Genomic DNA, 144,179 nt, shown 5'->3' on the forward strand with positions numbered 1-144,179 from the left:
TAGATCACTACGACTCTATAAACCCCAAAGTTAGGGTAACCACAGATCTTACTGTCCAATCTGAGCCACTCTAGAGCCAAAGGTCTATTGCTGTTGTAATTACAGTGAGATAACAGGCATAAGACAGAACTGTCTTGGGAAAACTGGGATATAGTCCCCTAATCCTGTAAGATATGAGGCAAATATTGCTATTATAACACAATAACAATGATGATGATGACAGCAACCAGTGCTTACAGAGCACTGACATGTGCCAGCCTAAGTGCTTGACATGTTATTACTTTATCATTCCCAGAACCATTCCATGAGATAGATGCTATTATCCTCATTTTACTGTTATGGAGAAGGAGTATAGAGGTTAATATTTGAAACATTAAAAAAAAAACATTCATTTCACAAATATTATATAAACAATTTGAAATACAGAACTTTAAAAACTGTTTCCCTGGAAAAATAGTTTCATCTTTTCAGCAAGATTCTTAAGAAGACAATCCATAATCATTTCATCAACTACTTTTTCACTTGACAAGCAGATGTGAGGTTAATAGTGTATTATGGTCACTGCATATTTGAAATAACAATAGTATACTCCTGAGGGTAAGGATGGGGGAGACTGAGAACCATGAAATAATTATATTGGCATAGTTACTCAGGTGCTGCTATTTTTATTGTACCAACTAAGCAAAAAAACCTCTTTGGGAATGTATTCCATACTAACTTTCTCTATTTTATTTATTAGTCCTGCTTCACAGTTTCCAATCATCATTTCTGTTATGGATTGAATTGTGTGTACCCAAATTCCTATGCTGCAGTTCTAATCTCCAGTATCTGAGAACGTAACCTTATTTGGAAATAGGGTTGTTGAAGATACAATTAGTTAAAATGAGGTCATTAGGGTGGGTCCTCGTCCAATATGACTGGTGTCCTTATAAAAAGGGAAAATAGGACACAGAGAAAGACACACAATGAGGGAAAGTGACATGAAGTGACACAGAGAGAAGACAGCCATCTACAAGCCAAGGAGAGAGAACTTCCCTCACAACGCTCAGAAGGAACCAACCCCCTCCACCAAAAAAACTACTAGAACTAATAAATAAATTCACTAAAGTTGCAGGATACAAGATTAATATCAGAAATCTGTTGTTTTTCTATACACTAACAATGAACTATCACGAAGAGAATTCAAGAAAACAATTCCATTTACAACTGCATCAAAAAGAATAAGATACCTGGAAATAAACTTAACCAAGGAGATGAAAGACCTATACTCTGAAAACTGTAAGACAATGATGAAGGAAATTGAAAATAATACAATTAAATGAAAAGAAATTCCATGTTCATGGATTGGAAAAATTAATATTGTTAAAATGTCCATACTACCCAAGGCAATCTACCAGTTCAGTGCAATACCTATCAAAATACCCATGATATTTTTTTACAGAACTAGAACAAATAATCTGAAAATTTATATGGAACCACAAAAGATCCCCAATAGCCAAAGCAACCTTGAGGGAAAGGAACAAAGCTGCAGGAATCATGCTCACTGATTTTAGACTATACTACAAAGCTACAGTAATCAAAACAGTATGGCACTGGCATAAAAACAGATACATAGATCAATGAACAGGATAGAAAGCCCAGAAATAAACACACACACCTATGGTCAATTACTCTGTGACAAAGGAGGCAAGAATACACAATGGAGAAAAGACAGTCTCTTCCAGAAGTGGTGCTGGGAAAACTGGACAGCTACATGTAAAAGAAGGAAACTAGAACATTTTCTCACACCATATACAAAACTAAACTAAAAATGGATTAGAGACCTAAATATAAGACCAGAAACCATTAAATTCCTAAACATAGGCAGAACACTCTTTGACACAAATTGTAGCAGTATTTTGTTGGATCTATCACCTAAGGCAAAGGAAACAAAAATAAAAATAAACAAATGGGACCTAATTAAACTTAAAAGCTTTTGCACAGCAAAGAAAACCACTGACAAAACAAAAAGACATCCTACTAAATGGGAGAAACACTTGCAAACAGTAAGAAGAATAAGGAGTTAATATCCAAAATATATAAATAGTTCATACAACTCGATATCAAAAAGACAAACAATCTGATTAAAAAATAGGCAGAAAACCTGAATAGGCACTTTTCCAAAGACATACGAATGGCCAAAAGTACGCATGAAAAAATGGTCATCACCAATCATCAGAAATGCAAATCACAACCAGAACATCTCTTCACACCTGTCAGAACGGCTATCATTGAAAAGTCTACAAATTAATGTTGGGCAGGATGTGGAGAAGAGGGAACCCTCTTGCACTGTTGGTGGGAGTGTAAATTGATGCAGCTACTATGGAGAACAGTATGGAGGCTCCTCCTCAAAAAACTAAAAATAGAATTACCATATGATCCAGCAATTCCACTCCTGGGTATACAGCCAGAAAAAATGAAAACACTAATTTGAAAAGATAAATGTATCCCAATGTTCACAGTAGCACTATTACAATAGCCAAGAAATGGAAGCAACCCAAGTGCCCATCAACAGATGATTGGATTAAGATGTGATATACATACATATATATATATATAGCATCTATATAACACACACACACACACACATATATAATGGAATACTGCTCATCCATAAAAAAGAGTGAAATTCTGCCATTTGCAGCAAAGTGGATGGACCTAGAGAATATTATGCTTGGTGAGGTAAGTCAGAGGAAGACAAACACTGTATGATATCACTTATATGTGGAATCAAAAAATAATACAAATGAATGTATATGCAAAACAAAAACAGACTCACAAATATAGAAAGCAAACTTGTAGTTACCAGTGGAGAGAGGGACAACGGGAAGATAGGGGTATGGGATTGAGAGGTACCAACTACTATGTACAAAATAAGCTACGAGTATATATTGCACAGCACAGGGAAATATAGCCATTATTTTATAACAACTTTAAATGGAGTATAATCTATAAAAATATGAATCACTATGTTGTACACCTGAAACTAATATTGTAAATCAACTGACTACACTTCAATTAAAAAAAAAAAAGGAACCAACCCTACCATCACCTTGATCTCAGATCTTCAGCCTCCAGAACTGTGAGACAGTAAATTTTTTTTTTTTTTTTTTTTTGCGGTATGCGGGCCTCTCACTGTTGTGGCCTCTCCCGTTGCGGAGCACAGGCTCCAGACGTGCAGGCTCAGCGGCGATGGCTCACGGGCCCAGCCACTCCACAGCATGCGGCATCTTCCCGGACCGGGGTACGAACCCGTCTCCCCTGCATCGGCAGGTGGACTCTCAACCACTGAGCCACCAAAGAAGCCCTGAATTTGTTTTTTAAACCACCCAATTTGTGGTACTTTGTTATGGTAGCCCTAGCAAACTAATACAATTATACACAGAATTAATTATAAATGACTAGTCTCTTCAGGAGACTAATCATTTTAAAAGACTTGAAAACAACTGACATTATGTCATTTTTTAAAAATTAAAATCTTCCAAGATATGGTGTTTTATCTATCAAAGCAGGTCTCCCTAAAAATTCTGAAATATTACTATATACAAATTAGGCAATGATATCTAAGCATGTAAGTTTTTTGGCCTCACTAAAGGTGTACTCAAATATTTCTGAAAGTTTGTGAGGTCCAAGAAAAAACATTCTACCTACTAGTGACTTAGCATGGACACCAGTCGTCTACACAGGGTTTCCTAAACAATTCAGAGGTTCCCAAGTTTAGATGATTATTGAAATAACCTGGGAGAGAAACACTGATCTTACCCCAAACCTACTCAGAATCTCTGAGGAGGATTTTAGAAGCTTATTTCTCCAATGCTTCTCCACTTCTCTAGGTTTGCATAATAATTAGGTTTGTTTCTGTGTTGGGTCCTATTGAGTCAGGTCACCCAGTCTTTATTTGTGCAAGTTAACTTTTTAAGCCCTGTGCAGAATTTTCCCTTAACACCCATACACACTCACCCTTTTTCTCTTGATACTGCCTTCTTGGAAGAAAGCAGGCCCGTTGTCTTGCAGAACACATGACACACACTTGATAAATGCACACTTGCTCCTGATGCCCATAACGTCCCTTCTAAAAATTCATTCAGCATTTACTGAGCAATATGCAAGTCAGAGTTAGGAACTGGGGATAAAGGTGAATGAACCAGCTTCAAACTCATCAAGGAGGTCAATTAAGAATGTTAAACAATTAGAATGCAAAACGTTTTTGTGCCATAAAGACCCATACAATGTAGAGGGCCCAAATGCACCCCTAATTTAACTTGAGTGAGGGGCGGGGGTGAGAATAGGAAAAATGATTCCAAGGAGACAGAGTTTGGACTGACACCTGCAGGGCACTGGTCAGGTAAACAAGGATGGGTTCCTCTCTGGCTGAGGAAATTGCATGTTCACAAAGGTATGAGACCACAGCCCCTTAGCTATGGAGTATGGCTATCACAAAGGTGCACCTAGAGGTGTGTAAAAAATAAACCACAGGGCTTCCCTGGTGGCGCAGTGGTTGGGAGTCTGCCTGCCGATGCAGGGGACGTGGGTTCGCGCCCCGGTCCGGGAGGATCCCACATGCCGCGGAGAGGCTGGGCCCGTGAGCCATGGCCGCTGGGCCTGCGCGTCCGGAGCCTGTGCTCCACAACGGGAGAGGCCACAACAGTGAGAGGCCCGCGTACCGCAAAAAAAAAAAATAAAATAAAAAAATAAACCACAGAGAAATAGAATGGTCATCAGAGACCTTCTGTGTCAGGTTAAGATGATCTGGTTTTTAATATGATCAGATTTACATTTTAAAACAACTAATCCACTGGGACTGTGGACAATGAATGACTTGGGGAAAGACAAGATCACGACTGCTTCTAGCACTTTGTTGAGGGCTGACATCAGGTTTTTCCCTCTGTAATTTCCTGTATCTCCTCCCACCTCTCTCATTCTCCATTAGAGTTAGAATTTCCTAGCTCAGCAGTGAAACGAGAAGCATACTGATCAAGCCCTTGATTAACTAGACTGAAATTTATTTCTCAGTTCTTCATTAACTTCAGAAATTCTTTTTCTGCAGTTACCTTAGGACAATTTTTTCTCCTATAAACAGTTATAAAATTTAGAAACATCATTTAAGTAACAAAACAACAAATCCCACTTGATTTATACTGCAGAAATATCAGCAAGAAATATTGAGCTGAATTCCTAGCACTGGCTTCCTGATCTTTTCAGCTGCCTTTACTGCATTTAGAAACTACATTTGTTTATGACATAGACTTAAAACCATTTTTTAATCAATATTTAACAACAGATTGTTTTATATTCAATTTTGACTCAATTTCAACAGTTTTGTCATTTGGTACTTAATTAACCAGAAATATGATCTGGCCTTTAGAACTTCATGATTAAAATATGATCTAAATTAAAGGCATTAAATTATACTTAGTAGTTTGTTAGCATATTTTATTGTAATCTTGATTCTTTGAAAATCTGTGTACCACTATCAGCATCCCAGCAAACAGGGACAAATGCAAAGAATTTTCATTATATCAATTCTGTTTAAAATCCTCCAACATCCCCTGTGATGTAGGTATTTTTATCCCCATTTCAAGCACCAGGAAACCGAAGCTAAGTAAAGTATCTAGTTTTAAGTGGTATTCAGATATGTCTGACTCCAAAGCCTATGCTCTTCTTTTAACCTCCGAGTAGAAAACTTCACATTAGTATAAACCACTGGTTCTCAACTAGGGGCAGTTTTGCCCCCCACCCCAGTGGCTATTTGGCAACACTGGAGACATTTTTGGTTGTCACATCTGGAGGAAGGAGGGCAAGAACTACTGGCACCTAGTAGGTAAAGGCCAGCGATGCTACTAAACATCCTGCAATGCACAGGATGTCTCCCACAACCAAGAATCATCCATCCCAAAATGTTAAAAGTGCCAAGGTTGAGAAACTGTAGTGTAAACAAAATATTTCTCAAAATACCTTCTTACAAAAGCACTGCTAACCCCATCCTGTTTTTTTTTCTGAAATCAACACTTAGAGTCAATGAAAATAGCTTTAAAGTATAACTAGATGTGTGTATTTCATACATATAAGTACGCACATTTTTAATTCATCTGAAAAACTCTTGAATTTACGCTGTAAATTGTGACACGATAACTTTGGAGGTTTCAACCCCAGATACATTATGTTATTTACTGTCATATAGATGCACAGGACTGGAGAAATTTCTATAAATATGTTTGATATGTTTTCATTGATGTCATTGTTCTGATCTTTACTTTGTTTAATAAAAGATGCAAAGGAGAGGGGAGAAGGAAACCCTGGCTCAGAAAAGCAGGGAGGAAGAGTATAATGAAGCTTATGAAGCCACACCATGAGGCAGAAAACTACTTTCTTGATTTTATTTTTTTTAAAGGTACACAAGGTCACAAAACCAGAGCAAGTTTTTGGCTTTTTTTAAAACCAAATTTTGTTCTTACAAATGTCAAAATCTGCACCATTGGATATTTAAGCCAGAAACTTGAAATACAAAAAATCATTTTTGAAACTGACACTATCAATTCTCTACTTGCATATATGAAGTGTCAAAATATTACTTCTCAGTAGTATAAGTGTATTTGTCACAGAAATCCACAGTTAGGGATGAAAATCAGTGAATTGTGGTTCTCTTAACACTTGTGTCATTAAGTTAGTAGAAAACAGAGTTCTTTGGAGCTTTTAGTGTTCAGTGCCAAAACCAAATCCAACCGATATTCACACCACACTCTGAAATTACAAAACAGGGTATTTTATAAAACTGGATTTTAATGAACAGTGAGAAGCCAGATGTAGCCAATATTCGCTGGTGTTACCATCCATAAGATAAACAGAACCACAATTCATCAGTTTATTTATTATTCTTTCCTGCTTCTATTAGGTAGAATTTGTGCTCAGTTATAGACCATTTTAGTGTCAAATGAGTAAAAAAAATCTAACTACAGAACACGTTGCCTGTATTGCAAGAATATCCAAAGGCATTTGAAATATGAAAACTTGCCCAGAACATTTATACTACTAAACACAGGAATATTATAAAGATATATATACATATATATAATATATAATGTCACAAGCCACTAAAAAGTTAAAAGTATGCCAACATTTTCTACAAACTACTCCTTACATGACACATCAAAGCAGTAACCACAAAAAAATAAGGACTTTTTCTGTTCACACTGGAATAAGGCATCTGAAAGCCCTAAACACTGTGGAGATGGAACAAGATTAGAAAAAAAAACTTTAAACGTTCATATAACTTCAGATTTACATGCTGCACGCACACAGAAAGACAGAGAATAGTTAAGAAGCCAAACATTACAGAATTTGACATCCAACTTCATGCAGTGAGTTCTTTTCATATTTAATCAAAATGTTTATTTGCCCCTTCACTTGCTCCAAATTTCCAGAACTCAATCCTAAAAATTATCTTTTCAATAAAAACCAGGTATTAATTCATACCAATAATCTAATTGTGTTTCTTGAATTAACCTCCCCCTAAGACACAGTCTGTGTTTCCATTGTAACAACTTCCCGGCAGATAGCCCAAATTTAAAAAAGTAATTTGGCCCGTTTATCAATAAGGTTTTTGTTTTTGGCCTTCTAACAGGGAAATATTAGTAAGGTTGCCATAAGAAAAAGAAACCTGTAATCTACATATGCAAAGCACAGAATTACGTCCTCTATGATATTTCTTTTGAAGTTATCCTGCATAACTCAGAAAGATGGTGTCAAGTCTCTTAGGTATAAAGTAGAATGGAAGAGTTTTGCTTTGAAGGTTCAGTGCCGTCCTTGACTGATGTTTGGCTACTAGTGGAAATGCTTGAATAACGATTTTTTGTTGACTTGCTTGATGATTACCAATAGTAATTCTAGAACAAATACTTGATCTCTAGTTCACCAGAAACTACCACTGAGAATTATTTAGGAAGTTATCAGTGCTATTTGACTTTTGGATTCACTGAAATTTACAATGAGTAGCTGGAGACATAAGCCTAAAACTGAGTTCTGTCCTCTAAACTCAACCACATCCAGTAGGTCTCTTCAGGTCACAACAGTAGTTTTTTTTCCAAGCTTGTTTCTCAGGCTGTAGCTGGTAATGACCCTGACCTGGAAGGAAGCATTTCTGGAAGAGATTCCGATTTACTTATAACCAAATCCTAGACTAACTATGAAGTCTAAGGAAAGGAAAGCCTTACATATGTCCACCTTTTGTAGTAATTTCTACTTAGATTGATAGCATAATTTTCATTATATGAAAACTGGGACTAGAAAGGACCAAAATTTTTATTAGTAATGTCTGTGCTCTGCTGTTTATTTTTATAATATCATAAATTTTATTCATATGAAACAGACCAGAGGCCTGGTATTCAAAAACAGTTATTATAAAATCAGAAACACAGTCAAAAGAGTGTAGGGGATGTCGAAATTTTAAAAACTTTATGAGTCACACAATCAGTTAACTTGCATCCAGAAAGATCAGAAAAGAGGCAAGACTGAAAGTATGAGGATAGAAAGGTATCACAGTGATGCATTTTTAGGAACAGTACCTTCACCTCTAAGCACCTTTCAGGCGATAGCTAGCTCATAGGCACCAGAAATTCATAATAAAAACTAAATTACCCAAAAGGCACAGATGAAAACGTTAACACAAGAGTAAAAGCAATATTATGTAATGTTAAAAACCTATTTTTAAAATGCTTCCAAATATGTAAAACTATACACGAATCCATTACACATTCAGCTTCAATTTACCATTAAAAAGTGTATACAATACTCTGCCTAAGAATAAATTCATGCCAACATTAATTTATAATGTAGCATTTACCACCACAGCACCCAAAGAGATGAAAAGAAACCAACTCCCTACTAAAATCTAGGGAAAAGGTATCAGAGCTAGTGAAATAAGTTACTGCAGACCGTATTACTATAAAGAAACTGCTGGCTCATTCTACTCAATCCACACTCCCTCACAATCTTAAGGAAAGTACAATAAATTCACTTTCATCTACTAAAACAGTACTTAACACATTTGGCAGGTAGGAGTATTCCTTTTATTCCTTTTCATTTCTCTCTTCTTTTTTTTTTCTTTTTTTTTAAGATTAAGTCACTTCCACAAAACTAAGACAAACTTTTCAAAGCTCAGCTTGATTTTCTGCAACTACACAAGACATGCTGGCCATACAACAGCAACTGTACATCCTCCCAAGTCTGAAACAGAATTGATAGAGGACACTTACTAGTTTAAAGTGTATTCTAAGTCTATGAAGAAAGTATCCTCCAGGAACTGCATTCAAGAGGGTAATTTAAGATTACATTTCTAGAACATATAATGTACAACACCATCACAAAAACAAAACACTGAACCAGGAAAAAAAAATTAAAATTTAGAACCAATAATTACGGAATTACAATCTGTAATTGTCAAATAATAAATGAGTTATAATTTTTTCTTTTTAGAAAAATATCACCTAAAGTTGAGGACGAGCATTTACTTGGGAATTGCAAAATACTACACTTCCTTGATAGCAGGTCACTGTTCTGAAGACCACCACAGGCCTCAGGGCATTGGAACATTAATCAACAAAATTCATCCTCACAACTGCACCACTAGTGTCATCGCTATATGTAGCTGACAGCAAATTTTCTAAATGAATCAGATAAATGCTCCTTTATTTTAGCATACAAAAGAGCTTACTACGTCCCTGCTGCCCACAGCAATCTAGCAATTAAATACTTAAGTCATTTCATATACAAGGTTTATGAATTACTCAGAACTAGTGACTTCTAGTAGTGTTTTCTAGTTATTAGAGACTCGTCAAACACATTTAGACTTTTCAAAGAAGCAAAAACAAAAACAAACATAAATCTACGTGAGTATTTTTGCCATGAATCTTTCTTTACCAATTTTGGCAGGGGGTGGGGGTCATAAATTAATTGAAAAAAGCAATATAAAAATAACAGAAATTATAAAGTACCACTTTCAGATGATTCAAGTATCAACTTGGTATGCATGTAAGTTCACCAATTTATTTCTTCACCTATGATTTCATATTCAAAGTGCCACAGCTGACTTAAGTATTGATAGTCAGAAACCTATAAAGTCAAGCTCTTAAAGGAAATATTATTTAGATGGTGAATTTGTCCTTAGAACTTTAATGCCTTTACTATTTCAATATAACCAAACAAAACTTTTTGAAGTATTATTCTTACAGTTTTTGGTTAACTTTATATATATATATATATATTTTTTTTTTTGAGGCTGGTAGCAAAAATTAAAACAGGTGTTCACATCTCAAGAGGAGAGCACAGATGAAGGGTACAGAGGCTCTATACTATGGACCCGTCCTTGCTCTGTGCTGGAATCATCACGGGCACCGCTCCCATCCTACTGAGATTAGGGGCAGCTACCTTAGCAGTTGGGAGCGTCGCACTCTGAGGATCGCGCTCGAAGTCTTCGCTTGGCACTTGGTTATACTGAGTCTTGGAATACCCTTCCATGTTGGAAGGGGACATGGATCCCAGGGATGAATGATTGCTGCCGAGGTAGCTTCTGGCAGTGGACGTACGGCTCTTTGGAGGAGGCACGTCTTCCCTAGAAATAAAGATCCCAATACACGTTCAAAGAACAAATTTCTAAAAACCTACAATATGTAAGCTATGAATCATGGGTAGGGAAGAGCCTCTATTTAAGCATTAAGTACATAAAATCGTGTGTGACACACAAAAAACGAGCACAATAAGGCATAATGTCATAACTGTGTATCTGTGCCAAATTTGTCATTTACAGTTTCTATCTTCACAGTGAAATGTGTTTTTTACAAAAATGTGCTATTCTATAATGCTGTCTTGCAAAGAACAAACTTCAAATATTTTCATGTTCTAGTATCACTGATCAAGATAACCTGGTTACAGTCATGTAACACTCTATAATCAGTAAAGCCCTAACACCTGCAGATATTTCTACCAAAAAAAGAACAAGACAAAATATCCTTTTTATTATGAAAGTTACTCATCTAAGACTTTAGCTGAAAACTTAGCAGACTGAAGTTTGCAAAAACTGAGAATTAGGCATAAGAATTTTCACACTAAGCACTGACACAGAATATATATCTGAGTTACTTCTGTGCATTTAAAAAATAAAAGTGCCCAGACCCACCAAATGTCAATTTTCTGGGTGTTACTTTGGTCAGATGTTATTTTTACAAGTTCTATAATCCAATGTGTACTTCTAGTTAAGATCTACTGGTTTAGAATATTTAAGAAATAAAAGAAAATCACATTACCCATAGTTCTATTAACTACCTATGTCACTTGATACAATCAGATCTTTAAAAAAAAAAACCCCAGGGCTTCCCTGGTGGCGCAGTGGTTGAGAGTCCGCCTGCCGATGCAGGGAACGTGGGTTCGTGCCCCGGTCCGGGAAGATCCCACATGCCGCGGAGCGGCTGGGCCCGTGAGCCATGGCCGCTGAGCCTGCGCGTCCGGAGCCTGTGCTCCGCAACGGGAGAGGCCGCAACGGTGAGAGGCCCGCGTACCGCAAAGAAAAAAAAAAAGAAAATGGAGATGTTAAGGTTTGATTTCTCTATACAGCTAATCTACAGAGCATGGGATTGTTATTTATTTATTTTTTTTTTTTTGCAGTACGCGGGCCTCTCACCGTTGCGGCCTCTCCCGTTGCGGAGCACAGGCTCCGGACGCGCAGGCTCAGCGGCCATGGCTCACGGGCCCAGCCGCTCCGCGGCATGTGGGATCTTCCCGGACCGGGGCACGAACCCACGTTCCCTGCATCGGCAGGCGGACTCTCAACCACTGCGCCACCAGGGAAGCCCAACAGCTCCATTTTTTGAAAACTTTATGCCTGTACTTTTTTTCCTTTCACATCTTTATTGGAGTATAATTGTTTTACAACGTTATGTTAGTTTCTGCTGTACAACAAAGGGAATCAGCTATATGTATACATATATCCCCATATCCTCTTCCTCTTGAGCCTCCCTCCCACTCTCCCTGTCCCACCCGTCTAGGTGGTCACAAAGCTTTCAGCTGATCTCCCTGTGCCATGCAGCTGTTTCCTACTAGCTATCTTGTATTTGGTAGTGTATATATGCCCATGCTACTCTCTCACTTCCTCTCAGCTTACCCTTCCCCCTCCGTGTCCTCAAGTCCATTCTCTACATCTGCGTCTTTATTCCTGTCCTGCCCCTAGGTTCATCAGAACCTTTTGTTGTTGTTGTTCCACATATATGTGTTAGCATACAGTATTTGTTTTTCTCTTTCTGACTTACTTCACTCTGTATGACAGACTCTAGGTCCATCCACCTCACTACAAATAACTCAATTTCGTTTCTTTTTATGGCTGAGTAATATTCCGTTGTATACATGTGCCACATCTTCTTTATCCATCCATCTGTTGATGGACACTTAGGTTGCTTCCATGTCCTGGCTATTGTAAAGAGAGCTGCAATTAATATTTTGGTACATGACTCCTTTTGAATTATGGTTTTCTCAGGGTATATCCCCAGTAGTGGGATTGCTGGGTCATATGGTAGTTCTATTTTTAGTTTTTTAAGGACCCTCCATACTGTTCTCCATAGTGGCTATATCAATTTACATTCCCACCAGCAGTGCAAGAGGGTTCCCTTTTCTCCACACCCTCTCCAGCATTTATTGTTTATAGGTTTTTTTTGATGATGGCCATTCTGACCAGTGTGAGGTGATACCTCATTGTGGTTTTGATTTGCATTTCTCTAATGATTTGTGATGTTGAGCATCTTTTCATGTGTTTCTTGGCCATCTGTATGTCTTTGGAGAAATGTCTATTTAGGTCTTCCGCCTATTTCTGGATTGGGCTGTTTGTTTTTTTGATATTGAGCTGCATGAGCTGTTTGTATATTTTGGAGATTAATCTTTTGTTAGTTGCTTCATTTGCAAATATTTTCTACCATACTGAGGGTTGTCTTTTCATCTTGTTTATGGTTTCCTTTGCTGTTTCATGCCTGTACTTTATTGGGAGAAGGTAGACAGTCTTGAGAAAAGCATTTTGCAATGGTTCTTAATGTAGAGCCCAAAACGGGGAGGAGGGCACAGTGTAGGTTGGTTGGCTCCACACACTTGAAATAAGTAAAAGCTTTCAAATATGTTGAGGGGAAGAGCTATAGCTTTCATCCAATTCTCATAGGGGCAAATGCTTCAGATGGTTAAGAGAATTAATGCTTTAGTGACATAATAGAGTATACATCAGTCAACTCCTGTGTCACTTAATTACCTGATATCATGATGAACTTCCTTTTCGTATTTTTCTTCTCTGCGCTTTTTATGACAGCAAAAGATGATAAGACCAATGAGGACTAGTGCAAGCAAAGTTCCTATAACAGCTCCTGCAATTGTCCCAGCTCTATTTGAAGCTAGAATAAAATGTTAATAAGAAAATAATTAATATTAAAAAAAGCAAAACAAACAAACAAAGAAACTTCCATCTAGTCATTTTGAAGGTAAGGATACACAATGACATTGATTTCATCGCATATACTAACGTTAAGAGACAAATTAGTTAGCTTTTTTTCTGGTCTAGGGGAAAATCCACTAAAAGAACTTTCTTCTGAACTGTGTAAGCTATTTCAAGGATAAAAGAATGAAACCACTCTAGAGGATTTTAATATTCACAGCTATCTTGGTTGGCATATAAGAATGTTCTAAAAAGCTTGTCGTCACTGACATTGGCTAAATATGGTACAAGAGTCAATTTGACAACTCTTGCCTCTTTAATGTCACTACAATAATAAAGAAGGTTTTATTAATAAAATGGAGTACTTTTTTTCTTTCCATGACTTAGAAAAGCTAGCAACCAAGCCACAGGGTGCTTTGCTCAAAGTTAGCATCCCCTTGCCCTTAATACCCACACTCACTGATGGAACCAAAGGAGGCTGTATAAAGATAACACTATCAGAGCAGAAAGAAGATAACTTACGAGGAACAACATCCAGGCGTAGCAGGCATTGATCAGAGCCCACTCTGTTTTTGACTGTACAACTGTATGTCCCAGAGTATTCGGTAGTGGCATTTTTTACAGATATAACAGGTGAAGTCATTTCTATGAGAAGAAAGGGGGTAAGGGAGCAAAACCCATTCTTATAGTAACATATTGCTGAGTTTTCAGTAAAAGCAAACTCTACTTGGTTGACAATCCAGGTAAAAGTGAGACAAACTGAAGCTACATACAGAACAAACTTGGCAAGACACGTGCATGTCTCCGGGATGCAAACGACTGTGCCTCTAGTTCATTTATGTCAAAGCCAAGGTAATCATGACCCCTTCAGCCAGGCACAGAGAGTCTCTGCTGAAGCAGAGCCACGTTGACTATAAAAAACATTCTGTGCCACAAAGGCTCTTAGGTGCAGCAGTAAGATTTACAAAATGTATGTCATCCCCCCAGACAGAAGAAACATGAAAGAAAGTGAGAGGGGGTCGTATTGTTCAGCCTCTTAGTTTGAAAAACAGAGGTGGAGAGAGATCCTGCTTAAAAGCGGGGTGGGGTGGGAGGGAGGAGGGTGGAGCATGGTAACCAGTTGGAATAACAGGTTAATTATAACATACAGATGAATAATCAGATTTAACCAATTTGAATCTTGTTGGTTAGTCACAGCTGTTGTTTTGTTGTTTTAACAGACATGATGGTTAAATAACCATATCTTCAACATGAACCCAGGCAAAACACTCAAGATCCAACTCTTGCTGTAACTTAACCACTAATTTATGATAATGAACAGTTTCCATCAATATTACCATCAATTAAAAAATATACAACAGGGGCTTCCCTGGTGGCGCAGTGGTTGAGAGTCCGCCTGCCGATGCAGGGGACACGGGTTCGTGCCCCGGTCCGGGAAGATCCCACATGCCGCGGAGCGGCTGGGCCCGTGAGCCATGGCCGCTGAGCCTGCGCGTCCGGAGCCTGTGCTCCGCAACGGGAGAGGCCACAACAGTGAGAGGCCCGCCTACCGCAAAACAAAACAAAACAAAAAATATACAACAAAGAAACCAATTATAATATCCTAAATGGTGATCATTATAAAAATATCTCTTCACTTATACTACATGACACCAAGTTGTCATTATAAAACACTGACTAATTCCCACAGAATCCTGATTGCTCTGTCTAGAAAAGGGAAGGTATCTGGGGATTAAAAAATATACACTTACATGCACAAACCCTGCTAGACTTAAGTCTAAATCAATGGCACACGATTCAAAGTGCATAATCAGCAGTACCTGGTAACCATGAGGTTGGCAGTTTCTGTGAGTTGGACAATTTTTGCCATTCATATCGTAATGGGAGTGAACCTTCTTTCGGTTCACATTTTAGTTTAAAGTCACTTCCAATTTCTTCTGATCCATCAATGTAACATCTTGTACCTGAAGGCTTAACTGAGAAAAGAAAATAAGTTATAACTTTATACAAGAGAACGGAATGTGTGTTTCTAATGATTACTTAAACACACAGCATGTCACACAACCACTAACTCAATAGCAGGGGGTCCTGGGTTCAGAGTGGACAAGACTGAAAGACTACAATAGGTTGCCAATGCCAGTTTACTCAGCTTGATCCAGCACAAAACAGGCAAGAATGAGCTCAGGCAAGCAGCCACTGCACAAGGCCAGGCAGCATCTCAGGTGCGGCTCTGCGCCCCTCCATCCCATGGGGCACATGTGAAAAAAGCAAGGATGATGCGGGCTGGGCTACTTCAGACCCAAGGAAGCTTCTTCCCCCCACCCCCAATTCCCAACCTATTCTTCTACTTGGAGCGTGACGTGTAGCCCTCTGGGAGTATGTGCATTGTCACAACCCTCTCTGTGTGCTGTTAACCCAACAATCAGGGGGTTGACGATAAATTATGCTGATAGGAGGGACAATTCACTTAGTACAGGAAGGACCAATTATTTTCCACATTTACAGCGATCCAAAACCACCCAGAGAGCAGTGTTATAAAAAGGCAGATCTGAGGTTATATTCCAGGTCTAACTCCATTATGTGAAACCCACCTGAACACTAGGTTAACACCCTGGCAGTTCAGACTCTCTTGCTGAACTGCATTAAGGCATAATACACATACAATAAAATGAACACATTTTAATCATGCGAGCTGATCACTTTCAACACTAAGCACCACTCCAATCCTCTCCCAAGCAATTTCCCTCAAGGTGACTGCAGTTGATCTCACTGCACAAACGGGTCCCAGACAGCCGCTGATCAGATTTCTATTGCTATAGATTAGTTCTGCTGCTTCGTGAGTCCTATAAATGGAAAAATACAGTATGCGCTTTTGCTTCTTTTATTCATCGTAAGGCTTTTTTATGACTGATCCAATTGATCTATGTTGTTGTATATATATATATATATATATATATATATATATATATATATATATATATCAGTGGTCTGTTCTTTCTTACTACCGAGTTGTATCCCATTGCTTGTTCATTCAGGTATTGATGCACACTGTTTCCTGTCTTGGGGCTACTGTTAAAGCCTAATTAGCTAAACTGGCCAGGAGCAGGTGTGAAGTCTGTGGAAATCAGACTGACTGGCGAGGAGGTGCTATGAGGAGCTGGGACAAGGGAGAGAGGGATTCTGAAGGTTCTGAGAAGAGTCTTCTAGAGGCAGAGATCAGTTCTGAATCTGATGCCATTTCTGAGGCAGGATTAGGAGAAGCAGGGATTAAACTGGAGACGAGGGTCATTTAGCAACCTGAGTACCCCCAGTAAAGGATGAGTAGCGCAAAGCGGGTCTGGGGGCAGCAATGAGGAGACAGCAGTAGGCTATAGTTTCCCAGCATCCCACGACCTTGGAGAGCAACATTCCCCATAAACCCTGTACCTGGCTCTATTTGCATCTCTCTTCCCAACCTGATAAATGGCAGGACTGCTTTTCTTCTGTTTTTCTGATTTTCATTCTTTCAAGTCCTGAGTGGGCTTTTATTCTTTCACTACTAAGAATAAATGTGAATGGGTTTTACAGTTTGGCACTACGTGAACAGTTTGAACAACACTGCTTGTAAATAGTGGTATATGTTTTCCTTTTTCATAGCAGGTAAGTAAATGTTTATCTCTATAAGAAAGTGTCAAACTGTTTTCCAAATCTGGCTGACACGGTCTGTCATACGCAGTGGGGCATCTTTACCTAAGGTTGTCAATCATGATCTCACTTCACACGTTTCCTGGTAATTCTTAAATTTAATTGGATTTCTCCCCTTTGTTACTACTTATACTTTTTAGTAAGGATCAACAGATGCATTTAACTGCGTTGTTGACTTTCCTAAGCAAATCTCTTTCTTTTGCAGACTGATCAGTTGCCCTGGACATTACACCAACTGGACTTTTGAATCAGTTTTGCGCATTACCTCATCCTCTGAGTCTTCAACAAAATGAGCCTTGTTCTCCATTTCTTCAACCTACCAATAAATCCTTTATTACACAAACTAGCAGTAGGTGAGATACTGAAGCAATGCTTTGGACATCAAACTTCTATTGGTAATACAGCGTTCTAACCCTAACCCTTCTTCTTTTCTACTGAAAAATGTCCCCTCCCCAGACATATCCAATAACAGGCAGTTGTTTAAAGTGGCTGCTCAGGAAATCACGTCCCACTGAGTTTGAGATTTCAACACACTCTATGCACAGCAGAACGAGATTTTTACCAGCACTGGTTCTGAGCGGTGCTTAGGGCCGGCTGCCTGCTTTCCACTGGGTGGAGAAAGTGCAAGTCTTTTACATGCCAGCCCCAGCATTACAAAGCCAGGAAGACAAACTGCTAATCCACGGCACTTAGCTGAATTGAAAGAAAGATGAAACCACAAAAGGAACAAAAATAAAGTCTCACCCACTAAGGTTTCTTTGGTCTGGGGCTCCAGGATATCTAGCTATTGTCCTCAGAACATGTGCCACCATGATCATTAGCAGAGCTAATAAAAAGTCATTCTCAGTTAAGGGTACATGGCCGTCAACTCGTATTCGGTCAGTGTCCCACCGATTTAGCAATGCTGTGCTCCATCTATGTATTGTATCATCATCCCTCCATGCTAGTGGCTCACTGCCTCAGTCTATAGGAAACACTCTAAATCTCTATTTGGGACAGAATATGCTTTGATCATCATGTCATCCATATAGGAATATTTTTGCTTAGTTCAAAATACCTTGACTCCTGGCAAAATCCGTGCATAGATGGTAAAAATCAATGGTCAAAAGTTTGAGGAGAAACAAGATATTTGCATAGTCTCAAAGTGGTTCCCCCACTGGGATTTTTTTTTTTTTAAAAAACATCTTTACTGGAGTATAATTGCTTTACAATGTTGTGTTAGTTTCTGTGGTAGAACAAAGTGAATCAGCTATATGTATACATATATCCCATATCTCTTCCCTCTTGCGTCTCCCTCCCACCCTCCCTATCTCACCGCTCTAGGTGGTCACAAAGCACCGAGCTGATCTCCCTGTGCTATGTAGCTGCTTCCCACTAGCTATCTATTTTACATTCGGTAGTGTATATATGTCCATGTTACTCTCTCACTTCGTCCCAGCTCACCCTTCCCCCTCCCCGTGTCCTCAAGTCCATTCTCTATGCGTCTTTATTCCTGTCCTATCCCTAGGTTCATCAGAACCATTTCTCTTTTTTTTTAGATTCCATATATATGTGTTAGCATACGGTATGTTTTTCTCTTTCTGAGTTACTTCACTCTGTATGACAGTCCCTAGGTCCATCCACCTCATACAAATAACTCAATTTCGTTTCTTTTTATGGCCAAGTAATATTCCACTGTATATATGTGCCACATTTTCTTTATCCATTCATCTGTTGATGGACACTTAGGTTGCTTCCATGTCCTGGCTATTGTAAATAGTGCTGCAATGAACCCTGTGGTACATGACTCTTTTTGAATTATGGTTTTCTCAGGGTATATATATGCCCAGTAGTGGGATTGCTGGGTCGTATGGTGGTTCTATTTTTAGTTTTCTAAGGAACCTCCATACTGTTCTCCATAGTGGTTGTATCAATTTACATTCCCACCAACATGCGATTATTTTTTAATCCCAGAGGGAAAAGTAATTTTTTTTTAAAGTAGTAATTTTATAGCAGAGAAACCTATCAGATAAAACTGAAACCAAGTGATCATGGTTAACAATAGACAGGACATCATGTGCCCCCTGACATTAACTGGAGACTACAGATGTCAATGCAGCAGGGATCTTAGATTTGACCCCAGCACAAAAACGCATTAACAGGAAGCTGTGGAATTCAAATTAGGCCTGTAGTTTAGTTAATATTATTGTCCCAACATTAATCTCTTGCTTTTGGTAGTTGTACTATGCTTTTATAAAATGTTAACATTAGGAAAAATTAGGTTATGGGTATACTCTCAGGAACTTTCTGGTATTTTTGCAACTTTTCTATAAAACTAAAATTATTTCAGAATAAAAAGTTGAAAAAAAAATCCCAGTGTTGATTGAGTCCCCACACATGCTGTTGCCACGTGTTCTTGTGATGTGGGTGCAGTCTGAGCGCACCACATACACACACGAAGGAAAGTTAACCTGTGCGTGCTCTCCTCTGCAAAACAACCCAGTCTATTTATACCGAAAGGTCTCAATAATAGGCTTTTTCAGAGTTCTCAGGGAAGGTGCTGGTAATGTGTGGTCACCATATTAACCCTCTGTCAATTCCCTTTGTTATCATCACCCCGTCCAGTTTCTTTCCTGAGTTGCATCCACATATACGTCTGGTGTATCTGAAAGAGCAGGGTGGGCCTCAGCAATGGAGCGAGGGATAGCAACATACCACCCCTCACACCGAGGCAGCTAACGGTCCACACAGCACCCACGGCTCACCGAACGAGCTTTCATTACTCCGTGAACACCATGGTGGCATCTTCAGGTTTCCCACAAACGAATCAAAGTATCAGGCAGAGCCTCTGACAGTGAACCAAGCAAGAGCTCCACTGGACTGCCATTCAGTCTGGTCCCTAGAGGGGACTTTATTTAATCTTTCCTCCAGATTGTCTAAGCAGAATTTTCAGAAAAAAGTGAGCAAATTAGGCTTCTGTCCAGCTCTCACTTTCAAGAGAAACTTCTAATGTTTTCTGTCACAGTGGTCATGACTCACCTGGAAACATGGAAGAGATAAAGAAATTCTCCTCTGGCTCTGAGACAGCCTCGCCAGGTCAGAGGATTAGTCATCCCCACTTCCCTTCAGCAACCACCGCCCCCATTCTCCCCTACCCCACATTTTAATCCCTCTCTCCCTCCCTGATTTGACTTCAGGGTTTGCTTGGCCACGGTGATGCCCCACGGAGCTAACAAAAGGAGTTACTGTCTCAATGCTTCCCACAGATCTAGGCTGAGGAATAAGATGTGAGGGGGGGCTTCCCTGGTGGCACAGTGGTTGAGAGTCCGCCTGCCGATGCAGGGGACGCGGGTTCGTGCCCGGGTCCGGGAGGATCCCACGTGCCGCGGAGCGGCTGGGCCCGTGAGCCATGGCCGCTGAGCCTGCGCGTCCGGAGCCTGTGCTCCGCAACGGGAGAGGCCACAACAGTGAGAGGCCCGCGTACCGCAAAAAAAAAAAAAAAAAAAAAAGATGTGAGGGGTGTGAGGTTTAATGTAAAAGGCCATCCCTCCTGCCCAACAGCCATGGCTGCTGCCTCAGCGTGCCCGGCCAGAGCCTGTTCCTAAGGGATCTCTCTCTTTCCCTCTCACACACACACACTCACACACACAGTGCCCGTCCACACCTCTTCCGGGAACATGTGCCAATCGCATTCCTCCCAGTGTACCTGTCCCCCTCAGACAGGGATTTCACAATAAATAATTCTGATAAATATGTATAGTCTGCTTGGTACAGCATGAACTAGTTAAATTTTCATATATATCCTAACTCAATGCTTCCTGGAGAGCAGTGCTTAAAGAAGATATACTCAGGGTTATAATTCCAGGTATGCCTGGGCTAAGAGTTCAGACAAATTATTAAACTTTACCTGCTTTCATATTTATAAAAAAGAAAGGCAACTCCATGTTCGCTGAATGTAGACACAAAAGGCTAGAATTTCCAATGTTACCATATTCCTTTTTCTGGTTCCTTGTTCAGGTTCACTTGCTTTCATATCACAGACATATTCTGAATGAGCTCCATTTAGCATGGAGTGCCCTTTACCAGGACCCCCTTGTGTGCCCCCTTCAGTGATGTCGCCAGAAGACTGCCTTACCAACCAAGACAACCCCTGGAGTTGCCATTGGGGTGCAAAGAAATCCGCATTCTTATTCCTAATCTCTACCTGCTCTGATATTCATTCTTTAGAAAAGTATGCTACTCAGGATGAGTCTGGAACCCAACAGACTTAAGCTCTCTGCTCAGTTTCTAAAACAAAAGGAACGAAAGGTAGAAGTTGAGGTGGGGGCGGGGGGCCGGCGGGGGAATTGTCCAGATTAGTTATTTCCAGGAGTATGGCAGGTGATTCCAGCAACCAGCATTTCCTACATAAAGTGGGTGCCCAAGTGTCCCCCAAACCTGGCACCTTAGGTCGCAGGGGAATTTACTGTCACTGAATAGTGATAGACAGTTGAGATTTTCTACATGGCAGCCATTGTACTTTTGGGTAAAGCCTACCACGATAAGATTTTAGAAGTATATTTATGAATGGTACCTTTCAGAGTTTCTCAGTTTGCAGCGGTAAAGAGTGCTTCTGCATGACCACAGAATCTAGAGGAGGATAACAAACTCTGTGGCCCTTGACTGTTTATAAAGCAGTTTATACATATCTCCTTCTAAACTATCCTGGAGAGCTGCATCTTAGTGGCCACCTGTCTAATCTCCTCACTTTAAGGATGAAAAACAGTGATGCTCATGGAGGTTAAAGGACTATCTAAGGTCTAAAGGCCTTACACCAATTCAATATTCCAGCTACCATGTTCCATCTCCTCTGTTCTAAATACTCCAATTATTCATCATAGAAACCTCATTTATTCTTTGGGAAATGCAGTTCGAAAAAGCTTAAGGCACACGTCACAATTGTGAGCTGAATAAGACTGCAAAGAGATTTAATGATAATTATTTTTATGTTTCGAAAATATAGGCTGAGGCCCAGGAAATGAAGAGGTTCTATTTAATTCTCAGGGCAAACCTGAGAACAATGGGAAAAGCCTGGATCCCCTAACTCCTGCTTTAGGGTTCTTCTCCCATATCACAGAACTCCTTCGTTTACTTTCAAATGCTTTCATGAACTTCACAAAGAAGTTGGTCGCTTATTTTTCCTACCCAAAGGAAAAACAAAAAGGTAGCTTTATGTTTTATGCTATTAGAGGACATTAGAATTATGTCAAGTATTTAAAATTATTGCTCTAAAAACCTAAGCTTTGTCTCACATAAATGCTGCTACTATAGTACTGTGACCACTCACCCTGTTACTAAGTAACATTATTACAAATAACTTACCAAGAACTGTCAGCTGAATCTTCTTATTTCCAACACCGGGAGCTTTTTTCACTTTGCACTGGTATGTGCCAATATCTGACAACTGTAAATTTGTTACATTTATTGACGCATCACCAGATTTGAGATCAGTACTTGTAAAATGTACTCGTCCCTTGAGATCTTGATAGTAGTCGTCATAAATTTTGTCTCCAGAATATAAAATAATCTAAAAGAAAGCCAAGATAAGACAAGGAAAAAACAAACAAGCAAGCAAACTCTCTGTCTCATTAAAGGAGCTCTGGATACACCATGGTACTGTAGGATCCAAAAAAAGAATAAGAACACGGTATCATGAGGAATCTACAAGTATTCAAATCACAGGTTAAGAAAACAGAAAGAAACCACAATACGATCCCTAAGTATGGTCACACACTGTCATTGTAAATGGGGAAACCAAGCCCACCACATGATTAAGTAATGTAGCCCTCTATCAGAGCCATTCGGTGAGACTCCACGAGAGCATGGATTTGTGAATTCTGATACACTCTATTTTCAGCTGCCTCAGAGGATGCAGTATGCCAATCAACTGTATAAAATCAGGTACAAACCACCACTACTGCCCAAAAGGGGCTTATGATAATTTACCCGTGGAACTTAAAAACAAAAAAAGACATTTTTTGTCTTAATATACTAAGTTGGAGGCACTCGAAGGTTCCAGACTCTAATAGATAAAATAATAAAATAAACCTGTTAAGATGTGTGTGCCCAGCCAGGTTAACAGGACCTTCCAATTAATCTGTGACTAAGAGCAAAGACCTTTCCTAATTCCACTAAGTTTTCTGAACCACTGTTATAGGCTTTGATGGAAATAACTAAAGGCTAGATTTAGAGGGAAAATAAGTTCTGCTAAACTTGACTTGGAAGATAACTGATAATAGTCATCTCTAACTATCACTAAAATTAATGGAACACACTTTATAATTTTTCATTCGCTAATAAAATCCTTCATTCTGGCCATCTGAGACCCAAGAGCCAAAGAGCAGTGGTACCAAAGTCAAATAATAATCAGAAAAGACAACTACAGTCTACATCCTGCAAATAATTTTTTATCTGAGATGTTTATTATGAACAATAAGATCAGAATCAGTGCCATCTGTAGGAATTTCTCCAGGACACAGACTTGGGTTCTTCTATTATCACCTCCCCTACCATGATGACCCCACCCCCAATTCACTATAGATCTTTTGCTTGTATAAAGTGTCTGCACTGCAGACACACTCAATACCGGTTTGCTAAGCAGTCTAAGGGTCCACAGCTGACTTACTCTGTAAAACAAGCCATCACTTTGTTTGTTCCATCTTCTCCCCACACCCAATTGAGAACAGCAACACTGAGAACTCCTCGAATGAGACAGTGTCTCTTCCTCTATATTAAACTGTGGACTCTCCTGAGCCACAAAGTTCAGTCCCTCATTTTGCTACACACACGCGTCAGTAGTCTTTCAAGGAGGGCCTGACAAATAAAATGTGTCTCCAACTGTCAGTCATTTTTGTAAACTAACTCAATGTTTTCCCATGAAAACAGTCTTATAAACAGTAGTTAAGAAACCGGGAAGTAACCTTTACCAGGCAATTTTGATTCCTCTTTACAACCCAGCAGCGATGGAGACACTATCCACATTTAACCTTTAACCTGAGGAAAGCAGGGGCAGTCACAGACCTTCTCTCCCAAAGTCACACAGCTGAGATGCAAACCAGATCCATTTGGCCTGCCACTGTATACTGACTGACTTTATAAACATTTCTTTATGACTTACAGGCTTACGAAATGCTAATGCATATTGTATTTCAGAGAATTCTTACCACAACCCCGAGGCAGGTGTACTTGGTCCTATTTTACACATGAGGAAACAGAGGAGGCAGTACACGTTAGTGCAGAGGATAATCAAATGCGGGCTGGGGGGTGGCGGGCAGGGCAGGGCAGGGTCAGAGAGACTGGGGTTCAGACCCCCAGCTGTGTCTGTTGCCAGCGCCGTGACCCTGGGCATGTTCCTTCAAATCCCTGGGCCTCACTTCCCTCCTCCTCACAGGAAATGATCCTCATTCCGGGATGCTGTTTTAAGGCTTAAAAATAAGTATATATAATTAAAGTATATAAAACGCTGCCCAGCACACAGTAAGTACACAGTACATGGTAACTGTTTGCTGACTAAAGAGATCACACAGGGAATGATGGAAATTCCTCCAGCCCAGTCCCCCACCGCACTGCCTGCTAGCTTAAAAATATTAAAATAAGGATTTGGCGAGCATTATAATGTAGCTGAAATTCTATGTAAGCATCCTCTTCTGCATCAATCTCTCCCTAGGCCCTTCTTTCTTTTGGTCTTCCTTTACTGTGTTTTAGGTTAGAGGCTAGGCTTTGCCAAATTTGCCAGAATTGCCCAGAAATGGACACTTCAACCCAGTTCCTAGTTTCACACGTGTCTCACAAGTCCTGCAGGCAGCAAGGTTGGGCCTCCCACTCAGCACAGAAGTCCTTGTCTCCTTACATGAATAGAAATGCAAGGCTATAGGGCACGCTGGACTTCTTGGTCTCGAGACGTACCTGGTCACAGGGCTTCACCCGTGAGTCTTAAGCCAGAAGCATTTATGACCTGTGCTCTTCATTCATGCATCTTAACCATGGAACCAGAGTCCTGGACTCTAAAGGGGGATGGGCACTGCACTGGCGAGGGAGTCTGGGGTGTGTAGGACCTCAGGTAGAAGCTTGCACTCAGGGTGCTGGCACTGCCATGGAAAGCGGAGAGGGGATGGGGCTCCCCTGGTGGCGCAGTGGTTGAGAGTCTGCCTGCCAATGCAGGGGACACAGGTTTGTGCCCAGGTCCGGGAAGATCCCACATGCCGCGGAGCGGCTGGGCCCGTGAGCCACGGCCGCTGAGCCTGCGCGTCCGGAGCCTGTGCTCCGCAATGGGAGAGGCCACAACAGTGAGAGGCCCGCGTACCGCAAAAAAAAAAAAAAAAATGAGAGAGAGGGGATGAAGAGCAAGATGAAAGGGGACAGGGTATCTGGGCTGAGTATACAGGATGAGTCAGGCTCAACTTATTTTGCTTAGGGGAAGAGAAGGAAGTTCTAGTACCAGAATCAGGGCAGAGATATATCCTTGGAGGGGGTGGCCCTAGACATTTACAACTTGGGAAAGCACCTTAATTTTTTTCTTCACAAATACATCATGGACAGACTGCTTGTATTTGCCAAAAATAGTTAATTACCTAACTGCACTGATTCAGCCAGCCATTAAACGGCTGGATAACCCCTTCTTTAATATGGACCATAAGTAAAAATTTCCCTTCCAAATATATTATATATAATATTCCTCCAAATACTCGAACTTCTTTTTCTCTCCCTGGTTTAATATAATTTATTAACACTGATTTTTTTTAAATTAAACATATCAGGCAAAGCTAATATGAGGCACTCTAAATTAGTGGAATATTCTGGTACCATTAAAAGGCAAAGCGTGGGCTTCCCTGGTGGCGCAGTGGTTGAGAGTCCGCCTGCCAATGCAGGGGACACTGGTTCGTGCCCCGGTCCGGGAGGATCCCACATGCCATGGAGCGGCTGGGCCCGTGAGCCACGGCCGCTGAGCCTGCGCGTCCGGAGCCTGTGCTCTGCAATGGGAAAGGCCACAAGAGTGAGAGGCCCACGTACCAAAAAAAAAAAAAAGGCAAAGCGTGATATGTGTATTTGGAGATGAGGTTGAAATCGTGCCCCAAAGGGTTAACAGAAACTGGTGACTAACAGGAATTCTTGAGCTTGTCTTAGAGAACAGCACATAAAAGCATGGCTTGTTCAAAACCCCTCCACTTGTACCCTACCTTCTCTGACCCAGCTCGCCTTAATTATTTTTTAACTCCTTAACCACCTTTATAGACAATGCTGATGTATGGGTCACACAGTGATGGGGGGGCTTAAGTTGTTTTCCAGGAACTGGGAGTTGGCTTCTGTCCAGTTCAAGCCGGCTAAGGTTGGTTGGGACCACCGACCCTAAAACTGAGTCTGGGCAGGTGTCCATTGAATGGCCTTTTGACGTCAGAGGGCTGAAAACTCCACCTTCAATCATGCTAAGTGTCCCCATTTCTGAACATGAATCTCAAGAAAAAGCATGTAACTAAGCTATATCTGCACAGAACACTGATGACCTCACCTTTTCCTAACTCCAAACACCTTTCCCCATGCCTAAGACCACCCTGCTTCTTTATCTCATAAATATGTCAAGCCCCTTGCCTTCAGGGAGGCAGATCTGAGATTTGTTCTGTCTCCTCACTTGGCTGCCTTGTGAGTAACTCTTTCTCAGCTGCAAACTTTGGCATCTCAGCTCTTGTCTTTCAGCATTTGTCTTGCTGCAAGTCAGGCAAAGGAAGCTGGTTTAATAACAAGGTTATTGGGCAATTTTTCTCCTTTGTGCTACTTTTGGCTTTTCAAGTTTTCTACATTAGACTCTTATTAATTTGTAATTAGAAAAAATTCTATAATAATACAGTCATCCCGGGGCTTCCCTGGTGGCACAGTGGTTAAGAATCCGCCTGCCAGTGCAGGGGACACGGGTTCGAGCCCTGGTCCGGGAAGATCCCACATGCCGCGGAGCAACTAAGCCCGCGCACCACAACTGCTAAGCCTGAGCTCTAGAGCCCGCGAACCACCACTACTGAAGCCCGCGTGCCTGGAACCCGTGCTCCACAACAAGAGAAGCCACCGCAATGAGAAGCCCGCACGCCACAACGAAGAGTAGCCCCCGCTCGCTGCAACTAGAGAAAGCCCGCGTGCAGCAACAAAGACCCAATGCAGCCAAAAATAAATTAAAATGAAGAAATTTAAAAAAAGAAACTAGATCTTAATTATAAAAAAATTTAAAATAAAAAAATAATAATACAGACATTCCTCTGTACCCCCGGTGGGGGTGGGGATGGGGGTGGTCCAGGACCTCCTTCCCCCTCCCCTCCTCACATGCCAAAATCCGCAGATAATCAGGCCCCTCATACAAGATCGCGTACTTACGAGATGATTTATAAAGTATATGCACCCTCCCATATACTTTAACTCATCTCTAGATTACCAACAATACCTAATACAATGTAAATGCTATGTAAATTGTTGCTGGCATGTGGGAAATTCAAGTTTTGCTTTCTGGAAGTTTCTGGATTTTTTTTTTTCCCGAATATTTTCAATCCATGAATGGTTGAATCCACAGATGGGGAACCCACAGATATGAAGGGCCAACTGCTGTTTTGATTTTTAAGGAATTCAATGTATAGGATATTTAACTTGCAAAAATATGGAAAGCAGACTGTAATAATACGTACGTTCATTACACTGTTAGACTTGACCCTTACACTGGTAATGGAATCCTTCTGTGAAATGTAAAAATTCAATTCTACCTAACCTTTCACAAAGCCTAGTTTACCAGGCATCTCCTAACACGTTATGCACATTCCTGCTGCACTGTCATACCCGCTCCATATACGCCTCCCCTGCTCCCTGGCTCACATATACTTCCAAGTCCAGATTTTCAGGACGTTCCCAAGTTCCTCTCCTTCCTTGCAGCCTTCTCTAAGAAGTCTGGTGACCTTTTCTTCCTCTTGAAATCGGAGGTCACTTATTATCCACTTCACTCCATTACATAAGTGTCCTCAATTTCCACAGCATGTGCCTTCCTCACCTACACCATAAGCTATGACTTTCTTCATAGCTCCCCAGGTCCCCCCACACGTTATCAGCACAGTGACAGACACCGAAGACCAGTTCCCCGGCATCTGCCGAGTAAGCAACACATACCACTTGATCCACCTTCTGATTATCAGCTGGTGATAGCAGCCACTCGATGTCCAGAGGTCCCTGGTCTTCTGGACTGAGGGTAAATTTGCATGGCAAATAGGCAGTTTCCCCTTTGGCCTTTTCAATCATCTGTTCAGGAGTAGTGATACTCAAACTTCTGGCGAAATCTAGAATATGAAACATGTATATCGACTGAGCATCTGCTCTCAGGCTGGCAGCACACTCAGCACACCTCAGTTCTTCAGAGGGAGCACAGGATGTGGGAGAAACAGGATTTTATTTGGGACCACAGTAATGAAATTCCAACTCAGCGGTCCCCAGTTTTTAAGTCTGTGCTTCTGTAGAAATAGAATGACAAATATTAATATCCATCTTATTCAATGCAATTTCCTTTCAGAACACTGGGAAGTTCCCAACATTATATGGAATACCAGCATTCTCATATGAATCATAAGAACCTAGTAAAGGATTTCTATTATCCAAGCAGATGTTTAAAACTGAACCTGGCTAGAGTCTCTGAAAGGGCAATTACGTCATACTAATTCAAGGCCATATTAATTCACGCTTCCACGGTGCCAGGGACACACTTGGAACTCCCATCACTGGGGCACATGCTGATGAATTTTGACACGTTTCCTGCCAAGGCTTCTGTAATTCCAAATTTTTATTAAATTTGATTCTGTAACTTTTATCGAATGCTTAAAAATATTTCTAAGTAATAAATTTTGATGACAATTCAAAAAGAGAAGAAAACTGTCAATTTATATACTTTTAAATGCACCAAATAATTGACCTCAATATTATCTTTAAGACATTTCTTACTGTTTGTCCCTTCTTATTTCCCTTCTGAAAAAGTCAGACATATTTATTATATCATTTTTTAAAAGACATCATAAAATTCCATAACCTATTCTCAAATTTGTATTCTATGAAACTTCCACTTAGATCACACTAATGCTGGATGGCAATATTTGAAAACTCTATAAAAGCAAAAATAGATGTCCTGAGCCCCAAACAAAAATTCCAACATAGTTTCTTCCAACTGAGTTTGTGAGAGATGGCTAAAACCCACTGTAACCCCGTAAGAATTGAAAAAAAAGTCTCCTCCTTGTGGCTAATGACTTACTGTAACAAAATCAGTATCTTTTACATGCACAATAGATGGAAATTAACTACGAGCAAAATGATGCTATTTCTTACCAATAAGGGAAAAAATACCAGGTTTAATTCACACATAGATCTGTTCACTACTTATGTCCTGCAATAAAGATTACAGTTTGAGCAACCAACAACTTAATATAAAATGCAAATTTAGTCTGTAAATGAACTATCACACAAAACTTTTTTTTTCTTTTTTTTTTTTACTATTTATACTATAAAAGTTTGAACCACACTAGTCTGTCACTGTATGTTTTTCTTGTGATAACCTAACATTTTCTTATAGGTAAAGTCAAATGTGTAACGTATGCAGATCTGAAGTTTCAAATGAATACACTGGTTTCCGTTCAGCAGCTCTACAACGTGGGCCTGACTTTCCGGGCTGGATGACGACCTGGAAGAGGCCCCAAGCACAAAGATTATGATACATGGGGCTTTCCTCTCTCCCCCACTTCCCATACCCCTGCTCACACCATAAAAATAAACACGGAGCAAAATTAAAAGTAAATCCAAGTCCTAATTCTCCATAATGATGATTTTGTTGCTGGTTTTCAAATGACGCATTCTAACAGAACAAACCAAAATGAAGAATTATATTATTATCCATCACATGAAGCTTTCCATTAGCTCGTAGAAGAGGCTTAATACACACGGACTATCAGTTGTAATGAAATGTTAGTAAGGTTGTAGCCAATAGATTGAGAAGGAAAGAAAAGTCAGGTTACATTCAAGACCATTTATATTCAGGCACCATCCTAGGCTTTTATCACATTTAAGTGCACTCATCAAACAGCAAATTAAATTTGGACACAGACTCTCTGCAGGCCCTCCCCTAAATCAGAGGTGGTCTTGTTTTGGCCAATAGAAAGTAGCCTGAGTACTGCTGAGCCAGTCCCAAGGCTAGGCTTCAAGAGGCGTTGCTGCTCCACATAGAGAGAACTGAGGTGTCAGACCAACAGCTGTAAGTACCCAACCTGCAGCCACCCTAAAACACCAGCCCAGTCCACACCAGCTGCCTGCAGCTCCAGGAGTGACCCTAGACAGGATCATGAACTAATACACGATTGTTCTTTTAAAGCCTCTAAAGTTTGGGTTGGTTTGTTAAACAGCAAAGATTGATATGCCATCCAAAACCACTGATTCAGCCCAAATGGACCACTTAGCATCCCCCCAGAAGTCCATACTACTCCATTCTCCATTTCATGTGCACATTTCTATTTTAGATGGTATGATTTGCTAGGTATCTGTATAATCGCAACTATTTCTCCTGATTAATATTCAATCCTCTGAATAAATACTTTCTATCATTTCTAATAAACTCAATTCCATTCCCACCTCATTCACTCAGGCACTCTGCTACCTCTCCAGCCTACAATGATTTTTCCTCTGGCTTCCTAGTAATGCTCACAGTACTTTACTTTCTGCTCTCCATTATCACCCATTTGGCACTCAGCGAATACTATCTTCTTTCTTTTTTTTTTTCCTTTTATAAACTCAGGCTCCATGGTTTTTGTCCCATCTTCTAGATATCAATGAGCTTATCTTCCCGTACTACCTTGTAATTTTAAGTGAATTTTTTAAATGCATGCCCTGATTCACCATTAGCTCCATCAGGGTCAGCAGAAATTGTGGATACCTTTATCCTCTGTTGCATTCCTTGCACATTAGTAGAAAATAACTGGTGACTGGATAAGTTTGTGAGTTTTAGAAATGCTGAAAAATAGCATTAATCTGCCAGAAGGTCCTGCTACTTGAAGATCTCCTGTCTATAGCTCCTACAATTGTCTGCATTTGTCTGGGTATGAATACCATATGTATGATGTAAGATAGGAACGATCTAAGTACAGTCCAGGATGAGAATTCCATTTCAAACAAATCAAGACACAGCCCAAACATACGGAGGCAAAAATATATAAGTAAGAATGAAAATTTGCTATAAAAAAAACAATTAAAACTTCCTGGTTACTCTGTGCTTCTAGAGCTTTTATTTTATAAAACATCAAATGAAAAGTTTAGAGGCATCAATTAGATATCTAAATGAGTAAAAGTTTAAATTCTCCTAATTCATGCTCTCAGTACTTATACTACAGTCATTAGAATGAAATGTAACTTCGTTTTCATGATAGTATCATCCATTCTTTCTTCTTTGATACATAAAAATTACTTTTCTTTTAAAGAGTATCTTAGAAAACAGTTACATGTGTATAAGAATGATCTGGATAGATATCAAACTGTTAGTTATTTTTCACAACTGAGATTTTAAGAAAGGTGAGCTTTATAATGAGATTTCCTTAATATGTATACTGCTAAAAGAAATTTTAAACAGACTCTTAAATGGCTTTCAGCATTTCTTTTTCCAAAAAAATGTTTAAAACATTCAACTGCTCTTCATTGTGTTGCACTAGAAATGAATTAAAATCTCAAGATGGTAGAAAACAGTTATTGGGTTTCCTAGCAACACTGAAGGGGCCTCTCTGCACGAGGGCATAGTTTTTCAAGCACTGACGTATGCATCAGTCACAAATTGTAGAAGACAAAAGGCAGACACTTGGTCTCAGGCAGTGTCTCTGGATATTCTTAACACCGCCCAATTCTATTTATGCAGCAAATTGAGTGATAATTTAACTTGCAAACTACTTGTAAGTTCAAACATGGTCTCAAAACTAAGTCAAATAACAAATCTTCTTATAATTTTATTCAAACATATTCAGAATGTGATGAAATACGCAGCACATGATCAACTAAAAGTACTTGGAGGGTCCTGTTAATAAGTGCTCAGCACTGGATTATGTAAATAAACAGACTGAATCATGTCCCTTTTTGGCAGTGACTGAAATAACATCTCCCAGTTTTCTGCTTGCTTTTTCTAATCTCCAAATTCCAAATCACTTGAGTCTGTGGAACCTCTCTTCTGCCCAGTCTGACTTCTATCTGAGCATCAAAATGACATGAATTCATCAGAGTATTTTTCATCTTTGATGTTGTCATCTTCTGCCAAGGCCTTCGATCTTGTTTCCACCATCAGAAAGGAGCAGAACTGGAGAGCATGGCAGGCAGTACTCCTCTAGAAGGCAGGCAACGTTTGCAACTGAAAACCTGCCTTATTTCTTTCATTTCTTTTCAAGTTTAAGGTACATGTTAACCTGGATGGTCTTCAGCTATCTTTTCCTTCTGTCAATCTTAAAATCATAGGAAGTTGGAACGTGCTCATGAAACTTTACAGTTGATTAAAAAAAAAATGAAGTAAATGTGTGAGAATTTTCGATAATGTTTTGACTGAGGAAAGTCTTAAAGAAAACTAGAGAACACAAAACAGAGAACACAAAAGCTATGAAGAAAAACACATAAATTTAACTATATTAAAAATCTTAGGTTAAAAGAAATCACCATTTAGCTTTCAACAAAACTTGCTGAACGAAGGAAGGTTTTCTGCTATTCTATCACTGAGGAAATGAGACAAAAGGAAGGATCTGAAACATGTTTTCCACATATTTATCTATACAAGTAAGACACTAAATGTGGAGTCTGACCAAAGATGGCATATGCACAGGAATCTTTCAAGCAGTGACGGGTGAGGTGTTTTCACCTGGGTGGAGACAGGGGCTCCTACATAAGCTGTCTAGAGATCTAAGCAATCAATGAAATGCTTCATTACAACAGAATCAAATGGCATTCAAGAAATTCTGGATGCCCAAGGTAAGCAGGTCACAATACACTGGGGACAGCACAGGAAAGCAAACTCACAGGCCCAAGTACCTTTGTATAAGACAATGGAAACAGAAAGAGCCAAGCTAGGTAAAAGTGTTGGAAATATTGCAGCACCCATGGAGGGCGAGTCCAACTTACTGGACCAACACTACAGGAGGCCTGTGAAATACAAACGCGCAAACCCACTTTGAGGAATTGAGGCTGAACTCACAAGACCTAATACGTGCAAGCATGTATCTGAAAACAACCCCAATGTCCAACGAAAGGCAGCGTCCGAAAACAACCTAGACGCCTAATAACAGGCTGCAGAATTAGGGTAAGAAATCCAAGCTCTCCTACCTGAGACAAAGAACTAGAGCAAACACACTAGGCCAGAACGAGCCCGCTCCAGCCAAAGGACCTGACTAAAATATGGCTTTCAGGTAGTAAAATCGAGTCCCACTTATATTAATGGAAGTTCGACTAAACACTGCCACCACCAGGTTTAATTCCATTTACCTGACAGCAAAGGTAGTTATCTAATCAAATTAGATCTTTCAAAAAGAATATAACCTTTAACATACACGTTTAATAATAAATATACAAGTATAATAATACTCTGGGGGGAGTGTGCTAGCGACTGAATCGTGTCCCGTCATAGTTCTTAGGGAAGCCTTAACGAATCCCCCATGTGACTGTGTTGGAGACAGGGCCTTTACGGAGGTGATTATGTTACATTCGGTCGAAGGGCAGAGCCCTAATTCGATAAGAACTGGTACCTCCTTAACGTAACTTTGATGTTCTGATTTGTAATACATATATATTTGGTCTGTGTCCCAGTGCCTGGCACAGAGCTCCTAGGAGCGATCAAGGTGTCTTTTGTTATGATAACGGGACTTTTAGAGAATGCCTAAGGAACGTAAGGACGGGCTGGTTGCCAGGGGAGGTGAGCATGTGATGAGAGGATTAGAACTACCAGTCCCACCCCCAACCCTGGGAGGGGGAGGGGCTGGAGATTAAGTTCATTCACCAGAGCCAATGATTTGATCCATCATGCCTCTGTAATGAAGACTATAAAAACCCAAGAGGACAGTATTAGGATAAACTGGGTTGTTAAACACATGGAGGTGCTCAGAGAGCAGGGAAGCGCCAAGCCTCTCCCCATACCCTGCCCTAGGCATCTTCCATTTGGCTGTATATCCTTTTTATAATAAACTGATGATCTAGTAAGTAAAAATTTCTGTGAGTTCTGTGAGCCGCTCTAGTAAACTGAGCTAAGGAGAGGGTGGTGGGAACCCCAGATCTATAGCGGGCTGGTCAGAAGCATAGCTGACAACCTGAACGCGCAACTGGCGTCTGAGGTGTGTGTGCGCATGAGGGGGGGTGGCAAGCTCGCAGGACCGAGCCCTTATGAACCTGTGGGTCTGACGCTACCTCCGCGTGGATGATGTCAGAACACCCAGCTGGTGTCAAAGTATTCCTTGGTGGATGTGGGGGGACCCCCCCCACACAGACAGCAGAATTGGTGTCAAATTAAAATATCCCAAATGCAACCATTTTTCTCTATGTCCAGGCACTACCATCTCTCCCACAGGCGGGCCGCAGCACTGAGCACCCACACACTTTATAACACTGCCTTCCTTGCTCCAGCCCACCTTTTGGACTCACTTCTATTACTTTGGTCTCGGCTCAGGCACTTCCCCAGAAAGCATTCTTTCTTTGTGTCCAAATACGGACTGAATCCAATGGACTCCTCAGCCAGCTGATAAGGCCTCCATCACAAGTACTCACCCTGTTGTACTGAGGTTGCTTCTTCACTGTGTGTCCTTCCTACCCTATACCCTCAGTGAATATTTCGCATTTGATTTAGAAGCCAAATCTTCTTGATTATCATTGATTGCCTAGCAAAATTTCTGGTGCTCAGCTTAAAAATAAAAAAAAAAAAAAAGGAAAAGGAAAACTCACAGGCACAAGTAGTACCTTTGTGTAAGAGAAGGGAAACTGAGGGTCTACCAGAAATGAAAGATGTTTCATTTCAAAATAGTGGGGAAAAATTAACAAAATGTAATGTGGCTAAAAGTAGGTGAAAATATGTTAAGACTTTTCTCGATTAAAGATGGAACCACAACAATGAAAGTATCCTGGTCTGGAGCCAATCACAGAAGGAAAGCAAAGAAATCAGAGGAAGCACCAAGGGGAGAAAGATGAGTTAAGCGCACACTTGCGGAGCACCTGTGTTTGTGCACGTTTCCCTCGTCTGAAAGGCCCAGTTTCTCCCACTGAAAGCACCGGTAGCCATTCAAAGTACCTCTCACCTGTGACCTCCTCCGAAGTTTTCCCAGATCCACACAGGCAGTGTTAATTGCTTCCTAATCTCAATTACACAACCCGCACCTCTACTGAAGGTAGTTGTTTACATGTCCCTACCCTCAAGCACATACTTTCACTTGCTTAACAGGGGGCCAGGGTTTCATCTCTGGAGGGCATGTTCCAAGCCTTAATTCAACAAGACCCCAGACCTGCCTTGGACGAAACTGCTCAGTTCCAGTGGAGGGCGGGAGCTCAGAGCAGAGGGAAGGTGAAGGAGCTATTTGAAAGAGGAGTGGTGATGGGAGAGAGGACCATGAAACCTTTCGGGGAAAAGTATGGGAAGGAGAGCCACGGGAAGACTGCGCATCCAGGGGAGTAAAGGAAAGGAACAGTGAAGTCACTGGAGATACACGGAGCTCAGAGGGAGCTGAACAAGCCTGGTCGTATGCTAACAGGAGCAAAGACAGTTGCTTATTACTTTAATATTCACATTACAAGAAATGTTAGCAAATGTGGTAAGAAATTAATGTGTATGCAACTTTATGTTTAGTTATATATATATATTTTAAAGCAGCCTACCTGATCAGTCACTCATTTTTTAAAATATTTACCTATTTATTTATCTATTTATTTATTTATTTGGCTGCACCAGGTCTTAGTTGCAGCATGCAAACTCTTAGTTGCAGCACATGGGATCTAGTTCCCTGACCATGGATCCGAACCCAGGTCCCACGCATTGGGAGCGTGGAGTCTTAGCCACTGGACCACCAGGGAAGTCCCTAAGTATAGTTATATTAACATGAAAGAAATATGACATTAAGAAAAACTTTTATTCATGAATATTCTAAAATCACAACTAGGAATGAAGAAAAGTTGCTTGTCTATCTATCTCTAGAACAGCATGAAGCAAAATGAGAAAAATGTTACACAACAATGTGTGGTTTCTCAGAATATGTGGAGTTGGACTTCCCTGGTGGCGCAGTGGTTAAGAATCTGCCTGCCAATTCAGGGGACATGGGTTCGAACCCTGATCCGGGAAGATTCCACACGCCGCAGAGCAGCTAAGCCTGTGCACCACATCTACTGAGCCCACACACCGCAGCTACTGAAGCCCGCGTGTCTAGAGCCCGTGCTCCGCAACAAAGAAGCCACCGCATTGAGAAGCTCATGAACCGCAATGAAGAGTAATCCCAACACAGCCAAAAATTAAAAAAAAAAAAAAGAAAGAAAGAAAATCTGGAGTCATTCCAAAGATATTAACAAAAAAGAAAAACTAGGAATAAGAATAATTTAACTTCACATTCCAGAAGTCTTGCATATTTCTTTGGTTTCTTGAAAAGGGGTATGTTATGATGACCTTCATGTCAATTGTTACAAAGAACGTATTTGATATTGCCTTTTGTGAGAAATGTCAAAGTATGTCATAGAGGTTACTATTTTAAATAGAGAAGATGTTCAATTGTGCTGCTTAATTCAGAATACAGAATTCAGGAAACTTACATAAAAATACAGTAACATTCAGGGTTTCCCTGGTGGCGCAGTGGTTGAGGGTCCGCCTGCCAATGCTGGGGACACGGGTTCGTGCCCCGGTCTGGGGGGATCCCGCATGCCGCGGAGCGGCTGCGCCCGTGAGCCACGGCCGCTGAGCCTGCGTGTCCGGAGCCTGTGCTCCGCAGTGGGAGAGGCCGCAACAGTGAGAGGCCCGCGTACCGCAAAAAAAAAAAAAAAAAATACAGTAACATTCAATAATAATTCATGAGAACAATGTTAAAAAATAAACTGGGAAAATCAGGAAGTGGTATGTTTAAGGGATTGATCATGACAAGTATAATTTTGTTGTGTGTTTGATAACAAATACTACACATCAGATGTCTGGGTTAGCAAGTAAGTCACTGGGATACTTTAAACCCTGTTTTAAATGTTGCAAAAATGCAACTGCCAAGCTATTTAGGCCATTTCCTTGACCCTAAGGCCAATGTGCCAATTTCCTTCTCACCAGGGAGTTGTTTTGGGATTAGCAATGTTTAAAATTCACCTAAATAGGGCTTCCCTGGTGGCGCGGTGGTTGAGAGTCCGCCTGCCTATTCAGGGGACACGGGTTCGTGCCCCGGTCCGGGAAGATCCCACATGCCGCGGAGCGGCTGGGCCCGTGAGCCATGGCCGCTGAGCCTGCGCGTCCGGAGCCTGTGCTCCGCAGCGGGAGAGGCCGCAACAGTGAGAGGCCTGCGTACCGCAAAAAAAAAAAAAAAAAAAAATTCACCTAAATAGTGTTTCTTTCTAGAAAAGAAAAAGAAAAACACTTTAAGTATGTTAACACTAGTTAACTACCCCAACTGGCCTTTAAATATTGCTGGGGAAGAGAAGAAAACACCACAAGGTAGATAGAAATTACACTCTTTGCTGTCTAGGAGTTTTTGTTTAATTCCCATGTGTTACTCAATACAGGATGTTAATATGTACTTAGAGCTAAGAAAATAATACTTACAGTCAGATAATAACAATGAGAAATGACATTAATGAGAAATGACAATGAGTATGACATTAAGTATACTTACTTAATGCTGTTTTTTTCTATGCTGTTTTTTAAAATTCTCAGGTCCCCACCCGCAATGAGAAATCAAAAAGCAAGTGCCCAGGAAATAAACTGAGATGGAAATGAGGAAACCATCATCTTAACCATAAATAGTAACTAACAGTGACTGAGTACCTATTATGTGCCAGGCACGTTTCAAAATATTTTACACATATTAACTCTTTCAAGCCTCATAACGACTGAGAGAGGTACTAATATCATCCCGATTTTACAATGAAGAAACAGAGACAGTGAGAGGTATCTAAGCTACTATGGGAGCAAGATACAAATCTAGGCAGATTGGCTCCCAAGCCACACTCGTCCTGCAAGAAGTCCACCAGTCAACAACCCCAGACATAAGACATTTCCTTTTAAAAGTCACTACAAAGTAATACAGTGAGTAAGTTATTAGACCCCATTGCAATCACCTTGGTGGAAGGAGGGTTCAGGATTTACACTATTCCTCTCCTATACTAGATTTCCAAGAAGACAGCATTTTAGATAGCACAGGGTTCAGGAGTTTGGGTGGACCCTTTTTTTAAACAGAGAAATAAATACCAGACCAGGATCTGTTGTCAAGTTTGTCACAAAAAAGCTCTATCACTTTGGACATGTTGTTTCTCTAGGGCTCAAACATAAATAAACGGTGTTAGTAAATTATCTGTTTCAGATCTAAATATGTCCTACATATGACCATCAATCAAGCAACCAACAAGAAGCCTTCCCTCAACATCCATCCCCTCCCCTCCTTGCACAACTCAAAGGCAGTAGCGACAGTTCTCTGAGTTCACCTCACAGCAAGTGCAGACATTTCTGACATATGAGCAGACTGACCTATGCAAGCAGTTCTGCCCACAAATAGCATCGGCTCTGAAGTCGGATCTGCATTCAAATTCAAACTGAGCTTACCAAATGCTTAGCCAGGGCAAGTTTCTAGCCTTTTAAAGTATTAACGTTGGGGCTTCCCTGGTGACTCAGTGGCTGAGAATCCGCCTGCCAATGCGGGAGACACGGGTTTGAGCCCTGGTCTGGGAAGATCCCACATGCCACGGAGCAACTAAGCCCGTGTGCCACAACTACTGAGCCTGCGCTCTTAGAGCCTGCGACCCCCATGCTCCACAATGAGAAGCCACGGCAATGAGAAGCCCGCGCACTGCAAAGAAGGGTAGCCACTGCTCACCACAACTAGAGAAAGCCCACATGAAGCAACGAAGAGCCAATGCCGCCAAAAATAAATAATTAATTTTAAAAATAAAGTCTTAACTTTTTTTCTGTAAAATGGGAATTAGTAGTAACAATGCTTACTTCTTTATAGGGATTAAATAAAACAATGCATGTAAAGCTCTTAGAACAGTTCCAGCACAACTTGGTATCATCCTTTCAATAAGCAGTATCCAGGACCCTCTGGCCTTCTGAGATGGCCCACACTCTGTCTGTAGAGTGTGCTTCTCTCTAAATAAATCCACTTCTTACCTGTCACTTTGTCTCTCACTGAATTCTTTCTGCGATGAGACATCAAGAACCTGAGGTTCATTAAGTCCTGAGACCAGATACTGAAACCCCTACCAGGTAGAAGTTGTTAACTGTGTGCTGCATACAAGCAGACCAGTTGGAACCCGGTCGATGATGCTGACTCCCAATTACCTCACTACCAACCAATCAGAAGAATGTCCATGAGCTGACCATGCCCTCCTCTTTGAACCGTTACTATAAAGCTCCTCATTACCTCCTCCAGGTGGGGATACATAGTTTTGAGGGCATTAGTCCGCTGTGGTCCCCTTTGCCTGGCAAAGCAATAAAGCTATTCTTTTCTACTTCACCCCAAAATAAATAAATAAAATAGACAGTATCCAGTATGAAAACTGACTGTCATCTTCCAAGCCTGTCATTCCTACTAGGAAATAAATTCGTGTAGCGTTGGGAAGGTGTCGTTTAATCTTTTATCCCTCACACTAAGCAGAGCCTTTCATATAGGAAGAACTCAAAATCTGTTATATAAATAAAGGACACTGACATGTATCTACTAGGTTTGGCAATCAGAACCTCATTGGTGACCTAGGCCAAATCTGATTTATTGAAGGCTCGGGGTCAGGGGAGGGTGCAATGGGATATTTCTAACTACAGAGGTGGAAATATGTGAGCAGAGACAGGAAATGACTGCTCTTTTGAGGAACACGGCTCCCAAGAGTAGGAGATAGAAGTGTGCCGTGTGGTCAAGGAAAGGCTGTTTCGAAATGAGAAATGTAGAGCATGTTTATAACTCAAGAGGAAAGAGCAAATAGAATGGGAGGTTAAAATACATAGAACAGAACACTCAGAGAGTGAAAGGTCAAAATCCCAGGAGACAACAAGACCTAGAAAACAGGGGATAAGACAACTTTAAATAAGATTCGAGGGAAGGACATTTCCTCTGTAACAAAGGAGGCACAGAGTATTTACTAAGAATAAAAGAGGCAGAAAAAAATGTGGGTAGGGGGTTTTTGGAGACTGGTTCAAGTCTGAACGATGTGAAGAGGAAGGGGAGAAGAATCGAAGGACCACGAGTGGCACGACGAGTCCAACAGAGATGAGCTGATAGCTGATGAAGCTGAGCAAAGATATATGGTTTATCATCCCTTTTTTTTCTAGTTTTATATTTATTCGAAATTTTCCATAATAAAAATGTTTGAAAAAGAAAACTACAATGATGTGGCACTACACACCCACCAGAGCAGACAAAATGAGAAAAGGCTATGTTGAGCATGTGCAGCAACTCTCATCTCTATTGATGGGAGTGTCAACTGGTACAATTAACTCTCTCTCTGTGTGTGTGTTTATTTCCTTTTTGTTTGTTTTGGGTTTTTTTGTTTGTTTATTTTCTTTATTTTTTTGGCTGCGTTGGGTCGTCATTGCTGCGTCCAGGCTTTCTCTAGTTGTGGCAAGTGGGGGCTACTCTTCGTTGCGGCGTGCGGGCTTCTCGTTGCGGCGGCTTCTCTTATTGCAGAGGACGCACTCTAGGCGCGTGGGCGCAGTAGTCGCGGCGCACAGGCTTAGTTGCTCCGTGGCATGTGGGATCTTCCCAGACCAGGGCTCGAACCCGTGTCCCCTGCACTGGCAAGCATATTCTTAACCACTGCACCACCAGGGAAGTCCTACAATTAACTTTTGAAAATGTTTGGCAGCATCAACTAAAACTACACAGATGTATAATCTATAAGACCCCAGAAAGCCAGTCATAGTTAGAGAACTGTATGTACGTGTGCACTAAAACAAATGTCTGAGGATGTCACAGCCACATTTTTCACAACAGCAGAAAACTGGAGGGAAAAAATGTCATTCAACAGTAGAATGGGTAAATCAACTGTGGTACAGTCACACAATGCAATAACATATAGCAAAGCAAATGAATAAACTAGAGCTACACAATGGGAATAATTGTACAAGCATGATAGGAAGCTTAGGGAGAAAAACTTATACTGTATAACATTTATATAAAGTGCCAACAATAATCCATGCTGTGAGAAATCAGAAGACAGTGAAGGAAGTGACTGCAGGGGGCATGAGGGGACTTCTGAGTTGCAGGTTATGTAATATACCTTGATCTGAGTGATAACTGTATAGATGGGTCTGCTTTGTAATAATGTTCTAACCTGTGAACTGGTAAATAATGTTTTAAACTGAATGCTATTCTATGTATGAATGTCATACTTCAAATAGAAGGTCTATTTTATTTTATTATTTTTTTCTTCTGGCAGTACGCGGGCCTCTCACTGTTGTGGCCTCTCTCGCTGCGGAGCACAGGCTCCGGACGCGCAGGCTCAGCGGCCAAGGCTCACGGGCCCAGCTGCTCCGCGGCACGAGGGATCCTCCCGGACCAGGGCACGAACCCGCGTCCCCTGCATCGGCAGGTGGACTCTCAACCACTGCGCCACCAGGGAAGCCCAGAAGATCTATTTTTAAATGAATTTAAAAAGAACTGAAGGAGTTAAAGGCAGAAAAGTTATTTTTTTTGTTAAAAATATGATGTTCTGGGAATTCCCTGGTGGTCTAGTGGTTAGGACTCGGCACTCCCACTCCGGGATCTGGGTTCAATCCCTGGTCAGGGAACTAAGACCCTGGAAGCTGCGCTGTGCATCCATAAAGTAAATAAATAAATATATGTGTGTGTGTGTGTGTGTAATATATATATAACGTTCTGATGTTTTATAAATGTAATTGAAAAAAAAAGTCTAGCCAAAAAGTCTAGCCAACAGTCTCCCTAATGTATGCAGCTATGCATGTGCACTTTTTCTCCAGATGTGCACCCCAGTCCATGAGCAGAAGCAAAGAAACTGGCCTGTAGCATTGATCCACACCAGGAATGCGAGCTGAAATCTGACTATGGGATGCAGGATTAGTGAAGAAATTCTGGTTTTAAAGTAACTGGAAGACTAGAAGCAGGGTGGAAGTGGGTAAGGGCCTGGAGATCTCAATGACAGCAAGGTGTGAGGATAATTTGACAAAGCTGGGAAATAGTGACAATAGAGTTTAAGATTTCAAAGGAAGAACTAAGTGTAAGGAGAGGACTGACTGCCTAAGTGAAATGCACAGAAAATCACTGTGTTTGAGGGATCAAGGAACTGTGGTGTAGAGATGTTTGAAAAGCAAACCGTAGGACGAAAATCCTAAAATACCAAGATAATGCTATGATGGGGGGGGGTGAGTATGAGGCAGGGCATTTCATGGTCAGTGTGAGGAAGCAACCAGAAGTTTGGCATAAACAGTGGGCTGAAGGGTTGGTACACAAGGTGAAGGGGGGAAATGATCTGCAGAAGCCAGTGGGTCCCCAAGAGAATAATGAGAAAAACATATGGTTTTACATCACATAACACATCTGCTCAAATCAGTACCCTGCTCTGCCTTATTTATTTACTTATTTATTTGTTTCATTTTACTCGAGAATAAGTGTCAGTCTCCCTCCTCCAGATTGAAGTGTGTCAATAGTACTGGAATGGCATCTTCCTCATACCTCCTGAAGCACCTATTACAATGTCTCACCCACTTGTACGGATTATATATTTACCCCCCAAACTTCTTCCACAGGGATTGAGATTTTGTACGAGAAATTTAACATATAACTTAATCAGGACCAGGGAAAGTGTAAATTATAATGTAAAACCAAACGGGGGAGTTAAGAATGTGAGCGTACAGATAGATTTTCTGTAAGTATCTGTTGAATTGGATTGTGACCCACCCATTCCCCCCCGCCCCTCACAAACACACAGAAATACTCGGCGCAGGAAAGCATTCAGATTTCATTTCTGATTAAAATTAAGTCTCAACCACAGGGCAGACAGCAGAAGCAAAAAGAACTACAATCCTGCAGGCTGTGGAACGAAATCACAATCACAGAAAGATAGACAAGATGAAAAGGCAGAGGGCTATGTACCAAATGAAGGAACAAGATAAAACCCCAGAAAAACAACTAAAGGAAATGGAGATAGGCAACCTTCCAGAAAAAGACTTCAGAATAATGATAGTGAAGATGATCTAGGACCTCGGAAAAAGAATGGAGGCAAAGATCGAGAAGATGCAAGAAATGATTAACAAAGACCTAGAAGAATTAAAGAACAAACAAACAGAGATGAACAATACAATAACTGAAATGAAAAATACACTAGAAGGAATCAATAGCAGAATAACTGAGACAGAACAACGGATAAGAGACTTGGAAGACAGAACAGTGGAAATCACTGCCGTGGAACAGAATAAAGAAAAAAAGAATGAAATGAAGACAGCATAAGAGACCTCTGGGACAAAATTAAACGCAACAACATTTGCATTATAGGGGTCCCAGAAGGAGAAGAGAGAGAGAAAGGACCCGAGAAAATAGTTGAAGAGATTATAGTGGAAAACTTCCCTAACATGTGAAAGGAAATAGCCACCAAAGTCCAGGAAGCGCAGAGTCCCAGGCAGCATAAACACAAGGAGAAACACGCCAGGACACACAGTAATCAAACTGACAAAAATTATTGACAAAGAAAAATTATTAAAAGCAACAAGGGAAAAATGACAAATAACATAAAAGGGGACTCCCATAAGGTTAACAGCTGATTTCTCAGAAGAAACTCTACAGCAGAAGGGAGTGGCATGATATATTTAAAGTGATGAAAGGGAAGAACGTACAATCAAGGCTACTCTCCCGGGCAAGGATCTCATTCAGATTCAAGGAGAAAATCAAAAGCTTTACAGACAAGCAAAAACGAGAATTGAGGACCACAAAACCAGCTCTACAACAAATGCTAAAGGAATTTTTATAGGCGGGAAACACAAGAAGGAAAAGACCTACAATAACAAACCCAAAACAATTAAGAAAATGGTAATAGGAACATACATATCGATAATTACCTTAAATGTGAATAGATTAAATGCTCCAACCAAAAGACACAGGCTCGCTGAATGGATACAAAAACAAGACCCATATATATGCTGTCTACAAGAGACCCACTTCAGACCTAGGGACACATACAGACTGAAAGGGAGGGGATGGAAAAAGATATTCCATGCAAATGGAAATCAAAAGAAAGCTGGAGTAGCAATTCTCATATCAGACAATATAGACTTTAAAATAAAGACTATTACAAGAGACAAAGAAGGACACTAAATAATGATCAAGGGATCAATCCAAGAAGATATAACAATTATACATACATATGCACCCAGCATAGGAGGACCTCAATACATAAGGCAACTGCTAACAGCTATAAAAGAGGAAATTGACAGTAACACAGTAACAGTGGGGGACTTTAACACCTCACTTACACCAATGGACAGATCATCGACAGAAAATTAATAAGGAAACACATGCTTTAAATGACACAATAGACCAGCTAGATTTAATTGACATTTATAGGACATTCCATCCGAAAAGAGCAGACTACACTTTCTTCTGAAGTGCACACAGAACATTCTCGAGGATAGATCACATCTTGGGTCACAAATCAAGCCTTGGTAAATTTAAGAAAACAAATATCAAGCATCTTTTCCGACTACCACACTATGAGATTAAAAATCATTTACAGGGGGCTTCCCTGGTGGTGAAGTGGTTGGGAGTCCGCCTGCCAATGCAGGGGACACGGGTTCGTGCCCCGGTCCGGGAGGGTCGCATGCTGCAGAGCGGCTGGTCCCGTGAGCCATGGCCGCTGAGCCTGCACGTCCGGGGCCTGTGCTCCGCGACGGCAGAGGCCACGGCAGTGAGAGGCCCACGTTCCTCAAAAAAAAAAAAAAAAGGGGGGCTTCCCTGGTGGCGCAGTTGTTGAGAGTCCGCCTGCCGATGCATGGGACACGGGTTCCTGCCCGGGTCCGGGAAGATCCCACATGCTGTGGAGCGGCTGGGCCCGTAAGCCATGGCCGCTGAGCCTGCACTTCTGGAGCCTGTGCTCCGCAACGGGAGAGGTCACAACAGTGAGAGGCCCGCGTACCGCAAAAAAAAAAAAAAAAAATCATTTACCAGGAAAGAACCGTAAAAACCACAAACACATGAAGGCTAAACAATACATTACTAAATAACCAAGAGATCACTGAAGAAATCAAAGAGGAAATCAAAAAATACCTAGAAACAAATGACAATGAAAACAAGACGATCCAAAACCTACGGGATGCAGCAAAAGCAGTTCCAAGACGGAAGTTTATAGCAATACAATCCTACCTCCAGAAACAAGAAAACTCTCAAATAAATAATCTAACCTTACACCTAAAGCAGCTAGAGAAAGAACAAACAAAACCCAAAGTTAGTAGAAGGAAAGAAATCATAATGATCAGAGCAGAAATAAATCAAAGAGAAACAAAGAAAACAATAGCAAAGATCAATAAAACTAAAAGCTGGTTCTTTAAGAATATAAACAAAATTGATTAACCTTTAGCCAGACTGATCAAAAAAAGAGGGAAAGGACTCAAATCAATAAAATTAGAAATGAAAAAGGAGAAGTTACAATGGGCACTACAGAAATACAAAGCATCTTACTACTACAAGCATCTTACTACTACTACAAGCAACTCTATGCCAATAAAATGGACACCTGGAAGAAACAGACAGATTCTTAGAAAGGTATAACCTTCCAAGACTGAACCTGGAAGAAATAGAAAATATGAACAGACCAATCACAAGTAATGAAATTGAAACTGTGATTTAAAATCTTCCAACAAACAAAAGTCCAGGACCACATGGCTTCACAGGCAAATTCTAGCAAACATTTAGAGAGGAGCTAACACCCATCCTTCTCAAACTCTTCCAAAAATTGCAGAGGAAGGAACACTCCCGAACTCATTCTACGAGGCCACCATCACCCTGATACCAAAACCAGACAGAGATGCTACAAAAAAAGACACTTACAGACCAATATCACTGATGAATATAGATGCAAAAATCCTCAACAATATACTAGCAAACAGAATCCAACAGCACATTAAAAGGTTCATACACCATGATCAAGTGGGATTTATCCCAGGGATGCAAGGACTCTTCAAAATACACAAATCAATGTGATACACCATATTAACAAATTGAAGAAGAAAAACCATATGATATCTCAATAGATGCAGAAAAAGCTTCTGACAAAATTCAACACCCATTTATGATAAAAACTCTCCAGAAAGTGGGCATAGAAGGAACCTAATAAAGGCCATATATATGACAAACCCACAGCAAACATCATTCTCAATGGTGAAAAACTGAAAGCATTTCCTCTAACATTAGGAACAAGACAAGGATGTCCACTCTCACCACTATTAGTCAACATAGTTTTGGAAGTCCTAGCCATGGCAATCAGAGAAGAAAAAGAAATAAAAGGAATACAAATTGGAAAAGAAGAATTAAAACTGTCACTGTTTGCAGATGACATGATACTATATGTAGAGAATCCTAAAGATGCCACCAGAAAACTACTAGAGCTAATCAATGCATTTCATAAAGTTTCAGGATACAAAATTAATGCACAAAAATCTCTTGCATTCCTATACACTAACAATGAAAGATCAGAAAGAGAAATTAAGGAAACAATCCCATTCACCACTGCAACAAAAAGAATAAAATACCTAGGAATAGGGGCTTCCCTGGTGGCGCAGCAGTTGAGAGCCCGCCTGCCAATGCAGGGGACACGGGTTCGTGCCCCGGTCCGGGAAGATCCCACATGCCGCGGAGCGGCTGGGCCCGTGAGCCATGGCCGCTGAGCCTGCCCGTCCGGAGCCTGTGCTCCGCAACGAGAGAGGCCACAGCAGTGAGAGGCCCACGTACCACAAAAAAAAAAAAAAAAAAAAAAAAAAACCTAGGAATAAACCTACCTAAGGAGGTAAAAGACCTGGACTCAGAAAACTATAAGACACTGGTGAAAGAAATCAAAGATGACAGAAACAGATGGAGATATACCATGTTCTTGGATTGGAAGATGACTATACTACCCAAAGCAATCAACAGATTCAATGCAATCCCTATCAAATTTCCAATGGCAGTTTTTTACAGAACTAGAACAAAAAAAATCTTAAAATTTATATGGAGACACAAAAGACCCCAAATAGCCTAAGCAGTCTTGAGGGAAAAAAACGGAGCTGGAGGAATCAGACTCCCTGACTTCAGACTATACTACAAAGCTACAGTAATCGACAATATGGTACTGGCACATAAACAGAAACATAGATCAATGGAACAAGATAGAAAGCCCAGAGATAAACCCACGCACCTATGGTAAAGTAATCTATGACAAAGGAGGCAAGGATATACAGTGGAGTAAAGACAGTCTGTTCAAAAAGTGGTGCTGGGAAAACTGGACAGCTACATGTAAAAGAATGAAATTAGAACACTCCCCTAACACCACACACAAAAATAAACTCAAAATGGATTAAAGACCTAACTGTAAGGCCAGACACTATAAAACTCTTAGAGGAAAACATAGGAAGAACACTCTTTGACATAAATCACAGCAAGATCTTTTTTGACTCACCTCCTAGAGTAATGGAAATAAAAACAAACAAATTGGACCTTTGCACAGGGCTTCCCTGATGGTGCAGTGGTTAAGAATCCGCCTGCGAATGCAGGGGGCATGGGTTCGAGCCCTGGTCCGGGAAGATCCCACATGCCACGGAGCAACTAAGCCCGTGTGCCACAACTATTGAGCCTGTGCTCCTAGAGACCATGAGCCCCATCTACTGAGCCCGTGTGCCACAACTACTGAAGCCCATGCACTTAGAGCCCGTGCTCTGCAATGAGAAGCCACCACAATGAGAAGCCCATGCACCACAACTAAGAGTAGCCCCCACTCACCGCAACTAGAGAAAGCCTGCATGCAGAATGAAGACCCACCACAGCCAAAAATAAATAAATAAATTTATTTTTTAAAAAATATTAAAAAACAAACAACCCAGTCAAAAAATGGGCCAAAGAATACATACAGATGGCCAAGGGGCACATGAAAAGCTGTTCAACATCACTCATTATTAGAGAAATGCAAATCAAAACTACAATGAAGTAGCACCTCACACTGGTTAGAACGGCCACCATCAAAAAAATCTACAAACAACAAATGCTGGAGAGGGTGTGGCGAAAAGGGAACCCTCTCACACTGTAGGTGTGAATGTAAATTGATACAGCCACTATGGAGAAAGTATGGAGGTGCTTTAAAAAACTAAAAATAGAATTACCATATGACCCAGCAATCCCACTACTGGGCATATACCCAGAGAAAACCATAATTCAAAAAGACACATGCACCCCAACGTTCATTGCAGCACTATTTACAATAGCCAGGTCATGGAAGCAACCTAAATGCCCATCGACAGATGGAATGGATAAAGATGTGGTAAATATATACAATGGAATATTACTCAGCCATAAAAAGGAACGAAACTGGGTCATCTGTAGAGATGTGGATGGTCCTAGAGTCTGTCATACAGAGTGAAGTAAGTCAGAATGGAATTTCTATATTCCATTAACGTGGAATCTAGAAAAATGGTACAGATGAACCAATTTGCAAGGCAGAAATAGAGACATAGATGTAGAGAACACACGTATGGACACCAAGGGGGGAAAGCGGGGTGGGGGGTTGGGGGGGAATGAATTGGGAGGTAGGGATTGACATACATACACTAATATGTATAAAATAGATAACTAATTTAAAAAAATGAAAACCCTTCCATAAATAAATAAATAAAATTAATTCTCAGTGAATTGAGGGGAAAGGAGTAAGCCACATTTCTGTTCAACTCCAGTCTGAAGTTAAGAGGTCTAAAGAAAGAGCAAAGCACACATAATGGAATCCAACTCTTCGCGGGTATCAAAAATGGAATTTTCTTATACAACCTATCTGTTCAAATTAGCATGCAATCATTTCAGCCTTTCTAAATAAAAGTTTTTTTTAAACCTTAAAAAAAAATTAAGTCTCAGCCTGTTTTCAATCTATGTAGTGTATTATTTTCCCCATGTTCTCTAATACAGAGATGCTAATTTCAGAAGTCTCTGGCAAAACAAATGCAAATAGGGTATTTTGCATTATGGGTAAAGCAGATCCGTTGCCATAGTGAATATTTTCATCACCTTCGTAAAATAACATGTATTGCTTCATTTTAAGAAATCTGCCTTTGCCTCCTTGTTCAAAAACGACCTCAGGCTCTCTTTTCTTCCTTTAATTAACATGAAACAGGAAAAGTGAGTACCTGGCCAAAAAAGCAACAACAAAAAAAGCAAAGAAACTGAGGTGAAGTGTCTTATAAAGATGAGATCACAGGAAAAAAAAAGCAAAGAGACATAACAGCAAAACAAGCAAATGTTACCTACTTACGGAAAATACTGAAGTTAATAAAGAAAAGGTTAGTTACAATTTAAAAAAAACCCTGTTGTAAGCATGTCTAACTGTTGTAAGACTGCCTCAATCTTGGCATGACTTCCTTTCTAATATCCCAAAATAAATTCAAATTTCCTAGCAACCATCACCAGGGACCACTCTATACTTTCAATCTCTCCATAAATGAATTTATTCCCCCCATAGGCAAGCTAAAAATATTATTTTGTCCATATATTTGTTTTTTCTACCTTATACCTAAAATATAGATGCATATAACTACCAAAAAAGGACAGCTGATATAATTTTGTGTGCAACAAATGCTCTGATGTTTACAAGAAACTAAATAACAAGAGACATTATTTAACTTGCTGTCAACGGGAATACTGTGATACAAATAATTATTTTAGATAAAATCTCATGAGAGCAGTTCCAAAGACACTTTCCATTTGACAAAGCTCTTGTGATGGCACACCACACCCATGCTATTTTAGTTAGTGGAATGTTCTGAAACTAAATGTGGTGGAAGGTGACTGGGAACTAAAGCTCCAAGTTCTAGACCTGTGCTGACCAAAAGGGTATCTGCTAGCCACACACAGCTACTGAGCACGTGAAATGTGGCCAGTGCAAACTGAGATGTGCTGTAGGTAAAATACCAGATTTTGAAGGCTTAGTATAAAAAAAAAAAAATCTTACTGATGTTCAACTTGACTACATATGGAATTAATATTTTGTATATATTGGGTTAAATAAAATATATACAAATTGATTTCACCTTTTCCTTTTCACTTTTAAATGTGACTACCAGAACATTTTAAATGACATATGTTTCTACTAGGACAGCATTGTCTTGGACCAATGCCATAATTTATTGAACTTAAGGCCTTGGCTTTACAACTTGATTCCTTATTTAAAAAAAAAAAATGTGTCCTTCCTACCCATAGGCTGTCAGGAGAGTGGATTCAAATGAGATGCATGTGAAACTGTCTTTAAAAACACAGTAAGATCACTTTTCTAGCCCAGAGTTACCAGCTCATTCTAAAAGTATCAGATTTCACAGTCTACAACCAAGTAGGTTAAAGAGTCTTCTCAATTCTTACTGTAGAACTATCCAGGGCACAAAACACTTGAAGTTTCTGTCTGGTCCATTAAAGAAAACCCCCATGGGAATAGTCTGGTATTCAAGAGTTCAAAGCACTCTTCACTGGAGAATCTGAGAGACTGAGGAGGGTCAACTAGAGTCACTCTAACAATTCAACAAAGATGTGGCTCAACACGTTTGATTTCACCGTATCTGCATATTCCTTGAGATTCCTTGAGAGCGTTTTTATCTGTGCAGCCAAACCATACTTCCTTTGGAGAAACCTGTAAAACTCACACAGGGACTCCCCTGGTGGCGCAGTGGTTAAGAATCCACCTGCGAATGCAGGGGACATGGGTTCGAGCCCTGGTCTGGGAAGATCCCACATGCCTCGGAGCAACTAAGCCCGTGTGCCACAACTACTGAAGCCCGCGTGCCTAGAGCCCGTGCTCCGCAACAAGAGAAGCCACCGCAATGAGAAGCCTGCGCACCGCAACAAAGAGTAGCCCTGGTGGCGCAGTGCTTGAGAGTCCGCCTGCCGATGCAGGGGACACGGTTTCGTGCCCCGGTCCGGGAAGATCCCACATGCTGCGGAGCGGCTGCGCCCGTGAGCCATGACCGCTGAGCCTGCGCGTCCGGAGCCTGTGCTCCGCAACGGGAGAGGCCACAACAGTGAGAGGCCCACGTACCGCAAAAAAAAAAGAGTAACCCCGGCTCGCAGCAACTAGAGAAAGCCCGCGTGCAGCAACAAAGACCCAAGGCAGCCATAAATAAATAAATAAATAAATACTCACACAGAACACACAGTTACACGATAGGGAAGTGAAAAAGTAATCATGATTAGTTATGTTGCTTCTTCCAGAAATCTAAAGTTTCATTTCTTAGAAGTAAATGAAACAGCATTCCCATTCCAACCTGTAAAGTATCTTTGAAAGAATGAAAGTGATTTAATAGTCTGTAAAGAAATTTGCATTATCTCAGTATGTACAAACATTGGTTAATGTGACGATTAATCCTTTTCTCACCAACTATCAAAGGACAAACTGAACCCTGCCATTGATCTCACACCTACCCTAAAAATAGACTGTTACTATCTCCTTCCCTTATCCTACCTTCCCTTTGTCAACAGAGCAGGCAATAACCTTTTCTTCTACCAGCACCCTGCCAATTAAAATAAACCGTAAATACTGCTGAGTCAAGCTAAGGCCTTTAAGGCTTAAACTTTAATTGGCTAGCTCATTATTAGAAACCAGAAAGGGTGAGTCAATGAGGGGAGGGAAAGCCTACAGAAAAGACCAGTGGGAAAGCACAAAAGAGGTCAATGTTCCTTTAAGTCACCGTTTTGCCACTGAATACAGAAACATTTTCAACTTCCTTCCCATTTTCTTTTACCTGGAGACAGTAATGGATTCAACAAAGTGAACAAATTACAAAGAATATCAATAAATGAGCCCCAAGAGATCACCAAACCATAAACTACCAGCTTCCTGTACAGACCACTTCACTGTGCCAAGGTGAAGTTCTCCCATCCCCCTCACACTCCACCATTTGTAATTTCAGCCCCACTGAAGAAATTAAGTAGAAAATAAAGGAGCCAGGGCCATAAAAGGTTACTGCTCTTTACTTCCACTTAGCATCATATTCTTAATAGAAACCAACCTAATTCCAAAACCAATCTAACAATTATTCTAGAACATTAGGTTTGTTTTCTTTAAAAAATGCAAGGAAGGCACTTCCTTGATGATCCAGTGGCTAAGGCTCTGAGCTCCCAATGCAGCGGGCCTGGGTTCCATCCCTGGCCGGGGAACTAGATCCCGCATGTGCGCCGCAACTAAAGATCCCACGTGCCACAACTTAGACTGGCGCAGCTGAAATACATACATAAATAAAAATAAAAATGCTACGTAGATGACAGTAAGATAAAGCCATAAGCTCATTTCAGTTAGATAATTTTTAATTATTTTCCAGGTTACCTTAATAATTAATTGAATAATTTTAAAATTATTTTAACGTTCACATCCATTACTTGCTGCCCACCAAATGAAGCAAATCAAAAGCTCCCAGTCTCAATTCTTGCCTTTACTTAGTTACACCTGATAATGATTTGAGTACGATAGAGGAAAGGCAGAAACGAAGGGAGAGGGGAGAACAGGCTGCAAGCAGGGGATTAAAATGAGACTGGAGTGGTAACATAAATTCACTCCAATACTGAACGCATGGCAGGGCTGACACACACAGAGCTGGCCTGTGCAGGACACCGAGCCCAGCCCTGCTCACCTCTTCAATGATATACCTATTCTTAATCTTCAAATACTCTTTCCCTTCCAGGTCTTTTCTCAAGCCAACAAACAGAAATTCCTGCCTAGTACATCTTTCCCCATTTATTTCCTCACTCAATGAAAAACCAATTACGAAGCTACTTCAACCATCTTAAGAGAATGGTGGTATACACTGAGGTACGCTGTATCCCTCCAGGAGTGGCTGGAGGGATACAAGTGACTTAGAAACTGGGTGTAAGCTGGGGAGAGAATACGAAAAGTCAAGTAAGGTATGCAGATTTTTGCCTGGGCATTTTGGTGGCTGAAAATGCCATTTAATGCGAGAGAGAACAGTGGTTTGGAGACAGGTTCAACTGGTGGTACCTGTGCGAAGTCTAAGCAGAGCTGTCAAGTGAGTGGTTTGACATTATGGGCAAAGCTTTGGGAGAGTGAGACAGGAAACAGACTGGAGGCTGTAAGGACATAAATGGTAACTGAAGCCAGAAACTGACATTTAAGTAGAGGGAGGAAAGTGGGCCCACAAAGGAGAATGAGGAACAGCTCAAGGAGGAAAGAGATTAGTCAATAGAGCCATTCTCGCTAAGAGGTTTAAGAGGTTGAAGGTGTGACATGTCCACTGGATGCAGCCACAGCGGCCACTGCAGTTTCACAGGAGTAGAGTGGGGTGAAAATCAGATTGCAAAGGGTGGAAGAATTGATGGATATGAAGGAAAATAATGGAGTCAACAAATCCACTCCTTCAAGAAATCCGGTGGAGAAAAGGAGAGACAGGCAGTGCTGAAAGAGGGATATAAGGGTTGAAGCCATGTCCGGAGGGATATTTAAGTTTTTTTAAAGTTGATGGGATCCCTACATAAGAGATGGGATGAGACAGTGACATCCCCTGGGAAGCCAAAGGGTTCAGAGTCCCGGAATGAGTGTAAAGAGGAATACACTGTTTTAAAGAAGAATGATCATGTGAGCAAGGTTCTATGTCTGGGAGGTTGGGAAGTGAAGAGTTCTAGATGAACAATGAAGACCTACTGTATAGCACGGGGAACTGTATTCGGTACCTTGTAATAACCTATAATGTAAAAGAATCTGAGAAAGTGTGTGTGTGCGTATATATACACACACACACACACTGAATCACTTTGCTGTACACCTGAAACATTGTTAATCAACTAAACTTCAATAAACACACACACACACACACACAGAAGTTAGAGTTCTTATCTTCTGGCTTCTACCTTCTCCCATGGAGTCTGCTCCTGTCCCCTGGAATGAAGGCCATACGTGCAACATGCACTAAACCAGCTGCAAGTGCAAAGCAATCTCTTATTCTCTACTTACCTGACGCCCTCTCCTCAATCTCTTAAAATCTAGCTTTACTCTCAGTACAGGTACTGTCCTCCCTCTGGATTCGATCACTTCCAAAATGTTCTCAATAATCTCCTAATGTAAGACCCACTGGCCTCATTTCTTCGTCAGTTTCTGGGACACCCTCATCCTCTAGTTCCCCTGCACTCTCCATCACTCCTTACTGTCCCCGGTTCCTCACCTCCTGATTACTTATTAGATGTTGATGTTCCCCAGTATCACATTTCACCTTCTTTTCTAGTCCTACCTGCTTTTCCTGGTTAACCAGACACAGATGCCACCTATCAGCAGTGATGCTCAATTCTGTATCACCCATCTTTGCCTCTCTCCTGAGATCCAGTCCTTTGCTTAAGTCTTCCTACTGGGTATTTTTCACTTCCATTCCCCTCAAGCACCACAAATACAACTTGTCCAAAGCTCACTGTCATCTCCCTAAAACTTGCTTCTCCTTTCTTTACTCCCTATAGATTAGCGACATGATCATTCACTCAAGCCAGAAATCTTACTGGCTCCCTCCAACTTTTTCTTGCCACTCATTCAATCAACCAGATACCAGGTTCCTCTGCATCTCCCTCAGAACAATTTTCAGATGAAACAGGAAGCCCAGCACCACTCTGCTGTATTTCAACAGGGACTGCTTGTGTCCAGGTCATCCCAGATGGATTAATGCGTTAGATCTATTGGTCCTACCTGCCTCCAGAACTGCTGCAGAGTTCTACACAATTCAAGAGAATAAATCTCAGTGTATAACCTCACTTCTTTAACACCTCCACAAGCTTCTCAGTGCCAGTCTTGGGGGATTGTCTCCTAAGCTCTCGGCACAGTCTCTGGGTCTCTGTCCACTCAAAGTGTACTCAGCAGTGACATCATGTGGAACCTGTTAAAATGTAAACTCTCAAGCTCCACCCCACATGCCCTCATAATGACTCAGGTGCACATCAAAAAGAGAAGTGTTAGTTAGATGCCTTATACGCACTGAACCCAAGGCACATTATACCCTTTCAGATCTCCATCTGCTGGGAACGTTCCACCAAACCTTTTGCACCTTGCAAACGCCTGCACTATTGTAGGGGCATCTAGCACAGCCATAGTATACGGTAGGCCATAGATATTTGAACGACTGGATCGTTTAATCAGTTAATTAATGGTAAGTTCAGTTGAGGACCTACAGAGTCTGAGGTACTCAAGTGCATTCAGATGGGATGCTGAATGTTAGGCAGCTGGAAATAGTGGCCCAGAATTCAAAGGAGAGGTGAGTTGCCAACATTTTTGTCACTAGCAACAATTCTGAGTGTACAGTGATGGACAGATGAAGTCACCCAGGTTTAAGATGGAGACTGAGAAGAGGGCTATGGGTTAAATCATGGGGGAGGCTGGCATTTAAGGGACCTATTGAAGAAGGTAGTGAAGGGCAGGTTAATAGGTGTCAAGGAGCTCTAAAGAAATAAATGGATTTGGCACGTGGTTATTGATACCTTTGGCAACTGAAGCAGGTGAGTGAGACAGAATAATGAGGTCAGAGATAAAGCAGAGGCTTAACTTCTAACAATGGAATGAAGTAAGGCTAGTGGAATGATCACTAGTGGAGGACCATCTTTATTGGATGAGAAGGGAAAGAGATATAACTGATGAGAGCCATATCATATACATAGGCCTATTGGCAAAGAGGCTGAAAACGTTCAGCCGTGCAACATTTGCTGAACACTTGCTGTCTGCCAGGTGCCACAAGCTAACACCGGGACTGTAACAATGAACAGCAGCACAGGTAATGCCCCTGCCCTCTGACCTAGTGCAATGAGATATATTGGGTAATTTTATGGAAACCCCCACAACAGATAGGGTAATGAGCCAATGTTGGGTGGGTTGCCTTGGAAAAGGGCAACTTTTGCCCTGGTGGTGGTATAATGACAGGAATGTATTAAGAGAGAGGCATATGGAGGGGATAAAGTTCACATCTAATAATCTTCATTTTTTCAAGTAAAGGAAAAAACACCAGGTAAAGCAAAACAATAAACATTTCCCACTATATCAACTGATATAGTGGGATTCCCGTTCTTGACACAAGCAGCAACTGAAGCACAGAGAACAGGGTCCTGCTGCCACTGCATGGCTAACAAGTGGTTTGGAGACCAGAATCACTGGCCAGTACTTTGCTTTCACTCATATTGACACTGTGAAAAGCAGAGCAGCACCCCAAACTTTAACACTGTCATCCCTAGGTGACAATGATGCTGCTGGGTCATGGGCCATTTAAGCTTACAACACCAGTCTAAGCCCTGGATCCTTGTGCTCGCAGAGAGACTGAAAATATTCAACTAAGATCAAGAAATTAAAAGGCTAATAATAAAAGCCTTCAGTACTTGGCACAGGGTCAAACCAACAGCAGGTTCTTAATAAATGACAGTAACCAGTGATACAAATTTAAGATGTCGATTAGAGGTAATCAAAGAGGAAAGTGGCAGCATAGTGATAAGAGCAGGGATTCAGAAGGAAATTTGTGACCTTGGCGAGTAAAGTTATACAACCACTTCATGCCTCAGTTTCTCCACTTGTACAGTAGGGATCATTATAATACATATATATCCTCTAGGGCTGCAAGGTACATTAAATGAGTGTATGTAAAGCCCTTAGAACAGTGCCTGGCATTTAATAACTGAGTAATCAGGGACATCCCTGTTGGCGCAGTGGTTAAGAATCCGCCTGCCAATGCAGGGGACACAGGTTCGAGCCTTGGTCCAGGAAGATCCCATATGCCGTAGAGCAACTAAGCCCGTGCGCCACAACTACTGAGCCTGCACTCTAGGGCCCGTGTGCCACAACAACTGAGCCCGCGTGCCTAGAGCCCATGCCCCGCAACAAGAGAAGCCACCGCAACGAAGAGTAGCCCCTGCTCGCCACAACTAGAGAAAGCCCGCGCGCAGCAATGAGGACCCAACGCAGCCAAAAATAAATATATATATTTTAAAAAATAACTGCATAATCAAGGCTTTATTTTTACTTCTGCTACTGCTCTACCACTACTGACACTACTATTACTAGCGGTACGACTTGCTACTAGGTAGGCAATAAAAACGCATCAAAAAATGTTCCATCATCAACCAGAGTACAACACAAAACTCTACAACCCACATAGAGACAGCTCTAGAGGAAGATCTACTAATAGCACTGCAATTTCTTCCTCTAGAGACAGCTCTAGAGGAAGATCTACTAATAGCACTGCAATTTCTTCCTCTAGAGACAGCTCTAGAGGAAGATCTACTAATAGCACTGCAATTTCTTCCTCTAGAGACAGTTCTAGAGGAAGATCTACTAATAGCACTGCAATTTTTAATATGTAAGCCTCCACCTTGTTTTGCCAATTGTAGAATCCAATAATGTTACCACCCAAACTGAGTTCATGGCAATAAATTTCTAAGATGTCAAGAAGTATCTGAAGAAATACCCAAAGCCATACATCAATTACAGTTTTTGAGTTGTTTCCTAAGCTGGAAAATTGAAGTAAAATAGTTTAGTTGAAGCCAACAGTCCTTTAAAGAGATGTTCACTGTACCATAGTGTACAGTTTATGAGCAGAATGACTCTATATGTATCAAAATATCCTAGGATGAGATTGTGCCTACCAAAGTGAGGCATCCAGAAAAAAATGAAATCCAGACAATTATCCTGATATCCCTGGGGGTGGGGAGGAATCCTCTATATGGTTTATGTTCTTCCACTTCTCTGCTCTAGATATAGGCTAAAACATTTTTTTCCACAGAGATCACAATGTTCTCAACTTCTACTTCAATTTAGTCCTTGACCAAAACAAGGTGTAACGTTATCATGTAAAATGGTTACTGACTCTTAGCTTTTCTGGAAGCTTTACTTTGGAAATTTCAGCCATGTCTAAATGATATGTATTAAAAAGGTGGAGGTAATGCTATAGACTCATATCGAAGATTAGATTTGTTAACAGAATGTTGATCCCATGAGTAATGCTCACAGCTGGGGCATCCAACAATGGAATTAACATTTCAACAGGAAGCAGAGAGCCATCCCAACAGAAAGGGCCACTCGATCCAGCTCTAGGGCGCTTAAAAAAATTATCCTTCCGGAGGCTACACAAAGTGTGCCTCCTAGGGTCCCACCGATGGATTTTTTTGTTGTGGTGGTTGGTTTAATGAATCCTTTGGTTCTAAAATGCTTACTTTGACAAGACAATATCAGTTGGTTAAAGCACGGACATGGCAACAAATCAGTTTTTTAAAGATATCGAACGATTATGCCTTATATCCACGCAGTTTTAAATGCCCTTTTACCCCTCCCGAGAAAGGCGCAGTCGAACATGTATTACTTGGCGAATCCTTTCGAAATTCCCTGTACAAGTCATCATCAAAATGAATCAAAACATTATAAACTCAAAACCAAGGTTACTAATTTCTCCTTTGCACTTTGCCCCGCGACTGCAGAAATCAATACTGCATTTTTGCAGGAATCTACTTCTGATTTTCCACGGTCCACTTCGTCGAGTTACCGTCTAGTTAACAGCCCGTGCCTGGGCTCGCCTCTTCCATGAGACCAAGAATGCCCAGCCTACAGTTCGTTCAGCGCCTCTTTCCTAGAGGTAGGTTGGACGATCTGAGGCACTGAAAAGCTCAGTGTCCATTTAATCATGGCGTTTGTAATTCGGTCTCCTGGCTTGGACTGCTCGACACCTGAAAACTCGCCGCCCAAGGCTTTTGAAACCGGGTAACCCCGATGGAAACGACACCGCGGCTAACAAGGGAAAGGGCAAGAGCAAATAAAGCAAAGCCCGCACCCGCGGCAAAGAATAGTCTGGGAGAGACGCCAGGCGCAGCCGGCACGCCGCGCCCACCAACCCGCGCCCGGGGAGTCCTCTCCACCGCCGCCCCACATCCCGGGGCTCGGTCCCCCACTCCAACGCACCCCCGGTACCCCACGGCCCCGCAGGGCTCCCTTCCCAGCGGCCCCACCCACCTTCGGGGCTCGCGCGCCCGGTCCGGCGAAATCACCCCGGTGCAATTCCGCGCGCACCTCCACCACTGCCGCAGCGCCCCCAAATCGCGCCCGCCCCCTCCCCCAAGCCTCATTGTTCCCGGGCGGCCGCAGGCAGCGAGCGCCCCAGGGTTGGCCAGGCAATAAAGACCCGAGGGACCGATCTGTCCCCCACTCACCCGCGACTCCGCACAGGAGCACGAAGCGCAGCAGAAGCGCCATGGTGGCGGCCCAGTTGTGGGCGACGACTGCAGGTAGGCGGCTCTTACCCGGGGTCTCAGTCACCCGGCTCCCCGCGCGTTCCCGACCCGCTGGCTGCGGCGGCACCTCGCAGCCCGGTCCCACCCCGCCCTCGCTCGGCAGGTGAAACACGTCACTTCCGGTAGTAGCGAAGCCCCGCGGCGCGCGCCGTCCCTGCCAGGCGCGTGGGGTTGCTATGGCAACCGGGAGCCCCCGGCGGGCTGCCCTGGGACCCACGCGAGTAAGGAACTCCTGCCAGCGGAGCTCGGGCGTTGACGTGCGCCGGCAGCCACTCGCCCCAAGCTTGAACTCGGATCCCCCCCCTCAATGCCTTCAGTTAAACTGGGTTTGTGCACGTGGGTCGGGCCAGCCCCTCTCCCCAGACGACTGAAACGGCTATCGCACCCTGGCTTAAAGGCAAGGCACGGGACAAATCTCGCCCACCTGCGCCCGGACCCTGAAACGCAACTAAAGCAGTCAGCCCCTCCTGCACTTACCCCACCCTCCCCTCAGGGTAGTAGGGGGTGGGAGCCTCCAGCCACGCCTCCTATCTCTGGATGTTTGCTGCTACGGCGGGCTCTTCCACCTAAGGCCCTAGAGGAAGACAAGTGGGCAGCCCTGGCATTTGCTCCCCTCTCGTAGAGTCCTTTCAGGCTGATGTAGAAGAAGGCTAGAGAAGGCTTTTCCCCATCTCCAGTAGTGACTAAGCTAATTTGGGAAATACCCGGATTGGGCTTCCTCCCTTGTGTTTAAACGTTATTCCAGCTCTGAAATTGGCCAACAAGGACTAGTGAGGTTGAAAAGCGGGTCTCAGTAGGGACGGTTAAAGGCTTGGGGCGGGGGGCGGGCGCGGGCAGTAGCTGGGAGACCAGGGGATTAGAGATCTTGAATCTCGCAGGATCTCCCGGTCAGCCCTGCAATGTCGCTTCTGCCTCCTGGTGCCCTCCATTACTTGTTCTTCGTTGGTCTTTCCAGATAACGTTTATTTATATCTGCTGAGAGACTTTGGTGTCTTAGTGAGGAGAGAAGCAGTATTGTGCAGTGGGTAAATTCTTGAGCTCTGAAATGGGGTAGTAACTGGGCAAGTAACTTAGAAACAGCACCTACTCCAAGGGTAGCTATGAAAATTAGAGACAATGCACAAAAGTATGCTTGGCACCGTGCCTGGCACATAGTAAGTGGTCAGTAAAGTGGAAGCTAATAAAAAATACTATTGGAAAATTCTTGTTATTTATTGAACTAGCAAAGAAAGTAAACCAGTTATCGGGAAGACCAAAATTGCCCAACTGCAATTTAGGCAGGTGATTTGCAACCCGGGTTGCACATTAAAATTATCTGGACAACTTTTGTAAAATACAAATACCTGAACCCCTACTCCGGCGATCCTGATTTAACTTGTCTCCAGCGGGATCCTGGCTGATCTAAGGAGAGTCCAGAGTAACTGTTAGGGACTTCCTATTAGTTGAGGAAACAGGAATTCTACTGGATATAATTGAAGGTATAAAATATTTGGAACTTGAGATTTTACATACCACATTATATTTTATGAGATTAGAAGAGATTAAGTATTAAAGTTCATATCTATTTCAGACTGTTTATGAGGACTCTTCTAGTATTAATCACTTCCAAGCAGCACACATTTTGTTATCAGGTTGCTACCTTGAGTGTCTCCTTCAGTAGAAGGCCACCACCCTCAGGGGTCATCTCAGGGGTCATCTAGAGGAAATCTTTAGCAATTACCCAAAAGGATTTTCATCTTAATCCTTTTCCTTTTGGTACTTTGTTTTACACTCCTTACATTTTGCCTCCTTCTGTGGTAGGCATTTTCATACCTATCAATCACTTCTCTTACCCTGAATATTCCTAGAAGGCCAAAAGGCACATTATTCATCTTTTTTACTCTTGGGAGCACAGCCCATAGTAGGTTCTCTAGCACTTTTTGTTGAACTGAATATATTTAATTCATATATTAATAAAGTGTATGTAAATATCTGTGTAATAACTCACAAATCATTACATCTTAATATAGCTTTTTAGCAAGTAAAGGTAAATTTCACAAAATTAATGTTTTCTACTTCTTTAGATTACTGAACACAGGTTTTTCAAATGTTATCATCTCTAAGATTTACGTAACTTTGAAAGGAGCAGTTTATCTTATTTAGTGAACTATTTTTCTTTTACAAATTACATTAAAACTGGGGAAAAAAGTTATTTGAATTGAAGTCATCTTTAGACTTTGGCTTATGAGTACCTTATTTCATATAAACAGTAGCTGAAATTATGCAGTAGTCTGAAACTTCTTAATGACACCTTAAATAGTCTTTGTTGTTGTTGTCAGCTTGGAAATTATGTCTCCTGGAATCTGTAATGAGATAATCTCATTAATTCTGGAATGTACAAATTATGGATTGTTTAGTATCCTCAAACCAAGGTAACAAATAGCACGCAACCATTAAATAAATTGCCCTTTCTTAGGGACCAAGCACTCCAAGACAAGTGTTGGTTGGAAAGGAAAGGTTGCTTTATTCAGGAGGCTAGCAACCTGGGGAGAAGGTGGACCCCCAGGTGGAGTTATTCAAGAACCAACTCCAAAGACTCTGCTCGACCATGAAAGTTTTAAAGGGAAAAAGGAGGAGTTAATTGCAGTTAATCATTTGGGGAAGGTGTCAGAGTCTTTGTTATCTTCCACTGTGTGCAGATTTTCTTCTGATTGGTTAGTGATGAGGTGACAGTTTGGTACTCCAGGACTCTTGTGCTCAGCCTGGAGTTACCTTCCTCCGCCTGGGTGGGGGGGCCTTAGTTCCTGCAGAAGAACTCAAAGATATTGTTATGTATATTCCTTGAGGAGGAACCAGGATCCTGCTTTATTGCTGTGCTGTTGTTACTTGATTGCTCTTCCTTTGTTTCTGCATTCCCTCACTTTTCTGATTAGCAACTGTTTGAACCTGCCCTTTGGACTTCAGGGAAGGTCAAAGAGGCTGATTGAAACCTATTTACTACAAACAAGAAATGGGTGACACAGAAAGGATTTGTACCCTGGAGGGCCCCATGGGGTCCTGCTCGGTTTTGAAACTATTTGAAGCTTCATTTGGACCATTGCTGGCCTAGAATTCAACTTTCTTGAGTGCATTCAGTCAGTAAACTTTCATCCATCTGCTTTTTAGTTTCCAAACATTTGGTACTTCATCTTCTGTCTTCTTTGTCCTTATACCTGGAGGCCTTTTAAAGTCTATTTACTGTGATTTTAGTGAGGTTTTCTTTGGGAGAGTAGAGGCAGATGCATGTGTTTAATTCTCCATCTTTACTCAAAAATCTGCCCTCAGTTGGGGTGAAATGTTCCCATGAATATTGAAATTTTTAAAGTCTGAAGAGAATTGATATCTTTACTCTTCCCCTGAATAATACAAGGATCTTAGACTGGTTTAACCCCTATCAAATCCCTCTCCTAATTTATTGTAATCCGTTGTTTTTGTTCTGTCGACCTTATAATTATACATTGCCTTTTTTTTAAAAAAATATAGCCAGTGTCTAATTAGATTTGTCTTGTGGAAAGGGAATGTTTCCCGCCACTCCAATAAACAAAGAATGTTGCCTGCCATTCCAGTTCTACAAGGATCAAGCCATCAACCAATGCAACTGCCCTCCCCCACCCAATAGTGCACCCTGAGGAGAATTCAGGATGGAGAAAAACAGGAAGCATTCTGTACTTTGGATACCAGCCCTAGATAGTTAAGATGCATGCCTAAGGAATGATTTCAGTGAGCCCAGACTCTTGCATCTTCCCACATAGAGAAAAGCACTAAAATCACTGACGAGATATCTGGTTTTTTGTGATTAGCAGTAATACTTTGATGTTTGATGACATGTGTGTGTGTTTGTTTGTTTGTTTTTTAGCAAAAAACTCCTATGTATATCCTGGCTCCTCCCTTACCTCTTTAAAGCAGTTCCCCGTAACTATCTGAGAGACTGCTCCCCAGGCTATATCCTCATAAGGTCCACAAATAAAACTTCATTCACAACTTTTAGATTGTGTGGGGGTTTTTATTTATTTATTTATTTATTTTTGCTGTGTTGGGTCTTCGTTTCTGTGCGAGGGCTTTCTCTAGTTGCGTCAAGCGGGGGCCACTCTTCATCGCAGTGCGCGGACCTCTCACTATCGCGGCCTCTCTTGTTGCGGAGCATAGGCTCCCGACGCGCAGGCTCAGTAGTTGTGGCTCACGGGCCTAGTTGCTCCGCGGCATGTGGGATCTTCCCAGACCAGGGCTCGAACCCGTGTCCCCTGCATTGGCAGGCAGATTCTCAACCACTGCGCCACCAGGGAAGCCCTGTGTGTTTTTCTTTCGTCAACAGTCTACACATTCCTCACCATTTCTTCTTGTATCTCAAAACACTTCTTTTCCTTCCTCCAGAAGTATGTCCTTTACAAATTCCTTTACTGAGGGTCTCTTTAAGGTAAACTTTGTTTCTGTTTGTCTAAAAACATCTGTCTTTACTTTGCCTTCATTCTTAAAAGGTAGAGTTCTTGATATAGAATTTGGGGCTTACTGGTCTGTTCTGTCAATGTCTGTTCTTTCAAAATACTATTCCACTGTATTGTCTTCCTTTGCTGCTCTAATGAAGTCAATCTAATGATCCTTGTAGTTAATCTGGCTGTTTTTAAGAGCTCTTTGATTTGTTATTCAATTTCATTACAATTGTGTCTAGTTTGGAGTTGCTGTTTATTTATCCAGCCAACGATTTCCTGCACCTGAGAGAATTACTGCCATCCCCCAATTCTGGAAAAATCTCAGTATTCAAAATCTTGCTGAATATTGCTTTTCCCACTTTCTTTTATCATACTCTGAGATACCCATTAGATGTATTTTACACCTCTTCATTCTAACCTTCATATCTCATTCTCATATTTTTCATATGTTTGATATTCTGAACTGAATCCCAGGTAATTTTTTCAGTTTTATCTTCAAGTTAATAACTCTGCTCTTCAGTTGTGTTGAATCTTCTGTTCAGTTCTCCGAATGGATTTTAATTTCAGCTACATTTTTCATTTATAGATATCTAATCTTTTTCATATTTGTTCCCTACTCATACTTCCAAATATCTCTTATATTTCTTTAAGCATATTAAACACATTTAATATAGATTAGGTGCACAATAATTACATTATTTGAAGTCTGTGTGTCCCATTTTATTTCTTTGTTGTTTATGCAGATTCTCGCTCATGTTAGGCTTCTTTTTTCATGTTTTATGATGATTTTTTATCATAGGCTTGTTATTTGTGGAACTTCATCTGTGTGAATCATTTGAGAGATTTAAGTGCTTTCCTTGAGAGAGGATTTGTATTAGCTTCTTCCAGGATCTTAGGGGCACTACCAATCCAGGGAAACTTAAAAAATGATTTTGGGCATTACGTTTATCAGATAACACAGTTAATATAAGTTTGGATCAGAAACTAGCATGAGGAAGGGCTTGTAGTTATAAATTCTCAATGAGGCTCATCACTCTGATCACTTCAATAACCCTTTTAGAAAAAGTAACAATCCTGGGCTTCCCTGGTGGCGCAGTGGTTGAGAATCCACCTGCCGATGCAGGGGACACGGGTTCGTGCCCCCGTCTGGGAAAATCCCTATATGCCGCGGAGCGGCTGGGCCCGTGAGCCATGGCCGCTGAGCCTGCGCGTCCGGAGCCTGTGTGTCTGAAGCCTGTGCTCCACAACGGGAAAGGCCGCAACGGTGAGAGGCCCATGTACCGCAAAACAAATAATAATAACAATTCCATCCTTTGTAGATTAGCTGTATAGAGAAATCAAACCACATCTTCCTTTGTTGATCGCCCTCCTGATTTTTTCACTTAGCTGGCTCCATTCAGTTTGTTGAATCATTTGAAAAACATTATACTTAGTGCCTTTGGTGAGATGCTCTGGTGTCTGGGTAGAAAAGTAAATCCTTGTTAAGGATTTCTTCAGCAACTTTTCTTCAAAATATCTAAGTTAGGGCATTTCTAAGGCCACGTTCTAACTTTCACAGGCCCTGGGTATTTTTGCTTTTGTGAACCTCTTCTACCAATAAAAAAAATATTTAAAATTGTCTTTTATGGCTGTGTTGATATAAAGACAAATTTAATTCAGGCTAGATCATATCATTATTTCTTCTAATTTAGAAGAGATAAAGGAGGACTTCCCTGGTGGTGCAGTGCTTAAGAATCCACCTGCCAATGAAGGGGACACGGGTTTGATCCCTGGTCTGGGAAGATCCCACATGCCGCGGAGCAACTAAGCCTCTGTGCCACAACTACTGAGCCCGTGTGCTACAACTACTGAAGTCCACATACCTAGGACCCGTGCTCTGCAACAAAAGAAGCCACTGCAATAAGAAGCACGCACACCACAATGAAGAGTAGCCCCTGCTCGCCACAACTAGAGAGAGCTCGTGCACAGCAACGAAGACCCAACACAGCCAAAAATAAATCAGTAAAATAAATAAATTTAAAATAAATAAATAAAAGAACTAAAAACATTTTCACAGGCCCTGGATAAGTTGGCACTGGGCATTGCTTCTCTCTCCCTGCCTCTCTCCACCTCTAATATAAGTTGTTATGAAGATACCAATAATATTAAAGGTTTTCTTTGAAAGGAAATAAAAGGAGTCAGCTTACAAACTTCCTTCTCATCTCTGTCTCTATTTCACTTCTTTTGCCAAAAGTCCCTAACCTTATGGTTTCTTCATCTGCAGATCCTTTTCTCTACTTTTCCTCTTAGGCCAAAACAATACATAAAGTATTAAATTGCCCTATACTAAAGATAAGAAAGAGAAAAGATATTTACCTAGGGGAGAAAGTTCATTGTTCGTTTGGTTTTTTTTTAAAGCTCTTCCTTCATCTCCATGTTCTATAGTTTATATTTTGGCTTTGAGGTGTTTTTGTTTGCTTGTTTGAGTGAAACCCAAGCAAACAAACAATCAACAGGACTGGCAGAATAAACCAGGAGCTTATTCCTCTTTGGAAAATTTTACCCTAACTTAGGTGGTGACCTTTAGAAAGGAATGTAAACTTTGTGAACTCTATCATAACTCTCAGGAAGAAAGAATTATAGTGGCTGGTGTTCTGAGAATAGATGACTTCATATTTGCAGAGTGCTCTGGGAATTTTAGATCAAAGATGCTGAGACTACCCAGCATTAAGCCCATTTAATGTATACCTAGATTATAAATTTAAGTATTACAGAAGTAGATGGCGCCTCATATACTTTATATTTTGCTGGTTTCTTTTTGGCTGGAGACAGCTTTCTGTCTGATAGGTAATAACAATGCTTTATATTAATAAGCTGTATAACATCTTTCATCCAAGGAGTTCAAAGAACTCAGCAGTTATGACTCATTGTTCCTTAAAATATCTCTACAACACTTGAGACAACACACACTGAAGTAAACTGGTTATAGGCAAAGAAACTTGAGTCATGGAGCCATTAAAGTAGTAACAAGGCGTTCCAGGAGTCAGAGATGGAATTCAGAATAAGTTCCCCTCTCTTTGATTAGACCATAATGGCACAGAGTAGCACACATTCCCTCCCAACAAAGTTAGCTCTTCAAGAGCTTCCACTGTGTTTATGACAGAGATGATACATCTTAACTATGAATGGGATTAGCTCTTACCTACATTTCCAAGCTCATCTCATACTCCCTATCTCCCTGTGGCTACAGCCACTTTGCAGAAACTGTTCTCTCTGCCTGGAATACTTGACCTTCTCAAGCGGGAGAAGTCACCCTTCCTGTTTCAGATCAAGTGTCCCTCCCTAGGAGACCTCTGGATTAAATCAAATTTCAGCTTTATAGTTTCTCAAAGTATCAGGCACCTTCCCTTCAGAGCACTTGCAGTTTTATACTTGAATATGTTATGTGATTGTTTGGTCAGTGCCTATCCCACTCTCCCTTCTGTAGGCTCCAGGAGGGCAGGGAGCATACCTGGTTTTCCTTATTTTTGTTGCCCCAGCATCAAGTTTAGTGCTTGGTGCTAAATATAGGCTCAAAACATACTTGTCGACTGAACTAATTGAGATTTTAGGGAAAGTGTTCTCTCAGAGTTTGAACAGGAAGAAAATGGTTGGCATTCTAAGTCGTTATTCTAACATATCCGAATAGGAAAATATATAGACTGTTATAACAACTTAATTCATACTAAAACCATTAAAATTCCAGTAAGATGACAAGAGACAAATCAGGAAAATGGTGAAAGGGGGAGAACACATAAAAACTGTGATTAAGAGGAGCTACCACAACTTAACCCAAAATTTATCTCTGGTCTTTGGAAATCTGAGATTAGACAAGAAAGTTAGGAGGTTATTTCTGTAGCTGGAGTCCCCACTTGAACCCAAGAAGAGGACTTCCCTCTGTATTTCCCTTTGTCTCTGTGGCCTCCAGTCATCACCTCACATTTATTTGATCGGTCAGGAGGGGCTCACGATAGAGCAAGCCTGAGAGACTAGATGCATTTGAGCTGTCTGTTCCCCGGCCTTACTGAAGGGCTCACATCTGAGCGTGCAGAGTTGCTGCCAGCAAAAGCCGTAGATGTACTGACCACTTGAGTGTAACACAGAGTGGGCAATGATCTCTCTTCGTGGTGATCATTTTGTAATGTATGGAAATACCAAATCACTTCACTGTGCGCCTGGAACTAACATAGTGTTGTAGGTCAATTATACTTCAATTTAAAAAATTATATACCTAAAAAAAAAAAAAAGAATCTTGTGAAGTCAGTGTGTGTGTGTGTGTATGTGTTGTTATTGTTGTTGCTTTTGTTCTTGTTATCGCTTTTTGTTTTAAACAGGGCTTGTCATAATCCTGTGTTTTGGGAAGAGGCAGTACCAAGGATGGATCTGAAGAGAGTAGAAAGAAACAAAGGAAGGAGATCATTGAAACTATTGTCGTCGTCACAGTAAAAGCTGGTGGGGTCTGAGCTCAGGTTGTGGTGGTGAGCGAGGTTTGGGAGACATTTCAGAGAAAGGACTAGCAGGATGTGAGGCTGTGAGGAACAGGAAACAAGCACAGCCATCTCAGGTTTCCAGGTCTGAGCAATCAGTGGGTAAGGTGCTATTAACTAAACAGGGAATAGAGGACAAGCAGGTTCAGTGGAGTGTAAATGTTAGGTTTTTGGCGCCTGGGAGACATCCAAGTAGAGGTGCCAGAAAGAAAGACGACCTGGCTGGTAATCCAGATTTTGAAACCTAGATTACACTCCTTTGAGGAATTAGTTTTTTTTTTATAGTGGTTGTAAATCTCAGAGCAGCCATGCTAATTTCTGAAAGCCCGCAAACATCCATTTAGACTATTATGTTCCTGATAGAGCAGATGAAATGTCATTCATAAGAATGTTTCTATGGGGACTTGCATTTACAAGGCCCACGCAGGACCCCAGTAAAGCAACTTCTCTCATTCAGACATAGAACTGGGAGTGAGACTTCTTTGCCAAAACTTATTCTGTTCGCCAGGAACAATGGAGCATAAAATGTTTAAGGGCAAATCACGTATATTACGGTGCGGAACCAGTATTGTTTGTAGTTTTAGGGAGAAGGGACTATATTTGTACTTAAAGAAGTGAGAGGGAGAATTGGCAGATCATTCAGGTAGGAATAAGTGATCTAGCATGGATAGATGCCCTTACGGATACTGTGGAAGTTGGAGTGAAAGACCCTGGTTAAAGTTGGAGGACTAGCAGGAGTGGTGGATTAGCAAGAATAGAAAGCCTAGGGACTTCCCTGGTGGTGCAGTGGCTAAGACTCTACACTCCCAAAGCAGGGGGCCCGGCTTCGATCCCTGCTCAGGGAACTAGATCCCATATGCATGACGCAACTAAGAGTTCGCATGCCACAACTAAGGAGCTCGTGTGCCACAACTGAGCCCACCTGCTGCAACTAAGACCCTGTGCAACCAAATAAATAAATATATATATATATATTTTAATCTTAAAAAAAAAAAGAATAGAAGGCCTGGGACCACAGATCCCAGGCAGCTTTGGTGACCTTGTTGATGAGTTTGGGAAGATAATAGCTGTGATGTTGTGATATATATTTGGTCATTCGGATGACCAAAATATATTTCTCATATATATTTGGTCTTCGTCCACAGTACCTGGCTCACAGCTCCCAAAACTCTTGGAATTTTTCTAAGCAATAAGAGCAATGGGAGCATCTGCTTCATAGTCAGTTGGTCAGAAGTACAGGTAACAACGTGGATTTATGACTGGCAACTGAAGTCTGCTCTAGGAAATTAATTTGAACCCATGGTGGAGGTGGTTGGAACCTCCAATCTATAACCAGTTCGTCAGAAGCACAGGTGATAATAAGAGCTTCCAACTGGCCTCTGAAGGTATGTGTGTGTTTTTGTGTGTGTGTGGGGGTGCAGTCCTTGAAGGACTAAGCTCTCAACCTGTATAATCTGATGCACTATCCAGGTAGATAGTGTCAGAATTGAGTTGAATTGTAGGACACCCAAATGGTATCAGAGAATTTCTTGGTAGCGTACACACTCATTGGAGTTGGGGAACAGAACTTTTAACAGCCAGGGATTCTGCTAATCAATAGTGAAGAAGAGAAGAGAGGTGATGTGGAGGGGGCCCAGGGGCAGTGAGAATGGGCAGGGAAAGGCTGTTCTTTGGACAACCCGGTGACTCCCTGGCTAAGACAGCCATTCATAGGTATATTGGTTATTTCTAATTTCGGATTTCTAGTAGTGAGAACAAATTATCCCAATTTACACCTCAGGCTCTAAAGGACTAGGAAACTTGTCCTGGGAGGAACTTTACTATTGTGAAGACGGGCACGCTGTCAAGGTGATCTCACCTGTCCCTACTTTTATAGGTTTAAAAGTAAGTTAAGGGCTTCCTTGGTGGCGCAGTGGTTGGGAGTCCGCCTGCCGATGCAAGGGACACGGGTTCGTGCCCCGGTCCGGGAAGATCCCACATGCCGCGGAGCAGCTGGGCCCGTGAGCCATGGCCGCTGTGCCTGCGCGTCCGGAGCCTGTGCTCCGCAACGGGAGAGGTCACAGCAGTGAGAGGCCCGCGTACCGCAAAAAGAAAAAAAAAAAAAAGTAAGCTAAGTATCCTTGATTCAAAAGCACTGGAAAGATTTAAGAAGTCCCTCTTATCATTAAAGAAAGCTTTCTTGTCAGTGCTGAGCATTGTGATTTCACTTTTATGTAAATCACTTTTATGTAAAACTTTTATGTAAAAATAAACTGGCTGACTTTAGTTTTCTGTTTGTTTATTTGTTTTCTATTTCTCTCGTGCTGCTGTTACTAAGCAAGGAAGGAATATAGGGAGAATCAGTGAAAGAAGATTAATTTTTCTTGTGTCAGAGGGTCAGACAAACTTCCGATTTGGCAGGAGATGCTGGGTAGGGATGGGGGTGGAAGTTGACCCTTTGTAGAAATTTAAAACTGAGGAAAGGACATTTAAACATATTTAATATGTACTTATTTAAAAAGTATTTAGGGAGCTCCAATTTATAGCCTTTGTTTTTGTGCTATTTTGATAGAGATTAAGTACACTCTGCTTGACCAAGTAGAAATGCATTCGGTGCATATTTTGGACTCTGTTAACATGAGAGGGATTTTCCAAACTCTCCTGTAGATGTGCTAGGTAATATCTTTTTTGAATTCTTTTCTCCATTATTATATGTTTCCTACTTGCTTGATTAAGAAAATAAATGGACTTCTGGTGAATGTCCCAGCATATCCCATATGGCTCTCAACAAATGGCTGTTGGTTTCCTGACATTCTTTTCCTGCAGATGCTCTTTCATGCACTAAAATTGCTTAATGCACAGGAGAAGAATCAAATGGACAAACATTGGCAACTCAAATAGAAACTCGGATGACAACTCAAAGTGGATAATTAGGTTTGGTCTGCAGAACTGCAAAAAACCATCTGCCAGAAGACATGCCTGTGGATTCCAGGGGCCGACTTCTTAGAATGCTACTAAGACTCCAATTAATTTCTTAAGAAGCATGAGAGCCAAGTAATGGCAGCAAGAAGGAAGAGTCTAAATTCAAGTCAAAAAACAAATAAACCAAAGTAGGTTGTAATCTTCAACAGAATGAGAAAATAAACACTTAGCGTCCTGATATCCTAGGTCAACTCCCTTTTCACTCCTTGTATTTTTTTCCTCAGGCCCCAAAGGGCTGCTGAGAAATTTTAAGTAGTGGTGCAGGGCATAGGAGCCTAAAATTTTAGGAAGAGTAATGCATTTTCCCATACATTACCTTGTGTGGTATGGAGTGTGGTGAGATTGAATACAAAGTAGGGTCTAATGTAACCACTACAGGAGGGATTAGCAAAACGCAGGTAGGTTTCCAAAGATGGATATAGAACTAGGCCCATTCACAGGCATTCTGATTTTAGTATTGGTTGGTTGGACTACAGATGACCCAAATGACAGCCAGAATGGATTATGTATATGGGAACCAAAAGGGTAGTGGTTTGACTTGGGATGACCCTGAAGTACAGATTTGAGTGCAGGTTTTTATTTAGAAGGTGATCCCAGGACACACAAGTAGGGAAATGGGGAAGTGAGACAACCATGGAAGAAAGCCAGTAGAAGGTATGTTGATGAGCAGATTGGCTCCATGATTAATGGGTTAATCCCAGTGGGAGATCCTGGAAAATTATGTAGAGTAGGTCTTTCTTGGCATTGTTCCATATGATGGATGAAGAGATGGGGTAGTTATTTACCAGCTCTCATCTGTCAATGGCTCAAGGCTATTCCTGGAGACATTAACTCCTCAGCATTTCCCATCTGTCCTTTCAGGACCTAGCACACTCCATAACTGGAGAAGCTCTTAGGCAGTCAGTCATTCGTTCTTTTGTTTTGTTTTTTAATATTCTTTTTAAAAAATTTTTATTTATTGTATTTTTGGCTGTGTTGGGTGTTCGTTGCTGCGCAGGTTTTCTCTAGTGGTGGGGAGGGGGGCTACTCTTTGTTGTGGTGCGCAGGCTTCTCACCGCGGTGGCTTCTCTTGTTGCGGAGCACCAGCTCTAGGCACGCCGGCTTCAGTGGTTGTGGTGCATGGGCTTAGTTGCTCCGTGGCATGTGGGATCTTCCCGGACCAGGGCTCCAACCTGTGTCCCCTGCACTAGAAGGCAGATTCTTAACCACCGCACCACCAGGGAAGCCCTAGTCATTGGTTCTTACCCATAGGAAATATGGGAACAGTAAATGTAGGATGGGTATAGGCCAGGCACCTACAGCATGTGTTACATGGCTCTTAAGTTGTTTTGGTGGTTATCAATCACTTGGAGAATTTGATTAGAAGTCATAGATACTTTCACTAGAAAAAAGAAGTGCATATATATACATGCTTTTGCGTTCAATTGATTGGGATTGTAAAGTTCCACTTGAAATGCCAAAGAATCTCGGTCTTTGGGGATCTATGCTGACCTATAGAAAATTTTTACCTTGTCTCAGCTTTCTGAAAGGTGAAGACAGAGTGGCTGAGGCCAGCTAGGGAATTATCTATCTTGGAAAACCGTGTGGGAGAAAGCATTGTGAGATCTGAATAATAGACTCCATAGTCATATTGAAACACTACGTTCTAGATGGAGGAATGGAGGGCATTATTAAGGGGATTCAGAGACATGAAGCGGGGAGGCCCAGGTGTTTCTGTAACAGGGGGCATAACTAAGATGTTGTAAAAGTGTTGTGTCAGAGAGATACCTAGTGATTGAAGAGTAGTATTGCTATAGACTGGATGTTTGTGTTGCCTCCAAAATCATTTGTTTGTTTGTTTTCCTTTGGCTGTGCTGTGCGGCATGCAGGATCTTAGTTCCCAAACAGGGACTGAACCCTTGCCCCTGCAGTGGAAGCACACAGTCTTAACCACTGGACCACCAGGGAAGTCCCTCAAAGTCATCTGTTGAAACCCCTACCCCTAATGTGATGGTATTCAAAGGGGGAGCCTTTGGGAGATGATTGGGTCATGAGGGTTAAGCCCTCATGAATGGAATTAGTGCCCTCATAAAAGAGGCCACAGAGATCTACTTCACCCCGTCCACTATGTGAGGACACAGTGGGAGGAAGGTCGTCATTCAACTAGGAAATTGGTCCTTGCCAGACACTGAATTTGCTGGCACCTTAATCTTGGACTTCCCAGTCTCCAGAACTGTGAGATAAATATTTGTTGTTTAAGCCACTCAGTCTGTGAGTGCAGACCAAACAGACTAGGACGAGTATCTTCCACAGTGGGTGAATTTTGAGTCTTGGTTTGATTTTAGTAAGACCACCTAAAATTCCTATAAGAACAGCACAATAAGCTATTTTATTTTACAGTTTGTTGAGTGGATAATGCAATAATATAGCGCCAACTTCAGTAACTATAAAAGAATATAAAAACAAAAATCATGACTTACGCCCTGACTGCCAGTCATCTCTAATTTTTCCAGAAACAGTAACTGTTATCAGTTTCAAACATGGTAGTGTTAATAGTGCTGAGAGCCATAGGAGGGAGATTCCCAGTTCCTAGGAAAATGAACCATTATTGAAACAGTGTCCACTGTTGCCATGATGTCATCATGACTTTGGAACAAAGGCAATATCACAAAACCACCACTAAATATAGCCCTCTCTGCTGGCTCCAGGTTAAGAAGATGGCTTTCAGGTTTACTGGTAAGATTTTTTTTTTCTTTTAATTTTTTTTTAACATCTTTATTGGAGTATAATTGCTCTACAATGGTGTGTTAGTTTCTGCTGTATAACAAAGTGAATCAGCTATACTAATACATACATCCCCATATCCCCTCCCTCTCACCCTCCCTATCCCACCCCTCTAGGTGGTCACAAAGCACCGAGCTTATCTCCCCGTGCTATGTGCTATGTGGCTGCTTCCCACTAGGTATCTATTTTACATTTGGTAATGTATATAGGTCAATGCCACTCTCTCACTTTGTCCCAACTTACCCTTCCCCCTCCCTGTGTCCTCAAGTCCATTCTCTATGTCTGTGTCTTTATTCCTGCCCTGCCCCTAGCTTCATCAGAACCATTTTTTTTTTTTTTTTTTTTTTAGATTCCATATGTATGTGTTAGCATACGGTATTTGTTTTTCTCTGTCTGACTTACTTCACTCTGTATGACAGACTCTAGGTCCATCCACACTGGTGAGATTTTGGACATGGCATAGACCTGGCACATTGTGATGTGCATACTTTCTCTCATAGTGGTGGATCAGGGGTCACTGAATATAGCTTGTCATTGGCTTATGTCTTAAGGATTGCCTGGTCACCCATTGGTGGAGACATAGCACGTAGTTCCTGGGTTCTGATACACTTTGCGGGGGGGCTAGACTGGCAGCAGTCTTGTTCATTGCCGAGACAGAGACTTTCTCTTAAGTAGAAGCTGGTCAGTGTAGACATCGTAAAACAACTCTTGAAGGCATAAGAATTCTGTGTTTTTGTTTTCCAGGAGGATCTGCTGATCCAAAGGAGAGTAAATGGTGGCAACGTGTTTGAACTACGTGATTTCCATGTGGTGCCTTAGTAAGTGGGAATGAGTGGTGCGGAATGGGAACTCTGGTTTATGGGCCAGGAGCTCCAATTTTGGGCTGCCAGGAACATAGGTGTTTAAGAAAATTAAGCTAGAATACACTGCAATTATTTCTATTTCTTAACTAATTTAAGTAAATGAATTATGGCCAAAAGAAGAAGGAGGTGGAGGAACAATTGCCCATGATTCAGCTTCTTGATAATCTGCCAGTGCTTGTGGTTCCTGAGAGTCTGTTTTAATCAGAGCCTGACTTCCTCTAAGTAACACCACCAAGTTCTCTAAGGCTGACCTGATGGCCAAGGAGTTTCGGCCTTTGATTCTGAGTGTGTGTATACGTGTGTGTGTGTTTAACAAGTCTGATAATTTTGTTTTGCCTGAGTCATTTAGGAAGAAATGCACACGCAGGAATGAAAAGACAGATTATGGGGAATTCCCTGGCAGTCCAGTGGTTAGGACTCTGTGCTCTCACTGCCGAGGGCCTGGGTTCAATTCCTGGTCAGGTTACTAAGATCCTGCAAGCTGAGGGGCACAGGAAAGGAAGGAAGGAAGGAAGAAAGGAAGGAAGGAAGGAAGGAAGAAAGGAAGGAAGGAAGGAAGGAAGGAAGGAAGAAAGAAAGAAAGAAAGAAAGAGAAAGAAAGAAAGAAAGAAAGAAAAAGAAAGGAAGGAAGAAAGGAAGAAAGGAAGGAAGAAAGAAAGAAAGAAAGAAAGAAAGAAAGAAAGAAAAGAAAGAAAGAAAGAAAGAACGAAAGAAAAGAAAGAAAGAAAGAAAGAAAAGAAAGAAGGAAAGAAAAGACAGATTATGAGATTATGACCTGTGTTAGTTTGGGTCCTCCAAGAAGCAGATGTCAAGACAGGGTTAGAAGCTCACTGAATTTCTTGGGGAAAATACCTGTGAGGGAAAATGGAGAGAAATGGAATAGAGGAGGCTGAGAGAGGCCTCAGACCACTACACTGCTCTGACCCTGGTGAAGGAGAGAGGGAAGGAAGGGTGGGTAGGAAGAGTCTTGGACTGCAGTTCAAAAAGTTTTGACAAAGTCAGTGGAGAGTCCTCAAGCCAAAGTCACCAGGTGAGGAATGAGCCTACCTTTATTTCCCTACCACACGGGGCCACTGGCTGGGAGCAGCTCATGGCAGCAGCTTGACTTTGGAACCCACACTGTGGTGGATTCAAAGCACAGAACCTGGGAGTGTCCCCCAGTTCCCGTGTAGTCAGGGCTGATTCTACAATTTTAAAAATATCTGTAGTAAATTTGTGTAGGAGTTTGGAGTATTTCAGGGTGGTGGGGGAGGAGAGGTGACACTTCAGGGAATAACAACAACCCTAACAACTGACATTTACATATATATGTGCACCAAATATTTGCTAAGCTCTACATGTGCATCAAATCATGTGATGCGTGCAATAACATCGTGAAGTGCTGTATTAGACAGGATTCTTGCAGTTGGAAATGACAAAACTAAAATTAACTTGGGTGAAGAAAAAGAACTTACAGAAATTTACCTGCTCACATAACCAGGTTGTCTCAGATCTGAGATTAGAGGGAGGAAGTGAGGTAGGTGATGCGAGTGCAGAGTAGGATCCTGTTTTTTATTGAAAAAGTCAGTATTTTTTTCCATCATGGATTTTTTATATTAATTTTGATTTTTAAATTTGATTTTTAAAAATATTATTTTAAATACTGGTTTTTTTGATTACTGAGTTTTGTTTGCATCCTCTCAGGTTTTGCTCCTGAGATGAGTGCCTCACTTGCCTTACCCTAGTCCTGACCTGCTTCAGGCATGGCTGAATCCAGAAGTTCAAATGAACACATCATGACTTAGCTAGTTCTTTTGGCTCTGTTTTTTCTCAGTTTGGCTTTATTTTAGGTGGGCCCTTTCTACATGTGGCTTTTAACACTCATAAATCTAGAGGAAGAGAGACCTCTCCCTACATACTCCTGGATCTTTGAAAAGACTCTGCTTGAATCCATCTGAAAACTAACGCATTCTGGAAGAATTTTGGTATAAGGTATACTCCAATCCAGGAAGACATTTAATGTCTGGATTCTTACTGTCTTCTTCTTGGAAATGCAATCCTTTTTTAATCATATTTTTAGTTTACAAAATTTTTTCTCACTGGGATGCAAAACCAGTTTTAACTAACTTCGCATATTGACTAGATGAGAAAACCGAAATATCTTTCATTGAGGCAGTTTTTTATGAAATAATATATCTCTCTTTGTGCAATAATAACATATAAAGAATATTTTGTTAATTGAAGAAAGCAAGATACAAAACTGTGTCTATCATGTACCACTACTTGTGTGAATGTATGTATGCATATGATATAGATATAGATATAGATGATATCTGGAAAGATATAGAAAAACACTGATGATAGTTATTGCTTCTGAGGAGGGTAGTTGGCTGTCTGGGAGACCATGGGAGAAAAACTTTTCACTGTATATCATATAGTATCTTTTGAATTTCAAACTATGTGCATACATTACCTATTCAAAAAATAAATAAATCACTTTAAAATACTCTTTTTTTTTCCTCAATAAATATGTGATGAATACTATTATATACATTAGGGATAAATTAGGGAGCAGGACAGACAAGTTTTCTGTGCTCCTGGAGTAGATTACCAGGCCTTGATTTGGTAGAAAATGCAATTCATTATAAGATCCCTTGAGTGTAATATGGTCAAAATGGTGTGATTATGTCTGAATGTTCAGTATTGATGTGGAAGGCATTTTTCATTTTTTCACTCTTGACTTCTTTTATTCAAAATGAGACCTGGGCAGAGGTGCAGACCCAGGGATGCTAGAGTTTTGACAAAGGATGTCTGAGATTAAAGGGACTAACAGAAAACCAGTGTTAGTTTATAACGGCAGTCTGTCCTGAGTAGTAAATGCAAACTGGAATTCATTACTGACCCGTACCCCTAGCAATAAATATGGGTTGTTTTGTCAGTAATATTAAGGGCTGCATGAGCCTTTATTTACCTTTTAAATTATTTTTATTTATTTTGGCTGCACCAGGTCTTAGTTGCGGCACGCAGGATCTTTGTTGCGGCATGTGGACTTCTTAGTTGTGGCATGCGTGCAGAATCTAGTTCCCCGACCAGGGATCAAACCCAGGCCCCCTGCATTGGGAGCTCAGTCTTACCCATTGGGCCACCAGGGAAGTCCCACATGAGCCTTTAATAAACATTGGTATCTAGAATTCCTGGAGCACCTGGGTATTGGGTCAAAGAGGAAGTATACTGATTTCATGAAGCTCCATGTTCTAGGGGCCAAAGAGTTAAGAGTACTTCAGGTTATCATGGTGGGAAATGATTCTCTAGCTATATCAGAGCATAGGTGTCTTCATGAATTTGTAGGGTCACTCCTTACTACTCTAGGAGGCAGTAGGTGGTCATGACAGTGATAGCAGAAGCTAGGCTAGGTGATGGCAATGTATGCTCCCTCAACTAGCAGACCTTGAGAAGCATTGGAAAAAACTGATTTAGTGATAATGAGTAGAATTACCTCCCGTTTACTTCTATGCTAAATCCCATTAGGTCCAGTTTCTGGGATTTATAACTTCGACTCCAGAATTTATTCAATGAATGCATCAATTTCTGGAGGAGCTCAAGGGCAAATGATAATTGACTTCTATGAACATAGTAATGGTAATACAGTTTCCAGAGTCTATACCTAACTAGGTCAGAATCTGCAGTGCTTTCAAAATCAACGTCAGGAGCTGATGGAGGGATATATAGATGTGCAGGAACCACGGTACTGAATGAAAATCCCATTACCAAAGGTAGGAGAAGGTGCTGTCATGCTGCCAACTCATCCACCAAATAAAGAACTGCTCACCTGCTGTGTGGCTAGATTGGCTTCTGGTAATTTCTTCCCTGGACCACTTCCCGTGCAAGTCTGGAAAAATCAGTTTTTCTACCTTCATCTTCATCTTTTTTTAATATCATGAACTTTGCTAATACAAACACAATTGTTGTTAGGTTGATTGTTCAAGTCTGTTTGAACTTTTTAGATGAAGTATATTTAGTTTCAGTGTTTCCTCCACTTATGGTTTTAAATCACCATAGGTTATTCTCTAACATCTATGTTACTACATCAGAAAACTTTAGACACAGAGAAAAGCCAAGAGATCAATCCATCTTGCTCATTTTGCAAATGTGGATGCTGAGGTTCAGGGGAAAAAGAGGTATTAATTTATTCCTATTCAAAGAAGAATTATTTTGCTAAAATTAGTTGACAATTTGGAAAAATACTTTTTTTTTGATTTTTTTTTTGCGGTACACGGGCCTCTCACTGTTGTGGCCTCTCCCGTTGCGGAGCACAGGCTCCGGACGCTCAGGCTCAGCACGCTCAGGCTCAGCGGCCATGGCTCACGGGCCCAGCCGCTCTGCGCATGTGGGATCTTCCCAGACTGGGGCATGAACCCGCATCCCCTGCATCGGCAGGCGGACTCTCAACCACTGCGCCACCAGGGAAGCCCAAAAAATATATTTAGTTAGTTCACTTTACAGCAATATACCCAAATGGATTAAAGAATTAAAAAAATAAACTAATAAAATAACCAGAAGAATATATATATCTGTGTGTGTGTGTATATACACATACATGTATAGGCTAGAAAAGATCTTTACTAGTTTTGGTAAATTTTATTGAAATATAACATAAATATGGAAAAGTGCACAAATCATAAGTGTGCTGGATAAATTTTCACGGAGTGAAAACTTCTGTGTAATTACATAAAACCAAAGGAGGAAAACATAAGGGAAATGAATGATAAAGTTGACAACACAAATCATTTAAGACATCTGTATGTCAAAAAAAATGTCAGACAAAATTACAGGTGAAAATGACAAACTGGGAAAATGCTTGCAAATATATGACAAGGATAATTACTTTAATATTTATTTTTTCAAAGTAAAAAAAAAAATTATTAAGAAATGTGAATACCCCAGATAAAAATGGTAAAGTATACACAAGAAGCAATTAAATATATGAAAAAAAAAAAGAATCCTCTTTAGTAACTAAAGAAATTGGCAATACTGGAAAACATATAACACCCCACGATGGAAGGTGCTGGGAACAGGATTTTGTATGCATTTCTCATAAGGGCATAAATGGGCTTTCCTGTAAATGTGAGGTGTAAGGTGAGGATGATGGCTGGGCGCAATTTGCAGTAGGTATTTTGAACCAGAACGTGTATAGATACTTCTACTCAAGAATTCTACTTCTAGAATTGAAGTTGAATTATTAACTTCTACTATTCTACTACTTCTACTATAATACTACTTCCACTATTAACTGTTTGGAGTTAATAATAGTAAAACACAAGAAACAATTTTAAATGTCTAAAAATAGGAGTTGGTTAAATAGTAGAGCTATATGATATGATCTTCAGCCATTAAAAAATCACAAAGGGCTTCCCTGGTGGCTCAGTGGTTAAGAAGCCGCCTGCCAATGCAGGGGACATGGGTTCGAGCCCTGGTCCGGGAAGATCTCACATGCCGCAGAGCAACTAAGCCCGTGAGCCACAACTACTGAGTCTGCGCTCTAGAGCCCGCAAGCCGCAACTACTGAGCCCATGTGCCACAACTACTGAAGCCCGCGCACCTAGAGCCGGTGCTCTGCAACAAGAGAAGCCACCGCAATGAGAAGCCTCCGCACCGCAACAAACAGTAGCCCCCGCTCACCTCAATTAGAGAAAGCCCACACGCAGCAATGAAGACCCAACACAGCCAAAAAATAAATAAATAAAATAAATATTTTAAAAATCACAAAGGAATATTGAATAGCATGAAAAAAAATTTGCAATATGTTACGTGAAGACATCAAACTGTAAAACCGAATGTATGCTCAGAGCCCAGTTTTTAAAATAAATGATATATATATGTGCTGAAAAAAATACTGGTAGATCTTACATCAAAATGTGAAGAGGTTTAAATCTGAATTTAGAAATGTGGATGACTTTTATTTTTTTCTTTGTGCTTTTCTATATCCTCCATGTTTTCAGTAGAGAGCATTAATTAATTTTGTAATCAGAAAAAATATTATAGGTAATAAAAATAATTTTAAAGTGCTCTGTAGTTAAAGTCCACATCCTAGGCAGTAAACATTTCCTTTTATGTGCTAGTTGCACGTAAAAAAAATTAAAAAACTGATTCATTTTATCTTTGTCTAAAAGTGTTAAGAAATTTCATACTCATCTTTAAAGACTAACATGTTGTGACTGCCTCTCTGTGGTGAAATCCAGGATCTTGACAAGCATTCATACAACATCAGGATGAATCAACAATAACCACTAATAAACAGCCAAGGTACTAGTCTCGACAAACAATAGAGGTATATATTCTCCTAGAACACTAACTAGATAAAATATATCGAATCACCAAATGTATCAAATTACTATGATAATATCCCAGCATTATCTGAAGGGTTTCACCAAATTAACAAGCATATAAATATTAAACTTTTATTGACTTGCCAAATGGAATTATCTGTCAAATTTATGCCCTAGAAGGGATTATATAAATATTTTCTCTCTTTTCTTACACAAAAATGTTACTACTCCCTCCTTGTACCAGTAGAGATGGAAGATCACCTCTGAGTAGATCATTATGCCTTTTGTATACTAGGAGGACATGGGTGATGTCCAGAAGAAAGGTAAAAGAAGGACTTAGTTTATTTTTTTGTGTTACTTATTTTTTTTTGCGGTACACGGGCCTCTCACTGTTGTGGCCTTTCCTGTTGTGGAGCACAGGCTACGAACTCGCAGGCCCAGCGGCCATAGCTCACGGGCCCAGCTACTCCCCGGCATGTGGGATCCTCCCGGACCGGGGCACGAACCCGCGTCCCTCGCATCGGCAGGCGGACTCTCAACCAATGCGCCACCAGGGAAGCCCAAGAAGGACTTAATTTAAAGCCAGCTGCTGAGCTGAGAAGTTGAGGGAAACCATTGGCATCAGGAGCCCAGGGGTCTTCTGGGAAGGGAGAGATAAATACTTCAATCCTTGCTCCCCAAGTTTTCTACCTGAGGCTTGATTTCAGGTAGATTCATGGCTTTGGACTAGGTTGGTCCCGACCAAGGCCCAGGTGCAAGTAATGCAGCAGGGCCTCAAATAAGAAGTGGAAACAAGGAGCTGGCTCTGACCCTAAACTAAAAAGAGAAGTAGGGCCTTGGAAGAGCTAGCCCTGCCATCTGTCCTGAGCCAGCTCTTCTGCTCCTTGAGTTGCTCTTCTTGTGAAATGAAGAACTGAAAGCTTTGAACTCTCACTTGGGATTCTGGCCTTTGAAGGAATGCCTGCCCTCGAGGACCTACTGAGAATTTTAAAGGGCCCTGTTCCAGCAGCTCTAACTGTAGGAACCTCAACTTGGGTGTTCTGGACAGAAACTCTGAAGATGGAAGCAATAATCACTCCCTTGCGGTAGTTAGGCTTTTAGAACCGGGCAAGAGATACTGATGCCCTGGGTCCCACACTGTAGAGGGCCACACATGTCACAAAAACATCCACCAAAAAAATGTTTAAAGAACACGTGGGTATCTGCTGTAGACTGAACACCTGTGTCCCTCCCAAATTCATATGCTCAAACCCTAACCCCTAATGTGATGGTATTTGGCATCAGGTCTTTGGGAGGTCCTCCTGAGGGTTCTGCCCTTACGATGGTGTTACTGAACTGGGTTCATTTTTGACGTGCAGCAAGCCAAAACAGCGGGATGCCACGGTTTGCAGCCAAGAGAGGATTTATTCTCAAGGTAGCCAAGTGAGGATACAGGAGAACAAGTCTCAGATCCACCTCTCCCAAGGCAGGGTGCTCGGGGTATTTATGGGGTAAAGAGTAATGAAGCAGGGCTGTCTGAGGTGTGGGGAGCACGGGGGGCATGGGGAAAGGTGATTGGAAAAGGTGATTGGAATAATCATTATTTTGCGCAGGTGTACTAAGCTACAGGCCTCTGCACATTGTGAAATGGAGGCGCTTAGCACCATCTGAGGGTGGAGTTCTGGTCCTCTGACGTCAAAAGGTCACCGAACAGACACTCGCGCTTGCCCAGTTGGAAGGTCGGCGGTCCTATCCAGTCTTAACCAGCTCAGTTCTATGTAGACACAGCTGACTTAAAGTTCCTGGAGAATAACTCCGGCTAGCATTGTATTGTTCAGGCTCTCTGCCTCTTGGAGGACGTGCAAGTCTCAAACGGACCTTGATTAGTGAAGACAGGTGAAATGGCAAGGGGATTAATGCCCTTATAAAAAGAAGAGGCGAGGGCTTCCCTGGTGGTGCAGTGGTTAAGAATCCGCCTGCCAATACAGGGGACATGGGTTTGAGCCCTGGTCTAGGAAGATCCCACATGCCGCGGAGCAACTGAGCCTGTGTGCCGCAGCTACTGAGCTTGCGCTCTAGAGCCCATGAGCCACGGCTACTGAGCCCGTGTGCCACAGCTACTGAAGGCCGCACACGTAGAGCCCGTGCTCCAACAGCAAGAGAAACCACCACAATGAGAGGCCCGCGCACCACGGCGACGAGTAGCCCCCACTCGCCGCAACCCGCGCGCAGCAAGGAAGACCCAATGCAGCCAAAACTAAAATAAATAAAAAGAAGAGGAGAAAGGGGAGTTCTATCTGTGCATGCACCAAGGAAGACATGGTGAGAATGTAACGAGGAGGCCCCTCACTGAGAAGCTGACTGTGCTGACACCCTTAGCTTGGATTTGTAGCCTCTAGAACTGGGAGAAATAAATGTTTGTTGTTTAAATCGCACAGTGTAAGTTATGCTGTTGTAGCAGCCTGAACTGCCTGAGACAGCACCTTTATCCTGGGCACGTGGGTCCAAGAGGCCTGTGACCCTCAGATTCACTCTGGTGGCTATCATTCAGGCCCCAGGGAAATGCTTCTCCTGCTCCTTTCCTTGAAACTAAAGACTACCCGTGACCAAATGTGAAGGCTTGGGGTCTGCTGCTGCCGGTGTCAGAAAAACACACTGCCTTACAGTGCAAGGAGGATTAGCAGAGCAGGAATGCCAGGTAAGAGAAAGGACAAATTGTCAAGTTCTTCCTTTCAGATAGCACAAATGCAGTAGATCCTTGCTTAATGGATGTGTTTTTTTCCAGTTAGTGGGGAGCTTCCAGTTTCTTGCTTCTGTTCATGTTCCCAGCTGTGAGTACCTCTCAATTTGGTGCTCACGTGGTATTTGGAATGGTGGCAAATGAGGTTGAAGAGTTCATGTTACTCTTACATGTACATATTGACGTGGGATAACGATTCTTTATGTTGGCAACTCAATGGACAGTGAAAGCTAGAATTATGCTTAGTTTAAAAAATTAATACAATGCAATTAAATTTCCAAAAGGTAAATAAAAATTCAGCACTTAAAAATCATTTTGATTTAAAATCGTGATATTGTTAAATTCTAATTTGTGTTAGAATTGTAGTTTCATTTCAATACATCTTTGAATATTTTTGAAAAATATAGAAATTTTTATTATTTGAATTTTTACCTTTAATTTCCATATTTTGATGAAAGTACTTATCCAATTTCTACACTTTGTACTTTCATCATCAAATTTTGAATACTTTGAATATAATTACATTTTTTAAATTCTTGAGATCATAATTGTCTACAAATTATGAGAGTATGTTGAGTATAATATCAAACTGCTTCATTTGGCTGCAATAAGGATGAAAAAATTGGATGAAATAAGTAGTAATGTATAAATTAAATATGTCTCTATCTGGTTCAAACATTAAGCAAAGTCTTAGGAGTACCATTATTTCTCCTTCTCTTCCCCTATCTTCTTGTATGCATAGGAAAAAAAAAAAAAACATAGGATAATGATGAAATTATCAGTAATTCCAAACAAGTTTTGCCCTCATTAACCAGAGGTTTCATATCAAATTAATTTTAAGAGTTTGATTTACCAAAATTACTCTGCCAATTCTCCACTTATTTACATTCCTCTTTCCAAAATGAATATTATGGCAAAGAACAGAAAGGAAACTTAGTGTTGGAAATTCAAATAACAACTTTAGGATGCATATATGATGTGCAAGCAAAAGGAAGTAAGTTCTGTTATGCATAGGTCATCTCTTTGGTGTATTATTTTTCTTGGCACTCTTGGAACCCAGTATAATCTGCAGCAACATAAATCTGTCGACAACATTCCTGGTGGGAATGTAATGTGTGAGGCTTTGATAGAAAATGTGCAGGGTATATTCAGAACTTTATAAATAACAAGATAACAATTGGGTAGCTAACATGTTGAGTTCTTCTTATGTATCAGCACTAGTGAGAGTTTAATGTACATTTTCTCATTTAATTCTCACAATGGAAGGTACTATTATGAACTCCATTTTATAGAAAACCAAAGCCAAAGAGATTAAGTAACTTGCATAGATCCCACAGCTAGTAAATGGGTGCTCGTGAGATACAAACCCAAGCAAACTTTCACTTTTGAGGATGGAGTTAGGTCCTGGGGTTGTCTTGCTTTGTTTCCAATCCTGCCTCCACCACTTACTAATTGTGTGACTTCAGGAAAGTTATTCTCTCAGCCTAGGTTTTCTTATCTGCAAAATGAGAATAGCAACAGTATTAACATTGTAGCATCACTGTAATAGCTCAAAGAGACAATATGACTCAAGTTCTTGGTAAAATGTCTTATACAGAGTAAGCTCTCAAATGTTAGTAACTATGTCATAAATTACTAAATCATGGTACCTAAAAAATATTTATGCTCATTGATCTAGTAATTCTACATTTTAGACTCTGTTCTTTTTTTCTTAAATTTACTTATGTTATTTTATTTATTTTTGGCTGAGTTGGGTCTTCGTTGCTACGCGTGGGCTTTCTCAAGTTGCCGCAAGGTGGGGCTGCACTTCGTTGTGGTGCGCGGGCTTCTCATTGCTGTGGCTTCTTTTGTTGCAGAGCATGGGGCGCTAGGCACGTGAGCTTCAGTAGCTGTGGCACACGGGCTCAGTAGTTGTGGCTTGCGGGCTCTAGAGCGCAGGCTCAGTAGTTGTGGCACATGGGCTTAGTTGTTCCGCGGCATGTGGGGTCTTCCCGGACCAGGGCTTGAACCTGTGTCCCCTGCATTGGCAGGCAGATTCTTAACCACTGCGCCACCAGGGAAGCCCCCTAGACTCTGTTCTGAGGGATAATCCTCAATAGATATGCAGACAAATTTATGTACAAGGCTATTTCTTGAACTTCTATAAAAATGAGATTTTAGGAAAAATTTAACTGTGTAACAAGAGGGAAATAGTGAAATAAATGAACTCCATGTAATTGACGATGAGCAGACATAAAATGTTTTAATAAAATGTTTAGTCACATGGGGAATAGTTTATTACATATATGAAATAAATGGATAAAGAGAAATGCAAACCCATAAATATTACATTATCTCAATTTAAAACCATTTGTTAATTAAAGTAGGAAGTACTTTATTTTTTTAATTGAAGTACAGTTCATTTGTGTTGTACAATGTTGTGTTTCTGGTATACAGCAAATTGATTCATTTATACATATATATTCTTTTTCATATTCTTTTTCTTTATAGCTGATTGAATATAGTTCCCTGTGCTATACAGTAGGACCTTGTTGGTTATCTATTTTATATATACTAGTTTGCATCAGCTAATCCCAAACTCCTAATTTATCTCCCCCCCTTTGGTAACTATAAATTTGTTTTCTATGTCTGTGAGTCTATTTCTTTTTAAAAATTAATTAATTAATTAATTTTTGGCTGCGTTGGGTCTTCGTTGCTGCATGCAGGCTTCCTCTAGTTGTGGCGAGCGGGGCCTACTCTTCTTTACGGTGCGTGGGCTTCTCATTGTGGTGGCTTCTCTTGTTGCGGAGCATGGGCTCTAGGCGCTCAGGCTTCAGTAGTTGTGGCATGTGGCCTCAGTAGTTGTGGCTCGTGGGCTCTAGAGCACGGGCTCAGTAGTTGTGGCGCACGGTCTTAGTTGCTCCGCAGCATGTGAGATCTTCCCGGACCAGGGCTCGAACCCGTGTCCACTGCATTGGCAGGCAGATTCTTAACCACTGCGCCACCAGGGAAGTCCCTGTGAGTCTATCTCTGTTTTCTAAATAAGTTCGTTTGTATCATATTTTAGGTTCCACATAAAAGTGATATCATATCATATTTGTCTTTCCCTGACTTACTTCACTTACTGTGATAATCTCTAGGTCTATCCATGTTGCTGCAAATGGCATTGTTTCATTATTTTTTATGGCTGAGTAGCATTCCATTGTGTATATATACCACATCTTTTTATTTTTTAACATCTTTATTGGAGTATAATTGCTTTACAATGGTGTGTTACTTTCTGCTTTATAACAAAGTGAATCAGCCATACATATACATATATCCCCATATCTCCTCCCTCTTGGGTCTCCCTCCCACCCTCCCTATCCCACCCCTCTAGGTGGTCACAAAGCACCGAGCTGATCTCCCTGTGCTATGTGGCTGCTTCCCACGAGCTATCTATTTTACATTTGGTAGTATATATAAGTCCATGCCACTCTCTCACTTCATCCCAGCTTACCCTTCCCACTCCCCATGTCCTCAAGTCCATTCTCTACGTCTGCATCTTTTTTGTTTGTTTGTTTGTTTTTTGCCATACGTGGGCTCTCACTGCTGTGGCCTCTCCCGTTGTGGAGCACAGGCTCTGGACGCGCAGGCTCAGCGGCCATGGCTCACGGGCCCAGCCGCTCCTCGGCATGTGGGATCTTCCCGGACCGGGGCACGAACCCGTGTCCTCTGCATCGGCAGGCGGACTCTCAACGCCACCAGGGAAGCCACCCATTCATCTTTTGATGGACATTTAGGTTGCTTCCATGTCTTGGCTATTGTAAATAGTGCTGCTATGAACATTGGAGTGCATGTATCTTTTTGAATTAGAGTTTTCTCTGGATATATGCCCAGGAATGGGATTGCTGGATTATATGGTAACTTGAAGTAGGAAGTATTAATTGAGTGCTACATATGTGCAGGCAGTGTTCTGGGCACAGGAGATATAGCAGTGAACAGATTGTCACTATCCTTCTCCAGGAGGACATTCCTCCCAGTGGATTATATACACAATAAGAAACCAGAAGAAAATGCTTATTTATAGAGCCTACCACTGTGTAATGGAATATAGACTGCCATGATTGTTTACATATTTTCTTTACATTTTAAAATATATTTTATATGTTGATATTTTACACTGTTCACATTTTTTAAAGAATAACCAGGTCTTCCCTGGTGGCACAGTGGTTGAGAATCTGCCTGCCAATGCGGGGGACACAGGTTCGAGCCTTAGTCCGGGGGGATTCCCACATGCCGTGGAGCAGCTGGGCCCGTGTGCCACAACTACTGAACCCTGTGCACCTGGGGCCCGCGCTCTGCAGCAGGAGAAGCCACCGCAATGAGAAGCCCCCGCACTGCAACGGGGAGGGCCCCCGCTCGCGGCAAATAGAGAGAGCCCATGCGTAGCAGTGAGGACCCAATGCAGCCAAAAAAAAAAAAAGAATAACCATGTGTTACTTTTATAGTCAATAAAGCAGTAAAATGTATGTAACAGAAAATATTTCAATAATTACATGCATACTATGAAAAACCTTTTGGTTACTTGTTGCTTTTTAAAAAATCATTTTTTATTCATTCACATTTTGAAATATAGAAAAGTACAAAGAAGAAAATCACAACCATAAATGTTCCCATCATCTAGAATAAATCACGAAACACATTGTATGTGCTTCTAGTACTTTATCTTATTGTTAAAAATTACTCAGTTATTATTATAAAATCAACATATACGTTACCAAGATTTTATGTAATGCAGAAAAGTACAAAAATGAAAGTGAAAAAAAATCATCAAATTCTGTCATTAAGAAATAACGCAGTAGTAAACCTTACTTAAAACATTTTTCAGTTAAAATAAGGAGGAAGAGTGAAAGATGAACTTCTCTACAAGTGAGGTAATATAACCCTATTTCTAAATATAATTTAATTCAAATATATAACATAAGAAAAGTAAAACTAAAGGAATTTTTGAAATTCAAAATCAGGACATTGTTGACAAATTGAAATTATAATTCAGTAATCACAGTTCAGGCATACAAAAATGGACTTGGGCAGCCATTGAGGATCTGTTCTAGGTCACATCTCTGCACCACTGAAAACTTGAACTTTCTTTGAACTGTACCAGACCTAAGGACGCTGCCAGGCGTATTCAGAACACCTGCCAGCTGCAACCTTATAGTTTCAAGGTCTCCCCTCCTAACTATGCAACCATTCCAGACCCCAACCAACCCTTATTTAACAAGCATCCTTACTCCTTGCCAGCTTCCATTATAATTCTTGATAAACAACTCATGTAACTAACTATAACCTTGGGGCTTTTGTCTGTATAAGTCTCCTCCATTTTGTAGTCAGGCCGAAAGCAATTCAAGTGCTTCTTGAATTTGTTTCTCCTGGGCTGCAGTCCTAACAAACCCCAAATAAATACCTTTTTCCTTCAATGGGGTCTCTTTCTAAGACGTTGGTTAAAAACATAGTTCTTCACTACAAGAGAGAATATTTTCTAAAAAGTTCATCTTAGCAGGGAATCTATGAAAAATACAAAGAGATTGGAGTCCTGTTTATTTTTTAATAAAATCTTTACATCTTAGCTGATAGTAATCAATATCCTGCTATTGACCTTAAAAAAAAAAAGAGCCAGAAAAATGAATTTATTCAGGAAGAGCAGAGGAATTTCATGTCAGGACAAGCAAACTGTGGCAAATCATAGGCAAGTCTGGAGAACAGAAAAGTGGGACCTGCTTTTAGAGAGGAAAGGAAGAAATTGGGGAGGGCTGTGGCGGTTCTTCATTGGCTGCAGGTGGGGGGCAGCTTGCTGTTGCTGGGGTCTGCAAGCTGGGGTGAGTCATATGCATGAGAGCTCCTCCTTCAGGGCTTCCCAACTTCATTGTAAATGAGCTTTCCTTTATTTTCATACTGCTAAGAAAGATCAAGGACCTTACCGCTCCTGCAATTCCTCCCAATGTTTTTGTTATCTACACTATTATTATTGTTGCTGTTATTATTATAGTTTATACATTGTATGATTTCTAACATTTATTTTCCAGTCTGTAGCAAGATTTCCATAGTAAGTGTCATTCCTCCATTTTCACAGAGTTAATATTCACTGTCAGTTTTTTCACCACGAGTTCTGTTTCTGAATTCTTTGCTTTAATCTCTTAACTGGCTGATTTTTTCTTAACAAGTAGTTCTTTTAATGGATCTTGCATTGCCTCTTGTTTTTCTTCTATGAATATCTACTGGTTACTTTTATTCTTGAATAACATCTTGTCAGAATAGATTGTTCTTAAGTTATCCTGTATATTATCCTTGGGTCATATTCTATTTCCCTTTTTGAGGATTGTTTTAATTATCTACTGCTGTGCAACAAATTACGTGAAATTTTAGCCATTTACAACAAGCATTTGTTTTTTTTGGGTTTTTTTTTTGCGGTACGCGGGCCTCTCACTGCTGTGGCCTCTCCCGCCGCTGAGCACAGGCTCCGGAGGCACAGGCCCAGCGGCCATGGCTCACGGACCCAGCCGCCCCGCGGCATGTGGGATCTTCCCGGACCGGGGCATGAACCCATGTCTCCTGCATTGGCAGGCGGACTCCCAACCACTGCGCCACCAGGGAAGCCCTAAGCCTTTGTTATCATACGCAATTTCTGAGGATCAGGAACCTGGGGGAGGCTTAGCTGTGTGGTTCGGGTTTAGGATTCATTCTGAGGATTCATTCAAGCTGTGGGCTATGGATTCATTCCATGGGGAATGGAATGAATTCATTCAAGGAGGATTCATTCATTCAAGCTGTGGGCTATGGCTGCGGGCATCTCAAGGGTTAGCGGGGCCTAGATCTGCTTCCAAGATGGCTCTCAGGTGGTTGTTGTCCGGAGACTCTTCCTTTCTAGATGGTTCTTCATCGCCGTGGCCTTTGCATAGCAGCTGGCTTACCCCAGAATGAGTCATCCAAGAGAGAGTGAGAGTGCCACCAGGGCAGAAGCCGAAGCACCTTTTATAACCTAACCTTGGAAGTGACATGTCACCACATCTGCAGGGTTCTGTTGGGCACACTGACCAACCCTATTAAAACAAAGCAGTGGACTACATAAAGGTGTGACTACCAGGAGGCAGGGATCATCGAAGGTCTTCTTGGAGGCTCGTTAGTACTGCTGTTTTCCTTCTGGCCTTGAGTATTATCGTGGAGAAGTCAGAAGGCAACCTAAATTCTCTCCCTGCCTAGTCGTTTACCTATAAAACCTAGATGCCTGAAAAAAAATTGTTTTTGAAGCCCATCAGTTTGTCTATGAGTTGAATGTTGTATATCAAATTTTCTTTGGAGGTGATATTTTGTTCCGCATATTCAGTCTTCGGCCATTTCAGGGACATTTCTTGAATTATATCCTTGGATAAAATTTTTCTTGCAAGGGGGAGTTCCCTGGTGGCCTAATGGTTAGGATTCCGGGCTTTCACTGCCGTGGTCCGGGTTCAGTCCCTGGTTGGGGAACTGAGATCCTGCAAGCCACGCGGTATGGCCAAAAGCAACAACAACAACAACAACAACAGCAACAAAAGAGAGAGAGAGAGACTTGAACAGAGATCTTAAAAAAAAAAAGTTAAAAAAATTTTTTTCTTACATTTTTAAGTTCTCTTCTTCAAGAACATCAATTATACTTAGATTACCTTTATCTTCCATATCTATTAGCCCCTCTCTAATTGCTTCTATCCTTGGCTTTTTCATTCTGCTTTCACTGTGATGATCTCTTTTAGTAAGGTAGTTTTTAGTTGTGGTTATCTCACCCCTTGCCATTTATTATCAATTCATTAGTTGTATCTTAATATTGTTTTGGTTCTCATTTTCTTTTTTTCCTTTAGGACTGCAATATTTCTTTCTTTTCAAAATATCATTGTTATTTGACCATTTTACCTTGAGGGTTCTTGATTTATGCATTTTATGTTTTCATTAAGCTGTTTTGTAGTTTAATTGTAAGACATTTTCTTCTTTATAATATGTGGCCCTAACAAAAGTGAGAGAATATAGAAATAATATTAAATAACTCATTGCAACATTCAGTTCTCTCAGGTCACTACAAACAAGTGATTTTTTTTCTCAGGTCTTGTGAACATGAAGAAGGAATGGATAATACTTAAATAACTATATGGCCCTACCAGTTCTGGGATGTCAGTAAGAATCTGGAGAAGACAACCTAAGGGAAGGTTTAGTAAAAGGAAATTACCATAATGTAGAGCACTTTTTCTCCCTAACAAACTCCTAGAGATTATCCAAATTCTTTCATTGGAATTTTGACATGTTAAATATTGTTTAAAATAAGCAAACCATCAGGAGGAAGTAGTATGGGGTATCATTTTGATTCCTAAATCTTACAGATGTAATTGATTTGTCCCTTGTCTATTTTATGTCCATTCACAATTTTATGGAAATCAAAGTTGGCAAGGTATTCAATCAGAACATCTGAAACAGCTATTGCCACTGACGCCCCCATCAGTAATTTCTAAAATGTATTTCCAGAATTGTTTTATGTACATAAACCCAAACATGTATATGTCTGTTAAAATGCTCGCACATATACGTAAATGGGGACATACTAGAGACATTTTTTTGTACCTACTTTTTAAACTTATTTATATTGGAAATCTTTCCATATCAGAACATAGAGATTTAATTCAATTAAAAAAAAAACCCATGATTTAGTTAGCTTGTTCTCTGCAGGTAAATATTTATTTCCTTTCATGCATATATAAACACTGCTGCAATTAGCATCTTTTTTCATTTACCTATTATACATATGAAAGTATGTCTATAGGACAAATTCCCAGGAGGAATTCATAAAATTCCTCATGTAGGATAAATATGACCCACCAGGTACCTTTCTGTAAGAAATATTTCACTTTACCTGTGTTTTTTGAGCCTGGGCAACTCAAATTTTAGAGGAGTTTATCATATTTGGGGTCTTCCTTAAGAATGCCTGAAAGCCGCTGAAAATTGTGTTTTTTTTCCTTTTTATATGATAATTTTTAATTGGTACTTTAAAAAGAAACACATTATTATTGTACTGGAATTATGTAATGAATGAACTAGGTACAGTTTATTAAGTCTCCTGGATACTTGGTTCACCCCAGGAGTGAGTCATATCCAGGTCTGCGCAAACAGCTGTTTCTGAGTATAGCGGTGTCTGCCATTCATGTTGTTCTAGGCCAGTCTAGGTCCTAAAGTGAGGGGCTGTATATAAAGACTTAGTTAAACACGGGCAGAGCTATTTATTGCATGGAATATGCAATATGCCACGAGAGTGGCATATTCCCCTTCTTACCAATAATGACAAATATCAGTACATTGCTTAGCTCATGCTACAGACTGAATGCTTGTGTCTTCTCAATATTCCTGTGTTGAAATCCTAACCGTCAATATGATGGTAAGGTGATGCTCTTATAAAAGGGACCTCAGGGAGTTCCCTGTACCTTCCACCATGTAAGGACACAATGAGAAGCTGTTTCTCCAGAATGCAGGAAGCAGGCTCTCCACAGATACCAAATCTGTGAGCATTTTGATTTTGGACTTCCTGGCCTCAAAAACTGTGAGAAATAAATTTGTGTTGTTTATAAGCCACCCGGTCTATGGTATCCTGTTATAGCAGCCCAAACAGATTAAGACAGTTAAAATAAGCACTCAATCACATCATGCCCATTTGTTCCCTTACTGGTGATCTCATCTTGATCATTTGGGTTTAGATTCCAAGGCTTCTTTTCTTTCAACTGCACTATGCTACCCACAACCTGATTTCTGTATACTGTACTCAAACTGTCAGAATTGATACTGTCATTAAAGCAGTTGAAAATAGTATTAAATGATATTGCAATTCAAAAAAAGAGAAAAGCACTCAATAAATGTTAACGAAATGTTTTACATGCATTATGTCATCATTACCACAACTCTATCAGGTAAAGGCTGTATTTAAATAAATTTATATTATCAAATATAAATTCAAATTTATATTTGATAAACATACAAATGTTTGTCAGTATTTTTTCCTAATATTTATTTATTTGTTTGTTTATTTATTTATTTTTGGCTGCGTTGGATCTTCGCTGTTGCACAGGGGCTTTCTCTAGTTGTGGCGAGCGGGGTCTACTCTTCGTTGCCGTGCGTGGGTTTCTCATTGCAGTGGCTTCTCTTTGTTGTGGAGCACAGGCTCTAGACATGCAGGCTTCAGTAGTTGTAGCATGTGGGCTCAGTAGTTGTGGCTCGCGGGCTCTAGAGCGCAGGCTCAGTAGTTGTGACGCACAGGCATAGTTGCTCCGCAGCATGTGGGATCTTCCCGGACCAGGGCTCGAACCCGTGTCCCCTGCTTTGGCAGACGTATTCTCAACCACTGCACCACCAGGGAAGTCCTGTCAGTATTAATATATCTAGTAAATGACAAAGTTGGAATATGAACTTAGGCCATCTGACTTCATAGATTAAAGAAAGGAGATGTTGCCTTCTCCAGCAGACACTGGCACCAGAACAGCATACCTCTGAAAGTTCAACAGCAGTGGCAGCAACTTCAGCAAACATTGGCATCACAGTCGCTACTCAGCAGATTGGAAGTGACCAGATTCATATCTAGTAACTACGGTGAGTTGAAGTCAGAGAGGGAAAAAACCTGGTTCTAAGAACTAGACCAAGTTGATCATGAAAATAGTCTTTAGTGCCCCCTAGAACAATTCTGGAGGAATAGGAGAAAACTGGAGTTCTCAAATGATACATAAAGAGTAGATATGGGGAAATGCAAATTTGTGGCTGCCTTTGCCCATAGTTTGTCCCTAGGCCTGGCTTACCTAAATGTAAATACAGGTACAAATATATTGTTCCTGATACATGTGAGAACCAAGATATCTAGACCATATATGACCCCAAAGGTGTTGACTGTCAACACCTTCTCAGTAGGGTGTTGGAAAAACTTGTAACTGAAAGTAAGATAAACATCTCTGTACTTGTTCTCTTGATTGTCCTGGCTCTGATTCACCTGCTAATTCTTTCGAAACTCTCCTAGGCTGTACCATACAGATTCATGCTGGGCTGAGAACTTCCCGCTATGGGGCTAAATACAGAAACTGTATAGAATTCTCAGTCTATAACCATTCAAAATTCAGTTGGAAACACTCAGACTTTTCATCCACATCATGCTAGTTGTTCCAGATATTCCTGCTTGCTACAGTCAGCTCTGTGTACGTGGTATATGACCCTCCTTCTTCCCTCTGCAAAATGGCTTTCTTTTTGCTTCCACTGCTATTTTTTATTGATGGCCTGCTTTTGGAGGGAAGCTCCAGGTGGAGTGCCTTATGAGAACTCCCATTACTTAGAAGGAATTTATTTTGGTTATTTGGGGCATTATTCAATGCCATTGCCTTACTCTCATCCCTACCCCATTATTTACAATGATTACATAACCTGAAGCAAGAAATACATTTGCATATGAAGAACAAATTAACAACGAGGGTTTGGAGTCTGCTTTAGATTCCAGGGTAGACCTTGTTCTTCCAGACTATATAACTATGGGCAAGATACTTACCCTCTCTAATCCTCAGTTTTCTTGATTGTAAAATGGCAATTCCAAAAGGCTCGGCTTCCTATTTCTTTTGCATGTTTTAAATGCTTACAAAGAGACAGTTCTATATGTTATTACTTTGAAAGATCTTTTTTATTTGGGGAAAGTAGTATTGGGAACTAACATTTTTACTTGTGGTTGTGAGAAAACTTTAGTTTCTCTAAAATTTACAGTTCTTTGTTTACCAATTGCTTCTGACAAAATTAAAAAAAAAAATTTGCTCAGAGATTTGACTATCTATCAAGTGATGTTCAGTCTGGTAATGATTTTCTCAAGCAGAATTCTTGAATTTTTTGGAGTTTTTAAAAAAAGTGAGAATGGGAAATTTATTAAAAAGGCAGAAGATGTTGGTGAATTAAGAACTAATGGCGAAAGACACAGACCTACTGGAGAATGGACTTGAGGATATGGGGAGGGGGAAGGGTGAGCTGTGACAAAGCGAGAGAGAGGCATGGACATATATACACTAACAAACGTAAGGTAGATAGCTAGTGGGAAGCAGCCACATAGCACAGGGATATCAGCTCGGTGCTTTGTGACCGCCTGGAGGGGTGGGATAGGGAGGGTGGGAGGGAGGGAGACGCAGAGGGAAGAGATATGGGAACATATGTATATGTATAACTGATTCACTTTGTTATAAAGCAGAAACTAACACACCATTGTAAAGCAATTATACCCCAATAAAGATGTTTAAAAAAAAAAAAGAACTAATGGCAGATTTTTTGTGTGGTAAAATATATGTAACATAAAATTTGGTATTTTAACCGTATTTAAGTGTACAGTTCAGTGGCAGTAAGTACATTTACATTGTCAGGCAACCATCACCACCATCCATTTCTAGAACTTTTTCATCTTTCCTGTCGGCTGAAAAAAAACACACAACTTAAAAGTCGAGAGTTAGGGACTTCCCTGGTGGTTCAGTTGTTAGGATTCCATGCTCCCAGTGCAGGGGACTCAGGCTTGATCCCTGGTCGGGGTAAGGTCCTGCATGCCGCGCAGCATGGCCAAAAAAAAAAAAAGTGGAGAGTTATGTTTTATTAGGGAATCTTACTGAGGACTATAGCCCAGGGAATAGCCTCTCAGATAGCTCTGAGGAACTGTTCCAAAGAGGTAAGGGAGGAGCCAGAATATTTAGGAGTTTTTACTAAAAACAAACAAGCAAAACATGTATTTGAACATCAAAAGACTACTGCTAATCACAAAAAACAGACCTCTCAAGTTAATAATTTTAGTGCTTTTCTATGTATTGGGAGATGCAAGAGTCTGGACTCATTGAAATTATTTCTTTGCCATGCATCTTAACTATCTAGGGCCAGTATCCTATTTTTCTCCATCCTGAATTCCCCTGAGGGAGCACAGTCGGGACAGCAACACTTGTTGTACTGGAATGACAGGCAACATTCTTTTGTGCACATCCCCAAATGAAACTCCGTAGCCATTAAATATTATAAGAACTCCCCATTCTCCCTTCCCTCCAGCCCTTGGCAACCACCAGGCAGATATCTGTAAGAGGAGATATTTTAAGAAGGAAAACAGATGGTGCTTCCATAGCTTGTGGCAGGCATAGCACTCTTGCCCCAGGTCTGTGGCATTTCTCAACTATCCCACTGGGTAATCTGGCTTCTCCACATCGACCTCACAGAGGAATGCCTAGTTTGACCAGAGCTCGGTGGCTCTAGGGGCAGCCCCATTCCCTCCTGCTGCTTTTGAGAAATCAGTCCTAGTCTTGATATCCTGTTTTTAAGTTTTGCTCAGCCTGTGTATCTTCCTTTCAAACCTTGAATTTCGGGCTAGGGAGTTCAGCTGGTTTGACACCCGCCTGCCAATGTCAGCTCAGTTTCTACCCCAACAGGAATTTACCATTCAGCAACCAACCCTGTTTCCTAATACTGACCTAGTAAAGGCCCTCTAGACCTCAGTGCTTATCTGTAAACTGAAGAGGGTGAATTAGGTAATCTTGAAGATATTTTGCAGTGCTAAAGTTGTTACTCTCTGGGAGTTCTCTGGTGGTCTAGTGGTTAGGATTCAGGGAACTGAAATCCCTCAAGCCGTGCTGCAGGGCAAAAAAAAAAAAAGAAGTTATTACTCTCTAGTTAAGACAAATCCTAATGTCCTAAAGTAATAGGCTAGATGAGATTCTCCTATAGAAATTCCCTCTCATACAGGTATTAGTCATACTTTGATGTAAACAAAATGCTGAAAGCATTGATTGCTTTGAAAGTTCAGCTACTGGTCAGCAAAGGTTCACTGACTTTAGGAGAAAAGATAATCTGTTAGTTCAAAGAATTTCATATCCTGAATATAATCCTGAAAAAATTGGTCATCTCCTAGGGGCCTTTGGAAGGACTTTGTATGTTGTCTTTGCATAAAATCGTTTTGACTTTCACTCGAATACAGCCTTAGCCCAGGTGACTGCAAGTAGCTTGCTATTTGATATGGCAATTTGCGCTTCAAAGCTAATCAGTATTAAATAATGGCTGGTAAAAGAAGAGTAAGAGGGTCATTGTGTGTGTTTTATTATTGTGTAAACTCAGGAAAACAAGCTGAGAGGCTGAGAGAGCTCACTCAAATTCTAGCAGATAAGAAAGTGGTTTACGTAAAAGGTCTCTTAATGGGTGAGTTACTCATTTCTTTCTGGAGGGGGGCCACGTGACTGCTAGGCTTTACAAGGAAGTAAAAACAAAATGTAGAGAGAATAACCATATTTATTTCCAACACAGACCCTATACTTAAGGTAAAAGCACTTCTTAAATATTTAGGTTTCTATTCCTCTGTAACAAGATGGCTACTTTTCAGGATCTTTAATAGTTCAAATTAATTCATTCAAATCAAGCTTGATTGTAACTCTAATTCAGTGGTTCTTTAACCCCAGCACATTAGAAACATCAAAGTAAAAGAAAAATATTGATGTGGTTTTCCCACCCCAGAGAGTTAATAGAATTGGTTTGGGGTGTGTCGTGGTCCGAACGCGGGTTGGAAAGGAATTTCCAGACACAAGGCAGAATGTAAAGAAGATAGAATTTATTAGAGGGAAGCGTCACTGACAGAACAGGGGGCCAACTTCCTAGTAGTCCGGGAGAGTCGGGCCTGAACATGTGCTATTGATCAGTTTTTATAGCCAGAAAACAAAGGAATGGTCCGAGGTGAAAATTTCATTTACTGATTGGTCGAGGCACATATACCTTCCTTCCATAGGGTGGGAGTTGGGCAGGGCATATGCCTTTCCTTATTTGGGACAAGTCCCGTTGCCCAGGTGGGCATCACTCAGGTGGGCTCAGGAATTTCGTAACCATAGCAACATGGTGGGGAGGGAGATTAAGAGTCTGGTAGGGGGTGTAATGCTGAAACTTTTTCAGGCAGGGTCATCCTTTCTCCTTGAAGCATCATTGTCCTTGGAGCACCACAGGGTGGGGCCTGGTCATTAATATTTTTTTGATAGTTCCCAGTTGATTCTCCTAGGTTGAACGTTGAGACCCACTATTCTAATTTATGTCCCGAGCATACCTTTCTTCTAAAAAATAAATAAATAAATAAAAAAGACCTAATTGACTTTCCCAATGTGGTCTCAATTTTTGATTGCACACATCTATTAGTCAAAAAGAAGAAAAATTAGAGCACATAAAAGTACCTGTGTGTGTGTGTATGTACTACGTGACTAATATATGCTCTGTATTACAAAACAGAAAAGTAGACATTTATGAAAGTATGGAAACCATTGTTCCACAGGATAAAGTCTGAATTCCTTAGCATGGAATTCAAGGTTTTCTCCAAACAGAATTTTTCTCTCTCTTTTATCATTGTTGTATGCCATCCTGTCGATTGATTGATTGATTGATATATTTCCAACTGTCTTAGGTCCACTTCCCTGGGAAATAGACTCTGAGATGGAGATGTGCATGAAGAAAGTTATTGGGAAGTGAAGGAAGTAAGATTAGGCAGAAGATGGAGGAGATGCTGTCACAACAAAGTTCTGGAGCTGGGGTGACCCTTCAGAATGGCCCCATCTTGAGGCAAGGGGGTTAGGCTTCATATTCCCACCCTCCATCCAACACTGAGTAGTTATGTGTGTGGGTTGCCCATGGAAAGGTGGTTGTTTTTGAGAGCAAATCCTAGAGAGCCGTCACCCACCCACCTGCCAGCTGCTGAGGGAATGAATGCCTCAATCCTAGAGGGGATCTGGGATGCTCACCATAGCATTCACTTCATTCCCTGCATTCATGCCTTAATACACTTTGTTCCTTACCCTGGAATATTTTACCCTCAATCTCTGCACACAGAAACCTATCATTTCCTGGAGGCCAAACTCAAAATGCCACCACCTCCTTGAAGTTTCTCTATACTTCCCTGCTAAGAGTAGTACCAGGAAACACAGTAGAGAGAGCGAGAACCTTGGTGTCACAGACACCTGGGTTTGAATACTGGGTTTTAGGGACCTAACTTGGGTAAATTACTTAACTTCTTTGAGTCCAACTGTAGCTATTGAGACCTCTCTGCAGGTTGCTTGTAAGAATTAACTGAAAAACTCACTCAACCAACAATACTATGACATTGTCTTTCTAACTTTTACTTTCTCACCTCCAGATTTCTGTAGCTTGCTTAAATGATTTAAGTGACAAAATAATTAGGATGCTGTAATGATTTTTCACATTAGTTTATTCAGTTTAAAATCCTATTCTTTATTCTAAGGTAATGTTTCTACTTTTATGAAAAATTGATTTTTTTCAGCTTTATAAAAATCTGATAACAAATTAACAGATTTTTTGCACAACAACTTCATGGTGGTATAATTTATGTAACAATGGATTTTTGAAGAAATCTTAATTAGGAAAATAAACTTTCATCATATATATACACACATGCACATATATGCATTACTTTTTTTAAGAAGGTATTGGTTCATGAAATTTAAAAATGTGCAGATATGTGCAGCGCATCGTAACAGTGGTCCGTTATGCTAATGTATGTATTAGATACATATATATTAACATGTAATATAAATATACTAATATTATAATGTTCATTAACTTCTTTTGTAAACATCAATTATTTGTTGAGCACCGATAGCAACTATAATACAGAAAACTTTTAAATTTGTGCTATTAGAGAAGCAAAGATAGATGAAATGGGATCCCTACTGTGAAGGAGCTTAACGTTATTTAACTGATGAAAAAATAAACAATAATAAATATTTCAAACAACATTTTTTTTAAAGGGACATCTGCAGGAAATAGTTTAGATCATTTATGTGATGGATACTGACATTGCTGAACATACCATAGAATTTCACAGACCAGGCTGGTCTGGAGACGTTCTCTCAAAGGATGGATAGGATTTAGATAGACCGTAAACTCCCTGATTAGTACTGACCTGATCTGGTATAACTTGTAGCTCACACACTGCTTAATATATACTTAGGCCCTCAGTGAAAAAAAAAAGGAACAGACACATGTAATTTAAATAAATGCTGAGTGTATAAATTGGATAGTTGGAGAGGAATGCGGAAGGAAGGGTTCCAGACCCATGGTAGAGTTTGAGGGAAACCACAGAGGTGACAGAGTTCAAGTCACACAGGGAGGTAAGAGTGAAAATATTTGGTGGAAGTGGAGCGCTCTTACAGGAGCAGAAAGGTCAAGGGGATCAGCAGTAGAGGGAGGGTCGGGGAGAGTTTGGTAGACCTTAAATAATACATTCTCCCATGTGAAACAGGAGAATGTATACGGTGGTGCTAAGGAAACACAGATCTGAGCAAGTTGGCTTTCAAGACCCCAGATTTATATGGGTTAAGTCTGAATTCCTCAACCAGACTTCCATTCTTAAATTTCTCAAGTCTCTCTTCACTCCTTAATCTCGTTTTCCTGTTCCTCTGACATTCCCACGTGGTCACTATACACACTTGCAAATCCCCCAGTTAGAATTAATCTTCCCATATTCTCAAAGCTCTACGTTTAATCCATGGTTATAGCCCTTGTGAGTTTGCCTTTTGAGGAAACAAGTGACTCAGGCACCAGATTGCATGCGTATAGAGAGCACAGATCACATGTGGTTCACCTTTGTACTCACCTCCTTCCAGCACTCAGTACAGGTGAGTATTGAGTGAAGGTTATTTGAAAGAGAGATTTCTTACTAGAAGCTAGTGAAAATGCTGAACGCCATTTCCTCTTATCAGCTGACATAATACACATTACATAATGTGTAACACATATGTAATACATTGTGTATTACATTACATTATGTAATGTAATACATTACATATGTGCATTACATAATACACAATACACTTGCAATACACATTACAAGTAGGCCCAACATAAAAAGGTGCTTAATGAATGGTAAAAGGCAGCATCATATAAATTCCTCCGTTTAAAGAATTATTTCTACACGAATCACAAGATGTTTTTGATCCAACTAACATAAGCAGTTATGTCAAGTCTTAGAAATGTTTGACAGGGGTGAAAAGGAATTATGACAAAGGTCAGTTACACTAGGAAAAAAACCTTCTCTGACTGAAACAACACTTTTGCAAATGGTAATAAACCTCTTGCTACTAGATTTTATGAACTTTCTGCATTGGTTGTATTAAAGAGAAGCAATATTGTAAATCAACTGTACTTTAATAAAAAAAAGGAAAGTAATATTTTTATAGCTTGATTAAAAAAATAGAAGGAATGGTCATGAAAATCATACTTGGCTTTCTGTTGTTTATGAAGGTCATGTTGTCAGCTGTTTGGGAAGAAGGGCTGGACTTTATTTCACTGGTTAATAAATGTTATCAACATTTTACAAGACAGAAACTTTTTTTTTTTTAATTTATTTATGTTTGGCTGCATTGGGTCTTTTTTGCTGGCGTCGGCTTTCTCTAGTTATGGCGAGCAGGGGCTACTCTTTGCTGTGGTGTGTGGGCTTCTCATTGCGGTGGCTTCTCTTGTGGAGCACGGGCTCTAGCGTGCGGGCTTCAGTAGTTGTGGCACGCGGGCTCAGTAGTTGTGGCTTGCGGGCTCTAGAGAGCAGGCTCAGTAGTTGTGGCGCATGGGCCTGGTTGTTCTGTGGCATGTGGGATCTTCCTGGACTGGGGCTCGAACCCGTGTCCCCTGCTTTGGCAGGCGGATTCTTAACTGCGCCACCAGGGAAGTCCAAGACAGAAACTTTTAATGAAACTAGTATTTTTATTGCCTAGTTCACAGTTGGTCTCGAATGTCTGTCTGTTTTGTGCTTCCATTGATTACTAAGTGTACTTTCATGTCAGGGATAGAGAGAGAGCCACCAGATGGAGGCCAAGAAAAACATAAGCCTGGGCTGTTCATTAATGAATAACCAGCAGGAATGAATGAATAACACAATGCACAATAATCTACTTATGTTGAAAAATGTTTATTGATCATTCCCAGAGGGCCCAGGCTATGTGACTGTGTCATTCATACTTTTTAAATTCTCTTTGGTAAATATGCAACTGCAAGGAATGCCCTATAGAGCTCAGCTCCAGGGAATATAATGAAAATAGTGCTTTTTGGAGTTGGGGAACATGGCAGCCCTGCCCATCATAGAAAGTGTTCAGTAGTGATTCCTGAATGAAGGAATGACTGAATTCAAAGGTATAATGTTAGTCTAAACATTGTGACCCATAAATAAACACGGCAGTGTCAAATTAGCCATCCCAGACTCTTAAGAAAATGTGCCTCCTCAGGAAAGTGAGTTAAAAAAATTTTTTTCACATAAAATCACTTGCAAATATGTTTCCTGATGGAAATACCAGGGACAAGTTCAACATCAATATGAAAGTTTAGAAAATTATTTCTGAATATTGGTGTTCCCCTTCTTCACACACTGCCCTCTTCCACTCTGCCATTCCTGGGGTCTGGAGCTGCACTTTCGTGTGAGTAAGAAGCATTAGTGGGTCATGAGAGCTATTTTTAATACACAGACATGTGAGAGAGATGTTTGGTAGAGGATTTGCTTGCCAGCAATTGGATTCGTGAAAGTCCAGGCTTCGAGCCAGATTCTGGGGTGAAGTAGAAATGAGGACCCGACAGAAGAGCTGGTAGACTTTTCAGACTAGAAAAGAGAGACTGCAGATGTAAAATTAGGGTTTAATTTGAGTAGTAATTTAGAGTAGGTGCTGATTTAGGAAGATCTAAAAGATATAGAATTCATGGAAAGGTTAATGATGGGCCTTTTGAAGTAAAAGAATGACGACATTGGGCTTCCCTGGTGGCACAGTGGTTGAGAGTCCGCCTGCCGATGCAGGGGACGCGGGTTCATGCCCCGGTCCGGGAAGATCCCACATGCCGTGGAGCGGCTGGGCCCGTGAGCCATGGCCGCTGAGCCTGCGCTCCGCAACGGGAGGGGCCACAACAGTGAGAGGCCCGCGTACCGCAAAAAAAAAAAAAAAAGAATGATGACATTATGGAATACCTTAACTCCTAATCATTATATATTTTAATATCTAGGTGCTAAAAAGTGTTAGCTAAACATAAACAGTGGTACATTTTTAAATAGTAGATTTCTTCCCTTCTCTGAATTTCTAACCTTATTTCATGAACATGAACCTAATTTTAACGTAAAGGAACTTCATACTGAGCAGCGAAGCAGAGACTGTTAATTTTTCAATTTATGAGTTGAGAAGTACTTATTGAGACTGGAGAATTATTATTTGTGTGCTTATTTAGCGTATTTATCTGTATAGTTGTTGCCTTGTTCCACAGACAATTTAGGCAGAAATGATGGGTAATTTAGGACAACATGGCATCGATGTAAAACTACCTCACCCACTCATCTCACATATCTAGAACCCAGATGGGAAACTAGGATAATCCCCCAAGTCTCACTGCATATAAATAGATGTTACAAGATTCATGCATTAAGTCAGTCAGTACTTTTCAGCCATAAAAAAACACTTAGGCCCTCACTCATTGTTTATTTACTTAAATTTTAGACATAATTATACAATAAGTGTGGTTATCAGGGTTTATGTAGCCCATAGGAGACTCCAGCGGTGCATTGCTGCACATTTCCTTGGCATTAACAATTATACAAAGGGCTTTCACATCCATTATTAGCTGCTTGAGGCAGATACAGCAGTAACATCAAGAAGTGACAGTTGACTGCCTGACAGCCCCAAGAAGACAGAAGAATTCTAAGCAGTTGGCACATAAACCACAAGAATACACTAGTCTACTGCCATGATGCGGGGGGGGGGGGGGGGGAAGGCAGGCATCACTCTCCCCGGGGGCATCATCACTACAGTCCAGAGTCAGAACCCCAAAGAGCACAGGGTTCATCCAGGCCAGCCTCCCAGTCATCACATGGTTCATCTTTACAGTTTTCCTCTCAGATGGTTAGACAGCCTCTGTTAATGTGTCACTACTGATGAGATTCTCTATAGTTGACCAGGGATATGGTAATGATTAATTTTATGTGTCAGCCTGGCTGGGCTGTGGTGCCCAGATATGTCATCAAACATCATTCTGGATGTCTCTGTTGGATGAATTAGCATTTAAATTGGTGGACTTTGAGTGAAGCATATTGCCTTCCATATTTTGGGTGTGGGCCTCATCTAATCAGTTGAAGGCCTGATTAGAAGAAAAGACTGAGCTCCCTTGAGACAGAGGGAGTTCCACAGGAGATGGCTTTTAAACCATTTTTTTTTTCTTTTGGCCACACTGCATTTCATGTGGGATCTTAGTTCCCCAACTATGGATCGGACCCATGCCCCCTGCAGTGGAAGGGCAGAGTCCTAACCACTGGACTGCCAAGGAATTCCCATCCATAGGAGGTGGCTTTTAGAAGTGAACTACAACATTGGCTCCTCTCTGAGTCTCTAGTCTGCTGGCCCACCCTGCAGACTTTGGACTTGCCTGTCTCCATAATCATGTGAGGCAATTGTTAAAATAAATCGTTTTATGCCTATCTATCATCTATCTATCTATCTATCTATCTATCTATCTATCTATCTATCTATCTTTCTATCTATCTCCTATTGGTTCTGTTTCTTTGGAGACCCCTAAATACAGAATCTTTGAAATTAGAATGTAATACATTGTGTAGCTCTGATTGTCATTACTTTGTTAAAAATTCTTGATGGAAAATGTTCTTTGCAGCATTGTTTATAATAGCAATAATTAACCTAAATATCCATCAATAGTGAATTGGATAAATGAATCGATATGATAGGACATATTCCACACAGCAGAATACTATGATTCCATAGAAAATGATTGAGATAGAGCTACATCTATGTGTAATGACATAAAAAGATGTCTAAGATATATAGTTAGTGAAAAATTGTAAGTTACAGTGAAGTACATATGATTCCATTTATGTGGAAATAGTTTTATATGGTATAGTACTATAGGAAACTAGTATAATTAAAAAAGTTAACACTAACACTGAGGGTTTCCTATGTGCGTGCTTCCTATGTTCAAGGAGGTTTACGTGTATTAATCTTTTCATTCAATTCAACAAATATTTATTACATGCTGTGCTAAATGATAGGCATTCAACAGTAAATGAGATCAGTGATTCTCAACCTGGGGTTATTTTGCCCCCCAGGAGACACTTAGCCATGTCTGGAAACATTTTTTGTTATCACAAGAGTTTGCGTATATGGGAGTTGCTACCAGCATCTAGTGAATAGAAGCCAAGGGATGCTGTTACATATCCTACAATACACAAGACAGCTCCCCAGAGCAAAGAATTATGCAACCTAAAATGTCAACGGTGCAGAGGTTTAGAAGCCTTGAACAAGACAAAATCCCTGCTTTCGTGGATTTAGCAATTATTATTTAATTCTCATAACACCTCTGTTAGGTAAGCACTAATATTATCTGTTATTATAGATGAGGAACCTGAGCCACAAAAAGGTTAAGTAAAGATACAAGCTAAATTGTTCATGGATATGTCTGGGAATTGGGTTTGGGGGTGACCTTTCACCTTGTACGTAATATATTTTGATATCTCTGTTTTTTTAACAATAAACTTGATTTACTTTTAAAAAATATTTTTCTAATTAAAATTTGAGTTGAAAAGAATTTAAAAATGCTTTATCACTCCCAATTGCCTGTTTAAAACAATGTAATATCCTCAACTTAGATTTCCAGGCCCACCATGGTCTGGTTCCATCTACTTTTCCAACTCTCTTGCTTTCTGCCCCACACACACCACATTCCAGCTGCAGTAGGTTAATATCTCTTTTTGGGAGGCCTGTACTCTGGTTTGCTCATCTTTCTATTACCTGTGAAGCTAAATCAGATCTTGCATATAACTTGTGAACCAAAGTGAATTGCAAAGATGGGTTCCTCTTATATTGAGTCAAAATCCACTTCCCCCCAAAAATTTTTACCTGTTGGTCCTGGTTCTCTGCTTTTGGTATTTACGATTTATATCTAAGGCATTTTCACAAGACAACACTACTGACATTTCAATATTTATCTTCTCTAAGTTTTCTCTTTGTAAGTGAAGCCTCTCTAATTCTTTCAGTCATTTCCCTGACTGGACCTTATTTCAAGACCATTTACCATCCTAACTGCTCTAGAATGCTCTACTTTGCCGATATCCTGCCTAAAGTCAGAGTTCAGGGGTGAAATGAGTAGTTAGAAAGCAAACAATCTCTTATTGCTTATTTTTTCTGAAATTTGCAAAGGTAAGTAGACTTTCATTACTCTCAGTTACTTGGTGGTTATGTCACACATCACTGAGTCACAGCTCACCGTGATAATAAGAGATGTTTATCATGGGGCTGAGTCATCAATAAAACATTAAATCATATTCAGCATACTCTGCTTAAGAAGGCAGGGAAATGTTTAATGCAATTTATATTTTTATATACAACAGATACAAATTCTTTTCAAAATTGATGTTTGGGATTAACATATACATATTACTATATATGAAATAGATAACCAAAAAGGACCTACTGTTTGGCACAGGGAACTATACTCAGTGTTTTGTAATAACCTATAAGGGAAAAGAATCTGAAAAAAAAAAAATATATATATATATACACACACACACACACATATAAAACAGAGTCATTTTGCTGTACACCTGAAACTAACACAACGTTGTAAGTCAGCTATACTTCAATAAAAAAAGAACAAAATACAATTATATACAGATTTTAAAAAAAGATGCTCATGCAACTATATAAAGCACTAAATTCTACAACTCCCCACCCCAACTCCTCCAAAGATCTGAGACAACATTTAATTGTGCCATGAATCAGAATGAATCAAGAAAAACCTTTCTAGAGCACAGCAAGAATCCTAAAGATTAAAGATAGACTGTGTACGCCAGTGATTTCAAAGCTTGTTTTGAAATACCCCCCCGAAGATTTAGAATAAAAAAAAGTTGCATCGTTTGCCAAAGGTCACTCAAGAAATCAATGACACAGTCCTAAACCCCAGGTCAGGGTTTGAAATGCTCAAAATAAAATGGTCTTTAAATAGTTTACCTCTAAGAAATTGAGCATTTAGGAGATTATGTGTTTGTGTGGACAAATAATTGGCATGCACTCAGCTGGGTGTTATGTCTCCACAAACCCTTTATTTCTTTAGTTGACTTATCTATGAAATGCTTGGTTTTTCATCTCCTATTAGAAGCTATTCTTTCTACAACAATTTGAAATATATAATAGCTAACAGTGAATACCTTTAGCAGTAGTTCAAGTGACCAAAATTTTATCATTTACCTTCCTTTTTTTTTCTTGTTTTTGGCCGTGGTGCAGCTTGTGGGATCTTTGTTCCCCAGCCAGGGGTTGAACCTGGGCCCTTGTCAGTGAAAGTGCTGAGTCCTAACCACTGGACCACCAGGGAATTCCCTCATTTACCTTCTTCATCTGTTCTCTTCTAAGCAACAAGGCTCATCTTCTAGCAGTAGTCTGATCATGTTACTGCCCTTCTCAAAAGCCTTCAGGGGCTCCCAAATGTTTTTGAAATTAAATGAAGATTTGGAGTAATGGACTTCAAGACCCTCTTAGGAGTTGACCTTCCTTTATTGTGAAATTACAAAGCTGTAATTTTCCTTGCGTGTGGTGTTTCCACCCAGGCAGGAGAGATTGACTACTTTCCCCCAAACAAGACTCACCACCTCTGAAATTTGAGGATGTGCTTGCTATGTTAGTTCATGCTTTGCAAGAGCTCTCTCTAGAGTTATGAATTTTCTCAAATGGCATTAAGTTTAATAGTTCAAATGGATTCATTTAAGCTACCTCTTCACAAACTAAAAATGCAGTGGAATCAAGGTTCAGAGAAGGTGGCTGAGGACCCTGCTTTACTACGAAGCAAGTTCTGGAATGAACACCTATTTTTCTGACTACTCTTATCAACCCTCTAGTATTAATTTTTCATTATGTCCTCACTCTGAACCTCTTCCTGCAAGAGACTGAATACAGAGAACATAGTAAAAATAATAGTTAATGCTTGATGAGTGCTTCAGATATATCGGGACTCTTTATCCCTAATCTTCACAGTAATTATACAAGGCAGAGACAGATCCACTTTTTATTTTATTTTATTTATTTTTAAAAATTTATTTATTTATTTATTTTTGGCTGTGTTGAGTCTTCGCTGCTCTGTGCAGGCTTTCTCTAGTTGCGGCGAGCAGGGGCTACTCTTCGTTGTGGTGTGCAGGCTTCCCATTGCCGTGGCTTCTCTAGTTGCAGAGCATGGGCTCTAGATGCACAGGCTGCAGTAGTTGTGGTGCACGGGCTCAGTAGTTGGGGCTCGCAGGCTCTAGAGTGCAGGCTCAGTAGTTGTGTTGTGGCGCACGGGCTTAGCACATGGGATCTTCCCGGACCAGGGCTTGAACCCGTGTCCCCTGCATTGGCAGGAGGATTCTTAACCACTGCACCACCAGGTAAGTCCCTGATCCACTTACTTTAAAGCTGTAAAATTGGCTGAGAGAAGTTTAGTAATTGCTCAGGGTCCCACAAGTACCAAGTGCCTAGGAGGGGAAACGAAAGAAAAATTGCAACTTGTTAGATACCACTACACCTTTTGGGGAGGGTAGAAGAGGGAGATTTGTGGGAGGATGTGTGGTAAAATATCCAAGAATCATACATGGATTCTGTTAGGAAAAAATGTAAGAATTTTGGATTAAGAGGAAAATGTGAAGGAATGGGTTTTGGGGGTGAGTTTTCCTGACTAAACCTGAGTCAGATTTATTTTAAAATTAGAACAATTTGAATTTTTTTAAAAAAACAAACTGATAGAAAAGAGACTGGATGGTGGATAGGAACTTTTACCATGTATCCTTAGGCACAAAATTCAACTTGAAATGAAAAACAGAAATTTATGTGTATGTGTGTGTATAAAAACAGGAAGCTAAGAAAAATATTCTGAAAGATGTCACAAAATTATGTTACTTGTTATATGATGAAGATCATAAAGTGAGGTAGGAGGACTATGTATTGAAGGGTTAATCTATATGTTAAACGTTGAGAAGTAGTATAAAATGATTGCTATGTGAAAATAGAAGTCAAATAATAAGGCAAGCAGTTTTTGTTTGTTTTATTTTATTTTTTTAAGGCAAGGAGTTTTTATCCTGGATAAGACTATATTTGTCTAAGTCTTGGAACCTAAAGGCCATCTGAAAATAGAGTTGGGGGGGGGGCGGTGAAGAGATTAGACCTGTTGCTAGGAAAACAAGGCAGCAACAAAATTTCCTTTGTCTCTTGCTTCTCTGCCAATAAATATTAATTGACCTTTCTCATTGTCATCCCCAATTTAATTTTTGAAATATTCTAAATATGCAAGATAAATCTGAGAAAAATTTGGCCTCTTGCTCCAGTGTAATTTCCATTCTCAGTTCCTGTGAACCAGGGAGTTCTCTTTTCTCTTTTCTTTCTCAGGGATAAGGCTTGAAGAGTGCCTTCAATACATGCTCATGACCAGTATAAGATGTATACAGGGAAGAAATTACAAGTAAATAAAGTTGCTAAATAGTCCAGCTTTGATTTAGAAACAAACCTCAAATTTTAATCTCTTCATTCAGCCAAGTTGCTTCCTGCACAGGTTCCTCCTTTACCTGGCAATAGAAATCTTTTTTTATTTCTTCTTCCCATTACTTCTCATTATGCCTATTTTGAGGTGCCACCATACACAGCTTGTGGTTGCTTTACTTTCCGGCCAGCTGATCTTACCCAGAGTGGTCATCTTAAGTAAGCAGTTTCTTCTAACTCCTTCTATAATGAATCACACCGTTTCATTAAACTTTACGGGATTTATCTCCTCATCTTTACAGAAATAATTTGTTCTTTTTTTTTTTAAATAATTTGTTTGTAATTGAGTATGATGTAACAAAAAGACAACTACATGGTATGTTGAGAAACCTTGGTTATTCTCAGTGTGTCCCCTGCCCACCCACCCAAGTGACTTCACATCCCATGTTTGCATCATCAGCAGAATGAAGAAATAGGATTATACCAGTTGTTCTCAACGCTGGGGGCATATTAGAAGCATCTAGGGAACTTTAAAAAAATACTGCTACTTAGGACTTCCCTGGTGGCGCAGTGGTTAAGAATCCACCTGCCAATGCAGGGGACACGGGTTCAGGCCCCGGTCCGGGAAAATCGCACATGCCACGGAGCAACTAAGCCTGTGCGCCACAACTACTGAAGGCCATGTGCCTAGAGCCCATGCTCCGCAACAAGAGAAGCCACCGCAATGAGAAGCCTGCGCACCACGACGAAGAGTAGCCCCCGCTCTCTGCAACTAGAGAAAAGCCAGCGCTCAGCAATGAAGACCCAACACAGCTGAAAATAAATAAATAAATTTATTAAAAAAATATATATATACTGCTACTTGGCTTCACCAGATAAGTTAATCAGATTACCCTTGAGGTAAGACCTGGGCCATTGGTATTATAGTAAATGGTCAACCAGCATAAGAAGCCACTGGATGACTGATTTTGTGGGCCTTTCCAACTTTATGCTCCCCTTATTCTTATGCTTACTGACTTGGACTCCTTCTCTTACCTAATCTTTATAGATGGTAAAGGAGGAGGGCTTTCTTTATTTGATTAATTAATAGTTACAGATGTGAGCGATGCAGTCATCATGTGACATGTTAACCATACTGAGTTGAGAAAAATAAGTACAGTAGAGAGAGGAGTTTGTGTCCCAAATTTCTTAAGGTGTTCTTGAAAAGGTTAATTTCTGGGAATTCCCTGGTGGTCCAGTGGTTTAGGACTCCTCACTTTCATTGCTGAGGGCCCAGGTTTGATCCCTGGTCTTGGGGAACTAAGATCTCACAAGCCCCATGGCGTGGCCAAAAAAAAGTTAATTTCCATTTCCATAATTTTTTTTAATGTCCCCTATACGCTAAATGTACAATTAAGATGCCTTCCATGGTGTCTTTACTGAGAGCAATAGTCAAGAAAACCAGGGATTCACAAAGGTATGCATGAGCTGCAGTGGAACTGAGAGAAAGGGCACCTGTCCCACACTAGGGCACAGGGGAGACTTCCCTACAATTCTGTGCCTGAAACTGTGACTATAGGTATCTAGAGGAAAAGGAGGTGGACACTGGAGGGTGGGGTAACAGGGAAGATGTGATGTCCTCTGAGAAGTGCAAGGAGTTCAGTGTAGTGCCGGCAGTTTGGCATGATAAGGATAGAGAGCTTATTGGGGAGCATACTGTGAAGACCGTATTTGAACTTTATCCCTGTAATTATCTCTCCTCATTTTCCTAGAGCTTAATGCAATCACTTAACCTCTCCCCACCACTACAGCATTAATGAGATGTTTTCAGAAATGTACATTATTCTATTTAAATAAACTGAATAATAAACTCTATAAGAAAATAATTCAAAACATGCTTATAGCAAATTCCCGGTTTGGTTAAACTTGTATCCACTTTGTTCGACTTTTAAAATTTTCATTCATTCCTCTTTGACCTAATATCATTATTGCACCAGAGGTTATTTCCTTAGCTTAAATTATAATTCCTTACTTCCTGTTCTAGTAACTATTTGGCTAAATAATAAATTGTTTTTCTTCACCGAAATTATTCTTGTAAGTAGAATCAGAGTGCTTTCCTACACATACATATTTCAGCCTAAACTAAATAACCCTTAAGTAGGTACACCTGAAATTAACACAATATTGTAAATCAACTATACTCCAATTAAAAAAAAAAACAATTCCTTAATCAGAATGCCTTCGCCATCATTTTGTAATTTATCTCCCCTGTCTCCCAGCTTCTTATTTACTTCTTATTTACTTGGAAAAAGTAAATCTTCTATGAAACTTTCCATCATAACTCATTAAGCTCATATTGATTTCTGCCTCCCCTAGATTTGTGCTACTTGATTTATTTTTAATTTTTAAATCAAAATACCCCAAATTATTTCGTATTATTTCTATTTTATTAATTTCAACTACTTAAGTGATAGTAATATAAATAACAATTAGGATATTGACCCATATTAGCCAAGAAAATCTTAAGATTTGGAGAAATAGAAGTATCACTAGCTGTTATAATGTGTCAAAATGCTCTATAAATAAACTTGTATTAGTATTAGAAATGACTTATAGATCAGTGCAATAGAATTAACAGTCCATAAACATATCTAACCATAATTAAGTGTTTAAAAAAGATGATATTTCAAATTTAGTTGGATCAAGGACTGGTATCTAAAAGGCCTTTGACAGATCCTGGACTGGTATCTAAAACATCTTGACAAATCCAATATTCTTTCCTAATTAAAAAAAAAAAAAGCAAAAGAAAAGAAAAATCCCAATAAGAAACCCAAACCATCAGTGTAATAGGAAAAGATGTAAATTTCTTTGACATTAAAATTTTATTTGTGTGTGTATACACAATATACCAAATCCAGCATCATTTTAATGAAAGATTTAGGAGTTTTTGTAATGAAAGACAAAGAACCCCATCATCATTACCAGTTCTCCTAGTTGAGAAGTACTGACCAATGTAATTAGACATGAGAAATTAAGAAGAGGCGTGAATATTTGAAAGAAGGAGAGAGAATTATCATCATTGGCAGATGATAATATATTAAGAACAGAAAAGTAAAAATTATTATTAGAAACAATGAGGTAAATCAGCAAGGTGGTTGATTTCATATACACACAAAAATATCCAAATCAATAGTTTTTCTATATATAAAAAAGATTGGTTAGATAATATAGTGGAACAAAGTTACCAATTGCTGTAGCAACCAAAGAAGAAAAGATACCTAGAAAAAAAATTGACAAGAAATGAGCAGAAACTAGGTAAGAAAAGTTAACACTTGAGAGACAACAGAAAAAGATCAGAAGAAATACTCTGATTAATTGCTGGAGTTGGGCATATCAAGGGCATGTTCAAAACTGGTTAAGATGATTGTTTAACTGTTTTCTAAGGAGGGCAAGTTTTGGTAACTGGAGGGCCTTTTGTTTGGCTGAACATCAAGACATGTTTGAGGAATCAAGTGGAGGAGAAAAACTGGATTGTTTGTAAGCCACTCCCTATTTCAGCGCCACATCAAGCTAATAATAACAGACTTGTCTACTAAGAATTTTTCTGTAGGGTGTGTTTTGCAAAACCTGTTCTCCACCTTTCTTATGGAAACTCCACTTAAGTTTTCCTGTTCACTAAGGATTTTGCATGAGAAGAGTTTTTAAGAGCATCAGAGACATGCTGAATTCATGTATCCTGGTAGTCAGAGGAATGGGACAAACATAAAGGCAGCTATGTGGATACTGTACTATCCCCCTGGTCCCCCACCAACTTCTAAAATTAGGGGACAGCGACTTCCCTGGTGATGCAGTGGTTAAGAATCTGCCTGCCAATGCAGGGGGCAAGGGTCCGAGCCCTGGTCCAGGAAGATCCCACATGCCGTGGAGCAACTAAGCCCGTGCACCACAACTATTGAGCCTGCTTTCTAGATCCCACGAGCCACAACTAGTGGCCCCCTGCATGCCACAACTACTGAAGCCCACGTGCCTAGAGCTTGTGCTCTGCAACAAGAGAAGTCACGGCGATGAGAAGCCGGCGCACTGCAACTAAGAGTAGTCCCCACTCACCGCAACTAGAGAAAGCCCTCACACAGCAACGAAGACCCAAGGCAGCCAAAAGTAAATACATTTATAAACAAAATATAAAATAAATAAATAAAATAAAATTAGGGGACATCTGAAATCTAGGTTATCTTGGAAAAATGTTTGCAATGTTTTTGACAAATTCTAACAACCTATGTAATAAGAATTTAGTTAGGAAGAAACAAATCAAAAAATAAAAAGGCAAAGACAATTCAAAAAATACAAGAATCAGATGGTCAATAAGCGTAAGAATTTATACAACTTTACTAATAACCAAAGTAAAGTACATCCAGAATAACACAAATATAAATGATCACCTATCAGATTGAAAACACCTATTTCTCATCTATATGAAAATGATCTTCCAATGATAAAAATTGTGAGAAAAAGAGATTATATATTGATGTTAGGATATGAATTGGCACTATTCTTCTATAGGGTAATTTATAATTTTATTTGAAAATCAAATAAATAAAGCATTATCTTTGACCCATCAATTACAATTCTGAGAATTTACACTAAATTAGATACCTGCACAAAAAAGTATGCAAAAGAATATTCATTGTAGAATTGTTTATAATTATAAAAGTTCCAAAGAATTCAAACAATTAAACATAGGGTATTTGTTAAATGACTTACGGAGCAAGCGCAGAAAAGAATACTATGCACCCATCAACAATGGTGTAGTAAATATTTATTTACTGACATGGTGAGATTTTCTATGATCTATTGCTAGGTGAAAAAGACAATTTATACAACAAAATATAATTTATGATATCATTTGGCTAAGAAAGATTTCTCTATGTGTCTGTAACAAAATCGATCTCTCTATATGTGTCTACAAACACACACACATAGTCTACATGTTTAGATGTTTAGGAGGTAGAATTGTTAATCTACCTTAGTGATTTAATGATTTCTATGCTTCTCTATGTTTTCTCTCTTTTAATGAAATAAACATGATTAACTTCTATGATGATAATGATAAAGAAAGACTTATGCCCCCATCAGATCTTTTCTGTTTTCCTATTCCCTGAACAATATTGATTTGATATTCTTCCTTCACTCTAGTGTGTAACTTTAAACCCTATTCATTTAAATTGAAGCAACAGTTTCTCTCCCTCTCTGTCAAGGAGCTACATCTTTCCTTGTATTCTTTTGGCATGAAAGAGCTGGAAGGAGGGTGTGTTAGTGTCTTCTCACCAGCCCCAATGGTGTTTACAGGTAAGAACATTACTATTTTGGCATCTGTTGCAACAGAGTCACCCTAGGTGATTCTCCTGAACTAAAAACTTTGTGTGCAGGGGCAGGGGCGGGGTGGGCTGTTAGAAGAGCCAGTAGAGCAGATAAAGAAGCACTGGATGAGAGCTCCTGGGAATGTACATCTATACACTTCTAGACAGAAGACCTGAAACCAAGCCAGTACACAGACTACGTGGACAATCAGACCATTTCTCTTGCAACTTTTCTATGTATTCTACAAACCAAACCAGTATTTGCAGATACACTTGAGTTTAAACCCAAGTGAGATACTATTTAAGATACCATTCAATGTACCTACTGAAAAGACTGAATAAATGCTGTTGGGAACATGGGAATTCAGAAAGGCAAGGCACTTGGGTCAGCTAAGCCAGTTTTCCAGCCATGTAATTTGATGTTTTAAATGTTAACACATCTTTTCACCAACAAGAAAATTATAGGGTAGCCTAGACACAGAGAAGTCACTCAAATCTTAAATGTAGGTTACAGAGAGAGGACAGAATCTTAGCAGAGAAATATTTTAGCAGCATCTGGGTCCTTTGAAGTACTTTTAGTGTATGTGCAGTAGAATTTACACTATAAGAGAAAGTAACTTGCCATAAGTGTTTGTTTTTATGTGTGTGCAAACTTGTGCAGATGATGATGAAATAAAGGTGTGTTTGCTCCAATCTGTGTTCCTTTGAGTCAGACTGTTTTTAGCGACATTAACCCTGAATTGCTAATGATTCTCACATACTTTCCTGATTTGTTAGTAAATGATTGGGCTAAAAATTTATTTTAAAAAAGCCGACAGAAAGGTAGCTAATAAAGTACTTGAGTTGGCCCAGCAGATCATGAAATTTGCCATATTGACTGGTTACTAGGTTCAGAGTAGGTTTTCTAGAGACTTATTGGGGAGGCAGGAATGGAGCATGAGACATACCTTTATTTATGCCTTTTATGTCACTAAGAAAATTGCTGGTTACTACAAAAGTGTCTGGATATTTTCATGTTTTTCTGCAAGTTTTATATTATACTTTCTCTACTCCCCATTTCCTAGAGAGGAAGGAAAGGATAGAACTGAGTGATAAGCTAGACAATGGGAGTGGTTTAGTGGACCATAGTGTCTTTGTTTTGTGTTTCCAGCATTTGCCTAACCCTAAGGAAATCACGGTATGTGGCATATAAGCAAGGCAAAGGATTCACTACTTAGCACTTAAATCAGCAAGTCCCCTTAATTGGCATCCCTGTGGTAGCTGTAAGGAAACTCCAGAAGATTTTCTGTGAATGAGATGAGCTGGACACATTAGCTTGCTTCCAACTGAGAGACATTTTGTCTACTTTCTGAGGGCTATCCAGATGACTTTTAAGATGCTCCCAGGCCATCCCAGTTTCCATAATGTTGCTTGCTGTCTACAACTAGCTAAGCTTATTTCATTATGATTTGTCAAAAGTTAACTGCGAGAAGGAGTTGCCAAGAACTAAGAAAATAGGCATAAAATGAAAGAGGAAGAAAAAATTTGAATGGGTACAATTGGTGGCCTAACCAGGAATGAAAATGGGCTCCGGAGTGAAATGAAAGGAATAAAAATGGGAACACAATTGGGTAAACAGATCAAGGCAAATATGACTCTTGAGCTCATTATGTTTTTAAAATTGAGAGTGATAAACATATTGGATGTCCTTTATTCTAAGGACGTTTTCCCAAAGGACAGAATTCGGGTTCTCAAGGAGTGAGCTCTCTGTTTTTAAAGTCTGTCCCAGTCTTTTTCACAGTGTCAGAAGAAGGGTGCATCAAAAGTTGATAGTACTCTAATTCCCTACATGGCACTAGTAAATCTAGATCCTGCTGACTAGGGCAGTTCACTCCCAGAGGACTGTGATCTTCTCATAAAACAACGGGCATTGCCTGAAAGGGAGGTATTGTTGGTAGGTAAGCCAGCGTCCTAGGGGCTGGGACTTGGCCAGCATCTCATATAACAAACATGCTGCTGATCCACTTCTGTTTGTTTTCCCAGACAGAAAAGATTACAACACATTTTAGGGCCAATGCAAAAACTTTGCCTTTCTGCGTTGTATGTATTGTAATGTATTAGCTTGCTCTCAATGGTGAGATATTTTAAATTGCTAAACAAGACAACAATATCCAACTTAAAAAACAAACCCAAAAACAAAACCCAGTTAAAAGCTCAACTGGCCAAGAGGTTATTTAATTATTACTTTTGTAAAGTGATCATCAGTGTTGGTTTTTTGTTTTGTTTTGTTTTTGCAGGGGAAGAGGGGAGACTTGGGGTGTTGCCAAAGGAGAAAACATTCTATACTTCAGTAGATATTTTCTTCACTTCCTTTCACCAGGCAGTTCTGATGTAGTGGGACACATACTAGATTAAACTTCAAGACACTTGGATAGTAACTGTGCTACTTTGGGCAAATCATTTAATCTTCCTGAGCTCCAGTTCATTCATTTATAAAATGATGATAACAATACTTCCACTTAGGGCTTCCCTGGTAGCGCAGTGGTTGAGAGTCTGCCTGCCGATGCAGGGGACGCGGGTTCGTGCCCCGGTCCGGGAAGATCCCACATGCCGCAGAGCAGCTGGGCCCGTGAGCCATGGCTGCTGAGCCTGTGTGTCTGGAGCCTGTGCTCCGCAACGGGAGAGGCCATGACGGTGAGAGGCCCGCGTACCACTAGAAAAAAAAAAAAAAAAAAACTTCCACTGACTCCTGCACAGTGTGGTTAAAATGATTAAATGAGATATTATATGAAAGCATTTATCAGCTGCAAGGCGTGACACTGAAGTCTGGAGGGGTCATCTTTGTTTTCCTTGGAGCAGATGTTTGTCCTGGGGCACTGGGGAAGTAGGAGAGACCCCACACCAGTTCTGTCTCATCACCCCAGGTCTGAAAGGCTGGAAGGAGAATCAAGGGTGGATCTTTAGTTGACAACTCCCGTTTCTCCATTAATAGGCACAGAGAAATAATTTTCAGCCTTCTCCCTTCCATGAAGTAAGAGTCCTTTCCTCTAAATGTTAGAGAAGCTCATTAACTCCCTGGGCTTTTCTCCAATTCTGCTACTTGATCTAGACCCGTGTTCTCCCAGTACAGCAGCCACTAGTGACTTGAGGTTACTGAACTCTAGAGATCTGGCTGCTAAAAACTGTGTGGAGACGATAGTCCAAAAAAATGTAAAATACCTTAATATTTTTAACATTGATTACATGTTATAATGTTAATCTAGATATTTTGGGTTAAATAAAATATATTAAAATAAATTTTACTGTTTCTTTTGACTTTTTAAAATGTGGATACTATAAAATTTATAATGCCATATATGGGTCACTTTGTATTTCTATTGGCTAACACTGCTCCAGTCAGAGGGGAAGGAAAGACATGAGTCCTGATGGCCTTATTTACATGGCTCTTGTGTTTCTCAGTCTCTATCTGCCCTAGTGCGGGACTCTCTTTCCTTATGAGTCCAGTTCTTGGGCAGCCAGTTCATTCGAGAAGAACATGAAGAAATCAGAGGTCAATAGGAAGTCCATTCCATCACCCTGACAGCACATTGCACAAAGTAGGCACCTAGTATTCATTCATTCATTCATTCAATTTTGCATTAACTAAAAATAGACAAATTTGGTAAGCTCATATCTTTTTTTTTTTTTTTTGGCCAAGCCACTCGGCTTACAGGATTTCAGTTCCCTGACCAGGGACTGAACACAGGCCCACGGCAGTGAAAGTGTCAAATCCTAACCATTAGACCACCAGCGAACTCCCTGTAAGCTCATATCTTGAAAATTCACTCTTATGAATTCTGTAAAGGGAGCAATACTATGATTGGGTTTTGTACTGTCCTGTGTCCAAGTCACTTATTAAAATCTTATTTTATAGAAGGGTATTTACCTGCATTTCTTATCTCCCTTCTGAAGGTCTAGATGCCTTGAAGTCACGGAATGTGTTTTACATACCTTACTTGGTACCTAACAGGTGCAACAGCTGGTGATGTTGAATATTATGGGTAAAATAAATAATATAATCAGTCAATTTATCTTTCTGACCAAAATGAAAATTTGAACATAAAATGCTGTGTAATTAATTTGATGTTGATGATATATGCATTTTTAAAAATGTGGCTTAAGATACATTGAATTATCTTTTATCTGTCAGAAAAAAAATCTTATTTTTAAATCGCCTCTTGCGAGTGCATAAATTCTTCCCAGATTGAATCCTGGCAGATGAAGAAACACTTATTCCTAAAATACAATCTCCACTGACTTTTGTCATCTCAGCAACCAGTTAAAAATGGTCCCAGGAGTAAACTGACAAACCGTGTACGAAATAGGAAAACAATAAAAGAAGAACAGCCATCCCATTAACCTGGCAGATCGGGAATGAAAGCTCAGCAGGGGAATGGCACAGGTTGGGGGTATAGGGAACAGCTAAACAACACAGTGAACACGCAGCAGGCTCCTGGCCCAGCAAACCCCCAGAGTCTGAACAGCCTCCACCAGCATAGAGGGGAGGCTTGGGGGAAGGGCTGCGATCAAAGAGAAGCAGGGGAAACAGCCAGAGCAGTGTCTGCTCTTTGAGCAAAGATAATGGAATCCTCTCTGGGGTGAAGAGAATGAACACATAGAGAGATTTAAAAATACAACAAACCCGGAGCTGATCAGACTCCTTTATTCCATGCCTCAAACTCGTCAGGATTGTCCTCAATTCAAAATCTCTCTATATTGAATTACAGGGTTAGAAAAAAATAAAAGGGCGTCCTGTTGAGTGTTTTGCAAACTGTGGGTTGCACCTCCTTAGTGTGGGAAATCAACTCAGTGGGTGGAGATTTGTGTTTCAAAAATGAAATAAAATGGAATGGAAAGTAGAAGGACTTGTGAGTACTAGGGATAAATACTGCTTTATGAAATTTTTGTCGTGTGTGTTCATGTGTATTCATGTACCTGTGTATGTGTTTGGTATCAGTAAAATGTATTTCTTATTGTGGGTATCAAACTGCAAAACTCAGTGAAAACTGATCTAGTCTATCCCTCTGCCTTGTTGTTGAGGAATACTAAAATCAATTCTAGAAAACGAAGCCTTCAGGAATAGAGATTTCATAAATCTCCACGACTAATCCTCAGTTGAGGTATTCTTCTTGCATTCCACAAAGGTAGAAAATGTCAGACTCCATGCAGCCCCTCAACAAAAGCAGTCAAGTCTTTACGAAAGAGCTCCAGGATCAGGCATTTCATTCTGATGAGGTTAATGCTGTTTGTCAGAAACTGTGGGCAGCCTCCCTTTTAAGCCCCCAATTAAGGAGAAGCAATGAAAAAAAAAAATGGTAATAGCATGCCTCAAACGTGAGGCTTCCTCTTGGCCACTACTCATTAGAGAGCCCACAAACCATGGATTCTATTTAGGGGAAGTCTGGGATGGTTTGGGGGAAGAATGAAACATTCCCCTTTCTCCTTACTCCCAACTTCGCCCTCAGCTTACTTATCTACCTTGATTTATTTCTTGAAATTTTAGTCAAATTTAGCCTGCAATTTGCTTTTTAAAAATTTTTATTTATTTTTTATCATTTACTTTTATTTATTTATGGCTGTGTTGGGTCCTTGTTGCTGCACGCGGGCTTTTCTCTGGTTGCGGTGAGTGGTGGCTTCTCTTGTTGCGGAGCACGGGCTCTAGGCGCGCGGGCTTCAGTAGTTGTGGCTCGTGGGCTCTAGAGCACAGTCTCAGTAGTTGTAGTGTGTGCTTAGTTGCTCCACGGCACGTGGGATCTTCCCAGACCAGGGCTCGAACCTGTGTCCCCTGCATTGGCAGGCGGATTCTTAACTACTGTGCCACCACGGAAGCCCCTGCAAGTTGCTTTACGATTTAAAAGCTGACAAGAATGAATAGAGAAAGACCAGACAGAGAAGAGCAGAAACCGTCTAAAAGATTCTGGCAAAATGTGACGACATTCCCGGATTCACTCTAGAAAATCACCAGTGACAGAGTAACCTGATTGATTTCCATTTCTAAGTCTCAAGGAATTAAAAATAAAACCCAGCATCGACTGATGAAGCAAGGGCCAAGAACAACAGACTTCGTTATTTCCACAAAGCATCAAAGAATATGAAAGGGGAGAGAATTGTGAGGAAAACAATTCACTGAAAGAAGTCCTGAGTAAAGTTGTGTAACAATAAAAAGGCAAAAAAAAAAAAAAAAAAAAAAAGGCAGATCTCTTCCCACTCATACACAAAAGAACGTACTAAAGGTTTTACAATGCTGTGGCCACTAAACACATCCTTTAAAGATGAGCAAACTTCTTTATCGCCCCAAGAAATCAAAGTAAACCATCTGAAACCCAAGCTGTAGGAAATCCTGCCGCTCAGATGAAGTATCCGCTGTGACGCTGAAATAGTGCTATCACTTTCAGAAAGCAGGAGGCTGCCTGGCTTAACCTTCCTTGATTCAGTTCAGTGAAACAGACATTCCCTCAGCTGTATCAGAGACATGGATTGTAGCTGTAATTATGGTCTGCTAATCTGGTGTAGCCTTAGTCAAACGAACAGAATCAGCACATTATCATTAGGGTGGCAACACAGTCTCTCTCCCTTGCTTGGAGGGAATTGGTCTGGGAGAGAGAAGGCTATTGAAAAGTCGGCCAGGTCTTGCGAGCTTTGCCTCTATCTAATCTTTGAGGAGCTCAGTTTCTCCAGATGAAGAAATGTGTGCCTCCCTTTCATCTCACAGAGTTGCTGGAAAAAACCACAAAAACGGCAGTGTTTAAACATGTCATAACCGGGCACTGAATTGCCATGCATGAATTTGTAACCTTTCCATCCCCTCCCTCCCACCCATCCTGGGAAACTGGCACGGAATGGGGCTCATTCTCTGTTTTTCTGTGCTTTGTTTCCCAGGCCTTCTCTCCTCTCAGTTAAGCAAGTCTGAAGCCTTGGGAACATGCTGTCATATTTTAGCTGCAGAGGAGTATTTAAGGTTAAGTTGTTGGTTACTTTCAGAGTCCCTAATTCTTAACCCGCAAAAATGAATCTCTAATAGTGGGAATTTCCAGTTAGCTGAAAGCCAGATATTGGAGAAAATTTTAAGGAAAGAGCTTGCCAATATTGCTTCAAATCATACCATGGCAGCAACACTTACCTCATTTATGAGCCGCTTACTGTGCACTTGTCTTCTTCCTTCTTCCCTCCCTACCATCACCCTTCCTCCCTCCCTCCCGCCATCCCTCGCTTCTTTCCTCCTTTCCTCCCTTCTTCCCTTCCTCCCTTTCTTCCTTCCTTTTTTTAAAAATAAATTTATTTATTTTATTTTATTATTTATTTTTGGTCACATTTGGTCTTCTTTGCTGTGCGTGGGCTTTCTCTGGTTCTGGCGAGCGGGGGCTACTCTTCATTGCAGTACGCAGGCTTCTCTCTCATTGTGGTGGCTTCTCTTGTAGCACAGGCTCTAGGCGCCTGGGCTTCAGTAGTTGTGGCACACAGGCTTGGTAGTTGTGGCTCACAGGCTCTAGAACACAGGCTCAGTAGTTGTGGCACACGGACTTAGTTGCTCCACGGCATGTGGGATCTTCCTGGACCAGGGCTCGAACCCGTGTCCCCTGCATTGGCAGGCGGATTCTTAACCACTGTGCCACCAGGGAAGCCCCCTTCCTTCCTTTTTTAAAAGACAATATTTTTTCAAGCAGTTTTAGGTTTAAAACAAAATCTAGTGGAAGGTACAGAGATTTCCCGTGTACTCTCTGCCCCCACACATGCATAGCCTCTCCTGTTATCAACATTAGTCAATAGAATGGTACTTTTTTTTTTTTTTAAACCAAGGATGCTCCTGTATTGACATAGCATGATCACCCAAAGTCCACAGTTTACCCTAGGATTCCCTCTTGGTATTGTATATCTATAGGTTTGGACAAATGTTTGATGACATAGTCATCATTATAATATCATACAGAGTATTTTCACTGCCTAAAAATCCTCTGTGCTCTGCCTATTCATCTTTCTCCTGTCCCTTCCTCTGGCAACTACCATTTTTGCTTTTTGAAGAACGTCGTATAGTTGGAATCATACAGGATGTAGCCTTTTTTTTTTTTTTTTTTTTTTTTGCGGTACGCGGGCCTCTCACTGTTGTGGCCTCTCCCATTGCGGAGCACAGGCTCCGGACGCACAGGCTCAGCGGCCATGGCTCACGGGCCCAGCCTCTCTGCGGCATGTGGGATCTTCCCGGACCGGGGCACGAACCCGTGTCCCCTGCATCGGCAGGCGGACTCTCAACCACTGCGGCACCAGGGAAGCCCAGGATGTAGCCTTTTGATTGACTGCTTTCACTTAGTAACATATATTAAAGTTTCCTCCATGTCTTTTCATGACTTGATAGCTCATTTCTTCTTCCTTTCTTTTTAAACTCTGAATAATATGACATTGCCCGGATGTACCACAGTTTATTTATTCATTCACCTACTGAAGGACGTCTTGGTTGATTCTAAGTTTTGGCAATTATGCCTAAAGCTGATATAAACATTTGTGTGCAGGTTTTTGCATGGATATGTTTCCAGCTTTTTTGGATAGATACCAAAGAGTGTGTTTGCAGGATCATATGATAAGGGTATGTTTAGGTTTATGAGAGACGGCCAAACTGTCCTCCCAAAGTGGCTGTACCGTTTTGCATTCCCACCAGCAGTGAATGAGAGTTCCTGTTGCTCCACATCCTTGCCAGCATTTGGTGTTGTTAGTGCTCTGGGTCTGGGCCATTGTAATAGGTGTGTGGTGCTATCTCATTTTTGTTTTAATTTGCATTTTCGTGAAGACATGATGTGGAGCAACTTTTCACATGCTTATTTGCCATCTATATATTTTCTTTGGTGAAGTATTTGTTAAGGTCTTTGATCTGTTTTTGAATTGGGTTGTTGTTTTCTTATTGTTGAATTTCAAGAATTCTTTGTATATTTTGGATAACAGTCATTTATCAAATATGTCTGTTGCAAATGTTTTCTCCCAGTCTGTGATTTGTCTTCTAATTCTTTTGATACTGTTTTCTTGCTGAACAGCAGAAGTTTTTAATTTTAATGCAGTTAATAATAATCAATTATTTATTTCATGGATTGTGTCTTTGGTGTTATATCTAAAAAATCATTATCCTACTCAAGGTCATTTAGGTTTTCTCCTATGTTATAGTCCAGGAGTTTTATAGTTTCATGTTTTAAATTTAGGTCTGTTATCCATTTTGTGTTAATTTTTGTAAAGAGTGTAATGTCTGTGTCTAGATTCAGTTTTTCATATGCTGATGTCCAGTTGTTCTAGCACCATTTGTTTTTCTTTTTTTCCAAAATTTAAAGTTTTTATAATTTTAACGATACCAAAATAAACATTAACATGTGGATAACTAGGAGAAATGTTTGGAAAAGCTATAACATAGTATTAGAATGCAGAATACATAAGGTCAAAAATAAATCAATAATAAAGGTAACAAACAATCATGTTGGATAATGAGAAAAAGTTTAAAGTTGGTCATTCAAAGAAGAGAACAATAGGGACTTCCTGGTGGTGCAGTGGTTAAGAATCTACCTGTTAATGCAGGGGACACGGGTTCGAACCCTGGTCTGGGAAGATCCCACATGCCGTGGAGCAACTAAGCCCATGCGCCACAGCTACTGAGCCTCTGCTCTAGAGCCCGTGAGCCACAACTACTGAGCCCGTGTGTCACAACTACTGAAGCCCATGTGCCGAGAGCCTGTGTTCCACAACAAGAGAAGCCACTGCAATGAGAAACCAGCACACTGCATTGAAGAGTAGCCCCCGCTTGCCTTAACTAGAGAAAGCCCTCCTAACAAAGATCCAATGCAACCAAAAATAAATAAATAAAATCAATAAATTTATTTTTAAAAAACAAAGAAGAGAACAATAGATATCTATTAAATGCAAATATTATTGGTCTATTGAGGGAATAAACATTTAAATCATACCATGAGTTGAAATATCTACACAGATACTCTTCTGGACCCAGAATGTTCCTACTCTTCTCAGTGTGCTCCAGCTACCTGGTCTAGCAACATTTGTTGAAGAGACTATTTTTGCTTCATTGTATTTCCTTTGCTCATTTGTCAAAAATCAGTTGGCTATATTTACGGGGGTCTATTTCTTGGCTCTCTATTCTGTTCCACTGATTTATTTGGGTATCCTTTCGCCAATACACACTATTTGTTTACTGTAGCATTATAGTAAGTCTGAAGTTGAGTAGTGTCAGTCCCCCAACTCTGTTCTCCTTCAATATTGTGTTGCATATTCTGGGTCTTTTGTCTCTCTATGTAAACTTTAGATTCAGTTTGTTGATATCCATGAAATAATTTGCTGGGATTTTGATTGGAATTGCATTGAATCCATAGATCAAGTTAGGAAGAACTGACATCTTAATGATATTGTATCTTCCTATTCATGAACATAGAATATCTCTTCATTTATTTAGTTCTTTGATTTTGTTTATCAGAGTTTTGTAGTTTTCCTCAAATAGTCTTGTACATATTTTGTTAGATTTGTGCTTAAGTATTTCATTTTGGGGGTGCTAATTTAAATGATACTATGTTTTTAATTTCAACTTCCACTTGTTCATTCTTGGTTTGTAGGAAATTGATTGATTTTTGTATATTAACCTTGTATCCCACACCTTCCTTCATTTTCTATCAAATATTTATGAATGTCTACCATGTGCTAATCCCTCTAGCACAGTCCCTCCTCCTGAAGCTCAGAGTTTAGTGAGCAAGGTAGAAAAATAAATATAAAAATTAAAAACATATGTTATTAGTCTAGTATCATTTAAGGGGTTTTACAATTAGCTACTCACTTTTGGTCTTCTGGGAAGGAGACTCAACAGAAGATGAAGTATGTGTTTCTTGTGTTGTATCTTCCTGTATGTGCTCTTCAAGGATTGTTGATCTTCCCACACCTTCGAAATATTCTGTGTATATAAGTTTTTGAAATTACATACTTGAATTCATTTATTTTATTTTTTATTATTATTTTAAATAATCTTTTTTCTCACCCTGAAGGTCTTTTTCAAAAATAATTAATTATATTTTATTTTTGGCTGCTTTGGGTCTTTGTTGCTGTGCATGGGCTTTCTCTAGTTGTGGCGAGTGGCGGCTACTCTTCGTTGTGGTGCATGGGCTTCTCATTGCCGTGGCTTCTCTTGTTGTGGAGCATGGGCTATAGGCATGCGGGCTTCAGTAGTTGTAGCACGCAGACTCAGTAGTTGTGGCTCGCGGCTTCTAGAGCGCAGGCTCAGTAGTTGTGGCCCACGGGCTTAGTTGCTCCACGGCATGTGGGATCTTCCCGGACCAGGGCTTGAACCTGTGTCCCCTGCATTGACAGGTGGATTCTCAACCATTGCGCCACCAGGGAAGCCCTATCCTAAGTTTTTAAAAGAACTTTCAAAACCAAACAAACTGAAAGAACTTCATGATGAGCTATTAATTTAAAGCTTTTTAATTAAAATAGAAAAGATATTTTAGAAGAGACTCATGAACACTTTTTCTGAAAACTAAACTTTTGTCACATTCTTTCCTTAAAAATAAATTTACCTGTTGAAGATAAACAAAAAACAACCCCCCCACCCCCGAAAAAACATATGTTTTTATAAGGGACATATGAAAGAGGTCCTTTTAACTGGGTCTTGGTGGTCCAGGGTAGACTTTTTAGAGAGGTATGAAGTGAGTCTTAAGGGATGAACCTTACATGAAGTGAAAAAGCAAGAATATTGTAGATGAAGATGACAGAAGGGAGATAGATGAGAAGCAGGATGGGTTTTCAGGGATCTACATGTGACTGAGTAGCAACAGATAGGGCTGAAGAGATTAAGTGGGGTCATGCTACTGTGTCTCTTGTCAAGGACCTTGCTTTTTATTCTACAGAGATAATTTGTTTCAAGTAATTTTAGCAGCAGAAATTTTTTCCAAATGAAATCTGTGTGGCATGCCAATATAAAATTAGATTAAAAGGAAATTTAATTAGTATGCATTATTTTATAAATTAAAACAATGAAAATACTGACATTTGTTTGAATAAGAATTTGATATAGAGATTATAGATGACAGTTATGTCTTATGTTAGCCTCGGCATTGCAATTCTTTTATGTCTGAGTTTTGTTTGTTGTACAGTGGCAAGATAATTTTGATTCACAGAGATAAGTAGTTGCAAATTGTGACAGTTTAAAAATGTTATCTCAGAATCTCAGGATACTATTTTATAAAAACGATGGAAGAGAAGGTTTTGTTCTTAGATCTACGCAAAAATGAAATTTGTGTTCGAGTGACTATGAGGATGATGGCACCAACACCCAAAACTGAATATATACCAGAGGGTAATTTCCAGGAAAAATTCAGTTTTTGACATTTTGTGTTTAAGCTATGTTATTTCGGAAGATAGGAAGCTTCTAATAACCATGGACATAACTGGTTCCTTAGAAATCAAACACGAAATATATGCGTTTTAAAGTTGTGAAAACTCATTTTCCTCTGACATCTTGCAGCCTGCTTTTGATAAAATTTTAATGGTTCATTTAAGAAACTCTTCACTTCTGGAAATTCAGGCAGCTGCTCAGCCGGTGGTTCAGAATTCTGCTGCTTCATCATTTCAGATTTCTTGACTTGCCTACAGATGCATCTAGACCAATGTCATTTTATATTTAGCGAAGTTAGAATAGTTCACAGAGACTCTTGTGTCCTTTCTGAATGCTGCAAATATCTAAGCTGGGTCATGCCACTACTCTTCTCCCTCAGTCAAGTCAATTAAAATGTATGTATTTAATGAATGGCTTGTTACAGAGAAAAATGTCTTGATGTTTCTTGGCAGTATGGCAACATCACCATTCACTTATTAATTTACTTAGTTTAATCCAATAGAAATAGATGCTAGGTTCTTCCTTGATTTGGAAGGTAAGTGATTGTATTAATTTACTATGACTGCCATAACAAAGTACCACAGACTAAGTGGCTTAAATAGCAGACATTTATTTCTCATAGTTCTGGAGGTTGGAAGTCCAAGATCAAGGTGTCTTGGATCAAGGTGACTGTTTGCTTTCCTCTCAGGCCCTCTCCTTGGCTTGCAGATGGCTGCCCTTTTGCTGCCTCTAATTATGGTCTTATTTCTGTGTGAACCTCTTCGGTGTCTGTGTGTGTCCAAATTTCCTCTTCTCATAAAGACATTAGTCAGATTGGATTAGGGCCCTCCTTAATGCCCTCATTTTAACTTAATCATTCCTTTAAATACCGTATTTCCAAATATAGTCACATTCTGAGACACTGGGGGTTAGGACTTCAATATACAAATTTTGGGGGGCACAGTTCAGCCCATGTTATGATTAAATATTTTTCCTTGGGTATTATAAAAAAGACAATAGATTTAAGTTTTCTCCATAGCTTCACGGCTTCTTCATTTGTGTTTGTATTTTTTTTTTTCATTTAAGACAGGAAATACTTTATTCAAACCCATCAGAGAAATGGATAGCTTGAGTCTGTAACAAAGTGTCCATTTTTAAAGCATTGGTCAGTAATTGTATATGACTACATACACATTAATTGATCAGACCACAACTTTTCAATGATTAAAACAGAATAAACTTCCCTGTAAAAGCAGTGCCTTTGTGACATTTTCACTTTAGTATTTTTCTCCTTCTTCTTCTCCCTCTCCTTCAACAGAATCCACATCAACCTCCACATAATCCTTCTCAAGGGCAGCCATGTCCTCACAGGCCTCAGAAAACTTTCCTTCCTCTATGCCCTCATCCATATACCAGGGAAAGGCACACTTGGTATACGTCAGGTCAAACTTGTGGTCCAGGTGAGCCCAGGCCTCAACGATGGCTGTGGTGTTGCTCAGCATGCACACAGCCCACTGTACTTTGGCCAGGTCTCCACCAGGTATCACAGTAGGAGGCTGGTAATTAATGTCAACTTTGAAGCCAGTGGGGTACCAGTCCACAAACTGGATGGCGCGCTTGGTCTTGATGGTGGCAGTGGTAGCACTGACATCTTTGGGAACCATGTTGCCATGGTACAACAGGCAGCAAGCCATGTATTTACCATGGTGAAGGTTGCATTTCACAGCCTGGTTGGCTGGCTCAAAGCAAGCGTTAGAGATCTCTGCTACCAGCAGAGGTGATAGGGGCATATGTAGCCAGAGGGAAGTGGATGTGGGGGTAGGGCACCAGATTGGTCTGAAATTCTGTCAGATCAACATTCAGGGCTCCATCAAACCTCAGGGAAGCAGTGATGGAAGACACAACTTGATCTATCAACCTATTCAGGTTAGTATGTTGGGTGCTCAATATCAAGGTTTCTAAGACAGATGTCATAGATGTCCTCATTGTCTACCATGAAGGCACAATTAGAGTACGCCAGGGAGGTGTGGGCAGTGAGGTTGGAGTTGTAGGGCTGAAGTACAGCTATGGAAACCTGGGGGGCTGGGTAAATGAAAAACTCCAGCTTGGACTTCTTGCCATAATCAACAGAGGGACCTTCCATCAGCAGGGAGCTGAACCTAGAACCAGTTCCCCCACCAAAGCTGTGGAAAACCAAGAAGCCCTGAAGACCTGTGCATTGGTCATCCAGTTTCCAAATTCGGTCCAAGTCGAGGTCAGTGACCTCCTTGCCAATGGTGTAGTGATGTCGGGCATAGTAATTGGCAGCATCTTTCTTGTCTCTGATGAGCTGCTCAGGGTGGAGGAGCTGGGGGTAGGTGCCAGTGAGAACTTCATCAATGGCTGTGGGTTCCAGGTCTACAAACATGGCCCTGAGCACATGCTTGCCAGCAGTTTTCTCACTGAAGAAGGTGTTGAAGGAGTCATCTCCTCCCCCAATGGTCTTGTCACTTGGCATCAGGCCATTGGGCTGGATGCCATGTTCCAGGCAGTAGAGCTCCCAGCCGGCATTGCCGATCTGGACACCACCCTGGCCAGCATCAATGGAAATGCACTGGCATATAGTTGCTGTTTTGTGGCTGCTGAGCGGATGGCAGAGAGGAGGAGGCAAGGTTGTCGCTTCTTCCAGAGCAACTCTTAGGTGGTCGTTGTAAGAGAACCTGCCTTATTTGTATTCTTGATGGGACTCAGAACCACTCCTCCCCTTTTGCATGGGAAAAAGGGAGGTAAATCTTCTCTTCTGGAAAGTGTCATAGGTAATGCAATATTTCTCAGTCTTTTTACTGTCCCATCACATAGACACATAGGAGGGATGTCACATAGCCACAACAAATGAGTGGCTTACTAAGAGCTTGAGTTGTAGAATCCCTATTTAAAAGCTGTGTGACTTTGTCCAAAGTCTTAAACTTCATAAGGATACTGTCTAAGCTACTTTAACAGAGATCTCTATAATACCTGACTTAAGAAGAGAGAAGTTTATTTTTCTCTCCTGTATCAGATCACAGTGAAGTATCACAGAGTGGGATGGGCAGATCAGTCTATCCTTAAAAGACAGCTTCTATCTCTGGGTCCATAATGGCTGTTCTACCTCTTGCCATCGTATCTGCATCTCAGCCATCAGAAACAGGGAAAGGAGAAAGAAAAACACATCTGTATTTCTTTTAGTGTCAAGGCTTGGCATATAAGTTCTCTTATAGCCCATTGCCAACAAGTCATATAGACGTATTTAGTTGCAAAGATGGTGGAGAAACGTAACCTATAACTAAGTGGCCATGGGTGCAGCTAAAACATGGGGTTTTATTAATAAAGGAATAGAAGAATAATGAATATTGTTTTGTGTCTTGGGTTCCTGCAAAAGCAGAGCCTAAGCAAGGACTTGGATGTAGCTAGTTCAAGTGCATTTATCTAAGACGATGATATTGATCCCAGGAAACAGAGTGAGGGAGTGGGCAGAGTAGGACAAGGAAAAAAGCCAATAAAGGGTATGCTACCCAGATGGAAATCACTGTGGGAAACTGAGGCCCATTTACTCTGGGGATCATCTGTAGAACCACACAGAATGTGCCTCAGAATTGTTTCAGTGAAGGTTGAGGAGGCTGGGGCATTTATCCACTGACTTCCAACCCTCATCATTTATTAACTCCCCTGCACTTCAGTCTATAGCCCTGCTCAGACTGTGTAAGTTTCCATGGTGTTGAAGGATACACCAAAGAACTCCACAGCACCCACTGGAGCTGGAGCATTGCAATATTCATGCAGCTGTTCACACTACTGGCACTAATGTCAAATGGGCCAAAGCAATTTGGCCCAGGGCGTCTTAGGTGTCTGCTCCTGGGTAGAACTAAACCTCTTGGCCTTTGTCCTAAATATGTCAGTGACAGGTGGCTGTAAAAGGGGAGAGAAACAAGGCTCTCTCAGGTTACTCAACGAGGAAAAAACCTGGTTTGGTCTCTTAGAGGTAAGGAAATGACAGCAAAAAGACCTAGATGGCTGGGGAGGAGATTTTGTGCTGGGAAATTGTGGGAGCTAAGGTGCTGGTATGAGTCATTTGGTGCCAGTCCTGGAGGACCTTGAGTACCATTCTGGGAAGTTTAAACTAGATATAGTATAGAAGTGTATAGTTCTGGATTTCTAAAAATAAATACTTCTGTACGTATAGGGTGGTTGGGAGAGCCTAGAGGTAGAAGACCAGTTTTGAGATGATTATAGTGATCTAAGCATGAGATGATGAAAGCTGAGACTAAGGTGAGGCTAGTATGGAGAACCAGGAAGAAAGGTGTCAAAAAGGTAGAGAAGGATATGAAGGGAAAGGAAAGCAGGGGTCAAAGAAGGTAAAAGTAAGAAAGTGGAATGACAAAGGAGAAAAAAGGAATGGAGATGTGTGAGGGACAGTGACTACATTGTTTCCATGAAGCTTGCTTTAAAATGTGAAGAATTAAAATGTAAAAAATTCAAGTAATATGAAATTTTCTAACAGAAAATATCCCTGGATAATCATAGGAAAAAGGAAGAGTATGGTAGCAATCGAGATCATCATGAAGTTGATGACAGATGTCAGGAAGGTACCAAAGTCAAATTTTGACATTTTGTACCAGATAGGCTTTAGAGTTGGGTATTAACCCTTCAATTTGTTCTCAAGTCTCCTTACTTGGTCCAAATCATTCTAGTTCAGAATAAGTATAGGACTTAAATATGGAAGATTATAAGTTAGCATTTTGATCTAAATTATCCAAATCTAATTCCTTCCTGAAAATACACTCTACACAATATATTTATGCTAGTATTTGGTTTTAAAAGCACCCAAAGGGGGAAAGGTTATCATTATTAAATGACAAAAAACCTCTTGTTTCTTACTAAGGAAAATAAAAGTCATTACATTTTGAAATACTGAAACAACACATTTTAGACTAAACTACATATGACCAATTGCTCCTTTTAACCATTTTAAGAAAAAACCTTTAAAAAAATACTTTCAAAGTTACAGATGACTTGCAAATAAATTACAAAAAATTCTTAAATATCTTTTATCCAGATTCACAGATTAGCTGTTTGCCACATTTACTTATCACTGACTCTATTTATAATATATATTATTATTAATTTTCCCCTGAACCATGTAAGAGTTAGTTACAGATATCATGTCCTTTTATTTCTAAATACTTCAGTGTGTATTTCTTAATAAGGACATTCCTTCACGTAACCACAGTCCAACAATCATATTCAGGAAGTTTAGTGCTATGACTTAATATACTTTCAATATTCAGATTCTGCCAGTTGTTCAATAATGTTCTTTAGAGCATCCTCCCTTGCCTCCAATATCCAATTTAGGGTCACCCATTGCATTTAGTTGTCATATTTCTTTTAGTCTCTGTGTTACTTATCTATTGCTGCATAAGAATTACTCCAAAATTTAAGCTAAAAATAATAAATATTAATTGTATATTAATCTTATATCCTGCAACTTTACTGAATTCACTTATTCTAATAGTTTTTTGGTGGAGAGTTTAGGATTTTCTATATATAGTATCATGTCATCTGCAAATAGGGACAGTTTTACTTCTTCCCTTCCTATTTGGATGCTTTTATTTCTTTTTCTTGTCTGATTGCTGTGGCTAGGACTTTCAATACTATGTTAAATGGAAGTGTCAAGTGTGGGTATCCTTGTCTTGCTCTTGGTTTTAGAGGAAAAGCTTTCAGCTTTTCACCATTGAGTATGATGTTAGCTGTAGGTTTGTCATATATGACCTTTATTATGTTGAGGTACGTTCCCTCTATACCAACTCTGATGAGAGTTTATGTCATAAATGGATGTTGAATTTTGTCAAATGCCTTTTCTGCATCTAATGAGATGATCATGTGATTTTTATCTATCCTTTTGTTAATATGGTGTATCCCATTGATTGATTTGCAGATATTGCATCCCTAGAATAAATCCCACTTGATCAAGGAGTATGATTCTTTTTATATATTGTTGAATTCAGTCTGCTAATATTTTGTTGATTATTTTTGCATCTATATTCATCAGAGATATTGGCCTGTGATTTTCTTTTTAATAGTGGCTTTGTCTGGTTTTTGTATCAGGGTAATATGACCTCGAAGAATGAATTTGGGAGTGTTACCTCCTCTTCAATTTTTGGAATAGTTTGAGAAGGATAGGCATTAGCTCTTCTTTATATGTTTGGTAGAATGCCCCTGTGAAACTGTCCAGTCCTGGACTTTGGTTTGCTGGGATTTTTTTGATTACTAATTCAGTTTTATTTTTGGCCATGCTTCACGGCATGTGGGATCTTAGTTCCCCAACCAGAGATCGAACCCACGTCCCCTGCATTGGAAATGTGGAGTCTTAACCATTGGACTGCCAGGGAAGCCCCTACTAATTCAGTTTTATTACTTGCAATCAGTCTGTTCAGATTATCTATTTCTTCATGATTCAGTCTTGGAAGATTGTGTGTTTCTAGAAATGTATCCATTTCTTCTAGGTTGTCCTATTTGTTGGCATATAACTATTCATTGTATTCTCTTATGATTTTTTTTTATAGCTCTGTAATATCAGATGTAATTTCTCCTCTTTCATTACTTATTTTGTTTATTTGGGTCTTCACCATTTGTCTTTTGGTGAGCCTGGCTAAAGACTTATCAATTTTGTTTATCTGTTCAAAAAAACCCAGATCTTGGTTTCATTGATCTTTTCTATTATTATTTTTTGGTCATTATTTTATTTCCTCTCTGATCTTTATTATTTTTCCTTCCCTCTGCTGACTTTGGGAGTTGTTAGTTCTTCTTTTCTAATTCCTTTAGATGGTAGGTTAGGTTGTTTATTTGAGACTTTTTTTTTATTTCTTGTTGTGGGCCTGTATCCATATCAGCTTCTCTCTTAGAACTGCTTTGGCTGAATCCCATAGATTTTTTTTTAAAGATTTTTTTTTTTTTTTTTGATGTGAACCATTTTTTTTTTTTTAAGTCTTCATTGAATTTGTTACAATATTGCTTCTGTTTTATGTTTTGGTTTTTTTGGCTGCAAGACATGTGGGATCTTAGCTCCCCAGCCAGGCATCAAACCCACACCCCCTGCATTGGAAGGCGAAGTCTTAACCACTGGACCACCAGGGAAGTCCCAAGAATCCCGTAGATTTTAGACAGTTGTGTTTTTATTTTCATTTGCCTTGAGGTATTTTCTGATTTCCTCTTTGATTTCTTCATTAACACATTGGTCTTTAAGTAGCATGTTGTTTAGTCTCCATGTCTCCCCATTTTTCATCCTATAATTGATTTTTTTTATTTTTTAATTTTTATTTATTTATTTATTTTTTTCCATATCTCTTCCCGCTTGCGTCTCCCTCCCTCCCACCCTCCCTATCCCACCCCTCCAGGCGGTCACAAAGCACCAAGCTGATCTCCCTGTGCTATGTGGCTGCTTCCCACTAGCTATCTGCCTTACGTTTGGTAGTGTATATATGTCCATGCCTCTCTCTCGCTTTGTCACCGTTTACCCTTCCCCCTCCCCATAGCCTCAAGTCCATTCTCTAGTAAGTCTGTGTCTTTATTCCTGTTTCACCCCTAGGTTTTTCATGACATTTTTTTTTCTTAAATTCCATATATATGTGTTAGCATACGGTATTTGTCTCTCTCTTTCTGACTTACTTCACTCTGTATGACAGACTCTAGGTCTATCCACCTCATTACAAATAGCTCAATTTCGTTTCTTTTTATGGCTGAGTAATATTCCATTGTATATATGTGCCACATCTTCTTTATCCATTCATCCGATGATGGACACTTAGGTTGTTTCCATCTCTGGGCTATTGTAAATAGAGCTGCAATGAACATTTTGGTACATGACTCTTTTTGAATTATGGTTTTCTCAGGGTATATGCCCAGTAGTGGGATTGCTGGGTCATATGGTAGTTCTATTTGTAGTTTTTTAAGGAACCTCCATACTGTTCTCCACAGTGGCTGTATCAATTTACATTCCCACCAACAGTGTAAGAGGGTTCCCTTTTCTCCACACCCTCTCCAGCATTTATTGTTTCTAGATTTTTTGATGATGGCCATTCTGACTGGTGTGAGATGATATCTCATTGTAGTTTTGCTTTGCATTTCTCTAATGATTAGTGATGTTGAGCATTCTTTCATGTGTTTGTTGGCAGTCTGTATATCTTCTTTGGAGAAATGTCTATTTAGGTCTTCTGCCCATTTTTGGATTGGGTTGTTTGTTTTTTTGTTATTAAGCTGCATGAGCTGCTTATAAATTTTGGAGATTAATCCTTTGTCAGTTGCTTCATTTGCAAATACTTTCTCCCATTCTGAGGGTTGTCTTTTGGTCTTCTTTATGGTTTCCTTTGCTGCGCAAAAGCTTTTAAGTTTCATTAGGTCCCATTTGTTTACTTTTGTTTTTATTTCCATTTCTCTAGGAGGTGGGTCAAAAAGGACCTTGCTGTGATTTATGTCATAGAGTGTCCTACCTATGTTTTCCTCTAAGAGTTTGATAGTTTCTGGCCTTACATTTAGGTCTTTAATCCATTTTGAGCTTATTTTTGTGTATGGTGTTAGGGAGTGATCTAATCTCATACTTTTACATGTAGCTGTCCAGTTTTCCCAGCACCACTTATGGAATAGGCTGTCCTTTCTCCACTGTACATTCCTGCCTCCTTTGTCAAAGATAAGGTGACCATATGTGCGTGGGTTTATCTCTGGGCTTTCTATCCTGTTCCATTGATCTATCTTTCTGTTTTTGTGCCAGTACCATACTGTCTTGATTACTGTAGCTTTGTAGTATAGTCTGAAGTCAGGAAGCCTGATTCCTCCAGCTCCGTTTTTCATCCTCAAGATTACTTTGGCTATTCAGGGTCTTTTGTGTTTCCGTACAAATTGTGAAATTTTTTGTTCTAGTTCTGTGAAAAATGCCAGTGGTAGTTTGATAGGGATTGCATTGAATCTGTAGATTGCTTTGGGTAGTAGAGTCATTTTCACAATGTTGATTCTTCCAATCCAAGAACATGGTATATCTCTCCAACTATTTGTATCATCTTTAATTTCTTTCATCAGTGTCTTATAATTTTCTGCATACAGGTCTTTTGTCTCTTTAGGTAGGTTTATTCCTAGATATTTTATTCTTTTTGTTGCAATGGTAAATGGGAGTGTTTTCTTGATTTCACTTTCAGATTTTTCATCCTTAGTGTATAAGGATGCCAGAGATTTCTGTGCATTAATTTTGTATCCTGTTACTTTACCAAATTCATTGATTAGCTCTAGTAGTTTTCTGGTAGCATCTTTAGGATTCTCTATGTATAGTATCATGTCATCTGCAAAGAGTGACAGCTTTACTTCTTCTTTTCCGATTTGAATTCCTTTTATTTCCTTTTCTTCTCTGATTGCTGTGGCTAAAACTTCCAAAACTATGTTGAATAAGAGTGGTGAGAGTGGGCAACCTTGTCTTCTTCCTGATCTTAGTGGAAATGCTTTCAGTTTTTCACCATTGAGGACGATGTTGGCTGTGGGTTTGTCATATATGGCCTTTATTATGTTGAGGAAAGTTCCCTCTATGCCTACTTTCTGCAGGGTTTTTTTTATCATAAATGGGTGTTGAATTTTGTCAAAAGCTTTCTCTGCATCTATTGAGATGATCATATGGTTTTTCTCCTTCAATTTGTTAATATGGTGTATCACGTTGATTGATTTGCGTATATTGAAGAACCCAGCATTCCTGGAATAAAACCCACTTGATCATGGTGTATGATCCGTTTAATGTGCTGTTGGATTCTGTTTGCTAGTATTTTGTTGAGGATTTTTGCATCTATGTTCATCAGTGATATTGGCCTGTAGTTTTCTTTCTTTGTGACATCCTTGTCTGGTTTGGGTATCAGGGTGATGGTGGCCTCATAGAATGAGTTGGGGAGTGTTCCTCCCTCTGCTATATTTTGGAAGAGTTTGAGAAGGATAGGTGATAGCTCTTCTCTAAATGTTTGATAGAATTCGCCTGTGAAGCCATCTGGTCCTGGGCTTTTGCTTGTTGGAAGATTTTTAATCACAGTTTCAATTTCAGTGCTTGTGATTGGTCTGTTCATATTTTCTATTTCTTCCTGATTCAGTCTTGGCAGGTTGTGCCTTTCTAAGAATTTGTCCATTTCTTCCAGGTTGTCCATTTTATTAGCATAGAGTTGCTTGTAGTAATCTCTCATGATCTTTTGTATTTCTGCAGTGTCAGTTGTTACTTCTCCTTTTTCATTTCTAATTCTATTGATTTGAGTCTTCTCCCTTTTTTTCTTGATGAGTCTGGCTAGTGGTTTATCAATTTTGTTTATCCTTTCAAAGAACCAGCTTTTAGTTTTATTGATCTTTGCTATCGTTTCCTTCATTTCTTTTTCAATTATTTCTGATCTGATTTTTATGATTTCTTTCCTTCTGCTAACTTTGGGGTTTTTTTGTTCTTCTTTCTCTAATTGCTTTAGGTACAAGGTTAGGTTGTTTATTCGAGATGTTTCCTGTTTCTTAAGGTAAGATTGTATTGCTATAAACTTCCCCCTTAGAACTGCTTTTGCTGCATCCCATAGGTTTTGGGTTGTCGTGTCTCCATTGTCATTTGTTTCTAGGTATTTTTTGATTTCCTCTTTGATTTCTTCAGTGATCACTTCGTTATTAAGTAGTGTATTGTTTAGCCTCCATGTGTTTGTATTTTTTACAGATCTTTTCCTGTAATTGATATCTAGTCTCATAGCGTTGTGGTCGGAAAAGATACTTGATACAATTCCAATTTTCTTAAATTTACCAAGGCTTGATTTGTGACCCAAGATATGATCTATCCTGGAGAATGTTCCATGAGCACTTGAGAAAAATGTGTATTCTGTTGTTTTTGGATGGAATGTCCTATAAATATCAATGAAGTCCATCTTGTTTAATGTATCATTTAAAGCTTGTGTTTCCTTATTTATTTTCATTTTGGATGATTTGTCCATTGGTGAAAGTGAGGTGTTAAAGTCCCCTACTATGAATGTGTTACTGTCGATTTCCCCTTTTATGGCTGTCAGTATTTACCTTATGTATTGAGGTGCTCCTATGTTAGGTGCATAAATATTTACAATTGTTAAATCTTCTTCTTGGATCGATCCCTTGATCATTATGTAGTGTCCTTCTTTGTCTCTTCTAATAGTCTTTGTTTTAAAGTCTATTTTGTCTGATATGAGAATTGCTACTCCAGCTTTCTTTTGGTTTCCATTTGCATGAAATATCTTTTTCCATCCCCTTACTTTCAGTCTGTATGTGTCTCTAGCTCTGAAGTGGGTCTCTTGTAGATAGCAATTATATGCGTCTTGTTTTTGTATCCATTCAGCCAATCTGTGTCTTTTGGTGGGAGCATTTAGTCCATTTACATTTAAGGTAATTATCGATATGTGTGCTCCCATTCCCATTTTCTTAATTGTTTTGGGTTCGTTATTGTAGGTCTTTTCCTTCTTTTGTGTTTCTTGCCTAGAGAAGTTACTTTAGCAGTTGTAGAGCTGGTTTGGTGGTGCTGAACTCTCTCAGCTTTTGCTTGTCTATAAAGGTTTTAATTTATCCATCAAATCTGAATGAGATCCTTGCTGGGTAGAGTAATCTTGGTTGCAGGTTTTTCTCCTTCAACACTTTCAATATGTCCTGCCACTCCCTTCTGGCTTGCAGAGTTTCTGCTGAAAGATCAGCTGTTAACCTTATGGGGATTCCCTTGTGTGTTATTTGTTGTTTTTCCCTTGCTGCTTTTAATATGTTTTCTTTGTATTTAATTTTTGACAGTTTGCTTAATATGTGTCTTGGCGTATTTCTCCTTGGATTTTTCCTGTATGGGACTCTCTGTGCTTCCTGGACTTGATTAACTATTTCCTTTCCCATATTAGGGAAGTTTTCAACTATAATCTCTTCAAATATTTTCTCAGTCCCTTTCTTTTTCTCTTCTTCTTCTGGAACCCCTATAATTCGAATGTTGGTGTGTTTAATGTTGTCCCAGAGGTCTCTGAGACTGTCCTCAGTTCTTTTCATTCTTTTTTCTTTATTCTGCTCTGCAGTAGTTATTTCCACTATTTTATCTTCCAGGTCACTTATCCGTTCTTCTGCCTCAGTTATTCTGCTATTGATCCCATCTAGAGTATTTTTCATTTCATTTATTGTGTTGTTCATCATTGTTTGTTTCATCTTTAGTTCTTCTAGATCCTTGTTAACTGATTCTTGCATTTTGTCTATTCTATTTCCAAGATTTTGGATCATCTTTACTATCATTATTCTGAATTCTTTTTCAGGTAGACTGCGTATTTCCTCTTCATTTGTTAGGTCTGTTGGATTTTTATCTTGCTCCTTCATCTGCTGTGTGTTTTTCTGTCTTTTCATTTTGCTTATCTTACTGTGTTTGGGGTCTCCTTTTTGCAGGCTGAAGGTTCGTAGCTCCTGTTGTTTTTTGTGTCTGTCCCCAGTGGCTAAGGTTGGTTCAGTGGGTTGTGTAGGCTTCCTGGTGGAGGGTACTAGTGCCTGTGTTCTGGTGGATGAGGCTGGATCTTGTCTTTCTGGTGGGCAGGTCCACGTCTGGTGGTGTGTTTTGGGGTGTCTGTAGACTTATTATGCTTTTGGGCAGCCTCTCTGCTAATGGGTGGGGTTGTGTTCCTGTCTTGCTAGTTGTTTGGCATAGGATGTCCAGCACTGTAGCTTGCTGGTCCTTGAGTGAAGCTGGGTGCTGGCGTTGAGATGGAGATCTCTGGGAGATTTTCGCCGTTTGATATTATGTGCAGCTGGGAGGCCTCTTGTGGACCAGTGTCCTGAAGTTGGCTCTCCCACCTCAGAGGCACAGCAGTAACTCCTGGCTGCAGCACCAAGAGCCTTTCATCCACACAGCTCCTTAATTTGTGATGATTCGTTGTCTATTCATGTATTCCACAGATGCAGGGTACATCAAGTTGATTGTGGAGCTTTAATCCGCTGCTTCTGAGGCTGCTGGGAGAGATTTCCCTTTCTCTTTGTTCTCACAGCTCCCAGGGGCTCAACTTTGGATTTGGCCCCGCCTGTGCGTGTAGGTCGCCGGAGGGCGTCTGTTCTTTGCTCAGACAGGACGGGGTTAAAGGAGCCGCTGATTCGGAGGCTCTGGCTCACTCAGGCCGGGGGGGTAGGGAGGGTCACGGAGTGTGGGGTGGGCCTGCGGCGGCAGAGGCTGGCGTGACGTTGCTAGCTTGAGGCACGCCGTGCGTTCTCCCGGGGGAGTTGTCCCTGGATCCCGGGACCCTGGCAGTGGCGGGCTGCACAGGCTCCCCGGAAGGGGGTGTGGATAGTGACCTGTGTTCGCACACAGGCTTCTTGGTCGTGGCAGCAGCGGCCTTAGCGTCTCATGTCTGTCTCTGGGCTCTGCACTTTTAGCCGCGGCTCGCGCCCGTCTCTGGAGCTCTCGTAAGCAGCGTTCTTAATCCCCTCTCCTCGTGCACCAGGAAACAAAGAGGGAAGAAAAAGTCTCTTGCCTCTTCGGCAGGTCCAGACTTTTGCCCGGACTCCCTCTCGACTAGCCGCGGTGCACTAACGCCCTGCAGGCTGTGTTCACGCCGCCAACCTCAGTCCTCTCCCGGCACTCCGACAGAAGCCGGAGCCTCAGCTCCCAGCCCCGTCCACCCCGGCGGGCGAGCAGACAAGCCTCTCGGCTGGTGAGTGCCGGTCGGCCCTGATCCTCTGCACTGGAATCTCTCCGCTTTGCCCTCTGCATCCCTGTTGCTGTGCTCTCCTCCGCGGCTCCCAAGCTCTCCCACTCCGCCACCCAAAGTCTCCGCCTGCGAAGGGGCTTCCTAGTGTGTGGACACTTTTCCTCCTTCACAGCTCTCTCCCGCTGGTGCAGGACCTGTCCCTATCCTTTTGTCTCTGTTTATTTTTTTCTTTTGCCCTAACCTGGTACGTGGGGGGTTCCTTGCCTTTTGGGAGGTCTGAGGTCTTCTGCCAGCGTTCAGTAGGTGCTCTGTAGGAGTTGTTCCACGTGTAGATGTATTTCTGGTGTATCTGTGGGGAGGAAGGTGATCTCCGCGTCTTACTCTTCTGCCATCTTCCCGGAAGTCCCCCTATAATTGATTTTTAGATTCATACCTTGTGGTTGGAAAAATTGCTTGATATAATTTCTAAACTCTTAAGTTTGTTGACCTGTTTTGTGGCCTAGAATGTGATCTATCCTGGAGAACATTCCATGTGCACTTAAAAAGGATGTGTATTCTGCTGATTTGGATGGAATGTCATGTAGATATTCATTAAGTCCAACTGGTCTATTATGTCTTTAAGACCATTATTGCCTTATTGATTTTCTGTCTGGATGACCTGTCCATTGTTGTAAGTGGGGTGTTAAAGCCCCCTACTAATATTGTGTTATTGTCCATTTCTCCCTCCATGTCTGTTAGTATTTGCTTTATATAATTAAGTGCTCCTGTTAGGGTGCATATATATTAGTGAGTGTAATATTCTCTTCTTGTATTAATCTCTTTATCATTCTCTAATGCCCTTCTTTATCTTTTGTGGTAGACTTTGTTTTAAAGTCTATTTTTTCTAATATGAGTATTGCTACATCAGTTTTCTCAATGTTTCCATTTGCATGAAATTTCTTTTTCTATCTCCTTCATTCTGTGTGTATCTTTAGTTCTGAAGTGAATCCTTTGCAAACATGATATCAATGGGTCTTGTTTTTTATCCAATCAGCTACCCTATATCTTTTGATTGGAGCATTTCATTCATTGACATTTAGAGTGATTATTGATAGGTATGTACTTCTTGCCATTTTGTTACTTGTTTTCTGGTTGTTTTTGTAGTTCTTCTCTGTTCTTTTCGTCTTCTTTTAGTTTCTTCCCTTGTGGTTTGATTATTTTCTTTAGTGACATGCTTGTGTTCCTTGCTCTTTAGTTTTTGTGTGTCTGTTGTGGGTTTTTGATTTGCAGTTACCATGGGGTTCATATATGTTGACCTATAACTATATCTACTTGTTTTAAACTGGTAGTCATTTAAGTTCAATCACATTCTAAAAGATCTACATTTTTTCTCCCCTCTCTCACATTTTGTGTTTTTGATCTTATGTTTTACATCTTCATGTCTATCCCTTAACTGTTTATTATTGTTATAGTTGATTTTACCATTTTTGTCTTTTAATCTTTGTAGTAGATTATTTAAATGGTTGATCTACAGTCTTTACTATATATTTGCCTTTACAAGTGGGATTTTTCCTTTCCTATAAATTCTTCTTGTTGTGGCCTTTTCTTTTCCACTTAGAAAAGACCCTTTAACATTTATTTTTAGGTTTGGCTTAGTATTGATGAACTCTTTCAATTTCTGCTTGTCTGAGAAGTGCTTTAACTCTCTTTCAATTCTAAATGATAATCTTATTGAGTAAATTATTCCAGGTTGTAGGTTTTTCCCTTCTAGCACTTTAAATATATCATGACAGTCTCTCCTTGCTTGTGAATTTTCTGCAGAAAAATCAGCTGTTAGCCTTCTGGGGGTTCCCTTGTATATGACTTTTTGTTTTTTCCTTGCTGCCTTTAGAATTCTCTCTTTAACTTTTGCCATTTTAATTATGAT

The 144,179-nt window shown here is 40.4% G+C and overlaps 1 protein-coding gene and 1 pseudogene across 2 annotated transcripts; both read right to left on the reverse strand.

Annotated features, from left to right (window-relative positions):
* Positions 1 to 6,407: 6,407 nt before the first annotated feature.
* Positions 6,408 to 59,896, reverse strand: CXADR (CXADR Ig-like cell adhesion molecule). 2 transcript variants are annotated; one of them, XM_030877754.2, is made up of 7 exons: positions 59,737 to 59,896; positions 28,331 to 28,497; positions 22,520 to 22,724; positions 15,316 to 15,471; positions 14,018 to 14,140; positions 13,316 to 13,454; positions 6,408 to 10,645 (listed from the first exon to the last, which is right to left on the reverse strand). In XM_030877754.2, exons 1-7 carry the CDS (start codon positions 59,777 to 59,779, stop codon positions 10,381 to 10,383), a joined length of 1,098 nt encoding a protein of 365 aa, XP_030733614.1. In that variant the 5' UTR covers positions 59,780 to 59,896; the 3' UTR covers positions 6,408 to 10,380. The 2 variants fall into 2 exon arrangements, with proteins under 2 accessions (XP_030733614.1, XP_060153871.1); XM_060297888.1 differs by lacking the exon at positions 59,737 to 59,896 and adding an exon at positions 59,540 to 59,597.
* Positions 59,897 to 129,868: 69,972 nt separating this feature from the next.
* On the reverse strand, positions 129,869 to 131,187 carry LOC115864264 (tubulin alpha-1B chain pseudogene; annotated as a pseudogene).
* Positions 131,188 to 144,179: the final 12,992 nt, after the last annotated feature.

Source organism: Globicephala melas, chromosome 4, assembly GCF_963455315.2.
Source record: "Globicephala melas chromosome 4, mGloMel1.2, whole genome shotgun sequence".
Lineage (NCBI taxonomy): Eukaryota > Metazoa > Chordata > Mammalia > Artiodactyla > Delphinidae > Globicephala > Globicephala melas.

Excerpts from the sequence above, each read along its gene's own strand:
- CXADR (XM_030877754.2), bottom strand. The coding sequence starts at position 59,779 with ATGGCGCTTCTGCTGCGCTTCGTGCTCCTGTGCGGAGTCGCGG. Across the intron at positions 15,472-22,519 it reads GATTCAGCTGACAGTTCTTG|TTAAGCCTTCAGGTACAAGA; the intron begins GTAAGTTATTTG and ends TTCTTTTCTCAG. Across the intron at positions 14,141-15,315 it reads GCCAACCTCATGGTTACCAG|AAATGACTTCACCTGTTATA; the intron begins GTACTGCTGATT and ends TTCTTCTCATAG.